Genomic DNA, 144,179 nt, shown 5'->3' with positions numbered 1-144,179 from the left:
AACAAGCGGCCGATTGGTACATCACACAAGTCACATTACCGGATGGACGAACCGTGACCACAAACGAAGGTGTTCTGGAGGCGTGTAGGTCACACTTTTAGAAGCTTTTTACCAGGGAACCCAGTCTGTTATTGAAACAGTTCGACACCTATTTGTCTGACTTTCCTTGCCTTTCGGCGACTGAAGTGTCTAGGTGCGTAGGGGATATAATGGAGGATGAGGTTATTGAGGCCTTGAAGCAGGTTGGTCTTAACAAGTCTCCGGGGATCGATGGTCTGCCTTACAAAGTGTATTTGAGGATGTTGCACATCTTTGTTCCCTTGCTGGCAGTTTCATTTAACTCATGGTTGAAGAATGGCTCGATTCCCAACCACTTTACCATGGGTATCCTGAAGCTGTTATGCAAAAAGAAGGATGGTGGGGACGGGTTAGATAATTATTGGCCCTTAACAATGCTTAATGTAGAGTTGAAAATTTTGTCCAAGTTCTTGCTAATCGTCTGCAGCTTGTCCTGGCTGGCCTGATTAGCCCTGAGTAAACTTGTGATGTGATAGGCAGGACAATTCAGGATAATCTGCATTCTATATGCTTGATCATAGAAAAAGTCGACACTGAAGCCGCACTGATCAATTTAGATCAGTCCAAAGCCTTCGATAGGGTGGACCATCGTTACTTGAAGAAAGTTCTATCAGTGACTGGTTTTAGTCCGCAGTTTTGCTTGTGGGTTCACCTCCTTTATGCTAATCCCGCAGTTCTAGTAGAGGTGAATGGAAGGAGATCAAAGCCTTTTAGTTTATCCCGCGCCATTCGTCAGGGCTGTCCATTATCACCATTGCTCTATGTGCTCATGTTGGAGCCTTTCCTGCGTAGGCTAAGGGTGAATCCAGCCATACATGGTATCACTTTGCCGGGCGCTTCTGCCACGGTAAAGTACTCTGCCTTTGCCGATGATGTAACAGTGTTTGTGACAAACAATGCTGAGATTAGTATTGTCGGTGCAGAAATCAGATTATACAAGGCAGTTGCAGGGGCCAAAATTAATTGTGACAAGTTCTGTGGCTTGCAGATTGATTCCTGGAGAGGAGTCTCCTTTCAAGGGTCCTTCAGCTGGAGTGACGGACCTTGCAAGATACTCAGCGTCTGGTTCGGCCCAGACCTTCAGCTGGAGAAGAATTGGTCAGAAGTCCTGAAAGCTGTCGCTATTTGGTGGATCTTTTTTTTTTTTTTTTTTTTTTTACAAAGGCATCACCACATTATCAAGGCCCAGAGGCCACTCAAGGATAAGGGTTAAAGAGTGTACAGTAGAAATTGGTCAATATAGTAATCATTAGTAATGAAAATTTGGTAAATTTAATAACTTATATGGAACGGCTCATCAAGAACTTATTTACTTTAGACTTGAATACAACCATATTGTAGTCAGCCGGAAAGCAGGAAAACGGAAGACAATTCCACAGGCGTGCAGTTCTAAGAAAGAAGCTTTGTTCATGGAATCTACGTTTAGGTTTAGGCACAGATAAAGAGTGGGGGAAATTATTGATAGTGTTTACAGCTAGACGAGTGTTTCTTGTGAAAGTTTGGCGAGGGGGACCATAGATTGAAGCTCAGTTGAACACTTTCCATGAAAATAACGATACATCAGAGACAAACTCGCAACATCTCTTCTGTGAGATAGAGGTTGCAAGGAGGAGAAAAGGACATCTCCTACGAGGCTACGGTCTATTTTGAACTCTATCAAGGCAGGACAAGTCCTTTCTAGCAGCTCCTGCCCAGATGTGGCAACAGTATTCCATCCTTGGACGTACCTGGCTCTTATATAGATAGAGAATAGCATCACGAATAGAACACGGGTAGGTTCCTGAACAATCTGAGTGAGGTCATAGGCAATGGAGAAATCATGACAGAACCTCCCCTCATCATCGGTCTTGTTTTGATCTGCAGAAATCTTTCATTAAAGGGGAGAGCAGAAGTGTGTGTTTCACACTTATATCCAATATTCACATACCATCTTTCAATCCTTCCACTCCCGTCGGATACACTTCTCCATTTGTAATGGGCTCTGTTTAAGTTCTTATGGCTTGGAAAGGCCCATATGGTCCATTGTGAGTTTTGTTTTCTCCATCCTTCTGAGGGCGGTCTGGGTGTGCTAAACGTGGAGATTCGTCAACACACACTTCGTCTGTACTTCCTTGATCGAATGTGTATGCAAGTTGATGGAAATGGTGGCTCCTGGAAGGAAGACACCCAGAAAACCTTCTCGACGTTGAGAAGTGTGCACTTGAGTGAAGGGGAGGCACACAGATTACCCCGAGGTGAATGTTCCTTCTATGGAGAGTGTCGCCGTGCTTTGAAGCTCTTCTAAGGGTAAAAGAACACATTTCTGACACCCTGCTGTTGTCCCAAAAGGCATTATATCAAGTATTAGTAAGGGAATTCGTTAGGGAGGATACAATTGAGGGGATCACTTTGACGAGGGGGCAGCATAGCTCGATCTAGCCTTGGGCGCCTAGGTCGGGGTGTCTCACTAATGACGAGGCATCTTTGGCCTGGCTGGTAATTCGAAATGCTCTCTGGGTCAGTAAGAGACTTCACTCAGCTGGCTTGGCAAGTTCGCCTATTTGTAAACGGTGTGGTGACGAGGACGAGACTTTAAATCATACCTTCTGCTATTGTCGCATCATTGTGCTGCTGAGTGAGTTTGTTTCTGGGCTCATGGTTCGCATCCTGAACGTGCCGTCTTTCAACCTGGAACCTATTAATGTTTGTTGCAACTGGATTCCGACAACTGATCAGCTTAGAAGACAAATATGTCTGACCTTGCTAGCAGTAATGAGAGGTGTGGTATAGAGGACTCACATGAAAGTGGTTTATGGAGCTGAGGACTTTGCTCCTCTCAACCTTGTTCGAATTTTTCGTTTTTATTTGAAGGTTCGTATTAGGGCTGAGAGGGTTAGACTCTCTTCGTCAGACTTTGCTGAAAGGTGGGTGTCTGTTGCGCATGTCTGTCCCATAAGGGGGGCAAGACTTGAGTGGTATTTGGACGTGCCTTAGGCATGAGGATTTTGGGTCTCAAAAACAAGCGTCAACTTTGACTTGGTTCTCAAAGTCAAATATATAGTTTAGCTTGTTCTATTTTTAGACACTTCAAGTTCATAACTTAGCTAGTGTGTGAGAGGTATCTTCAAGCCCCCCCCCCTTTTTTTTCTCAGACCTCAAGTAGGTGACAGATCATGTGATTTGCCAGAGATGCGGGTTCCCTTGCAATATTTTTGTAAGAGATGTTAGTAATAAAGTGACCAGACCCGCATCTCCTTTTTCAACTGGCAAATCCATGTATCTGCCACAGTTTCTAAGAGGGGGTCTTAATACTAACACCATTTCCTTTCTTTTGATTGTAAATATAACTTTTAATTTCTTTATTCACCAGCCGCCCCCCTTTTTACATATTGTATTACATTGGGTTTAAGTAGGTTAGTCATAGTATGAGTTTTTGGTGATTGAAGAAGGATGTATACGCTGATGGATGTATAGTATAAATGAGGTATTGTGGTGAGAGTAGAGTAAAAATAGGATCTAGCTAAGTCAACTTAGGCAGCATTAATTAGTCATGACCGACCTTTCCCCCATTTCCCAATTTTGTATTTTTATTCGAAATAAATAACCATATGTTTCTTCGTGTCAACGCAGGAAGAATATTTTGCACTGGAATTCAACTCGAGAACTGTCTACTGAGAACCAGTGTAGTACAACTAACCATCGGAAACTGTTCTGAAACTAAACATAGCTAACACTTCTAGAGGTTATGGGCCCAATGTGTGTCTTTATTTCGATGGATCTGAATCAAAATTCGAATTATGGCAAGTTAAATTTTTAGGATATCTACAAATTCAAAAGCTACACAAAGTACTTCAGGCACAACCTGAAAACAGAAACGACCCTGACTTCATTGAAAAGAATGCAACTGTCTTTATGGGATTAATACAGTGTTAAGATGACCGAAGTCTATCACTGGTATTGAGAAAAGCCCCGAACGATGGCTGCAAAGCATTAAACATATTGAGAGAGCATTATTTATCGAAAGAAAAACCCAAAATTATTTCTTTATATATTGAACTGACCTCTCTGAAACGAATGGAAGCCGAAACTATTACAGATTATATTAAAAGAGCCAAAACCACTGCAAATTCTTTAAAAATCTTTGGTGAAGTTATAAGCGACAGTTTGTTAATTTCCATGGTCCTTAAGGGATTACCGAGTGATTTTAACCCATTTACCACCGTGATAACCCAGAAAGAAAAACCCATGACTTTTAGCCAATTCAAGGTGGCACTCAGAAGTTACGAGGAAACTGAAAAAAATGATCACAGAAAAAAAAAAAAAACGAATCTACAAATATCATGACATTTAAAAATGCACACATAAAAACACCAAAATCAAATTATACCCATACCGGGAATAAAAACCGCAACGTTTCCTAAAACAATTTTTCTCTTAAGAAAAGTACAAAAATTATTTGCCATAATTGTGGACGACCTAATCATAAGAGTTTCCAATGTAGATACAGGACTTTCAAAGGCGACTCTATTAAAAATGTGGAGAGCTCCATTAGTGAACATACATTCTTATTTTCATGCATGTTTAATGCTTCAACAAACAATAATAATTTTCTTGTCGATTGTGGTGCAACGGCACATGTGATTCTGATTGTATCAATTTTGATCCCAACTTTAAGCTTCAAAATCATATTGCAGAACTTGCTGATGGCAGTCGAGTAAATAATATCGTTTTGAAAAGAGGTGATGCTAAAATCTCACTAAAGAACAATAAAGGTGAACTATGTTTCTGTATTCTAGAAAACACTCTTCTGTGATAGACATAGAGAGGACCTACCTCAGAAACGGGCGAGAATCTGTCTCGGCAGCAGAAAAAGAAAAAAAAAGACGCCAAGATGGCGGCTGTTGTCTTTTAAAGCCTCTGGTCACGCGTAGATCTCGAGCAGTCTCGTGTGGTATATGCAAATTGGTTGTGTCCGAAACATTATAAAAGGCGAGTCGCTGGGAGAAGTGAGAGAAGCGTTTAAGACATGCTAATAGAGAACGTTGACGTGTCTCTCGTGTTGTGAACAACAAACTCTACTCGACTCAGCTTGTGACTAGCGAACCTCTGCTTGACGTTTTAACCAAAGTATTTCATGATTATATGGTTAAACAACAATTTAAACAATACCCAGCAGACCCCGGTTTATATACCCAACACAAAGACAATAAACTACTGATTTTTGTTTTATGGGTCGATGATATATTAATTGCTTCAAATTGTGACATAATGTTGACCGATGTACAGAAAAAATTAAGTAAAAGATTCAAAATGACCGATCTTGGCAAAATATCCTGTTTTTTTTTTTGGGGGGGGGGATAGAATTTATTCAAAAGAAAGGACTTGTTACAATGAATCAATCGAGATACATTGACAAAATACTATTAAGATTTGGGATGGGAGAGTGCAAGAAACGCTCTACACCGGTCGAAAATGATATTAATAAAAATATACACACAGAATCTGAAATAATACACAATAAATTATACCGAGAAATCATAGGAAGTTTTATATATTTAATGACTGCGACGAGACCTGATATATGCTATACAGTAACAAAACTATCACAAAATTATCAAGACCAACAATGAAGAATTTAAACAGAGCTAAACGAGTCCTTCGTTATTTAAAAGGAATTAAAGAACAGAAGTTAGTATTTAGAAAATAAAAAAAAAATCTCCTAAAATTAGAAGGATTTTCAGATTCAGATTGGGGAAACTACGAAGATCGAAAAAGTATATCTAGATATTGTTTCAGACCATCAGAAAATGGGCCTATTATTTCATGGAAATCTAAAAAGCAACAGATTATATCTCTCTCTACGTGTGAAGCAGAATTTATCGCGATCACACACACGACCCAGGAAGCACTCTACCTTAAAAATATCCTAAAGACTATTTTAGAGCCAGAATTAACTAAAAGCCCCGTAGTAATTAATTGTGATAATCAAGCTAGTATAGTCTTAGCACAGAACACAATAATCCACCAAAGATCTAAGCATATAGATATAAAATACCGTTTCATAAAAACGAGGTGAAAAAGGAATCCATTATTTTAAATTACATATCATCAGAACAAAATATCGCTGATGTATTCGCGAAACCCGCAACAAGAATAAAGTTAAAGTGTTTTGCTTCAAAACTTGTTGGAGGATTCGACTTTGAATAATTTTTCACGGGCATGTGTGTATATAAATTTCTATATATTGAAAAAAAAATGTCCTGGGCAAAACGTTAAACTGCATCCAATTTGTTTGTAATAACACTTTAACCTACTAATGCGTAACTAATACTTTTACTGAAATAAAAAAAAAAACGTAAAAAAGTCACTTTTCGAAAAAACTTTCTTTGTAAATTTTCTTTTTGACAAATACCTTTTGCATGCTTATTTATAGGCGCGCATAAATTACAATTGACTTTTACTTTTTATGCACATTAGTTTTCTTTCTTATTTATCAAAAATGTGCTACTCTTTTTTTACATTGTTTTAATTAACAAAAAAAACCTCTTCTTTTAACGGGTACATATTGCATGTACAGTGCCGGCAAAAAGAAAGCTCGCGCTTGTAATTTTTGTCAAAAACTGCAAATTTAAGCTAAATTTAATGTAACTGTTTAAACAACTTATACCTCATTTGATTCGCCTTTTATAATTATTTAGAATTAAAGAGGACTATAATTCTACCTGTTCATATTTCATTTTTAATTTAAATATTCTAGTGTTCACGTCAATTTAAAAAATAACTTCAAATTGAGGAAGCAAAAAAAAAGCCCGCAGCAACAAAGTCGCTTAAAACCAGCTTAAATTATCGCCCCTAAATCAGTTTAAAATATCCATTAACAGGTAACAAAACATCTCTCATCGTAATTGTTGCTGTTTCAGGTTATACAACGTAACATTTAGTCCATATGCCACGACTTTCTCTTAGTGATCGTCAGGAGCTCATTAATCTCCACCTTTCTGGTTTATTTAATCGAGAAATCGGCCGCAGATTGAAATTATCAGCGGTCAGCCAATCAGATTGAGTGTAATTACTTTGGGGAGACTTTATTATTTTTGAATCAGAAAAGGGAAAAATTATGTTATGTCTAGGAGTTTATGATCCAGTTACGAAGAGTGAACCCCCCATATCTGTCGAAAGTGCAAAATTCCTCCTGGTGATACCTGGGGACCGTAGGAGGACTTGATATTTAGAGGAAATAGGAACTACTTCCTTTAAAGATTTTTTTTTTACATAGGCGTCACCACTTATTAAGGCCGATAGGCCACTCAAGGATAAGTGTTAAAGAGTGTAGAGTAGTCAAAAGGACAATATAGTAATCGATAGTAATGGAAGTTCGGTAAATTTGTTAACTTAAGTGGAACGGCTCATCAGAAACTTGTTCATGTTGGACTTGAAGACAACCATATTATAGACAGCTGGAAAGCAGGAAAATGGAAGACAATTCCACAGGCGTGCAGTTCTAAGAAAGAAGCTTTGATCATGGAATCTATGTTTAGGTTTAGGCACAGATAAAGAGTGGGGAAAATTATTGATAATGTTTTCAGCTAGTCTAGTGTTTCTTGTGAAAGTTTGGCGAGGGGGACCATAGATTGAAGCTCACTCGAACACTTTCCATGAAAATAACGATAAAGCAGAGACAAACTCGCAACATCTCTTCTATGAGATAGAGGTTGCAGCGAAGAGAAAAGGACATCTCCCACCATGCCACGAAGTCTATTTTGAACCCTATCAAGGCAGGACAAGTCTTTTCTAGCAGCTCCTGCCCATATGTGGCAACAGTATTCCATCCTTGGACGTATCTGGCTCTTATATAGATAGAGAATTGCATCAGCAGTGAGATATCTACTGGATCGATAGAAGGATCCGACCATTTTTCCAGTGGCCTTGGCAACAGATTTGATGTATGTATTCCATTTAAGATCAGGAGTAAAGGTCAAGCCCAGAAGCCTGTCAAAACTTGAGGCCTCCCCAAGATGAGAGCCATTCATTTTAATTCATGCCAGATGGAGATCAGAACGTTGATGATGTAAAGAGAGAAGCTTGGTTTTAGATGCATTAAAAGTAACCAGCCACTCCTTTCCCCATTGTACAACGTGATCAAGATCAGAGGAGAGAGAATCGGAGAGAACTTGGTTGTTTACTGTCTTAGATGTGCTACCATAGATGGTAGTGTCGTCAGCAAAAATGTCTACGAATGATGTAAGGATGTGATTTGAAAGATCATTAATGTAGAGCAGGAAAAGAGTTGGGCCCAGGATGGACTCCTGAGGAACTCCAGCATTTATACTGTGAGCTTCTGATTTTTGCCCATCAACTACTACTCTTATGAACCTATCAGAGAGAAATGATTTAATAATTGAGAAGACATTTCCAGCTATACCATAGCTGGAGATCTTGTGAAGTAAACCTTTATGCCATACCCTATCAAAGGCCTTTGATATGTCAAGAGCAATTGCCCTAGAAAGGTTGCCTCTGTCGAGAAATTCGCTAATCCTATGAGATATAACTGTAAGCACATCTGCTGTAGATCTAGCAGAACGGAAACCATATTGTGTGTCACTAAGAAGGTTATTTTTTGCTGAGATGGTTGATTACTTCTCTATTTAACACAGATTCCAGCAACTTACTTATGACGCACAGGAGACTTATTGGCCCGTACTGAGAGGGGGATGAACGATAACCGGAATTCTTAAATACAGGGCATACTGATGAGATTTTCCAGGGTGATGGGAAGCAATTTTCCTTAAGACAACGTTTAAACAGTTTTGTAAGTATTGGGTGCTAGTTCTGGTTGAAGCTTTTCGAGTATTATAATTGGAATACCGTCAGGGCCGGTTGCTTTACTGGAATCAAGGTTTTTGATTAGCTTGGCAACAGGGTTGCAATTGTGATGATGTTGCTCCAAGGATGAAATGTAGGATTTTATTATAACGACTAAATGTGTCTAAAATGACGTTCTTAAGTTACATAATATAGTGGCTATTAGTTTAAACATAATAAATTTGTATATGACATATGTTATTGCTTTGGTCCAAAGGGAAATTTCTGCTATCAAAATATATGTGGAGATAAACCTTCTGTGAATAAAAAATACAAATTTTTCCTTATAATAGAGTACTCTGCTGGAATTCCCCCCCTCTCTCTCTCTCTCTCTCTCTCTCTCTCTCTCTATATATATATATATATATATATATATATATATATATATATATATATATATATATATATATATATATATATATATATATTATTACATTTTCACCCCAAACAAGACACATTGCCACTTTGGTGTAGAGGGCTACTATCAGGGGCAGCAACTACTGGGGCACTATGTAGGGATTTGGGCAGCAAGATGTCGGTTCACGTTACACTTGAACTTCTGCATGTCAGTACAGTTGGGGAAGCAGGGACCTGGAATGGAATTCCAGAATTTAGCGGTTCTGGGGAAGAAACTACTGGAGTAGAAAGATCTTTTACATCTAGGGATCTCTACTGCGTGGGGTGGGATTTAGCTGCCTGTCGGGTTTATCGAGGGTATCTACGTCGTGGGGGCACAAGTGTCTGCAGTTCGTCAGAGCATTCACCATTATATATATATATATATATATATATATATATATATGTATATATATATATATATAATAAGAAAATAGTTGCACACTGTTTAAAGACACTTATTTTGAATAGAAATTTGAAAATCGTCAGGGTAGTTAGTTAGTTCGCAGCTCTTTTTTTTTCTTCATTTTGTTGTTATAGAGGAAGTAAGTCCTTGTTGATGCTATTTTTAGCGAAATATCGGACTTACAACATCAACAAAAGGACATAAAAATGATTTTATCACTTTTCTGACACTTAAAGTTTTCAAAAATTTTCAAATTTCTATTCAAAATAAATGTCTTCAAATAGTGTGCAACTATTTTCTTATTTCATATTCCTGCTCGAAACTGGGGCGAACGCACACGTTAAAAATGTACAGCTCGTACTTTTAAATTTATTCTCCAGGACTTACTTCCTCTATAACAACAAAAAAAAACAAAACAAAAAAAAAAGAGCTACGGACTGACTAACTACCCTGATATTTTTAGCGAAATATCGAACTTACAACATCAACAAAAGGACATAAAAATAATTTTATCATTTTCTTGACACTTAAATTTTTCTAAAATTTTCGAATATATATATATATATATATATATATATATATATATATATATATATATATATATATATATATATATATATATTAAGATTAAGGATTTTCACCTCTACTCGAGTTTCCTTTTCCGAAAAATAAATCTGTGTTTAATTCTTGCTAATGAAAAAAAAACCCAACTTACTTTATTAAACCTATGTACTTACTGAAATGTTCATTGGTTGAAGTACTTTGAGATAACACGTTCTTGTAAAACTTACTTGCTATGGAAAGTAACGAAGCGACTTACAGAGTGTATTGAAACGAACCGAAAAACGAAAGAGGTTAATCAAATTGAGACATTTCCTTTTTAGCGTTCGTGGGAATTGCTTCGCGATTCAGTCGCTATAGTAGCTTTTAGAGACTACGTTTATGAAACCGACCCATCATAATATTTTTAATTAGTTTCCGATTAATTTTTGGTAGTGTTTGTAAGATAAAAGCCTAACGTTTATCGCTAAAATGAAAACATCTATTTTATACGCGATAAAGAAAATTATAATAAAAATCACGGCGACTAAAAAATCAGCTAAATTTAAAATTTGAATAAATTAATAATAAAAATCCCTTCAAAGATAAATATTAGTTTTCTCGAACTATTTAAAAGATAACAAGGAAATTAAAGATCGAAGATACTGAATTAAAAAATGTATATATATTTTTTTTACCTGAAAATTTCAGACATCAAAAAAAAATGAGGTTAGTCCAAAAGCGATTTTCAGAAGAGATTTTTTCTCTGTGATCCATGGAAGAATTCAGTGGGCATAACTAGAAGATGTAGAAACCAAAAGATACATATCTGCAAACACCGAGGGCCGTGCGAATAAAAGTATATATAAATAAAACAGAAAAAGAAAATGACGATTTGGGTGTGAAAAAAGAGACAAATCTTTCGAACTAATAACTCCAGTCTCTATTGAACCTTTTCCGTTTACTAACTTACTCTGACTTACTGACAAACACGTTTATTTTTAATATATGACAACCTTGTTTCTTTGTTAGTTATCACGTTACGTAACAGGTCAATCTTATTGGTTTTTAAATATTAGTGTTTTGCTAACTAAAATTCCAAGCTTTTATTATATGCATATGTAACATCCTTAACTGTCTTTAACTGGCTTATTACAAGTAATATGATTACGCTTCATTATTCATTGGTCTCAGCAGGTTATCATAATTAAATTGTTTCCATACATATGTAGAAAGTATGAAACATCTGACATCCAAGTGTAAGGCTCTACTGGGGGCGGCAACTATATCATATTAAGCAATGGAGTGTGTAAATATCTTTTGTGATTTTTTCAGATGAGGATTTATTATTCATATTATTTGGATTCTTCAGACTACTGTTCTCATCTTGAGTGTTATTTTACAATGTTTCGATCGATATAACCTTCGACCATCTTCAAATGTATCTTGTCGAAGTTGGGAATCTTTCTGTCAAATTCGTGAATCTGCACGGAATTTATTTAATTCACGAGATCAGCATGCTTTTGTTCTCTCATGTGTCTGGGTAGAAGTCGTTAGTAAATCGCAATTTTATGTTTAGTGACGCCCATACCAAATACTGAAACTTTAACCTCCAGAAGTGTAACTTTTACAACTGAAATTTCACCAAGTACTCTATCCACTGCACTTCAGGTCTTTGCGGACAATTCTAATGTGAATTTTAGGAGTCTTAATACAAGTGCAATCTTACTACTTATCATTACATATCACTATTACTATATATTATTTCCCCCACATTATTTATAATCAATGGTTCCTATATCGTGTTAAATTCTATACTAGGTGTGCTTAGTAGTTAGTCGTCACCTACCATATGCACTACTTCTTTGAGTTATCTTACTCTCCACAGTTCTCTGTCTATAATTTTTACTTTGTCCCATAAAGGTAAATGGTTTCCCTTTTCCCTCCATATGTGGTCAGTCATACCCAGCTTTTCAATCTCTTCACATATTATGGCTTTTAGATGTTCTTCTAACCTTACTTTTAGTGGATGACTTAATATGCCACTTTGTATAGTTTTCCACATTTATATGGAAACTCATACACACAGTTCTTATTTATGATTTTTTTTGTAGAAATATAAGATGTTTCCGGAGAGTCGAATCACTACCGAATACTGTCCTGATGTCATATGGACTATATATTCTTTGAGTTTTTTTTTTCCAACAAGCCCATCATGTATAGTATATAAACTGTGATGAGTTTTCGGGTGATGTCTGGTTCAATTTTCTTAGAGCTGATATAATGCACTCTGGACAGTTGTTTTGGTGGAGGGCTTCTCTTAAACTGTCCATCACCTCTTAACATGTATTGTTTTTGCTCGGTATTGTAGTCAACTAATGATTCCTTTCTTTGCATTATGTATATTATGCGAGTTGAAGTTTAGATACTCTCCAGTCATGGGTGAGGTAGCGAGAGCATCCTACCCTCGTAGATTAAATAAAGAGTTTCGTTCGAAATTCCATACCGATTCCCGAATTCGATAGAAAGATTCCCAAATTCGACAAGATATACTTAAAGGTGTGCTTGAAGCTTATGTCTTACCTATTACTTCAGTCTACATACGCTATTGGATTGGAATGTAGTTGGCCGCAGTTCTGATTTTGAATCTATAGAAGTGGATACTTAATGCAGAAAAGGTGATTTGGTATGAATTGAATAAATTAAGTAAACCTCCAAATAAAAGCAAATACTCCGTAACTGAATATTTAGGAAAATATTTCGTATAATTATCCCAGCATTTCAAAGTTTTTAATTCATATTTTTTGAAATGTACATTTAAATTTAAATTTGAGTAAAATAATAACGAAAAGTTCAATTAGTAATTAAACAATTTAATTATACTTTGTAAAGGGGCTAAACTGATATACATATTTCTTGAATGATGCACATGGAGACTGTAAATATTGTTATATTTAACACGTTAATGGGGAGCGATTCATGGCAGTTATAGTCTAGAATCATGACGTGTACTTCTATAAAATTTTTTTGCTAATGCGCGTTTTATTAACTATACAACTGTGTTTTTCTTAATTATTACCAGTCTGCAAATCTACGACACTGGCGATGAGAGATTCAAAGTTGACATCACCCACAACACTAATGCGATAGGTGTGTCAGAAACTTCGTGAAAAATAGTGAATAATTCCACCCCGTCTTTCCAAGCTTATAACTCCTCGAAAAATGTGATTCAAGCCCTAATTCTTTTTCAATTAAAGGTGCAAGGACCAAGGTTTCATTAAAAAAAACAAAACAAAACAAATAAACAAACAACGTGGTATTTTTAAAAAGGTTTTAAACTTCGGACTTTACAGGTAAATTTCTAAAAAACACTACTTTTTTTTGTTTTAAATTTGAATATATTATTTATTGACGTTTTCTCTTCAATTTGTGATATATAAAACTTTGGTGAGTAAATTAATTATTTACTTTTTAATAGACACTTGAAAATGGGGGCGGGCGTGAATTAAAAAAAATGTTTGTCTAAAATATTATATTCGGTTTATTGGAAAGAGCATAAAATTTCACATTGACCCTGAAAATATCGTAAAAATTGAATCAATAGAAAAAGTTTGATAGATTTTTAAAGTTTAAAAGTTGAAAAATATTGAGTTCGTAAAATTCATTACTGTTTTTAAAAAATAAAAAAAATATTTCTATTAATTTTAAAACAATTTTAATAGTTTATTTTGGAAGTATAATTCATAAAGAAAATAAACAACCCACTTTTAAAAGAGAAATTACGAGTTTTTTTATATTTTATTCGCAGTTTCGTGTTAGGGGTGTCAAAAATTCCTACAAAAATTCTGATACATCTACTGGTGCGAGCTATTTACCCAGTGTTTTTACTTTTATTTTTGTTTCGCTTTTTTTTGTCTTTTTTTCTTGTTAATTGATTATTTTACTCATTCAAAATGGCAATATGATTTGTTTGAAGTGAAAAAGTCGTCGTCAACAACAACAACAACAACAGCAGCAGCAGCAGCAGCAGCAACAACAACAACAACAACAACAACAACAACAACAACGTTCTCTCTGATTGTCTCTCCTCTGATCTCGAGCGCGTGATTCAGTGGGGGAAGATGTGGCTGGTTACCTTTAATGCGTCTATAGCCAAACTCCTATCTTTACATCATCAACGCTCTGATCCCCATCTGGCATCAATTGAAATGGATGGCTCTCGTCTAGGAAAAGCCCCGTGTTTTGAAAAGCTTCTGGGTTTGTCCTTTACTCCTGATCTGAAATGGAACACGTACATCGTGTGTTGCCAAGGTCGCTGGAAAGATGGTTGGATCCTTCTACCGCTCCAGAAGATATCTCACTACTGATGCAATTCTCTATCTATATAAAAGCCAAGTACGTCCAAGGATGGAATACTGCTGCCATATCTGGGCAGGAGCTGCTAAAAAGCAGCCTATCCTGCCTTGACAGAGTACAAAATAGACTTCGTGGCTTAGTGGGGGATGCCCTTTTCTCTACCCTGCAACCTCTCTCCCACAGAAGAGACGTTGCGAGCCTATCCTTGTTTTATAGTTATTTCCATGGCAGGCACTCGTCTGAACTCCAATCTCTGGTCCCACCTCGCCAATCTTTCACGAAAAACACCCGTCTAGCTGAATCCACTGTGAAAATTTCCCCCACTCTTTATCTGTGCCTAAATCAAAACGTAGATTCCATGAACAAAGCTTCTTTCTTAGAACTGCACGCCTGTGGAACTGTGTTCCGTCTGGCTGCTTCCCACCTGACTACAACTTGGATGTCTTCAAGTCCAACATTAACAAATTCATAATGAACCTCCCCCTTAAGTAAACACTTCATCAAATCTCCACACTAACGTACTGTACTTGCAATAACCCTTATCCCTGAGTGGCTTCCCGGCCTTGATAAGTGGTGACCACCGTGTAAAATAAATAAATAAATAAATAAATAATAAAAAAACAACAACAATCTTCCGGTAATCGCATCTTTTTTAATATCAAATATAGAACAAGCATATTATCTTACCTCATCCGAGCACATTTTATATTAAATATTTTGAAAAGCAAATTATAAGCTTAAATTACCAAATTTCATAAACTATTAGAGAAAAATACGAGATAAGTCCTTCCTCACCTCGTAATTTAAACGAGGACAGTGATTTGAAGAGCAACATAAATGTGATCGTCTGCCCAGATCGCCTCTAATCACCTTTGATTGATTGAGGCGGGAGTGGAGGCGGTCACTTGCCACAGTGCGGCATTTTGAGAGGGTAAAAATAGAAAATAGGAAAATAAATACAAATAAATAAAAACTAACAAGAAATCTGAAATTTTATTCCAAAATGAATCTTTAAGTTGTAAAGTTGGAGGTATTGGAATCAGAAAAATGTGTCCCTATTTCCCGATTCCAAAACTGATTCTTTTAAATTTTTAACTTAATTTTTAATTATTAGTACTAATGAAAAATATTTATTGTCTTCAAATTACCACTAAAACTAAACTGATAACATCAAACTGCGATGTAAAATTTTATTTGTAAAACAAAATTGAAAAAAAACTGTATTAATTTTCTAGGTAACCTCTCAAAGTTGTTCCGAAAAATATTGAAAAATTAAATAAAACATTTTTGGCAATAAAATTACTTCTAAACATCGCTGATAATTAAATGATGCAATGGAAAATTGAACACTAGAAAATTAGCAACAGAAAATTAAGTAATTTTGGAATGCAACTACGGAATAAAAATCGACTGAAAACATATTTTATGATCGTCCTATCGGGGGATATAATTTTAAATGGGAACTAAGCGCTACACTAGGTGTATCAGAAGTTTTGCGGAATTTTTGACACCACTAACACAACTGTGAATAAAATATAAAAAAAAAAACTCGTAATTTCTCTTTTTAAAGTGGGTTGTTTATTTTCTTTATAGAATATACTTCCAAAATAAACTATTAAAGTTATTTAAAAAATAATAGAAATATTATTTTTTATTAAAAAAAAACAACAGTGTTTAAGTGCATGCGCGCGTTCATGCAGCCATTTTTTTACGTAATGAAATTAATTGAATTTTACGAGTTAATTTTTTTAAATTTTTAAATTTTGAACATGGTTCAATTTTTAAGATATTTTCCGATTCAATGTGAAATTTTATGCTCTTTCCAATAAACTGAATATAATACAAGCGTTTTTTTTTAATTCACCCCCCCCATTTTCAAATGTCTACTAAAATGAAAATAATTAATTTTCTCACCTCAAATTTATATATCACAAATTGAAGATAAAGATCAATAAATAAAATATGTTAATTTAAAACAAAAAAAGAACAGTTATTTGCAAATTTACCTGCAAAGTCCAAAGTTCAAAAACCTTTTAAAAAATTTTTTTAAGTGAAACCTTATAATCTTGTTATATTGTTCAGAAAATTTCGTAGAATTACGACAATTTTTTCTATTTCAGTCAATGTTTTTTTTTTTAGATATTTAAAAATAAATTCACTCCATAAAGAGAAATAAAATATATTAAATCAAAAATGCATGTATTTCTTTAAGAGAATAAAAAAATAAAAAATTGGATCGACTGTTTTTTTTTATCGGCAAAAACTGATAAGTGAAATGGAATTATTTTCCAACTACGATGGCCCATGTTTACTAACTTTTGTTTCCAGCCAGCAATAGAAAGGAAGATTAATTCTGGTGCTTAAGGCCACCGAAGGTCTCAACTTGAACAAAAGGCGGCGTTTATCCCCCTTTATTCCAGTTATGAAGCATCTCATGTCGCGGTATTTTTAATACTCGCTTAAAAAGTATTTTATTTAAAAAAACATAGAATATAAAATATAAATATGGATAAATTCATAACAATGAAGAATGGAAGTACTCATTGAATAGTATTTTTTATAGGTAAGTGATTTTTTGGAATTTATATTTAGTTTTATATTCGAAGTAAGTTAAAATTCGTTTATTTTCTTTAATTTTTTTTAAAGAAAACCGATTAAAAAAAACAACAAATATTGCATAATTTGCTATCAAACCTGTTATTTTGTTTTAATTTTGGTCTTTGCTTCTTTAACTGAAAAAAAATTAGGGGTTGGATTACATTTTTCAATAGTCATAAGCTTCGAAAGATAGGAGGTCGAATTATTCAATTTTTTATCACGCATTTTTAATAGCGTTTTCTGACACTGCTAGCGCTACACCTCAAATACTATTTAAGTGGCTTTCTATTCGATAGATAAATACTGCCGAATTCCTTTCAAGTTTCGAACAGTCACGTAGTGATTTATTTTTTTCAAACTATTAACAAAATTGCTGACATATTTATGATTAAACCGAAAATTATTATGCTGAATTAAATCTGGAAAGAGGATTTTAATTTTTTACTTTTTTATTAATATAATAATTGTAAAAGATAATACAAGAAAAGGTGTCCTTAGAACGCGCACTTAACTTAGAAAATCGACTTATTTGCTTTCAAACAAGAGTAAATATTTAAAAATATGTATATTTCTGTGAGAGGCACTCAAATCCTATTTAAAATTATATCATCTTTAAGAATGGTTTTAAAATCTATCTTCAATTGACATTTATTCCATAGATGCTTAATTTTCATACTTTGCTAAAATTTGTTCTCCGGTGTCTAATTCTCCTAAATTCAATTAAATAAAAATAAAAATATAAAAAGTGATTTTTAATGTTTTGATTCATTTGAGATTTTATCTGTTTTTGTTTTGTTTTAATTATATGGTAGGTTTTGTCCGATGTCCATTTGTCCGGTGTGCTTTCTCTCAGTCTCCTAGCCAGCATTGGCAAAGTTTATAAGGAGTTATCAAAAATTGTGCTTACAAAACCAAACTTTTGATAATTTCAAAGTCTTAGCCTCAGATTAATTAGACGATAATAAAATTAATAAATTCCAACCTTTCGGATCTATATATAAGAACATGTGTTGGTTTACTTCTTCATTGATTTCGGTTTTTATGTCTGTATTTGTATCTGTATTTGTATTTGTATTTGTATTTGTTCAGATAAATTGAGCATTCACAAGATTAGTAGATCCCAAACTTGTCACACGTGTTGGCTCATAATGTGTTTACTAAAACAAAATTTCTGAATAAGAGAAAACAGATTTGGATGGCAATATAAAACAATAAAATTTCAGACAAATAATAGAAATTATTTTTGGTAAATAATATTTTTAATTCCGTTCGGCAATTTAGTTTTCAAGTTTCCCATACGCCAAGAGGATGCACAAAAGTCATTAAAAATTTGCCAATATAAAAAATGCAAAAATGTTAGTGTATTCTTTAAACCTATTTTAAAGACATTCAACATGTGTTTCATGAATTGAAAATTATTTACTGACATATTTTTTAAATTTTTGTTTCATGTTTAAGCTTTTATTTTAATGTAATGCAAAGTTCGAATTGTTTCCTTTGTAAAAGTTAAATACATTATTTTTAGGTAGAAAAGTTACTTTTCTTTCCTTTGGTGGCCTTTATTCGTTTTGTATTTATCCCCCCCCCTTTTGCTTTCTTAGATAGTCTGGAAAATCATCCACCAGGCGAGAAGAAAAAATTAAGAATTTAGAGTGGGGTCATTTTCACATGTAAATTTAATGTAAAATAAACCTCCACATTCGAGCTATTCTAGCGTTTTAGTTTTAGAGTAGGTAAACAAAAAGTGATTTTCTTAAATATTTTTGTTGGTTTTTCTATGGAAAAGTTTTTTTTCTGGAAGTTCAATTTATACCCCCCCCCCCACCGGAAATTAAAATTATTTTCCAAATTGAAAACTTCAGTGGCCACAATACAAATTGTACTAGATTTGAAGAAAATATGATAAAAAAGTTTTACTTTTCGATTTTTTATTCTGCATGAACCTCAACTTTTGTAAGAGACGGGAGAGTTTGTCGTTAAAAAAAGTTTATAAATTATTTTTTTCTAAAAAATCTTAAGCTATCCATTCCTTGGGCAATTTTGACTAAAGTCGTACGCAAAATGGCGGCCGCGAAAATGGAATGAAACGCAAATTTTAGCGAAACTAAATTAGCGAGTTGACTGTACAGCCTAGCAAGGAAAAAAACAACTAGACTGCTGAAACACTAACTAATAATAAGCGTGTTTTAATTTTTAACTACTCTGTACTTGTTATGAATATGTTAATAATGAAATGATTTTTGTTTCAACTAGACTGACTGTAGTTTCACATAACATTTTAATAAACAATAAAAATTGAATTTCATCGCCCTTTCTCTGCATAATTACCCAAAACAAAAAAAAACTAAGAAAGTTTTTTTGTTTATACTTAGACCGATTTACTGAATAAAGATGTCCCATCAATGTGTAGATACAAAAAAAGAACGAGAATAATAGGTCCAGTGTGCCAAAAAATGCAATAGTGTGAACCGCTAGAGAATCTGCATATAGGTCAGATTTAGTGAATGGTTTGTGCATGGCAAAGATAGAGCTTTTTGGTTAATTTCGTAGATGCATTTCTGCACACCCGATCGGTGGCCTGCCATAACAGCGGCATTGTCAAATGGCTGGCGAATATAGTCAACAATCTGAATCCCATTGTTCTCCAAATCTCTCAAAATCAGTTCAGAAATTTCCTCGTAGCACAACACCTCACTCATCTGGTTCTTAAGGGATACATCAGAAGTGCTATAACAATTATGCAAAAATACTTGCTTTCCTTGATCTGATCGATGATTTTCTTTCTCACCTGCTTTGCCAAAATGCTCACAAATTTATTTTATCGACGACATCATCATCACTGGTACATCCCAGGATGAACTCCTATAACATTTGATCGCTATACTTGATAGGATCCAACAGTATGGCTTCAATGTACGAGCTGAAAAATTTCAATTCTACCGAACTTTAATAAAATATCTGGGTTCATTTTTGACAAAACAGGTCGACGACCCGACTCAGCCATCAAAAACATGCCAGCTCCAACAGACTTCAAAACTCTACGTTTTTTTCCTTGGGTTGGTAAGATATTACAGCTCATTTTACACCGTATCCGAACTCCTCTGAATAACCCCCTGAAAAAAGGGATTGCATGGAACTAGTCACTAGAATGCAAAGCTGCTTTTCCAAAATCAAAGTTTTAATCTCTTCAGATCTTCTCCTGACTCATTTTAATCCATCTTTAGACATTATCGTGGTTTCCGACGTTTCTGACTATGGCGTTGGGACCGTGATCTCTCACATTTTTCCTGATGGTAGTCAAAAAGCTATCGCTCATGCATCTAGGTCATTGACACCTGCAGAAAGGAATTATGGTCAAACTAAGAATTGCATTGGCAATTATATATGCTGTAAAGAAATTCCATAAAATGATCTACGGGCGTCACTTTACTTTGGTTATAGACCATAAAACTTTCGTGAGCATTTTTGGATCCAAGAAAGGTATCCCAGTGTATACTGCTAATCGTTAACAACGATGGGCTACCACATTATTGGACTACAATTTCTCAATAAACTACCTTTCAACCAATTTGATTGGGCATGCAGATGCTTTGTAAAGACTAATTAGTACACACGAGAGACTACCTGAAGACTCTGTTGTTGCAGCAATATCCCAGGAGCCAGAAATGTCTTCAACGCTCACAGCTACAATAAGGGAACTACTGGTTACTTCTGACATGGTTAAAAAAGCTACAGCTTCTAACACTCTACTACAAGAAGTCATCCACTACCACCGTACCAAGTGAACAACAGTACCCCCAAACAGTTACTACCATTCTTTCAACAGAAATCTTCCTTATCAGGTTGATGGTATACTTCTCCTTGCTGAACGGGTCATCATTCCCTCATCATTGCAAAACAGAATCCTAAAACAATCCCATTGCGGACACCAAGGCATCAGTCGCATGAAGGGGTTAGCCTTAAGATCGTTTATGTTATATTGATCCTAACGTATCCCACGAATCTCTATATTTTAGTATATGTACTGCCGCAATATATTATTATTATTATTATTATTATTATTATTATTATTATTATTATTATTGGCTCATAAGGAACTTTCACACAGGTCATCAAAGATCTCTACTTGAAAACAGCCTGTGGTGTTTTCTGGAAGCTGAGTGACAACAAGTCTCCCCAGGTTTCCAGTACTCTCCACCTCTTTCGATAAGATTCGCAAATAAATTTGCATTATCGCACCAGCTGCTTGCTATTGATTTCTCGTTGGCAGCGGCTATTCGTTTTCACTGGAATTTGAGTGGCAATAAGCTTCCCCAAGATCCCAGTTCTCTTCACACTTATCTGAGGGTTAGAGAACTTATAGTTATGCGGCTTCATTGGTCTTGGTTCCATGTAGTGTTTCATGTTTTGCTTTTGCAGCAGTTTGTCCTGTGTGTTAGTTTCCACATTCAAGGGGTTTCTTAATATTTCAGCTGTTTTCATTATTGTTGTTCGTTGTATTTTTCAGTCATATTTGATTCCAATTTCTTCCATTCTTTTTTCAAAGTTTTCAAGATTGTTGCTTGTGCTCCTACTATTATTGTTATTATTTTGATTTTTTTTTATCTTCCATGTCCCTTTCAGTTCTCTGTATTTGCTCCGTTTCTCCTTTTCTTTGATTATCGCCCTGTGGTCAGCTGGAACAGCTAACTCTACGATTTGACAGGATTTTTCTTTCTTACGACATCCGGTCTTTTTTTTTTACATGGAGGTCACCACTTATCAAGGCCAGGGGGCCACTCAGGGATAAGGGTTATTGCGTGTACAATAATCAATGAGATAGTATTGTAGTAATTATTAGTACTGGAGATTTGATAGAGTGCCTTACTTAAGGGGGCGGTTTGTCAGGAATTTGTTTATGTTAGATTTGAAGACACCCAAGTTGTAATCAGGTGGGAAACAGGCAAACGGAAGAGAGTTCCATAATCATGCACTTCTGAGAAAGAAGCTCTGCTCATGGAATCTACGTTTGGATTTAGGCACAGCTTGGATGAGTTTATCAGAGTTTATCATCCATGTCCCATTGGACTTTGTGATTCTCGTTTTCAAGTACTGTTGCTGGCTTATGTTTGTACCACTTGTCTGTGTATTTGAGATGCAGTTGTTTGAATAATTCTCAGTGTACTACCCTTCTCATTTGGTCGTGTCTGTTCTTGTATTCCTTTGAGGCCAGTTAGTTGCATTCACTTATTATATGGTTTTGCATTTGCTGTTTTCCTGTGTTTGGTTAATCTTTGCTTTGATGTGGTTGGTTCTTGTCTTGTACTGCAGTACGTGTATCAGAATTTTTGTAGGAATTATTGACATCCCTAACACGAAACTGCGAATAAAATATAAAAAAAAACTTGTAACTTCTCTTTTAAAAGTGGGTTGTTTATTTTCTTTATGGATTATACTTCCAAAATAAACTTATAAAGTTGTTTTAAAAGTAATATCTTTTTTATTTTTTAATAAACAGTAATGAAATAAATTGAATTTTACGAGCTCGGTATTTTTCAATTTTTAAACTTTAAAAATCTATAAAAAATTTTCTATTGATTCAATTTTTACGATATTTTCAGGGTCAATGTGAAATTTTATACTCTTTCCAATAAACCGAATATAATATTTTAGACAAACGTTTTTTTTTAATTCACGCCCCCCCATTTTCAAGTGTCTATTAAAACGTAAATAATTAATTTACTCACCAAAGTTTTATATATCACAAATTGAAGATAAAAGATCAATAAATAATATATTCAAATTTAAAACAAAAAAAGTAGTGTTTTTTTAGAAATTTACCTGTAAAGTCCGAAGTTTAAAACCTTTTTTTTTTAAACCACGTTGTTTGTTTTTTCTTTTGCTATTTTTTTAAAATGAAACCTTGCACCTTTAATTGAAAAAAGAATTAGGGCTTGAATTACATTTTTCGAGTAGTTATAAGCTTGGAAAGACAGGGGGTCGAATAATTCACGCCTCCCATTTTGAAATGTCTATTAAAAAGTAAATAATTAATTTACTCACCAAAGTTTTATATATCACAAATTGAAGATAAAAGATCAATAAATAATATATTCAAATTTAAAAAAAAGTAGCGTTTTTTAGAAATTTACGTGTAAATTCCGAAGTTTAAAACCATTTAAAAAAAAAAAAACGTTGTTTGTTTGTTTGTTTTTTTTTTTTTAAATGAAACCTTGGTCCTTGCTCCTTTAATTGAAAAAAAAGATTAAGAATTGAATTACATTTTTCGAGGAGTTATAAGCTTGGAAAGACGGGGTGGAATTATTCAATATTTTTCACGAAATTTCTGACATACCAAGTACTGCAGTTATTAGGGATTCAGTTTCTCGGCTAATGTGTCCTTTTCGCATCCATGTCCGAGTGTTTTCGTTATTTTCATATTTTGTCATTCTTATGAATCTTCCATGTAGTTGTTTCTCTTCCCACTTTTCTTTTCTTGTCTTATCCTTTGTCTCTCTGTTTTCTGTTTTATTGATTTTTTTTCAGTGTCTCTCGCTGCTATGATTATTCTTTTAGTGTTTTTGCATTAAGTATTTTTCTAGTTCTTTGCGACATTTACACAGGCTTCTATACAAACCAGTCATCTCCCGCCATCTTTCCTAGAGTCGGTTAACATTGTCCTTTGGGTGTAGTGCGTTGTGCATGGTCATGAGTTTCCTGGTCTTTTGATTGAGCTGTGTCAGTTCTTCTTTAGCCCACCCTATGAACGGTCCAGAGTATCATACTACCGATACTGCCCATGTATTTATGCCTTTTATTAGGTTTCTGCTATATAATTTGGTTTCGAAAAGTTTTCTTGTTCTCCTGAGGTATTCCTTTTCGAATCTCTCTTTCATTTCTGTTGCTTTGATGGTGTCTGCTTCCAGTACTCCTAGGTATTTATAGGCGTCTTGTTTCCCGAGTGCCCTCATCTCAGTTTGGTTGGGTAGTTTCATGCCTCCTGTCGTTTCTAGTTTTCCTTTTCTTATAACTAATAGTGTGCACTTTTCCATACCAAACACGATTTGGATATCCTGGCTGAAGATCCTGGTGGTATTTATTAATGTCTCTAGTTCTTTTTTGGTCATTGCAAAAAGTTTCAGATCGTCCATGTACATCAGGTGTTTCATTTTTTTCCTCCGTGTTAGAGAACTTGTATCCGGCTTGGCATTTTCTCAGTATATTGTTCAGGGGTATCATGGCTATGATGAACAGTAATGGTGATAGTGAATCTCCTTGAAAGATGTCTCTTTGTATGTTGATTTCTGTTATGTACTGTTAATCATCTGTCAATTCCAGTCTCCATGTTCTCATCGCATTTTCAATCACGTTGATGATCCTGCTTGGTATTTTATACATTTTTAAGCATTCTATTATCCATGCTTGAGGGATCCTGTCGTACGCCTTTGTGTAGTCGATCAATGCCATGGTAAAATTCTTTCTTTTTTTAACTCCTTTAGGATCTTTTGGCCTATGTATAGCAAATCATTAATCTCTCCTTTTCCTTTCTGGCATCCACGATTATTCAGGGAGTGGCTGATTTGCTCCCTCAGTTGTGCTGTCAGTATTTTCCACATAGTGGGTAAGCACGTGATAGGCCTATAGTTGCTGGGGGCGGTTCCTTTCTCTGTGTCCTTCTGCATCAACGTAGTTCTACCTTTTGTCATTCAAGCTTGTATGTTTGTTTCTTGTATACATATTTTCATGTTTTGAGCTAGTCTTTCGTGTAGAGTTATAAATTTTATTATTATTATTATTATTATTATTATTATTATTATTATTATTATTATTATTATTATTTCAAATGGCGTCTCTTCAATCTCGAGAGACAATGGATACCCATTGTAAGGGGTGTTATAAGTGTAATTGTAAAACAAGGATGGCACAACTGGCAACCGCATTTATCCGGATTCGGTACTGCTTGATTCCAGTGATTAGAAAAATCCAAGTTGACTGAAAATAATGTCTAGATAAGTGAAAAGCACATCTAACACCTGGTATTCCCAAATGGTCATCCATTTTAGTAGTAACCATGCTCAGAATCGCTTAATTTCTGTGATTTAACAAGAACCGATGTGTCAGTGTGATTATTATTATTATTATTATTATTAGTATTATTATTATTATCATTATTATTATTATTATTATTATTATTATTATTATTATTAGTAGTAGTAGTAGTAGTAGTAATTTGTAGCAGCCGTGTTTTTTGCTGAAGTTTGCAATTCAAACATTCTCCGTATCGTTTCAGTACAGATTGGGATAGTGTACCCTCCTCACTCTTGTATGTCTTTCCTTCCACCTAGACCATTATTTCTCGTCGTACAAAGAAACGAGTAAGGTATGGTGTACTTTCCACATCTGGATTGATAAAACTCTTTATTTCTCAGCGTACAAAATGTAGAATAAACGTCACTGTGGAACGCATTGCGGAATTGTTGGCAGCTATCTGTGTAAGTATGGGTGAAAAAATAAAAAGGAAACAATCCTTTTATGCAAATATTTAATTACATGAATTTAATTACGTCCTCTATATTAATACATTTTTTTTTTTTTACAACCCACATTTGGCTGAGTATTTTTTGCAGGGAAATATTTTGCAAGGGTATTTTTTGCAGGATAATTTTTGGTGTGGGTATTTTGGCCAGAGGTATTATATTCAGTGGAGGTTACTTTTGACGGGGGTATATTTTGGCTGAGTATTCGTTTTTGGCATGGATAATTTTTTGGCGTGCGCATATTTTAGCGAGCTTAGTTTTTGCAGTGGTATTTTTTGGCAGGGGGATTTTTTAATGGTATATATTTTTGGTGGAGATGTACTTTTGGCGGACTTCTTCTACAACAGAGTGGAACTTAAGCATTGACCGATTGACTGACGAACAACCTCTTATAAAAATGCGCGGACGTATCTTAAAAAGAAATAAAAATGAACAGAACAAATTATTTGCAAATTTTGTTTTATTTGATTTTGAAGATGGTTACTTTAAATATTTCTTTGTATCATTTCAGAAATGGTAAGTTTTCGTTTGTTATCTGCTAAATTCGACGCTTCCTCTTCAATTACGCTCACAATATTTTTCAACCATTATCCCTGTGATCGTATCCAACAAAACAACCCTGGAAATAAAATGAAGGAAACGTATAAAAATATTAATAAATATTAATAAATTTCAATGAATACGTGACGTGGTCCCTGGCTTTTGTATGACCATTTTGGACGACGACGACAGCATCTTTGGCTACTGCCAAGAACTACGCCAACAATTAATATAAATTGTCCATAAATATTACGTTATGGCGCTGCAAGTAAATAAACAATCTTAAACAGACGTGCATATCAAAATGAAAATAAATGAAACATTAAGGAATATCAAAGTCACCTGCTATCTATATATGGACAGAGTTATATTAATAAGAAATCAAAGAAAACACAAATAACAAAACATTTATAAAGCTTACAAAAAGATAAAACTCGTTTTTAGTCAGAAATGTCTATTTAGGAAAGTTTACGCAAACTCATGTTTTGGATAGGAAAATATTGAATGAATATTAGATACGAGAGCTAAGGATGTGTATGCCTGTATATTTGTTAGTGTGAGTATGCGTACGTGAATAATAGACAATGCGGCACTATGCAGGTATGCGTTGGTTTACTTTTTTATTGGTTGTGTGTGTGTGTGTGTGTGTGTGTGTGTGTGTGTGTGTGTGTGTGCAAATGTGCGCGAGATAATGAAGCTGTACGTTTCGTCTCTTTCGACCAAAAGGCACGAGGCGAGGGTGTTGAGAGCATGTGTACTTGGACCCTCCGAGGTACGCCGGGTTTGATCTCTGGAGAACTGATTTCGTTGACTGCGTCATTGTTTTTATAAGGTTTGTTAATTTGACATAGACTTGTTACTTTTTGAGTTGGAAACGATTTTCATTAGTTGAAAAATATTGAATAAACACGTTCCTGTGAAAACCTGCTTTTAGAAGTGAAGAGAATTGTATATCACAACGAAACGGAAAAAGAGAGTGGCTATATAAGCCAGTTGTTTTTAGCATTCGTTTGAATCGTATCTCGACAGATATAATGTTTAAAAACTCAACTAGTTGTGCTATCTCTCCCTTTCTCCCTATGTTGCAAGTCGTTTTTAATCGCTTTTCATTGCTATATCTAAATGCTTAAATGCGAAATTAAACACATTTTTCGCAATAAAAGTAAAATCAAAAATACCTATTTCCAGTTAATTAAACTTTACTTTATTTGCTATTAGGAAGTTAGACACAATGTCAGGCATGGATTTCAAAAGCCAGCACATTCGGAATATTGCACTTTGGACTAAATGTCTGAGAAACCCCGTTGGAATTTCCTGTTGGGGCTTCCTCGGACGGCTAGCAATAAATTAACCCCTTTTCAAATAGAAGATAAAGCCTGGGAGGGTGGACCTTTTGATAGTGAATAGAACCATACCACATAACAGAACCAGAAAAAAAAACAGTCTGTCGAACTGATCGTAGAGTACTGATTTGCAAGTAAGACTTAATTCAGCTTACACAATAGACAAGTCAATTGCAAAGTTAACTAATTTGCATTTTTTTAAAAGGATATTTCATGAATTAATTATTGTTTGTAATTGTTTTGTTTTTTAATTCAGTGATTGTTTTGATTTTGAATACTTCAAATTTTTTTCAAGTAGTTTTTTATTTAAGAAAATCAAATATTATCACACATTTTAGCAAAGAATTGCTTTACCACCATTTTGTTTTCGAATGATATGCTACTAACGATACCTGTCGGAAATATACGATCAACAAGGGCAGACAATCGACTTATTTTTCTTAAATGTCGAAAACACATTTTTTTTTATAATATAAATACAAACTAATAAATTAACATAACGACTTCTTTTCCTGTTTTTCATGTTCGCTTATGTTCGCCTGTTTTCAAATGAAAAAAAAACCCCAGTGTTTTCGACATTCTCTTTATTAAAAGAAGTCAATTTATTTATTTATTTATTAAATAAGCTAATTATTTAATTATTATTGTATTATAAAAAAGTGTTTTCGACATTTTAGAAAAAACAAAAAACAAAAAAAAACAGGGGTTTGCCATTTTTGTTTCCAAGTCGATTGTCTGCCGTTGTTAATCGTATATTTCCGACAGGTGTCGTTAGTAGGTATCATTCAAAACAAAATCGCGTGAAGCAATTCTTCGCTAAAATGTGTGATAATATTTGATTTTCTTAAATAAAAAAAACTACTTGATCGATTTACGTGATTTTTGAAATATGACATCTTCATGCAGTGACAAGTACGTACATTATAAAGACTTTTTTCAGATTTTTCTTGTAAAAATATGTTTTCGGCCCAATTATAGACAAGCACCGAATCCTTTCAGTATTTAGTGAAAAGCCCCTTGTTTTCAATCACACTATGGCATCTTTTGCTGCAAGATAGAACCAACCGTTCACATGTTATAGGTGACATAGGATTTTTTTAATACATATCTATAAATCATCAAGATTTTTTTTTCCTGTGACCTTATCACCAATAATTTTCCAAACATTTTCAATTGGATTCAGGCCGGGTCTCTGAGCTGGCCAATCCATAATGCAAATATTGGATCTATTTAGCTCTTCTAAAACTATTTTTGCTTTATGGCACGTGCGTTGTATTGCATAAAGATATCAGAATCAGAAAGATTAAGAACCACATGTTCTCTAATCAATTCTCTGTACATTCGGGCATTAACTTTTCCATGAATTCTCTGCCCGTTCCTTTTGAAGATATCATGCCCCATACCATTATACTGCCCCCCTCCAAATTTGACTATATTTTTTAACGCACTTGGGGGACAGTCTTTCCCTATTTTTTCTTCTGACATGTGGTCTTTTGTCTAATCCGAAAAGATTGAATTTAGATTCATCACTAAAATGAACCTTTCCACATTTTTTCTTCCCAATATAAATGTTTTTCAGCGAATAGCAATCTGATCTTTTTATTTTTAATAGAAATTAAAGGCTTTCAGCATGGACATATTGAAAATAATCCAACTATGCTTAATCTTCGGGAGATCGTTTGTCGGGAAATTTTTTGTCCCGTTTCGATTGGGATATTGAAGCCGCAGTTTCAAAGTGATCAGAACGAGATGATCAAGTGATATTTCTATCTTCCCTCTTAGTTGTTATTCGAGGTCGGCCCGATTTATTTTCTTTTCAGTCAATAGTAAACATTTTTTTTATTTTCAATAACCCGAAAAACAACGCTGTTAGACCTTTTCAATATTTTAACAATCTCTCCTATGGGCCTTTTTTTCATCATAATGGTCACACATAAGCTGTTTTTCTTGTATAGATAGCTTTTTCGAATATTCAGAGTTTGTATTAATTTTCTGCTAAATTGCTAAAGTTTGTATTAATTTTCCACGTTCCTTAACTTTTGGCCGCCTGTAATTTAATTAAAATTATTTATATGTAAAAAAAACTAATATGCATTCAAATTAAAAAATAAAAAAATATTTTTTATTTGACTACCATTATTAAACATTGGAAAATTCACCAAATTTTTTTATTTTCCTTTTTAATAGATAAAGTTAGAAGTCATTAAAAAAATGATCGACTGTTCCTTGACATTGGACGCTACTGTATATTTTGCAAACCACTTTCCTCTGATGAGAAGAATTGAATTTTTCGAAACTCCGCAGAATAAAATCTTCCAAGTTTATCTGTAATTCTTGTCGGATAATTATACATTTTGTATACCTTCTTTACAGGTTTTTAATGCTTTTTTGAGTATTTGAATTAATTTTCATTAAGATTTTTCTATTATATATATAGTCTAAAGAAGCTTTGAGTAAAAAAAAATGTAAAAGTAAAAATAAAAATACAGTTTAAATTCCTGTAAAAAAATCAACCTATCGCAGACTTAGCACTTGCATGAGCCGACTTCCAAAAATGTCTGAAATTTCATTGGGTTAAGATTTAGGAAACAATAACAATATAAGTACCACACACACACACACACACACACACACACACACACACACACACACACACACACACACACACACACACACACACACGCACGCACGCACGCACGCACGCGCGCACGCACACGCGCACACACACACACACACACACACACACACACACACACACACACACACACACGCGCACGTGCACACACACACATCGAATCAGCGATAAAATACATAGCGTTATGTTATCGATACTATGGAAAGAAGTTTCTTTTAACGAAACAAAACAACTTATTAAATTTCTCAAACATCTAAAATCGTCTACTTACCTCCGTCTATATAACAGGTAGACATACCCATTGCCGTATGAGACAACCGCCCGGAAGTATTTTGAAAGACCTGGATATTCTTCATTAATGCTTATTTGTCCATCAACATAGTCACCCATCGTGTCTTCGTCTAAATAATGAATATTTGAGAACTGCAGAAAAAATAATGAATATTTGAGAACTGCAGAAAAAATAATGAATATTTGAGAACTGCAGAAAAAAAGAATATTTGAGAACTGCAGAAAAAAAGAATATTTGAGAACTGCAGAAAAAAAAAGAATATTTGAGATCTGCAGAAAAAAAAAGAATATTTGAGAACTGCAGAAAAAAAAAGAATAGAAAATGTTCTGCGGAGACACTCTTCTTTATCTCTATAACAGATTGAGTTTCTACGATGGAGAAACTTTGGATACGTTAGCTAGTTTAGCTATGTAGTTTATAGGGTCAATTAGAGACATAGGTAAAAATAGAAACAGAACATACAGGGTATATACTATAGAATAGTTGAAACATAATGGTAAATCTTTATGATGACAAAGACATGCTTACAATGACAAAATTTGACCTTTCACAAACAAAATAGTTTAATGGCCGATCGGACCGAGGTCAGATTTGTAGAACAAAGGAAAGAGATTTTTTATGTAGTCATGAAAATCGGAAAAAAATGAAGCAGATTTAAAAACGGAATGGACAGCCATTGAATCATATAAATAGTTCGATAGTCGGGTCTTGGAACTGAAGAGGCAATATATTCCCAAGGGAGATTATTCAGCAATGCAACTCGACATGAAAATAACGATGTCTAAAGTACACTGAAATATACAAAGTACACTATGCCCCCTTTGTCAGTACGCTACGCAAACCATATGTTTATTCATCGTTATTGAATTGTTACAGATGTAGAACAAGCACACAAATTCACACCCTCATACGCATTGAGTATATATGCACACATTAAAAGACCCACATTGGTGTCTGTAGATACACGCAACGACTATGACGACAAAACACGCCGCACTTTATACACACACATTGTTAAAGATTATATATAGACTATGACGACATGGTGCGCATATATTTTGTTTACATTTAACGACTGTATATACATTCGTATGGGACTAGTGTTAATGTGCGTATGTAGCATATGTGTCGATTTGGAAAGGATTTATATGCAGCACGCAGCATACGGGTATTTTGTACATACATTTAAAGAGGACTAGTGAGGTCCGGTATATACCTTGTATGGAACACAAAAAGTTCAAAATCAACTCCGAAATCTAGTGTGTGTGAGAGTGGGGTGATGTTTTCGTTATGCTAGATGTACTTCTAAGTATTAGTAATAAAGGAAATGTAACACGGGCTGGAAAACTTTTTTTTTTTTTAATAAGACAACGAATGGGAGAAATTTTCAAAAGAATTAAAAGTTTCTTGGTTATCGAAGGTCGATTTGCAAGCAGTTATCTTCAAGCGAAGGTCCATGGAGAGAGAGAGAGAGAGAGAGAGAGAGAGAGAGAGAGAGAGTCTTTCTTGGATGCTTCCTGTGTTAATCTTTACTCACCAACCACGATTTCCAAAGGGGCTGAAGAAGTTGCCAAGGAATAAGATGGAATCAATGCGCCCTGCATGCTGATTGGTTCACGTGTGGCCGAATCACCTAGCAGATATATTGATTCGCGAGAGAAAATAAGTCTTTATTTTATTTATGACGGTTACAAGCTTTCCACTTCCTTACAGCCCTTTTCTCAAAAAAGAGACATTATCAAGTCATCTACTTTGCAAGCTCAACTCTGACTCCCATTCATAAGAAATTTTCAGCAGGAATCCGTTTTCCTATCACAACAAGTAGATATTCCCTTATTCTCTTCTTCCTGTATATGGTCAGCGTCAGGAAAACTGTCTATGGATAGAGCTTCTTTGCAAAGATCTGTCGAACAAATTACTGCTTGCCTGCATGCTATAACATAGTCGTCACAAACCGTCCCCTAAATAATCAAACTTTGTTTATTGCATTAATCAACTTCGGTTGACAATCGTTTCATCCCATTAACCCTTATTCTCGAATGGTTCTTGGTCTTGATGAAAAAATGGTAAACATGAATTTTAGTCAGCTAATCTGCACTGATAGTTTAAGGCAGTAGAAATTTTGACACAATCGAACGTAAAACGTTCCTAATCTACATGAGCTACTCTCTTTTTTCCTGTTTGTATTGAGAGGTAATAGGATGCAATCAAATTAATAGCTTCGTGCTACGTCCGATGTTCCCCGAAATATAAAAAAAAGATCTTTTCACAAAACCGCTTACGATAATTAAAAGGACAGATGACATTACATAAGGCGTGGTCTTTAAAAACGGTAAACATGAATTTTAAGCGGCTTAGCCATCTTGATATATTGGTATATTGAAGAATTAATATAATTCTGATTTTTTTTTCTCATTATGTAATATTTTCCCCGCATTTCTTAATATTTTTGTGTTTTTATTTATTGCCACCCAGACTTAGGGATTCAGTCAATGGATGGCATGTCAGATTCTTTTTACTGCTCCAGACTTAGGGTCAGTGTTAGGGGCAATGAAAGTCATGACGTAACTGATCCTCCAATTCTAAAATAATTGCTTATTTTTTGTGTATTGCCTCCTTTTTATCTTAACGAAGCTTTTCATGATGTGTATATGTTATTGCATAAAAATAGAATTTCATTTTTATTTTCAGGTAACTTAGCATATGATAAGCAAGTACACATTTTAACGGAAAGCATTAAACGGAAAATATCCTAATTCCGAAAAAAATTGGCAGTTATGAGACAGAATGTCAAATAGTACGGCATATTAAAAAAATGAGCTGAAATATATTTTTCTTGACTAGAAAAACATTTTATTGCCGTCTTAAGATCCAGCGTCAACATGTACTTGTCATGATCTGTCCCATACCGGCATGTCGGTAATAAGATGTCGTTGAAGCATGGATGAGTTTCAAGGGTAAAGTGATTGATAGGAGTTTGGCCTCAGTTGGTATCATAGTATTGGTGGAAGAAATATCCTAACCAGTTTCAAATGGCAAAGTGGTTGGCAGCTGTTCAACTACGGTTGGTATTTGGGCATTTGTGTACTAGTGCGAAGGTACAACGTCTTTGGTTTTCAGTTTGGACCTTTGGATAGTGCATAACATAGCAGGGGCAGACAAGCGTCCACGAAGGGCAGAAAACTCTATTTTGTGTTATAAGTTTCTTATATTTATTTTAATTCAATAACTGTGTAGCAGAAAAAAAAAAAAAAAAAAAAACACGCATTCGAAAATTTCGGAATTTTGGCTTTGTTAAAAAAAATGTTTTAATCTCTAATTTGTGTTAAAATAAAATCTGCATTTTATGCGATTCTAATTTTTAAAAATCTATTTTGAAAAAACAAAAAAGACGGATTTTTTGTTTTGAGAATTCCGATTCGGTCCTAAAATTGCATTTGTCTGCACCTTGTTACAAACAGCCACCTCGACATCAAATACTGTTTTATTGTTCTGTTAGTAGTATAGAGTAGGCATGTTCTGACTGAACGAGAATCCACCAAAAACCAGTATTAAAATCAGTCTGGAGAGATTCTCTTTCCTTGGCCGAGGACGGTGAGAGTGACGTGTGGCGGCGGAACAGTTACTACACTGCGATCCAATCTCGGAAGCAGAGAAAAAAACTCATTACGGATTTCGTCACCCACGGAGAGAGAGAGAGAGAGAGAGAGAGAGAGAGAGAGAGAGAGAAAGGAAGAGAGAGGGAGAGAGAAGAGAGAGAAACAGAGAACGAGGAAGTTGAAAAACGCTGTATCGACATTAGCACCAAACACCTCCCACCTTCTCCAATATGAAGGCAAGTGACAGGTCATCTCTCGGCAACGCACGTAGTGACCGCGTTTGTGCTAAGATACAGAAAGGAATCAGAATACGATTTCGTCAATTCTATTTTTAGAATCAAGGGGGCGAAACAAATAAAGGAAAAAATAATAATTCTCTCGTGTGCGGGTAGTTTTGACCAAAAGTCCGACCACGTAAAACGTGTTTCTGAACAACCAAAGCGATGTGTCACATTTCCGAAGTATGCAAATACGGAGAAAAAAAAAGATACCTAAATTAATCCCTCGATAAAGCTATTTTGGATAACCCAAAACGGATGCCGACAGGCATGTTTAAACAGAAAAGAAACAAATCAAAAAATCTGCAAAGTCATCGTTTTGAACATGTCTCCCACGCGGAACTGGAATGTGTCGCACGGCGTTGAAAGACTGAATTTGGTGATTGAAACTTTCTTCCCTTACAAGAGATTTTATTTGGATTAACTGTAGCAATTGCAAATTGTCAAAAGAAAAGAATTGAACTGTAAGTGTAAAAAAAACAAAAAAAAGAAAACAAAAAAACTTTATTTTCTTTCTCTGTCAAGCTGGAGATCGGACTTTTCCTCGTGTGGACTGGTTGCTGCCGTATACCTTTTATCTTTCTGTTATAGGATTCTCTTTTAGTTAGTATGTTAAAAAATATTTCCCAATCCCATTAGCTTTGAACATATTTGTTTTTGTTAAATGTTTCTTTGCCCTTATCATTAATAAATTTAGCTTTATATGATTTGAAAGTGTTTGTTTCGTTATCTCTTGCAAATCTTATTGTGTTCGATTTTTGTGTTTATTTTGTATCCGCCTGTCTCACAGAAAATAATTGTTGTTTTATTTGTTTCAAACCTTTTTTTTGTAAAAAAAAAGAAAAATTGAACCCAATCTGGGACCTATGAACATACCCTAATGCAGAAGATTTATCTGCATATGATAAGCGTTTGCTATCCATAAATGCCCATCCATACCCATGTGTTTGCATTTTATTGTTATATTTAAATATTGTCCCGGTCCGTATGTAATAACCTGCTATGCATTCTCTAAATGTCCCCAAAATTTGTACCTTCGCACTAGTATATTTTTGTTGTTGTTGTTTTGACGTAAGTAAATATTTATCCATGGTGTTTTGCTTGGTTGTTTTACGGTATATCAACTCTTTTCAGATTATTTAATGCCGAATCCAGTCATTTTGGAAATCAAGTTGTATGTGAGTCTGAAAGAGAAAGTGTGGCTACAGAGGGCGATAGAAAGCATCAGAGAGAGAGACGGAAGAAAGTGTGAGAGAGAGAGAGGGGACGGATAAGAGAGAGACACGTGAAGATAGAAAAAGATAAATAAAGAAATGCTAAGCAAATTAAATGCGTGTAAATTTTGGAAAGAGGAGAGGGGAGGAGATGTATGCATTTGGATAAAGAAAACTTTCTTTCGGCCACGTCAAAATGAAGAAACTGGTTTTACTCACCGAAATTCCTATCAGGTATCCATCCATCACAACAGCATTGCGGATGAAAAATTTCATCTTTTTAGGAAAACCAGAATCAAGCTTAAAATCAGTATATCGATAGGCCCATCGACCTGAAATAAATAACAAGTCATTTTATATTTATATACGTCTTAATCAAATTATAGCACCTACCTAGTCTCCAGAGACCACCCTGCACGCATTAAATCATTTAATAGATGAGATCACAAGTTTATTGACTGTTGCTTCAATATAGAGCTTCTCTCTTTGTGTATTTTAGGTGTTTCTGCGTTTGTAAATTGTTACTTCGGTTAACTTTGTTAATCGTGCTTTAGGAAGCAAAATCAACGGCTTTTTATTATTAAAATTGGACTTAAATAATTACTTTCTGGGTTTAGATTATTATTTGTTCTTGTTTTATTGCTCCTCTGTTTTTTCACTCTTTATTTTGTTATTATAATTTATTCATGCAATTATTACTTTAGTTACTTAAAGACGAATATTGTTAACAACCTCCAAATCTCGTTATTTTGTTTGTAGTCTCTTGCCGTTGGCATTTACAAATCGCATGCAGCTTTATTTTCTTTAGAATTTTGCTTTTGAATTCATATGTATTATGTGTTTACAAATAGCATAAGACATTTTCCCTTTGTTGAAATTTTAATAAAAAAATAATTTTTATTTATTTTTTATATACACACAATCAACATCTCGACATTTAGCGAAAGGGGCGCACTCTTTGATCGGCTTTTTGCAGGTCACTTGCCTACTGTCGCCACTCCTTTCCCTCATGCCATAATTTCCTTCCAGCAGTCTCCCACTCTTCCTCATCGGGGGTGGGGGTGAAGAAAGAATCTTTGCCCGTTTTCGTCAGTCCGAGGAGGAGCCTTGTTCTCTGTCAAAAAGATTTTCACGTTAAATATAATGTTACTGGGGGTGTTTTATAATAATGTTACTGGGTTTTCTTCTTTAGAAAACGACGTTTGTTTGGAACTCCATTGATAGTTACTAAACTTTGAACGTAATTTAATTCCCAGATATTAAAAAGCAACTACGTTTTATCGACTGTAAAATTAGTCTCAAAAAGACCAGCGGAAGAAACTGGTTGTGTTTTGGGGATTTCATTTCTGTAAAAGACAGAAATTAATTTCGCCGGCTTGACGAGAAGAAGACGAGCAGATTATCGCCAGGGGAGAAAATTCTCTCATTGTTCAGGGAACTTGAGAGAGACCATCTTGTAAGACAATTCAACTGACGTTTCCTTCGCAGAACAATATTTTTTTTATTTCAAAAGAAAAAAAATATTATTAATACCAGAATTTTTTCCGTGTAAGGAAGACACATCCTGGACAGTCTGAAAATACGGACGTAAGAATTATTCTATTTGTACACATAAAGCCTACCAAAGCGGCGTTATGGTTTTCTTTTCTTTCCTTTGAATTTAAAGGTATCTGAGCCTTTACAAAGGAAAAATATTTTACCTCTTTTAAAGTCAAAGAGACTTTGCTTCAGATTCCCTTTCGAGAAAGAAGAAAAAACATTTTAAAAGAATGACTGAACTTAAAACAAGGACTGAAAAGAACTATTTTCTGTTTTTTATATGTTCTTTTTTTTCAACCTTTCTTACAAGTAAGAATTGTCGCTTTTTTGTATTTGTTTTTTATTTTACATTTTTCTTTAATTTTTTTTTAATCCTAGCTTTGGGAAATAAAGGCAATTCATAACTTTTATTTTAATAAATTTAGATCATTTTAAACACATTTAGGGTCTGTATTTATTTTGCTCATTTCTATTAGTTTCCTATTTCCGGAAAATTTGCTTTATATGTTTTTTTTTTTTCATTTTTTTTTTGTTACCATGAAAAACGGATTTTGGTAACGACCCAAAATTCCGATACATTTTGTTTTTTCAGATCTCGTGTACGGAACTTCCATAAGACTTTTGAAGAGTGTTTATTAAAGATACTTTATATTGAATTTTTATTGTATGTTCTTTTTTTTCGCCTTTTTCTTCGAGTTAGACTAATATTGTTATTTCATTGTTTGAAGGTATAAAAGCGAGACTAGTTATGGTTTTTCCCCATTTTGATCATATTGATCAGAGCTGTATATTATTAAACAATTCGCTCTTATATAGCGACCCCTTTTTTTATATCTTTTATGTGTTTTTGTGTTTGTAAATTCTTACTTAGGTTACCTTTTAACCGTGCTTTGGGAAACAAAATCAACGATTTCTATACCTTTTTATTAATAAAATAAAACTTAATTACTTTATGGGTTTATTATTTGCTTTACTTTATTGCCTCCTATTGGTTTCTTCTCTTTTTTCCCCAATTATTGTTACCTACCTAAAACGGTTTCTGTAATGACCCTCAACATTTCGTTACTATTCTTATATTGGGTGTTATTCTCACAATGTTTCGAACGTAACTATCGACCTTCTTACCTTCTTATCGAACTTTTGAACCCTGGAATCTATGTTGAATTCGGGAATCTGAGCGAAATTTCGAATGGGGTACTTTATTTAACCCATGAGTTAGTTTGCTCTCGCTTCATTAACCATGACCAAGATATGTCTAACATAATTGTATTCTTGAATTACTCGCGCTGACTATTGAACAGGTTCGGTTGATTTTTGGCTGCAACAAGATGCATATAAAGAAGGTCGGAGGTTACATCGGCTGAAACATTGTGAAAATAACATCCAAGATGAGAACGATTATTCGAGTAATCCAAATAATAAAAATGACTTTTATTTCAAAACGTCCGAAACATAGCATTGGATGTAAGTTTTCCATTTTAGATCTCAATTGAAAGCCAGTCTTCGAAAAGTTGACGTAATCAATGTATAAAGATTTTGGTCATGGAAGAATGCAAAAATAAAAAAATCTGTTTTGAAAAGAACCATCTAAAACTACTTTTAATAAGTAGTTTTAGATGGTTGTTTTCGTTAAATATTGAGAAAAATAGTTTCCACTCATTTTCGTTATGAGATAAACACGACATCAGGCAAAATTCGCATAATGATATTTTTAAAGCGTGTTTTTCTAAATTTCAGATGCATAATATCAATTGATTTTTAAATGAAAATGATTACTCATTTATTAATATTTAGCGAAAACAGCAATAGAAAGCTAGTTTTAATGCCTAAAAAATTTTCTCGCGTTTTTCCAAGACTGCGATCTTTACAATTTGTCCGTAATTCATGTAATGCATTCTTCTAGTAAGGTTTTAAATCTTACCAGAGAAAAGGAATGTGCGTCCATTTACTTCGTTGTAGGCGGCTGCTATAATAAAACGGGGACTGTATTCGAAAATTGTGCGAGTCAAATTTTTTCTAACGGATGTGCCATCGGGAAACATTTCATGGATCCACTTTCTAGAAAAGGCATATGTTCTGTTGCCGACTGTAATGGAAGAACAAAACGATGCAATTAATAAAATACCGTTAAAAAATTATGAACATGTCTCGAATATTAAAAAATTTATAAAGAAAAATATCGAACCATACCCTCTCCCCAACATATTATTAAGCAAAATAAATACATTTTATAGACATACAATCAAATACTTGCTACTTTAATTAAGATTAAATAATAACTAGTAGTAGAATTACTACTACTACCACCGCAGCTGCTGCTACTACTACTACTACTACTACTACTACTACTACTACTACTACTACTACTACTGTTAGTACTACTACTACTAATAATAACAACAAGAAGAAATAATAACAAAACAACGACAATAATAATAAAAATAAGAATAATAGCAACAATAACAAAAACAACAATAATGATGATAATAATAAATTAATACACCATGAATAACTTGAATTGATATTTAAGCTCAGATTAAGTAGTATGAAGAAAAAAAAAGATAATCATCTCTATATTAATAAAATGGAGACGCTTTTCCTCCTGAACAAAATGACAGTATAACATTACAAATGCAGGTGTCACACATAAATCGAAAATGGTCACGCTATCTGCCAGCACTTTATGCATGTTTTCCACACATTATCAGTCTGTTTAGTTTAAATTCTTAAATTCCTATATTTTATCCAAACAAGTCATATTTACAAGTAGCACGAGAATACTGACTCGATCATTATTGTGTCCTCTCATTCTCATATTTTACACCTTTACAAAATATTTAATAAAGTTCAATTATTACACGCGCCCGTGATTATTTCATTTTATCATACACCTAAAACTTATTCAGTATGTAAATAAGTACCGATCTCTCTTTCGTTTCAGTCTTTTGCCTTCCAAAACTTTGATTTGCTGCTCAGATTTATCCCGTTGTTTAAGAGATTGCATTTTCGAATGATTTTTGAATCAATTTCGTAAAATTAAACATGGCGCCCGTCCTTATTCGCTTCGCTAAAAACATAGAAAACTTTAATCATCACACATACGGCAGAAACTTTCAAATCTCTTGCCGCGAACAATACACACAATTTTATTAATTTCTTCAAAACATATAATACAAAACTGTTCAGTTTCAGCGATTACATAACTTTCCATATAGATCAGGTTAAATCATTCTGTAACGCCAGTCAGTAAACAATAAAGTGTACTCTATCATTAGTCGAGGGCCAGTTTGAACTATGGCTCGAGATGGACTACTATCCCCAGCGCTGCGGTTCGATTATATTTCATTTAACAGAAATAATTTAATTATATCTCGTCTTTTTATAACATTTTCTGACTATTTGAATGCGTTTTCAAAGGTATACCAGCGAAAGATTTTCACTGTTTTTTTCTCATCTTTAAATCTTTTATAGTGACAACATGCATTCCACATGCGATTTTATTCAAAAAAATGTTAGTCGTATCGCAACAAAAAATAAACACTGACTTTTTGCATAGAACAAAAACAATAAACATGTTTCCTATTATTCTTTTCAGTGTGGGGGTGATTTCAGTAACATTAATTGGGATATTAAGATTTCAATCTAAGCTAGGCCGAAAAGCTGCCGAAACAGCTCGCGATATCAACAAAGTGTTTGGCACAGGAACCACTACTGAACGCACAGCACAATGGTAGTTTAAGAAATTTCATGGCGATAACGAGAATCTTGAAAATGATGAGCGGATGTCGACAACGATCAATTAAGAGCCTTAGTCGAAGCCAATTCATGCACAAATGTTCGAGAACTTGCTTTTGAATTAGATGTAACGAATTTCCAACCACTTGAGAAAGATTGGAAAAACTTGATAAATGAACAACAACCAAAAGAAAAGCCGTTCTGAAGTGTCATCTCTCTTTCTTTTACGCAACAAGAACAATCCGTTTCTTGACCTCGTTGTGACTTATGATGAAAAGTAGGTTCTTTACGATAACTGGCGACGCTCAGCTCAGTGGTTAGATGCCAACGAAGCTGTACGACGTTTTCTGAAGAAGGTCATGCTGACTGTTTGGTAGTCTGCGACCGGTCTAATCTATTACAGTTGTTTTTAATGCAGGCGAAACCATTACGGCAGTGAAGTATTATCAACAAATGGATGAAATGGATCAGATACTTTGACAACAACATCCAACATTAGTAAACAGAAAAGACCCAATTCTTCTCAACGACAATGCCCGACTGCACGTTACTAAACCGACCCTGCAGAAGTTGAACGAATTGGGTTACGAAACTCAGCCTTATCTGCCATACTCTTTAGACCTCTTACCTACCGACTACTACATTTTGAAGCATCTCAACAACTTTTTGCGTTAGAAATATTTCAAAAACCTAAGCGATATCAAAAACGCCTTCATCGACTTCATCGCCACCAGAACGCAAAATTTTTACGTTACCGGCATAAATATACTTGTTTTACTTTGGCAAAAGTGTGTTGATTCTGATGATGTTTATTTTAATCAATAAATTTTTGTTTGAGCCGAGATATGTTCATCTTAATTTAAAAGTTAAAAACTGTAAAAACTCTCTTGTCAATCTGATATTTGGCTTTTATACAGGTAGAGGATTGCGTCAGGAGTGAGATACCATTTGAAGCGGTAGAATAACGCAGTCATTTTTCCAGAGACCCTGGGAATAGATTTGATGTAAGTTTTTCATTTCAAGTCAGGAGTGAAGGTCAGTCCTTGAAGCTTGTTGAAACGGGGTGATTTTTTGAAACAAGAGCTATATCATATCAATAGTGGCTAAGTGGGAATTAGAGCATTAATGGATTTAAAGCAATCAGCCACATTTTGCCCCATTTCACTACGTGCTCAACGTCGGAGGAAGGAAACTCAGAGACGTCTTGGTCGTTGCTAGTAATTAAAGTGTTTGCATAGATGTTAGTGTTGTCAGCATATATGTCGATGACTGAACTTAGAATGTGGTTTGGGAATCGATTGCACAGCTTTGTAAGAATGAGTGTTAACTTTGGTCACAGCTTGTTAAATACTATGACTGGAATATTGCCAGGACCAGTCGTTCTTGATGAGTGTGGCAGTATCACAAACAGATATGTGGATATCGCTCAGATTACTTTCGGTCTTGGAAGGAAATTTGAGGAGTAGGTGGCTCTGATCGCATAGGGTTGAGTTTGATGCAAAGTTCTTGGCAAAGAGTTTGGATTTGTCATCTATTGAGGACTGTGTTTGTTATTCGCCAAAACTTATGGGAGTTAGGCCTCTATTTTTATACTTTGGACTTAATGGACTGAGCTTATAACTATCTTGTGTTTTTAACTCCTTTTGCAGTGATTGCTGGCAGTCCTAAAGGTGACTTTAGTTTCAAAACATATCTTACGTTTAAAGCAACTGAAATAGTGGATTCTATGAGCAATAGCGTGTGGTTAAAAGTAAAGAACCTTACCTCATGCATCGTGCGGCTCGTGTTAGGAAAGAAAAAAAGAGAAAATAAAAATGGCCGCCCCCTGGTATTTATGGACTGAAAATCACGTGATGTGACAAGAGGGGGGAGGGGGTATGCAAATGAGATGTGGTTGGGTCTCTCTATAAAAGAACCGTCTTCTTTATTTTGTTGCGGAACTCGATGCTGTGATGAAAGGCATCAATCTGGCTCTAAAATTGGGGCTACAGATAGTGAACGTTAAAACAGACTCTTCAACAGTGGTGTCGTGGATTAAATCGGAGCTGTCTGGTGATAAGCGGATCAAAACAAAAGGAGCAGCGGAGATGCTTATCAAGCGTAGACTTGGAGCGCTGGGAGACTTGGTTCGAGAATTCGAACTAAAGGTAACTATTACCTTAGTTCCGTCACAAAAAAAATAAAGCAGATGAGTTGACAAGAGTCAAGAAATCCTGTCTACACAAGAGACGGGGCTCCAGCATGTTGTGCAGTAGAGAATTTAAAAGACCTGTATAACCTGCATCATTTTGAAAAGGAACGGACCCTTTACCTGGCAAGAAAAATAAACCCGCACGTCACAATGGATGGCGGACTATGATACTAATTATTGCTCTTAGAGATCAAGGGGACGTGTGGTTAAAAGTAAAGAACCTTATCTCATGCACCGTGCGGCTCGTATTAGGAAAGAGAAAAAAGAGAAAATAAAAATGGCCGCCCCCTGACTGAAAATCACGTGATGTGACGAGAGGGGGGAGGGGGTATGCAAATGCAAATGAGATGTGGTTGGGTCTCTCTATAAAAGAACCGTCTTCTTTATTTTGGGCGTCAGTGTGGAAAGTGCAGAGAGAAGAGAACAGTTGGATTTGAGCTTGAGACTTTTGATCTGAGGTTGAGTTCAAATTTAATGTCAGTTTTTTGTTGTTTTTTTAATTTAACGTCGGTTTTTGTTGAAAGTACTTAGAGGGTATGTAGCTGTCCATGCTAACGTTTTTTTTTAGTCAATTAAGTCGAATGCTAAAGCCCACACGTTCTTTTTAAACATGTAGAGGCACGTCCGATATGAACGTTTGGAAACTCTTAGTAAGCCATCGAGTATCAATATACTGTTTTTATGGAAAGGGATATTTGGGGGTTTGTTATACTTTGTTTTTATCTTTATTGTGACAACAGAATGATCAGAAGATCCTAGCAGAAACAGAATTGAAGATGAGCATAGTTCAGAATATGTTGTTAGAAAAAAATCTATAAGATTCGAAATTGTCTGTCAACATCGAGTATCCAAGTTGGTTCGTTACCAATCTGTGTTAGGTCATAAGCAAGGGAGAAATCATGCCAACATCTCCCTTTGACATCTTTTTTGTTTGAGTGAACTAACCATTCAACATTGTAAACATTGAAATCTCCTCAGACGTGAATTTTGACTGAGTAATGAGCAGACAGGGTATGATCTATTTGCTTAGCAACACTTTCAAATATAGCTACTTCATCATTGTGGAGGTGGTAAAAGGCAAACATAAATGCTGTGCTGTGATTCAGTGCTACTCTAAAGGACATGTAGGGATGTTTGGGGTCTTCTTTGGAATGTCCATACTATAGAGGAAAGTATCCCTTATGTAAGAATATATTCCATGTTCATGGCAATCTTGAGAGTCGAGTTTGGACGTGAAGTTAGAATAGCTTTTGATGGGAAAGTTGGACGTGAAGTTGGACGTGAAGTTAGAATAGCTTTTGATGGGAAAGTTGGACATAAAGTTGGAATAGCTTTTGATGGGAAAGTTGGACGTGAAGTTGGAATAGCTTTTGATGGGAAAGTTGGACGTGAAGTTGGAATAGCTTTAGATGGGAAAGTTGGACGTGAAGTTAGAATAGCTTTTGATGGGAAAGTTGGACGTGAAGTTAGAATAGCTTTTGATGGGAAAGTTGGACGTGAAGTTAGAATAGCTTTTGATGGGAAAGTTGGACGTGAAGTTAGAATAGCTTTTGATGGGAAAGTTGGACGTGAAGTTAGAATAGCTTTTGATGGGAAAGTTGGACGTGAAGTTGGAATAGCTTTTGATGGGAAAGTTGGACGTGAAGTTAGAATAGCTTTTGATGGGAAAGTTGGACGTGAAGTTGGAATAGCTTTTGATGGGAAAGTTGGACGTGAAGTTAGAATAGCTTTTGATGGGAAAGTTGGACGTGACGTTAGAATAGCTTTTGATGGGAAAGTTGGACGTGAAGTTGGAATAGCTTTTGATGGGAAAGTTGGACGTGAAGTTAGAATAGCTTTTGATGGGAAAGTTGGACGTGAAGTTGGAATAGCTTTTGATGGGAAAGTTGGACGTGAAGTTAGAATAGCTTTTGATGGGAAAGTTGGACGTGAAGTTAGAATAGCTTTTGATGGGAAAGTTGGACGTGAAGTTGGAATAGCTTTTGATGGGAAAGTTGGACGTGAAGTTAGAATAGCTTTTGATGGGAAAGTTGGACGTGAAGTTAGAATAGCTTTTGATGGGAAAGTTGGACGTGAAGTTAGAATAGCTTTTGATGGGAAAGTTGGACGTGAAGTTAGAATAGCTTTTGATGGGAAAGTTGGACGTGAAGTTAGAATAGCTTTTGATGGGAAAGTTGGACGTGAAGTTAGAATAGCTTTTGATGGGAAAGTTGGACGTGAAGTTAGAATAGCTTTTGATGGGAAAGTTGGACGTGAAGTTAGAATAGCTTTTGATGGGAAAGTTGGACGTGAAGTTGGAATAGCTTTTGATGGGAAAGTTGGACGTGAAGTTAGAATAGCTTTTGATGGGAAAGTTGGACGTGAAGTTAGAATAGCTTTTGATGGGCAAGTTGGACGTGAAGTTAGAATAGCTTTTGATGGGAAAGTTGGACGTGAAGTTAGAATAGCTTTTGATGGGAAAGTTGGACGTGAAGTTGGAATAGCTTTTGATGGGAAAGTTGGACGTGAAGTTAGAATAGCTTTAGATGGGAAAGTTGGACGTGAAGTTAGAATAGCTTTTGATGGGAAAGTTGGACGTGAAGTTAGAATAGCTTTTGATGGGAAAGTTGGACGTGAAGTTGGAATAGCTTTTGATGGGAAAGTTGGACGTGAAGTTAGAATAGCTTTTGATGGGAAAGTTGGACGTGAAGTTGGAATAGCTTTTGATGGGAAAGTTGGACGTGAAGTTAGAATAGCTTTTGATGGGAAAGTTGGACGTGAAGTTAGAATAGCTTTTGATGGGAAAGTTGGACGTGAAGTTAGAATAGCTTTTGATGGGAAAGTTGGACGTGAAGTTAGAATAGCTTTTGATGGGAAAGTTGGACGTGAAGTTAGAATAGCTTTTGATGGGAAAGTTGGACGTGAAGTTAGAATAGCTTTTGATGGGAAAGTTGGACGTGAAGTTAGAATAGCTTTTGATGGGAAAGTTGGACGTGAAGTTAGAATAGCTTTTGATGGGAAAGTTGGACGTGAAGTTGGAATAGCTTTTGATGGGAAAGTTGGACGTGAAGTTAGAATAGCTTTTGATGGGAAAGTTGGACGTGAAGTTGGAATAGCCTTTGATGGGAAAGTTGGACGTGAAGTTAGAATAGCTTTTGATGGGAAAGTTGGACGTGAAGTTAGAATAGCTTTTGATGGGAAAGTTGGACGTGAAGTTGGAATAGCTTTTGATGGGAAAGTTGGACGTGAAGTTAGAATAGCTTTTGATGGGAAAGTTGGACGTGAAGTTGGAATAGCTTTTGATGGGAAAGTTGGACGTGAAGTTAGAATAGCTTTTGATGGGAAAGTTGGACGTGAAGTTGGAATAGCTGTTGATGGGAAAGTTGGACGTGAAGTTAGAATAGCTTTTGATGGGAAAGTTGGACGTGAAGTTAGAATAGCTTTTGATGGGAAAGTTGGACGTGAAGTTGGAATAGCTTTTGATGGGAAAGTTGGACGTGAAGTTAGAATAGCTTTTGATGGGAAAGTTGGACGTGAAGTTAGAATAGCTTTTGATGGGAAAGTTGGACGTGAAGTTGGAAAAGCTTTTGATGGGAAAGTTGGATGTGAAGTTGGAATAATGAAGTGGAAATTTGGTAAATTGGATTACTTAAGGGGACGACTCATCAAGAATTTGTTTACGTTGGACTTGAAGACGACCAAATTGTAGTCAGCTGGACAGCAGGAAAACGGAGGAGAGTTCCACAGGCGTGCAGTTCTAAGAAAGAAGTTTTGTTCATGGAATCTACGTTTATGTTTAGGTACATATAAAAAATGGGGGGAATTATTGATAGTAGTTTCAGTTAGATAAGTGTTTCCATGAAAATTTGGCGAGGTGGGACCATAGATTGGAGTTCAAACGAGCACTTTCCATGAAAATAACGATAAAGCAGAGACAGGCTCGCCACGTCTCTTCTGTGGGAAAGAGGTTGCAGGGAAGAAAAAAGGATATCCCCCACTAGGCTACGAAGTCTATTTTGAACTCTGTCAAGGCAGGGTAAACAATTCTTGCAACCTCTGCCCAGATGTGGCAACAGCATTCCATCCTGGGATGTACCTGGCTCTTATACAGATAGAGAATTGCATCAACAGTGTGATATCTACTGGAGTGGTAGAAGGATCCCACCATTTTTCCAGTGACTTTGGCAACGGATTTGATGTACGTGTTCCATTTCAGATTAGGAGTAAAGATCAAGCTCAGAAGCTTGTCAAAACATGGAGCCCCACCTCAAGACAAGAGCCATTCATTTTAATTGACACCATTCTACCACGTGCTCAAAATCAGAGGAGAGGGAATCAGAGAACTTGGTCGTTTACTGCCATAGATGGTAGTGTCGTCAGCATAAATGTCTACGAATGATCTTAAGATGTGATTTGGAAGATTATTGATGTAGATCAGGAAGAGAGTTGGGCCCAGGATGGATCCCTGAGGGAATCCAGCATTAATACTGTGAGCTTCTGATTTATGCCCATCAACGATTACTCTTATGAACCTATCAGAGAGAAATGGTTTAATAATTGAGAAAACATTTCCAGCTTATTCAATTAATTGGAATTTTTTTGGAGATGATTAAATTTGTATTATTTATCCATTTATTTATTGCGGATTATTATCCTCATCTTCATAGTTGTTGTTTCATGACGTTTCGGCCAACTATTCCTCTGGCCTTCATCAGTTAACTGCGACGGGATAGGAATGTTGAATCTTCTAACTAATCCTCAGCAATTAATGCCTTCCAATGGAAGATCAAATAGCAAAAAACCTTCGATATATAGGACTAAAAAATCCAACTTGGATCGCCCTTTGGAGCCCGTGGCGCAGTGGATAGAACGTTGAATCTCTACGGCTCTAGGTGAGCATTGTCTGAAGATAGCACTTGAAATCCTACTCAAAGCCGGCCAAGTTGGCCAAAATGTGGTGAGACAACAACAAATATGGAAGGCAGTAATTACTGAGGATACAGTTACGAGATTCAGAATTCTTATCCCATCATGGTTAACCGCCTGATGAAGGCCAGAAGAATAGTTGGCTGAAACCTTGTAAAACAACAACTAGAAAATGAGGATAAAAGTTCGCTATAAATGGATAAATAATACATTTCCAGCTATACCATAGCTGGAGATCTTGTGAAGTAGACCTTTATGCCATACTCTATCAATGGCCTTTGATATCAAGAGCAATTTCCCTAGAAAGGAAGCTTCCATCGAGAGATTCGCTCATACTATCTAGATCCTATCTGTAGATCTAGCAGAACGGAAACCATATTGCATGTCACTAACAAGGTTATTTTTGCTGAGGTGGTTGATTACTTCTCTATTTAACACAGATTCCAGCAACTTACTCTGGTGACTTATTGGTCTATAGTGAGATGGAGATGACTGACCACCTGCATTCTTAAATACAGGACATACTGATGATGTTTTCCAGGGTGTTGGGAAGCAATTCTCTTTAAGAGAACGCTTAAACAGCTTCATAAGGTCTATCAAAGCAAGTAAATAAACCAACAAAAATGCATGAATGGTATTTCTACTTCAAAAGTAAAGATGGATTTGTATATATATATATATATATATGTGTGTGTGTGTGTGTGTGTGTGTGTGTGTGTGTGTGTGTGTGTGTGTGTGAAGAATACATTAAGATATTGCGTCTCCTATTTTATTCAATGCATCTCAGAAAACATTAGGAAAGATGTAAACCCCCAAGTTTCACCTATAGTTATTGGTAAAATAGAGACTTGTGTTTTATTAATTATATACAACTGATCGTGGATCGAAGTAGTTAATATGTCATAAGATTGATAGACAAAGAGAAAGATAATCCTGTCACTCACCTGTTATGGTGGCTGAAAATCTGAACGGGCAAGGAAATTTCCTATCAAATGGCATCGGTTCATAAGTCCATGTCTCTTCTGTAGTTGGATAAGTTGTTGGAACAGTAGTCATTGGAGCGTTTGATGTTGAGGGTACTGTAGTTGGGTTAGGGTTAGTGGTTAAAACTTTGGTTGTTGGAACTTCTGTGCTCGAAGCATAAGTGGTTGGGACATCTGTTGCCGGAGCTTTAGTAGTTGAAGCTTGAGTATTCGGAACCTGTGTAGTCGGAGCCTGAGTAGCTGAAATGTCCGTGGTAGGAGCCTGAGTAGTTGAAACCTTAGTGGTAGCCTGAGTAGTCGGAGGCTGAGTGGTCGGAGCCTGAGTAGTTGGGGCCTGAGTGGTAGGAGCCTCCGTCGTCAGAGCTTGAGTGGTTGGTGCAGGTGTTTGAGCTAGTGGTTTTCCTATGATAAAACAAAATAGTAAACAGAACACGACGATGAGAAGAATATGGACGTTCAGGTTGAAACAGAAGACAGATAACACAATGTAATAGAAAAGGCTGCGTAGAGGGCACTTGAAACAGAAAACTGAATCTCTCAACATTTTAGCCATTACAAAAAAATGGAGCAAGACGTCATGTGACGAAAACAAAACAAACAATAAAAAAGGAAAAGAAAAAAATTTTTTTTAAATGGCACGAAATGGCAATGAAAGATATTTTCATTGAGAAAAATGGCAACAAATCCGTGAATGGAAGTGAAAACATACATGAAGATATAAGAAACAGATTTGATCACGTGAATAAATATAAACATGTATGATAACCACGTGTGAGACTTTGCTCTTCAACATTCGCAGACCCAACACGGTTTCCGTGATCATCTTCCCTTCTCGTTCTGACCTCTCATACGGTGGCGGCTGCTGAGAGGTACACTGGCTTACAAGTATGAAGATAAAATAAAACAAAATGAAAAAAAAAATACTCTCACGCATTCCATATATATTAGTTGGACTCTATATGACACCAGCGAGCCTCTACACGTCTTAATACACATCTTAATAGTCGTCTGCTGATGTTATGTTCATCAGTCGGTTGATCAATTCATCTCGATCCCCGAAAGTTCTCTCGATCTGGTACAAGCCACGATCTGCATTCGTTTGTGTCCAGCTAACTCTCTTTCACTGTAACTGCCGTCGACCATTGCAAACCCAAGACTGTCTGTAGACTAACAGCAAACTATCGTAAACCGTTGCAAAACTCATTGATACTCTTAAAAATAACTCTAAAATATATTGACCAACAATCCCACCTTAGCTTCCTTTTTTGTTCTTTCGTGTCTTTTCACTAACCTCATTTGTATACTTTTGTTTTTCCTCTTTCTTTTTTGTTATATTTTTTTCATTTTCTTCCTAACACTTCGGAAATGTCGATAGTGAATACGAAAAAAGGGAACGCTTACATATTTGAGACTGACGATTTTCAAGTTGATTTAATTTGTTTTACGTCATACGAGGGGCGTGCAATAAGTAATGCCTCTGACCCACTTCCAGTTGTCTGATCTAGCTGAAATTTTGCATATGTAATGATTTATATCTTTATGGGTTATGTGGCAAATTACACCTCTGAACTAATTGTGGTTTCTGTTTTACAGGTGTTTGAACTGAGTCAGGTGTGAAATGGAGCCTGTTGAATGTCAAGCAGGGTCCGGTTTTTGTATTTGAAAGGACACATACCACAGGGGACTTTTGATAAAATGAAAGAAACTTATGGTGATAATGCCCCATCATATGGCCTTGTAAAACGCTGGCATCGTGAATTCAAACATGGCCGGAAGTTTGTGGAAACAGCTCCCAGACTTCGTCGCTCCCCTTCTGCCATTGATGAGGCATCTGTCCGTCAAGTTGAGGCTGCCATTTTGGAAGATCAGCGCATTACTATTCGCCAAATAGCCCAAGATGTCAAGATTAGTATAGGGTCTGTGGAAACTATCATTCATGACCATTTGCATATGCATAAGGTGTCTGCCAGATGGATTCCCAGGTTGCTCACACAATTTCAGAAGCGAGAACGTGTCGAGTGCTCGAGGATGAACTTGGAGATGTGCCAAGAAGATGAGTCAAAGTTTTTAAAAAAACTGATTACACAGGATGAAACCTGGGTCCATCACTATGATCCAGGACCAAAGCCCAATCAATGCAGTGGAAGCACTTGGACTCACAACCTCCAAAGAAAGGGTGCAGCTCTCCGCTGGCAAGGTCATGCTCACAGTCTTCTGGAACCAGGACGGAGTAGTGATGACAGATTTCCTGGCAAAGGGTACTACAATTACAGGAGCCTATTATGCTTCACTTTTGATGAAATTAAGGGAAGCTATCAAAATCAAGAGGCGGGGCAAGATCAGCAAAGGTACTCTCCTCCTGCGGGAAAACGCTCCGGTCCACAACTCACATGTCACCAGATCAGAAGCACGGGCGTGTTGTTATGAAATCCTTCCCCATCCTCCCTACTCTCCTGGCCTTGCACTCTCTGACTTTCACCTCTTCCCAGCCATGAAGTTGTTTTTGAAAGAAAAGCGTTTCCCAGATGATGCAGCCTTGATTTCTGAAGTCACGTCGTGGTTGGAGGACCAACCTGGGGGTATTCTACAAAAACGGTCTCCAGAGCTGCATCAAACGATGGGAGAAATGCATAACTGTGGGTGGTTCCAATGTAGAGAAAGACTAATAACTGTGCCAAGTTTCGTTGCTCTACTGCTATGGGAAGTGGGGCAGAGGCATTGCTTATTGCACACCCCTCGTATCAACTTTTTTGCCGTTTTTTTAAGCGATTTTTGCGAACTGTTTATTGAATACGATTATTTTAACACAGTTCACACTTTTGCCGGTAGCTTGAGGAAAAATGGGATTTCACTCCTTCCTCCAAAATATTTGTACGTAAATGACCGATTTTCTTTGGAAGACATTTTTTAAAATGGGATAAACGTAATACAATGGAAATGGATAAAAATTCAGATTTGAAGAAAGTATACTTGGATGGCAAAGCTCTTGTGATTGGCCAGAAATTTTGTGACCAATGGAGGACAGGGAGGAGATGGCGCTGGTATGGTTGCAAGAGTTAGAAGTGAATGCAGTAAGTTCAGTGAACTTCTGACATAATCAACAGAATGCTACCATTGTTAATGAAGGGAACAATCTATCAGCCATTTGTAGATGCGTAAAGATGAAGGAATATTAAATCTATATTACTTGTATTGATCAGACTATTGTTCTCATTTTGAGTGTTATTAGTACAACGTTTCGGTCGGATTGTCCTTCGACCTTCCACAAGCATGTTGGCTGCTGTTCAGAAAAGAAAGGAGAAAAGTTATTACTCCGTATATATGTTCGTATTTCTGTGAGTCAGTCTCCACTTTTTCGTCATTGTTTCAAATCTGTGAGAAAAAATTTGGTTGACAAAGGTGAGTCGACTCAAAGATCGACAGGGGGGGGGGTCATTTCCCTTCCATCGCCGAAATGATAAGGGTGTACAATATTTGTTTGTTTGTTTGTTTTTTTGTTTTTTTCCCCTACGATTAGAGGCTCCCAAATGTTATTCAATTCCAGCTTGGTCTGCTTAGTAATTTTTCTTTTCCTTTTTTTAGCATGTGTTGCCTTCTTGAGTTGTCTGACCCTTCACCTTGCATCTCTGTTAATTATTTTGACCTCGTTCTACAAAGGGAAGTATGTACCTTTTCTCTCCCGACTTTCGACCTCTCCTTATGTCACGGTTTTACGGTGTTCTTCTTGCCTTACCTTTAGGGGCGACCAGTCTCGCCTTTGTATACTTTTCCGCATTTGCAGAAAATCTCATATTACACAGTTTTTGTCATGAGACTTTCGGTCGGGGGTTTGACTCATACTAGGTATTTTTGAGAATCGAATCAGTGAATCACTCTTCGTTATTTTTCTGATGTCATATGGACTGCATATTTAAAAAAAATCGGACAGGACTTCATATATAGTGTGTACATTGTAGCAAGTTTTAGACTAAATTTTTTGGTTTTATTAACTTTAATGGATAAGAGTTCTTGGCAGCGAAAGACAAAAAGGGGGGGGGGTGATGAGGATGGATTTGAGAGAAATGTGTAGAAATAAAGACCGGACTAGAGATAGGTTAGCTTAAAAGTTTAAAAGTCAATTTCTAAAAACCGCTCAAGACAAATATACTTTCATTTGCGGCGGCCATATTAGAATTGGTACTGTTGGCCCAGTATGCCCACGAGTTAGCCCCCTTTAAATATTTTCCAAGTATCTGCTTTTAACTATACTGGCAATGATTGAGTAATGGCTCTTCAGTTTTGAAGTTCAAAAAGACTCACGTACATAGTTTAAGATTGAAAATCGAGGTATGGTATATTTCCGGTTTGGGGTTAGAATGTGGCGTGATTTCGGTTTTACGTAGTTACACAGCCCTGTCACATTGTCACTAGATTCAGTTCCTGGGTAGTTAATACGAGACCCTCAAATAGCCTTTTCAATGTAGTACTTTCTCTAGAAAAATGTAACTGTATTTTGTTTTAGACGCTTATGCATTCTTTATGTTTTTCCTGACAACACACGCATGTCTCGATTATTTCTAGAGATGTATAACGTAGAACTTTACTTAGAAATCATGCTTACTTATGCGCACAACACTTTTTGTGCATTACGTAGTATGCCCATCTGACTTTGTATTTGAAAAAAACAAATTCTATAAAAAAAACGAATACTTATTTTTATATGTAGATATAGCCGCAAGTCGCATTACCGTCTTTTCCTCATCGTCTTTTCCCGTTTATTTCCGATCCTCGTATGTACCGTACTAAATACTTATCGAATATAACGGCGCCCGTGATGAAAAAGATGCTATCATATTTGTGACATTGCCACTTAGAGTTTCTCGTCCTCACAGAGTTCAAAATCGATATTGTAATCTAATGGGAGATGCTATATTCCCTGCAGTTCCTTTCTTACGGAAGAGACGTTGCTAGTTTTTCCTTACTCTATTGATATTTCTATAGTAGATCTTCTAGATTGAGCTTCAAGCTTTTGCTCTCTCCTGTAAAACCGTCTAAGCAAAAACTCGTCTTTCTACCAACATTGCAAAGAACCTTTCTTCTTCTTCTTCTTCTTCTTCTTCTTCTTCTTCTTCTTCTTCTTCTTCTGTGTATTTAAAATCAAATGGAACTTCCTTAAACAAAGTTTCTTTCGAAAAAGTTCACACCTGTAGAACACGTTACTGCATGAATATTCCCCTACAGACTACAACATAATCGTTTTCAAGTCTAATGTCAAGAAATATCTGCTGAGTCGACCTGTGAATTGAGCATTGTTCCCAATCTGTGAATTAATCATAGTTCTCAATCTACCTATAGTATCTAACTGAAAATCTTACTAACATTTATCTTCAATTAACTTTTGGAATCGAAAAGTAGTAATCCTTTAGTATTAAAAAATTAAATAAAAATGTCCACCACAGGCATCGTTATAAAACGTAGTAAATGGACAATTCTAATATTTGTTCGATTCCGATACAAGACCGATACTGTTCTAAATTCCCGATTCTGATACAACTATTGATTCCGATTCTTTTCAAATTTCTAAATATTTAGTTATAGCGTTGTTCATTTTTATTTTCGGATTGCTATAAAAGTCCTTCGGATATGTGCATATATTTTCGCAAAAAACAAAACTACACTTGCGAGGGGGGGCATACATTATTATTTGTTTCTCTTATTTTTCCTCTTGATTAATGATGATGATTTGATGAACTCATTGTAGCAATTTTCATGTCTTTGACGTGTGCCAATTTTTTCCTATTTATTTATTTATGCTATTTTACCTGTGCCATTTTTATTTGTGACATTTTTTCAGCGTTTTTTTTTTACTTAAACTCGTTATTGTTTTTTTTACTTAAACTCGTTTTGTTTTTTGTTTGCTTGTTTGTTTGTTTGTTTGTTTTTGCTTTTAAACTATCAGTAAAACTTAATAATCATATTTTAAACTATCAGTAAAACTTAATAATCATATTTTAAACTATCAGTAAAACTTAATAATCATATTTTAAACTATCAGTAAAACTTAATAATCATATTTTAAACTATCAGTAAAACTTAATAATCATATTTTAAACTATCAGTAAAACTTAATAATCATATTTTAAACTATCAGTAAAACTTAATAATCATATTTTAAACTATCAGTAAAACTTAATAATCATATTTTAAACTATCAGTAAAACTTAATAATCATATTTTAAACTATCAGTAAAACTTAATAATCATATTTTAAACTATCAGTAAAACTTAATAATCATATTTTAAACTATCAGTAAAACTTAATAATCATATTTTAAACTATCAGTAAAACTTAATAATCATATTTTAAACTATCAGTAAAACTTAATAATCATATTTTAAACTATCAGTAAAACTTAATAATCATATTTTAAACTATCAGTAAAACTTAATAATCATATTTTAAACTATCAGTAAAACTTAATAATCATATTTTAAACTATCAGTAAAACTTAATAATCATATTTTAAACTATCAGTAAAACTTAATAATCATAATGATTATTAAGTTTTACTGATAGTTTAAAATATGATTATTAAGTTTTACTGATAGTTTAAAATATGATTATTAAGTTTTACTGATAGTTTAAAAGCAAAAAAAACAAAAAAACAAAAAACAAACAAACAAACAAACAAGCAAACAAAAAACAAAGCCAACAAAAAAAAAAGACATTTAATCATGACTGCTAGCAATACAAAATAAGATTATAAACAACCAAAAAATAATTACAGAATCATTTTGGAGGTCGGAAAATAAGCCCAAATTTTTCCGATACCGATTGTGATTATTCGTCCGACCACTAATAAAAAGATATAAAATGGTATATCCAACATCCTAATTTTACATTTTTAGTCAGTAGATTTAAATCGCATCGATCGTCTTACCGTACAAGTATTGAATGCCAGCAATGTCGTCTGAGTGGAGTTTCAAATTAGGATCGTAACCATCGTAAAATGGTCCCATGACAGCATCGCTGATTTTGGAATGGCCAAGACCGAGGGCGTGGCCGATTTCGTGAACTAGAACGAACAGCAAATTGATTCCTGATTTTGTATTGACCGTCCAATTCTCAACTGCGTCCAAATGAATTTCACCATGCTGAGGATAGAAAGCGTGACCCAGGACACCACCTGACAAAGAAGAACAAACATTTATATATAAAGACATATACACGGTGTTCGATAGAAAATTACATTTTTTAGTATTTATGTAATGCCCTACCCGATCTTTGGCACATTCACGTCGATATCTCCCGGCAGGTAAACAACCGGAAGATACCGGAACGATTATCCAATTAGATTTCAGAAAGAAATCAGATTTCGACGAAAGGTTAATTTCATTAAATAACGAAAACACTTTTATAACTGAATATGGATTTCAATTCGTTATGCCAACGTCAAATCACCCTTTTCCCCATGTTAAAGATGACTTTCTAAATTTTTATTTAGCAATTCTAGACATGAAAAAAGAAGTGACGCCGCTTTTAAATTAATTATCTGCCAGTCTTCACTTCGGTATCTACCAGCTGACTATGTAACCTGCCGGAAGATGCTGGAGAAACTGGATAAAATCGTATTTTTCTATAATCTTTCATTTCAGAAGAAACATTTGAAATAATGTACAACAGATAAAGTGTTAGTTGGGTTGTGAACTGAAGAGCATGAACGATAAGAAAAGCAAAGAAGTATTGGAAAAGAGGTGACTGGCGTCATGACGATTCACGCAGGAAACAAAACTTCGGAAATCTTAGCTGCAGATCAGTGTTCTTTAAATGACTTGAAGGCCTTGAGATGTGAGCTAGGGAATTGAAATGGAGAAATGGCACCAATGGCTAGCAAGAAGGATCATATGATTGTGCACGCACAAAAATTAACGAGAGATTGTAAAAAGAATCAGGCAAAATAATGTCGACCTTAACGAAAGAGATTGGTGTCGAAGTGGCAACTATGAAAAAAGTGACAACTATGAAAAAAGTGACAACTATGAAAAAAGTGACAACTATGAAAAAAGTGCCGCACGAGGATGTTCGATACTCCTTATATAAAAGTTTTATGGACCATCATCATAGCACACAAAAAATACTCATCTAATCATCACCATAGCACACAAAAACATTTGTATTCAAGTCAAGAAACCCCTTCACAAGAACAAACATCCGGTTGAGCCAGTGATATTCTAGTTCTCAAAACCAGTTGCACAACAAATACGAAATTTCATGATTAAGTTTCCCCAAACTGTCTTTATGTGTGTCTCCAGCGAATGTCCCGCCATGCCGACTCTCAACTTTCGAAAAAGGAACTATAAACAAAAATAAACAAAGACAGTATTTGGATTATACATTTTTAGAAAATCTATGTATTTTTCAAAAAGGGCGGATATTCTAAATTTTGATCCGCTTGACGGCTTCACTTTTGTATTGATCTTTTTTTTTAGAAAAACATTCAACCCTGAATTTATTTTTTTCTTACGGAAGCCGTTCAAAAAAGGTCTCCTATGTTTTTTTTAACTTCAAACTAAAACGTTGACCAGCTACGAAAACAGGAGTGGCACCATTACAAAGCGACCTTTTGGGTTCCAGAATTTATTTTCCTACATAGTCACCACCATTCTCAATGCACTTTTGCCAGCCCTTTTGATGTCGTAAAAGTCTAACGCCTGCGTTGTCACTCACATCTCTGTCGCCACTCTGTAATCGTTCAACAAGTGTCGAGAAATATTGATTGGTTCAGTGTTTTTTGCATGGATAAATTTAATGACGCATTTCTGTTTCTGACGCACGTCTATGACAGCGATTATTTTCTTAGAGTCTCACACCATCCATATCTGCTACAAAGAAATGAAACTTCCAGGTCATGAATGCATAAGTTTAGTCATCATAACAATGTAATTTGTAACCCTGTCTGATCAATTTGGGTGGAATAAAAACATAGGAAGCTTTTGGAACGCCCCTCGTATTTAGTAGTAAGTCCCACATTTGATATGTGGAAAATCTTTGGAAAAATAAATAGATGTTTTGAAGATTCGTAATACAAACACTGTTTTTGATTGTTTATTTTTGTTCATACTTCCTTTCATCATTCCGATTTTTCTGTGTTGATATCAGCCTTCATACAATGACACGCATGAGTATAAAATACATGGTATTTTCTGTTATAACTCTAGTCTATGTTCATCATTCTGCTTGACATTTGCTATGTGATATCTTGTAAAGTTTGTTTTAGTTGTATGTGAAAGGAAAATTAAACACTTGTGGTCGAATCCAATTTTTTTTATCAAGGTTTAAAATTACTCAATGCAAATTTATTGGATACATCAATTTAATATTTTGTTGCGTAGCCACTGTTTTGTTTCAATATCTCCAGTCGCTTTCTATAGTTGGCCACACGTTTTGTTTCAATATCTCCAGTCGCTTTCTATAGTTGGCCACACGTTTTGTTTCAATATCTCCAGTCGCTTTCTATAGTTGGCCACACGTTTTGTTTCAATATCTCCAGTCGCTTTCTATAGTTGGCCACAACTTTTTCCCACTGATCCACCGTTACTTTATTCTATTCTTCTCTGCATAATTTCTCTAATTGTTTGATAGTTTGTGAATTCCGCTGATGAAATTTAATCTTCAAATTATTCCACCAATTCTCAATTGTCAGGAGATTAACGTGGCCAATTAAACGTATTAATACCATTATTTTCAAACCATCCCTTGGCAAGTTGTGCGTTATGTTTTGTGATCATTATCTTGTTAAAGCACGAAATTCCGACAATGTCCAAAAGAAGTTTCAGATTTCTTAAAGTTCTTCTCTAGAATCTCCCTGTACATGCTAATATGCCCTTCTTATGATTTCTGTCGTGCTAGATTCATTTCTTTGCTAATTTCTCGATAACATTTCTCTCCTTTGAATAAAAGCATATTTCTACGTTACCAATTTAATTGAAATTTTCAGAAATTCTATTTTTAAAGTCAAGGTATGTTTTTATGTTATTAAAATAATTTAACATTGCGAATTATAAAAATATTAAATTAAATAAAAAATATTTTTCGTAACTGTGAGATTATCGCCATTTTATTTCCGGTAGAAATTAGCCTTTCACTTATTGAGATAAGTATTATTTGTATTAATTTTTATGATACTCATGCAGAGAGTGATCCGTGCTGAAATAATGTTATTATTTAAAAAGTCATTCTTTACATGGGGAGGGGGAGGATGTTTTGTACCTATTCTGTACTTTAACCTTACAATTGAATAATAAAAAAAACATACCGTAAAACGTTAATTAAACGTGGAAATATGATTAAAAAAAATAGCGCGGATCGCTCTCTGCATTAGCACCATTTTTATTTATTGCGGACTATTATTCTCATCTTTATTAGTTGTTTCACGACTTTTCGGCCAACTATTCCTCTGGCCTTCATGAAAAGAAGTAAGTCCTTTTATAAATGTTCAGTAACTTTTTCCTTTTATTATTTTACATGAAAAGAGTTAAGCCTACGTAAATAAATAAATGTTTGTACACGTGACAAATTATCAATAAATGGTTTAGTTACTTTTTAAAAAAAATTATTTATGAAAAGAGTTAACGTAAATAATGTTTGTAAAAGTGAGAAAGGCGACGTTGTACAACCATCACTCCCATGCTTAATTTCTATAATCATTATTTCGACATTTGAAAGTGGTGCTTACTTTTTAGTTACAACGTTCTGATAAATCAGTCACCCATTTTGTAAGCAATAAAAACGCGGTATATCAAAACCGTAGAAAGTAAAAATAATATGTGCCTCTACCGCATTTGTAAGTCAGAAATATATTTGTTTCTCAAAGAAAAAAATAGATTGAACATGACTTTTTTATTGTTTTTATGAAAATAAAGTTTCGAGTTTTTTAATTTTTTTTTTTTTTACTTATTTAGTTAAAAGTCAGTTTGTGGGTTTTTTTTTATTGTTTTTGTGAAAGGTAAGTTTTTTTGTTTTTTTTTCAAAACTTTTGTTGTTGTTTTTTTAAAATTTTTTAAAAGTATTATAAATTTCACTAACATGCTGGAGAAATGTTTAATAATTTGGTATTTTTTTAGATTAGGCCCACCTCCACAATTTTCCTTTCAATGACGACATTTATAGGTTTCCGAGTATGCTGAGCACGCAAATCGCATTGAAATTTTTCGGAAATAAATAGTTGTATTATGCATTGTATTCCTCGGCGGCCATCTTTTTACGTGCACACGCGCCATAAACAAATACGCGCACGTAAAAAGATGGTCGCCAAAGATTACAATGCATAATACAACTTTTTATATCTTGATAACTACTTATTTCTGCAAAATTTCAATGCGATTTTCGTATTCAGCATAGTCGAAAACCATTTCAAGTTGTCATTTAAAAGAAAATTGAGGAGGTGGACCTAATCTAAAAAATTACCAATAATTTTTCATCCCGTACGCCTCCCGATACATTGCTTCGTCAACATGCGACCATTTTATATCTCCAGAAGACACTTTCGTATTTAGAAAAAAAAAAAAAAAATGAGTGACCGATTTACCAGAACGTGGTAACTAAAAAGTGAGTACCCCTTTCAAATGTTGAAATGATTTTTTTTTTCATAATCTGGTTAGTATCCAATCAAAAACTCCACCACGTAAGTAAATAAATAAAAAATGTTACGTACGCATGCGTTAGCCTTGACTAGGGGGTACTAAGGGAACGACTATTAAATAATTCTGCAGGTCGCCATGGAACTCAACGCCCAAGGGGTACCAAAATAGTTTTCATGATCTGAAGAAATTTTTTTTTCGAAAAGTGGGAGATCACTTTTCCATATAAATTTAACTTAAAATGAGCACCCACTTTCTGGCCACCTGAGGAAGGGGCATTTATTTTCGTGTTTATTGGCTTAAAGTTTTTTTGACAAGGCAGTTTGGTATGCGAATGCATATTTAACAGTTTTCGTTTATGCTCACGCATAGCATAAACAAAGGCTACGTCTGTGAAATGGAAAATAGTCCCAGAGTTCAGGGGTTAATACCATGCAAAAGAAAACAAACAAAAACTTTTTAGCCAAGAAACACACAGAAAAAAGAAAAAAAATAGCATCCATTTTTTTCTATCGAATTCATTTGCTGTTTTTATTGAAAACTATTTTCCCCCGGATTTTTGATATAATTTTCCATTAAGGGCCGTGCGTCTCACGTTCGTAAATAACAAAATTTTTTTTGTAGATTTTGGTGTGCTAAAAACGAATCTGCAAACCGTTTCCGTCCCCAAAAAATGTTTTTTATGATATGAAGAAATTACTTTTTCGAAAAAGTGGCGATCACTTTTCCATGTAAATTTAACTTAAAATGAGCACCCACTTTCTAGCCACCTGAGAGAGAGGGGATTTTTTCCCATGTTTATTGGCTAAACAGCTTTCGTTTATGCTCACGCATAGCGTAAACGAAGGGTACGGCTGTGAAATGGAAAATAGTCCCAGAGTTCAAGGAATGTTTTTATGTTATTAAAATAATTTAATGCAAAAGAAATCAAACAAAAAACTTTTTAGCCAAGAAACACAGAAAAATGCCCCTCTCTCAGGTGGCCAGAAAGTGGGTGCTCATTCTAAGTTAAATTTACATTGAAAAGTGATCACCCACTTTTCGAAAAAGTAATTTTATGAATATCATGAAAACTTGCTTTTTGCTACGGAAACGGTTTGCAGATTCGTTCTTGGCACACCGAAATCTACAATAAAATATTTCGTTATATATGAACGTGAAACGGGCCTTAAAATAAAATAATACCGGATTTTTTGGAGCAGATTTGCCGTTTAGTTGTACAAATATCCTCAAACCAGGTAATCACTAAAAGGGACTTTTAAAAGTCGTCACCTGTATCGAGCAAAAGTTTACAACCACCGATTATAGGCCAGCCTACGTCATGGTAACATATATTGAGTCAGTTCCTAACAGTATTTTGTATAGTTTTTTAGTTTAAACTCATTTTCCCAAAATTTCCCCAAACTTAATGTGTTCGATACAGTCTGCCGCCATTTGTATTTTTCAAATATACCGATAAACATTGAATGTTTTTGAACCGATTATACATTACATAAAAACTCTAAAATCTTATCCAGTTAGGTAGAACATTTACTTTTCTTGCCTTTGATAACATTTATTTATATATATTTATTTTTTGACAACGTCTTTGTATCTGTGCTTAGTAATACAGACCCTTTTCATTTAATGTAACGTTTAGTCGGCTCGAAAAACAGTGTTTATCGGGGTATTTGAAAGCTACAAATGGGGGTGGACACTGTTGATTACTTTAAGTTAAAGAAAGTGAGTTAAAACTAAAAAAACTATACAAAATACTGTTACAAACCCACCGATTATGTCAGCCTATGTCATGGTAACATATATTCGGTGAGTTTCAGACACTGTTTTGTATAGTTTTTAGTTTTCAACTTACTTTCCCAAACTTAACGTATTCAACAGAGTCCGCGACCATTTCTGTTTTTTGAGCCGATTAAACATTTTACATTACATAAAAACACTAAACAATTATCCAATTAGGCAGAAACGTAACTTACCTTTTCTTTAATTTATTTGTTTTTGGACAACGTTTCGAATCTGTGTATAGTAACCCCCTCCCCCCATCATCAACCAAATATTAATTACTAACTCACATTTTTGTAAAAAACAAACAAAAAAAAACATTTAGCGTTTCAACATTTTTGCTACGTTCGGCTTCATCCACTGATTGTTGGTCAAGTCCAAACCATGAATGATTGACAGAAACTCCCGAGGATCCAGATCAAATTCTGCAAGAGTACAATTTTTTTTCATTTTCGCCTTCTTTTTCACTTTTTGCAGTGGATTGCTGTACTAATATAAGAAACATGCATTTTCTCTTTTTATTAAATTTTTCCATTACACCAAATTGAGCCACTGCAACGCGTGGCAGGGTACAGCTAGCATATATATATCACCGGTTCTAGCCAGATCACCGAAGTTAAGCAACGTTGAGCCTGGCCAATACCAGATGGGTGACAATTTGGAAAGTCTAGGCGTTGTATGTACTGCGCCGAGTCGTAGAAATTTCCAAGTTGGTATCTGGGAGCACATTAATTCACTGGGAGAAATGCACCCCCAGTCTTCGTTAAGACATGTATCTAGGAGAAGGAAACTCTGATGTAAAAACCTGCAGTTTATTGTGTACTCTGTCCCGTGGCAGTCGTCTGCACTGACAAAGGTTAGCAGTAATACCAAAAAGTGTGGGTGGTTCTACACAAAGCCTTCACCACTATAAACAAATCACCTGTGTGGGTTTCTGAGCCACATAGTTGTTGTGGAAAATTTCAGGGAAAGATATAGAAATCGCGTATGCCATTTCAAAACTAGGATAAAATCAGAACATGAAAAAATTTCTATATCTTTCGCTAAATATATAAAATAAACTGATTAGGATTAATACTAATATGCAGTAAAAGCGAGCAGTACTGAACTTTAATATTCGATATAAATAACTTTAATATTCGATATAAATAACTTTAATATTCGATATAAATAACGAATTTAAAAAATATGAACCGTATTTTCTCTTTAATTTCATAACAATTGTGTAAACTGAACATTTGGATATTTAAAAGGATTTTTTAAAAGAAAAATGTGTTATAATTATTTTTTAATGAAAAAAAATGAATATAAAATAAAGGAGAAGGTGAGAGGAAATGTTTCGTGATTATTTTTTATCGAATATTAATTCAATTACAAATAGATTGGTATCGAATATTAATTCAATTACAAATAGATTGGTATCGAATATTAATTCAATTACAAATAGATTGGTATCGAATATTAATTCAATTACAAATAGATTGGTATCGATTATAATTCAATTACAAATAGATTGGTATCGATTATTAATTCAATTACAAATAGATTGGTATCGAATATTAATTCAATTACAAATAGATTGGTATCGAATATTAATTCAATTACAAATAGATTGGTATCGAATATTAATTCAATTGCAAATAGATTGGTATAGATTATTAATTCAATTACAAATAGATTGGTATCGAATATTAATTCAATTACAAATAGATTGGTAAAAACAATCAAGAACTAAATACACCTCCTGCATAAAATTAAAAAAAAAATGCAAGTGTACCTTTTCCATCAAATGGTTCTCCATCGCCATGGTTTTTAGCTGAAAATCTCAGTTTCAGATCAGACGAACCGGATGTGACTTCGTCGAAAACAAGTTGAGAAACATCAGACCACATTTTAAAAGCTTGTGCGACATTTTTCCTGAAAAAAAAAATGTATCAAGCAAGCGGAAGTGGGGTGAATATAGTTTGAGAACATTTTTAATTTGGGACACGTTAACAGGGCGGTACAGGAAGTAGAAATTAACAATATTTTTCTTTCGGATTTACATTAAAAACTATTTTCACGAAATTTTTAATTTGAGATTTTTTTTATTTTGCAAGAAAAATCTGAGAAATGATGTACAATTTCAAGCAACATCAGCAGACCCGCCCTTAAACCCAATTACCTCCTCAACACAACAGGCAGCGTTAGAACTATGCTGCAAAGAACTTCGGTACTTAGTAGAGTTACCCAAGCCATTTTGACGGGATTAAAGCTGCCAACCCGGTTAAAGGACCTCTGGTGAAATCAAAAGCTGTTTGCGCCAGAATCTGGTAGCCTTTGATTGATCGTTCTTGTTAAATACGTATGCGAACAAATTATTACAAGCAATGACGTTGGGTCATCTATTTCAATACAAAGTGAAACCATCAATGTCTACAAATTACGACAGATGATATGAAACAACCATTGAAGTTTTTGAAGACGTCGGTGTCAATGGTAATTTGAAATCATTAGAAACATGAAGCGCTCCAAATCTACAAGAATCATCTCATTCAAAAGCAAGCGATATCGATATTTCTGTGTTCAACAGTGCATCCATGTTCAACTCTCTTAATAATAAGAATAACAACAGCAGCATCAGGGAGGGGACGATAGCTAAGCGGTTAACGACTCGGACTGACAATTCGTGTGTTTCAAGTTCGAATTTAGTTCATTCTACAAAAACACTTTCACTTAGAGATGTTGGAAACCGTCATGTGGCCCCTCTCGTAAGTATTCTTAGAAGTAGAATGATATCAGGAAAATGACTGGCAACAAAAGTCATCTGATTCATTCAAAATGAATAGGTGATCAATAACAAACAGCAGCAGCCCATAAAGTTCAACCCTTCTTCACCGTGATGGAAGCGGTTTCAAAGTGGTTGTCAGTGCTATCAATGGCGGGTAGGTTTGGCAACACGCGGTATTAGGGTCGTAATCAAGCTTACAAAATTGATTACAATTTATCGTCTTCTGTTTGTATTTGTCTCTGCGTGTAATTCACCCACTAAAAAGGCGAGGAACCGTAAATTAATGGAGTGAGAGGAATGGTGCTTTTGCGCATATGCAGTCGCCATTCCATTTATGTATTTTGGATCAAATTTTTATTTGATGATGCATGCAACCGCGCACATTTGTAGCATTCGACGTCGTGGGTAAAAACATTGCAGAAAGTATTCATTAGATTGCAAGATCTAATGAAGACTTGCGACCAACAACGATGATTTCGTGGCTTTTGCAGAAGTTTGATTCACTTAACGACAACAAAAATCAGCAGGAGACTCAATAACAGTTACTTTTTAATAATAATATTTTTTTTAATAGAAAAATAGTTTCTTGAAGACGGAACATATATTTTGGTGTGTGTGTGTGTGTGTGTGTGTGTGTGTGTGTGTGTGTGTGTGTGTGTGTGAACACACTCTCAAGTGCAATGATGATAAAAGCAAGACATGCTAATAAAGTTGTTCGATGTTATGAGACTCATTTTTTAATCAAGTCGCAATCAAGCTAATTTTCTGAGGGAACGAAGATCAACAACACCAAACGTCTCCATTACCACTAAAATAAATATATAATTTCAAAGATTTGAGTAAAGGCGTGTATCTGTTAAATGTAGAACAACAGAAAATTTTACTAACACATAAAATTATCAAATACATAAACTAAAGTGAGTTTTACCCCTATTTAATTGACCGAAATAACTTCATAAATAAAAATGTCATTAAAAAATAGTTTTAATATGCAAAATAGTGCACATATTGTTTCGTGTTTTGATAAATAAATAGTTTTATTTTAAATTGATTTTTCTTTCTATATTTAATTTGACCAGCAGTTTTCGATTTTGTTAGTAATATTATAGAGATAGTCAGAGAAGATATTCATCTGTAAATCATAATTATCACCGGTTTCAAATAATTCGTATGAGGAATAAATTTTACCGCACCGCGTGTAAAGTATAATAGTGTTTAAATATGTAATAAGATTCAGATTTTCTTAAATCAAAGCTAATTTTACTCAGATCAAACACCGCATACATTGACCGAATAATACTGAATTCACACATCAAATACAAATTACGTAACATACATTCATAAGAACAAGAAGGATTTTATATCGCTTACCGACCACAGTAATTTTCGTTGTGACTTCATTTTTACATTACATAAACGCTGGATTCTCTTTATTTCTAAATATTCTAAACGAAATATGTTAACATAATTCAGTGCTTTTTAGTATGCGCTGAATTTATATATATATATATATATATATATATATATATATATATATATATATATATATATATATATATTCAGTGCTTTTTAGTATGTGCTGAATTTATATATATATATATATATATATATATATATATAAATTCAGCGCATTCTAAAAAGCACTGATATATATATATATATATATATATATATATATATATATATATATATATATATATATATATATATATATATATATATATATATAAACGTTATAATGTTGGGAACCTACGCCAGTAAGTAGCGATTAAGTTAACTAGTGTGAATTTTGATGAGTGTCACATTAGTACATGTCAAGAAGTCCTAGGCAAACGGAAAGGTACTCAAATACAGAAGACATGATTTTAAGCGAAGAGTAATGGTCAAACTCGCTAGACAAAACATATCGTTGAACTATCGCGATATGAGATGACGTCATGTCATACGTAGTGGTGCAAGAGCGAGAAAAACAAACGACTTCTAGTCAAATCTCTTCGGTAAACCAAATCTGCGGACGAAACACGTCCAATACTATAGATAGTTTCAGCGAATGTTTCCATTGCAAAGATCATTTCCTAAGTTTGTAGAATAAGAAGTAAATAATTTTAGTTAGTAGTTTTTCTATCCATAAGTTCTCTCCAATAAAACCTCGAAGAAAACTCAGCAAAGTTTCCTTTTGTTTTTCATGAATAGGAAATATTATTTCGTCAAAGTTTAAAAGATGAGACAATCGCCACCCCTAGACCATGGAAGCCACTTATGAAATGCGGCTACGATGAAAGAAGGTACAATGCCGAGAATAAAACACCAACACGTAAATGCTATGCGCACGTATGTATAAAAAAGACTTTAGTTGATTGCTTGATCACTCCTGGCTGAAAACATAACATATACGATTTCACATTGATGGAAATGTAACGTGCAATCTTTCGCTATAGCACAACGATTTCATGAAATGTATACATTAGTTCGCACAAAGCATTGTTGTGAAAAAATGGGAATGATTATTACATGTTTGAGCATCCGTAAACTTTAAACGTGGTGGTGCAAAAGTACACAATAAAATATTAAGTCAAATTTATTTTATTTTTAAATTTATAGTTTATACTTTTACAATAAACTAATACTGGATTATGGTAATTAAAAAATACTTAACATACCAAATACACGCTAAACATAATCGCTTACACTTTTATATAATTACACCAATACGAAATGTTTTATATACTCGTACTATTTTTATTTTCTCAATTTTTATTTTTGTACCTTCTATTTAAAGAATAATATTAGGTGTTTGGTATTATTTAGGCACTTTTTTCTTTTCTTTCTTTCTTTATTTGTACTTACTAGATTTTCACACGGATCATCGTCAGAGATTACTTATTGACAGCAACTAATGTCTTTCCCTGGAGTTTGGATGACAAGTATCTCCAGATTTTCAATATTGTCCACCTCTTTCGATAATCTTTGCAAATGAATTTGCATCATCGCAACGGTCGCTGGCCATTGATTTCTCATCGGCAAGGACCATTAGCATTCATTGTGTTTATACTATGTAGCGTTGTGAATTTTTTGGACCAGTATATGTGCCATTTTTCTTAGGGTTTTCTTGAGTGTTTCCTTGCTGATTTCATTTTCTGTCCATTCTTTGATTTGCTGTAACTTTTCTTTCAGCCATTCGATATTTCTGTTGTGGTCTTGTCGCTGTTCCCATATCTTGCTCCTGTAGACTTTTTTCTGTCGGATCCGGTTGTTCTGTTTTAGTTCTTCCATCGCTTATATTTTGTTAAAATATTATTATTATTATTATTATTATTATTATTATTATTATTATTATTATTATTATCATTATTATTATTATTATTATTATTTACTCACTAGGAGTTTTCACACAGGCCATCATCAAAGATTTCTTTTTGAGAAAAACTTGTGGCGTTCCCTGAAGTTTGAGTGACAACAAGTCTTCCCAGATTTTTAGTACTCTTCACCTCATTTGATAACCTTGTAAATTTGCATTATCGCAACAACCATTTATCATCGATTTCTCGTTGCCAGCGATCATTGGTCTTCACTGGAATTTGAGCGACAATAAACACCCCTAAGGTCCCAATCCTCTTCACACTAACCCAGTAGAGGTCTGATTAGTGCTTTCTCTCCTCGATCTTTCCATTCTCCTTAACCTTCTTTAACTATTTGCTGTGGTGCCAGTTGATGTTGGCTTTTTTTGAGGGGTTTACTTACAATTATATAGTTTCAGTTTTCTTGATTCCATGTGGTGTTTCTTTGTGTTTTACTTTTGTAGCAGTTTCTATATGTCCGGTTAGCTTCTGTAACTCATATGTATTAGTTTTCGCATTCAAGAGCTTTCCTTAATACTTGAGACGTTCTCCATTTGATTCCAGTCTCTGTTCTTTTTTCAAAGTTTTTCGGGATTGTTCCTAGTGTTCCTACTATTATTGGCGTTATCTTGACTTTCTTCATTTTCCATATCCCTTTCAGCACTTTGGCCAGTTTAGTGTATTTGTTCTGCTTCTTCATCTCCTTAATATTCACTTAGTGGTCTGCTAGAACTACGATCTGGCAACAACTTTTCATTCCTGTTGACCATGGGGTCAGTATGTTATACTAGCTATGGAATTCATGTATGAACGTGACACTTGTGATGTAAAGAAAATAGTTTTTTTTTGACGTAACAGAAACATTTCTATGAAAGTATATTAAAACGGAAAAAGAATATAGATAGATTTCTATGAGTCGTTCTGTTTATTATAATTGATTATTTAAAAAAAAAATTACAGTTACTGAATTATAAGTGGTTGACCATACTTATTGGTAAATGTGCACTGAACAGATACCATAATACTTATTATAGTTAAATTCGAATTTTGATATATCTGCTTTTTTTTTTTTACATCGTTCATTTCTGTATTACGTTTAAGTTATTTTAAACCCCACTCTTCCGATGTTAAATAATAATTTCGAAATAATAACGTTAATATGCGCAATCGGATGTCGTAAATCGGAAAGTGGGTTACATACATCGTTACAAGGTCATTTGAGTTTTATAATTATATAGATTATCACATCCGTCAAATGTTGTGAAAAATAAGATTTGCTTGTATGTAAATAAGACCCAATATGGGTGCGGTTTTGAGTCTGTGTTTAGATAGCGGAATTAATGGAAAGGTAATGGAAAACTAGATGTGTGATGGCCACCCCAAATCTTAAGCATACCAGTGTCTATAGGTTCAAACAAGGGGAATGTGAATTTGACATATCTATACTAAAAGGGGTTTCAGATTTAATCGGGGTTATTCAGTTATAAAAATTATTTTAATTTGACTAGAAATTTTATATGGTCAGAAAGTTTACGACTTTCGTTGCCATCTCGTATATCCCCACCCCACTACTATCATCCCTACATTATGGAAGCATCAGTTTGTTAGGTTCTTTTGTTTTCTTAAGCAACACATAGGACAGAAGTCCAATTAGTTATTTATATTATTACTTTGATTTATTTCTTTTAACTTCTTCCTGTTTTTAATATTATGTCACTACTTATAAAGGTCATAGGTCACTCAGAATAAAGGTTAACGATATGGAATAATTGTTAGTTGAAAAATGAAGAATATTGTGGGAGTATTGAAAATGATTAATAGAATGAACTAAATTTGATTACTTATGGGGTTCAGTTTATAACAAGTATTTGTTGACATTGGATTTGAAGATGGCTCTGTTGTAATCTGCAATGAACCAATCTAGCAGTATTGTTTTCACAAATGGGAAAGAAGCTCGTAAAGAAACGCTTTTTGTTGAAATTCCATTTGGAGGAAAGCAGGAAAATTTTTTATTCAGTTGTGGTAAAAAGACGTGTTCTTGCTTTGAATGTCTCACAAGCAGGTTCACTTCGAAATAATGATTAGAGAGAAAGAGAGCAGGAACATCTTTTCTATAAGAAAAGGGTTTTATGGAACAGAAGAGATTGCAAGAACTCAGACAATAGGGTTGGAAAAGAGAATTGAAAAGTCAGCACCCCAGAGGAGGGGTACTGGCCTGCAAAAAGTGCCTGGGCAACCTTGTCGATATCCCTGATGAGGACGCTCTAGGCGATTAGCAATAAGCTAACCCTTTCTCAAAGAGAGAAGGTAAGGATTGGGAGGATGGACCCCCTAGAACTGCACAGAACTTAACTCCCACCACAAAATCAACAGGGAATAGATCATTACAGGAATGGTTTAATCTCTATTGATTTTGGGGGCCCAGGATAAAAATTCCCGGCTGAGATTTCAAAGCTAATATCATAAATTAAATTGCTATTCTTCTGATTAATGATTGGCTATACAAACTACAGACCTATACTCCCCTTAAATTAGAATTTAATGGCTTCTTTCATTGCAGTATCGCCTGATCTTTTCCCAAACTTGAGGTTATTCAAAATGTTAGCGCCAAAATCTGAAATGGCTGTTAGACTGGTCAATCACGATTTGTGGTAAAAGTTAAATGATATTAATAGATGATTTCCTTGTTTTTTTGTTTCTTTTTTGGAGTTGGCTTAGAGAAAAGAGAGATAGATAAACAAAGAGGAGACTCGTCATATGTAAAGGAATATAATTAACAAGATGGTAACGACAGTTGTTGTCCAGAGGTTAGAGAAGAAAGAGGCGATCATGTTGTGTCCACTCTTTCACTCTTTCTCTTCATCCTTTTCGAAAATAGTGAAGAATAAAACGTAAACAAAGTATAATAAAATTAACTTACTTGACAACTTCTTTGCTCAGCTTCTCCGAATATCTCATTATTCTATAGGTTAATTTTTTACTATCCCATTTGCGGCTACCTATAATAATAATAATAATAATAATAATAATAATAATAATAATAATAATAATAATAATAATGAATCACCACAATAAATAATAATTAACAATACATAACAATAATAATAAATCATAAATAGTAAATAATAATAAATTATGATAAAATAATAATAAATGAGAATAATAATAATAATAATAATAATAATAATAATAATAATAATAATAATAATAATAATAAATTTAGCCATGCCATGGATCGACTACAAAAAGGTGTACGACAGGATCCCTCAAGCATGGATAATAGAATGCTTAAAAATGTATAAAATACCAAACAGGATCATCAACGTGATTGAAAATGCGATGAGAACATGGAGACTGGAATTGACAGATGATTAACAGCACATAACAGAAATTAACATACAAAGAGACATCTTCCAAGGAGATTCACTATCACCATTACTGTTCATCATAGCCATGATACCTCTGAACAATATACTGAGAAAATGCCAAACAGGATTCTAGGTTTTATCAATTGTCCTTCCAGGCGACTTGATACTACTCCTAGCGTACCAACTAAAACCGGGACTATTTGTGTTTTAACCCCGTATATATGCCTTATCTGCAAGGCCAATGGAGCATAATTGCTCCACTTCTGATTCTCCTTCTCTCTCACATTCCTGTCCCAGAGTATTGAAAAGTCTACAATCTGTCAGTTTTTTGAGACTTTGTCAATGACGACCAAATCCGGATAATTATGTTCCAATTGCTTGGTTGTTATGACACTTTTGTCGCACCATACCTCTACCTTGCTATCCTCACTTGTTCTCACTTCATCAGGAACCTCCTCAAACCATTTTCCAGCACACTTCACCCCAACCCTCTTACACACCTCCTAATATATCTGGAGTCCCATGCAATTGTGTCTTTTGCGGTACTCTCTCTGGGCCAGTTCACTACAAAGGTGCGCAATTGACTCTGAGGTCTTACCACAAATCCGGCATTCTGCAGCAACTTCCTCTCCTAGAACCACAATCGTGTTCCTAATGTCTGCTCTTGTGCTGCAAAAACAAAGTTTCAGTACTCTTAGCCAGATACTCAGCTCTAAGCCATTGCCATGGTCTTTCATCAGCCACTTCTGCTATATCCTGGAAGAACCTTCCATGCATTTTCTTCCTAGCCAGTTCCGCTGCCCTTTCTCTATCCATACGTTTCACATAATCAGCCTTGGTCTCACATACCTCCACTTCATTGGCCACAACCTTAAGCATCCACTCCTCATGTTCTAACTACATGCTTCTTCAACGACACCTCCTCGGTTTTAACACAATCTTTTACACTTTTCAATCTCCTCCCACCGTCTTTCCTGTTTTGATACAGTCTTGCTACGCTACTTCGAATGTGAAATATACCAAACATTGCTAAAACCTTTCTTGTTTTGATATCCATAGTATGCAAATCCTTGTCAGACCATTCTAAAATTCCCGCACTGTATCTCAAAACACTGACTGCCCATGCATTCACTGCTTTCATTAGGTTTCCTCCATACAGTTTCGACTTTGCAATTAGTTTCACTCTTTTAAGATACTCCTTCCTGACTTTCTCCTTCATTTCTCTGTTCATGATGGCTACACCCTCCAACGCCCAAATACTTATACCCTGTATCTTCTATTTCTTTTATGATTTCTCCATTTGGCAGCACTATTCCATTCGAATGAACCTTTACTCCTCTTTTCATCACCAGCACCGCGCATTTACTAATCACAAACTCCATCCCAATGTCTTCTGAGTATGTCCTCACAAGTTCTACCAGTCTCTCCATTTCCTTCTCATTTCGACCGAATATCTTCAAATCATCCATAAACAGTAGATAGTTGAGGCGTTTGTCACCAGATTTAAAGTTATACCCCAGCTTCTCTCTCTTCAAGAGAATGCTCAGTTCCATCATTACAAAAAGCATTGGCGATAACGAATCTCCTTGGAATATTCCACATTTAATGCCAACCTGCCCCATCTCCTCTCTGTTTGCTGTCAGCACCGTTTTCCATTGAGCCATACTTGTCTCCAAAAGTCCTATCACATTCCCAGCAACCTTCATCATCGATAGTGTTTCACGGATCCATGAATGAGGAACCATGTCATAATAATAATAATAATAATAATAATAATAATAATAATAATAATAATAATAATAATAATAATAGGACTGAAAAGTAGCTAGAGACAGTAATTAACACTACCAGAATCTTCAGCCAAGATATCAAAATGGAATTTGTAATGGAAAAATGCGAATTACTAGTTATAAGAAAGGGAAAACTGGAAATGACAGAAGGCATGGAACTACCCAACCAAACAGAAATGAGGGCGCTAGGGAACAAGACGACTATAAATAGTTGGGAATTCTGGAAGCAGACACCATCAGAGCAACAGTAATGATAGAGAAAATTGGAAAGGAATACCTCAGGAAAACAAGAATACTCCTGGAAACGAAATTAGCAGAAACCTAATAAAAGGTATAAATACATGGGCACTAGTAAGATACTCTGGACTGTTTATAGGGTGGACAAAAGAAAAACTGAGACAGCTCGACCAGAAGACCAGGAAACCCATGACCATGCATAACTGCAGCACAAGATAACTCGAAAAGAATCAACCATATCAAAGCAAAGATCGATAAAACACAAGAAAACAGTAAATGCAGACTCTATGGACAAAGAGATTAAACGATAAACCATATAGTAAGTGAATGCAGCAAACTGGCCCAAAAGGAATACAAAAACAGGCATGACCAAGTGGGGAGGGCGGTGCACTGGGAATTGTGCACACGGCTGCATTTTGAACATACAGACAAATGGTACAAGCATAAACCTGCAACAGCACTCGAAAATAAGAACCACAAAATCCTATGGGTCATGGACACACAGACGGACAAACCCATCCAAGCAAGAAGACTGGATGTCATAATAATTAACAAGAAAGAAAAATCCTGTTAAATCGTAGACTTTGCTGTCCCAGCTGATCACAGGGTGAGCATGAAAGAAAAGGAGAAACAAAGCAAATACACAGAGCTAGCCAAAGAGTTAAAAGGGATTTGGATGATGAAGAAAATCAAAATAGTACCGATAATAGTAGGAGCACTAGGAACAATTCTGAAAAACTTTGAAAAAAGAATGCCAGAAATCGGAATCAGAGGAATAGCTGCAAAAATACAACGACTAACGATAATGAAAACGGCTGCAATATTAAGGAAAGCCCTTGAATGATACAAGAATACAATATAACAAAGAAGCATTACAGGGAATGAATAACACCGAAGCTGCATATCTACAAGTTCTACACCCCCATCATGCATCCCCTCTCATTGTCTTATAACCGTTCCCCCCAATAGAAAAGTGATACCAAAGAGCCGAGAAGGGTCAAGGAGGATGGAAAGACAGAGGAGAGAGCACTGACCAGACCTCAGCTGGACAAGCGCAAAGAGAACTGGGACTTTGGGGAGGCTTAGTGCCACTCAAATTCCAGTATAAACCAATGGCCACTGCCAGCGAGAAATCAATGGTAAGAGGCTGTTGCGATGACACAAATTTATTTGCAAATGCTATCGAAGGAGGTGGAGAAAGCTGGACGTCTGAGGAGAACACCACATAATAATAATAATAATAATAATAATAATAATAATAATAATAATAATAACAACAACAACAACAACAGCTCTGGTGTTTATAAAATATGCTTCATAACAAGTAGATTTGCATCATTATACAATGTCCTTTATTTATACACTAGCGGGGGTACCCGGCGTTGCCTGGGGGTTTGTAGGTGTGTGTGGTGTTAAATAAAAAAGAACTCGGTGGGGGGGGGTAGGATCGAACCCGAAGCCCTGAGGCGAAGTTTGAAATAAAATCGGCCAGCCAGAATGAGTTAGTGAAAGATGTTTAAATTTATTTAAGAACGAAATTGACAGGTGCGCGGCCGGAAGTCGTCGAGCGTTACGACGACGATGACGACGACGTAGGTTTGTTTGTTATAAGCGAAGTAAAAAAAGAAAACAATGTTAACACTTAAGCGGGGGGGGGGAAACTAACGTAAGGCAAACGAACGATGAAAACAGATAAACGAACATGTGAAAAATGGCTTAAATAAGCCTGTTTCGATATTAAAATTTAAAAAATCGGTGGGTACCCTGGTGTTTTGGGGTGTCGCTAATAATAAGCGAAGTAAAAAAAGAGAAAAGCAGAAAAACGAAACACTGGTTCAATATTTAAATTTAAAAAATCGAAAAAAAAAAAAATCTCACACCACGATTCGAACCCAAAACGTTTAGATAATGAACCAAGGTCTTAAACAACTGAGCTAACGTGACTTACATGAAATTTGTTCAGTTTTTCAACTATTTAAAGTAAATTAGGTCACGACGTCATCTGACGCATGCGTAGAATCGGTCATTGTCACGAGAGGACCGTTTTTGTTGACCCCCCCTGTCGAAAATTGTCGATTTCGGGATGAAAAAGTTAACGTTTTTGGCCAATTTTTCGATATATTTCGAGCAAAGGATGAAGCTTCGATGTGATACCGAGTTTGTGAATTTTCGTCGCGTCTGTCGAAAGTTTTTAGCAGACATCGAAACATACACACAAACATACATACATACATTTTCGCTTTTATATATATAGCTTATTAGCTACATATGTGCACCCCTGTTTCAGCAGTGTTACATGAGTGAATCATGAATTTTACACATGTAACGAATAATGACCGTATAAATAAAGAAATAAATATGATCATTATAGAAACCAATATGATACAAATTAAAATAAAATACCCATGAGGCCGAATAGATGTTAGATTTTATAAGGTCGTTATTAAAGTTACTGTCGAAATAGTATTTGTGTCGGTCTGTCATGTAAAAGTTTTAAATAAATAAACGCACGGATTGACTGGGTTTATAAGAATACACTTTGTCGCGTTAGAATTAATAACCGTGGCGACATAGTTGTTGCAGTTATATCTGGATTTACCTTTTGCATCAAAGTTTGCGAAATTGGCGTTTGATACTGGATCGAGAAGTCCACAACGAGGTTTCTTCATCATCTTGATTGTTTTCAAATCAAGCAAACCGGTCGGATTTAAATTGGCAAAACGCTGGAACGATCTAAAAAAAAATAAAAAGGAAATTGTTACATATACTAATTGTTTTCTATTTCTATCTAGTCTTAAATTAAACGTTTAATATATATATATATATATATATATATATATATATATATATATATATATATATATATATATATATATATATATATTGCCGGATATTTGGAGATGTATGTTGAGCAAAAAAAAAAAAAAGTGGTCAATTTTTTAAACTTTGACCCCTATTATGACCCCTTAAAATTGATTGTTTTTGGCGCAAATTAAGTTATTAAATTAGATCCATGTCCAATGAACCTATATCTAAAATTTCAAGTGTTTAGATCGAATATTGTCGGAGGAGTTTGGTAGAGTTCTCAAAGGTCATATCGTTGAACTTTGACCCCTTAATCGCCAAATTTCTGGCCGAAAACCAATCACATCGATTTTTCAAAATCTCAGGACCCTGTATATCAAATTGCGAGTCTGTAGACTCAAAATTGAGTTATTGCGTAGGGAAATGTACACACACAGACACACAGATACAGACAGACAGACAGACAGACAGACAGACAGACACTTTCACACACACAAACACACACACACACACACACACACACACACACATATATATATATATATATATATATATATATATATATATATATACTAGCATGGGTGCCCGGCGTTGCCTGGGTGTTTGGAGGTGTGTGTTGAGAAAAAAAAAGTGGTAGTAGGAAGGCAGTCTCGAACCCGTACCGCAAAGGAAGAAAAGAATGGGGGAAAAACTGACGTCTTTGCTGTTACGACCACCGCCACACCAGAAGTGACGTAGGCTTAAATTAAGACTAGAAATTCGAAAAGAAGGAATGACTTTCGAAAATATCGGCGAAAAAAGCGACCCCTCCCTGTAGGAAAGTGCCCAGTTGAGAGTGAAGAAATTAATGTTTTTAGCCAATTTTTCGGTATTTGTCGTCTGAAGGGTCGAGCTTAAAAACGATACTGATCTTGTGAAAATCCGTCGCCTCTGTCAAAAGTTTTAGGCAGACATGCAAACATACATATATACATTTATATATTGGTAGCTCAAATTTTCGACCCAAACCGATGAAAAAGCTTACCCTGTCTCGTAATACACTTTATGTAAAATTTCAAATATTTAGACCAGAAATCGTCATTTAGTAGAGACCGAATTAATTTAGTAGAGACCGAAGTGGTGATTTTTTTTTTAATTTTGACCCCTATTATGACCCCTTAAAATTGATTGCTTTAGGCTCAAATCAAGTTATTAAGTTAGATCCATGTCCAAGGAACCTATATCTAAAATTTCAATTGTTTATACCCAAAATTGGCGGAGGAGTTTAGTAGATTTCTCAAAGGTCAAATCGTTGAACTTTGACCCCTTAACAGCCGAATTTCTGGCCGAAAATGGATTACAAAGATTTTTCCCAAATCTAAATACCCTGTATATCAAATTTCGAGTCTGTAGACTGAAAATTGACAGAGTTATTTTGTAGGGAAATGTACACAGACAGACAGACACACAGACAGACAGACACACAGACAGACAGACACACACAGACAGACACACACAGACACTCTCACTTATATATATATATATATATATATATATATATATATATATATATATATATATTAGCATTTCAGCCCGGCGTTGCCCGGGTGTCTGGAGGTGTGTGTTGAACAAAAAAAAAAGTAGTAGTAGGAAGGCAGGCTCGAACGTATACCGCAAAGGTGGAAAAGAACGGGAAAAAGACCTGACGTATTTGCTGTTACGACCACTGCCAAACCGGAAGTAACGTAGGTTTAAATTAAGGCTAGACAATCAAAAGGAGAGGATGACTTTCGAAAATATTGGCGAAAAAAGCGATTCCCCCCTCCCTGTAGAAAAGTGCCCAATTGAAGGTGAAGATATTAATGTTTTTAGCCAATTTTTCGATATTTGTCGTCTGAAAGGTCGAACTTCAAAACGATACTGATCTTGTAAAAATCCGTCAGCTTCTCCACTCTTCTGATGAGAAGCATAAGGCTTTGACATGCCATGGTATAAAGGGTCCCCACTTACCCAGCACCCCTAAATAAATGTGCACCCTGTTGAATAAATGAATAATAAATCTATATATTAATATATAGATTTTATACCTTCATATTCCTTTCTTGTTTACTTCTAAATAAACTCCAATACAATTTTGTTGAGTTTTGCATTATCTCGATAAGTCTCCCCTGAAAGAATTGATTATATTATAATTCATTTAACTCTCTCTCTCTCTCTCTCTCTCTCACACACACACACACACACACACACACACACACACACACACACACACACACACATATACTGATGGGAATATTTATTTATATATAGAGGAAATACCGACAATACACCAATATATACTGGTGCATATAAATTTATTTATCAGCTTAATAAGGAAAGTACATGGATGGATTATCAATGCTCTTTTTACCTAGGCATTTTTTAGCCTAATGCTTCTCATCAGATTTCTGATTTCTTGGATCCCTCAAGATATATCTATAATATAAAGCTGAATGTGTGTGTGTGTGTGTGTGTGTTTGTGTGTGTGTGTGTGTGGTCACGAATAGGCTCCTATATGGATGACTATTTAAAAAAAACTGATTGAAGATGTATCGAGACACAGGAATGGGTATGTTTGATCTGGCAGAACAGTGGTTCATTAAAATTGTGGGGTCTGTGTTTGCGCCTGGTCAACAAAGTATGGAAATAAAAAATTAAAAAATTAAAAAAATACGTTTACAAGTGTTTCTGATGTAGATGTACATAAGAATACTTTGATAAGTATGTTTTAACTTAATAGGGATAGTATAATAAAATTGTGGGGTCTGCGTTCGCGCCTGGCCTCCATAGAATGGAAATAGGCACAAACTTTAATAAAGACTTTTCATATCTATCTGCGTAAGTATACTTTGATAATTATGTTTCAGTTTGAAGGAATATGGTATAATAAAATTATGGGGTGTTCATTCGCACCTGACCTCCATAGAATGGAAATATGTCACAAAGTTTAACAAGGTTTTTTAATATAGATCCACATAATATTGTGATAAGTGTTCCAGTGTGAACAGGTATGGTATAATAAATTATGGGGTTTATCTATTTTATTTTTACTTTCATATTTTGCTTTAATTTTGATACCCCAAATTCGAAGCTATATCTTTACAACTCTTCCTTTTCCATAACCTATCATACTTTAATAAATCAGAGTCCATTTTCTGTAGGCTGTTTTTGAACCCAGTCAACGACTGGTACTTTTGCTAGTATATATATATATATATATATATATATATATATATATATATATATATATATATATATATATATATATATATACATATACATATATATATATATATATATATATATATATATATATATATATAGAGAGAGAGAGAGAGAGAGAGAGAGAGAGAGAGAAAGAGTGAGAAGCTAATGTTCTTTAACTCATAGGCATTTTCTAGATGAATCGTTAACAAAATGGATATTTTGAAAAGCCTACATACACGAACGTAGTCCGACAAAATAAAAAAAAACACACAAATGAAATATCTTTTGTAACAGAACAATTTCAATGCGTGGAGGTATATTCATCGAATATAGGAATTTCTATGTGTGCTTCCATGGTTATTCAAATTTGAAAGTGGCCTATGCTATGTTAAATCGTCCATTCGCGTATATATCCGCCCATTTTCCTTTATAAAGCAGCGGCGTTTCGTATTCATTTGTAATTTTAACAATTTCTTTTTTATGCAGGAAAATGATTATGTATAAAGATGAAAGGCATGAGATGAACATGTGAAAATAAATTTTCTAATCTAAGATGGCGGCGAAATGTGGCGTAAATGAATCGTATGCAATTTACAGCCGGTGCTAAGATAAAAAGTCCCTTCGTTTACAGAACACAAATTACTATGACCCGGTCTATTTAAAACTTGATCGTTTTATTTTTTGTGATTATATATATATATATATATATATATATATATATATATATATATATATATATATATATATATATATATATATATAGGGTGACCCCCCCCCAAAAAAAACGGACCCTAACTCTAATTAGGCCCCGTTTCTTAGTGTTTTGTCCGAATGAAATAAAAATTTGGTCATAACTAGTTTATTATATTCATAACATCACATCAAAACACTAGGGTCTTTGGCATTTTTTCTCCGTTCTACAGCATATGTTCTAGATGGCCTCCATTTAGCTTTGTTTTTGTTTTTTTTGGTCACCCTGCGCGCACACACACACACACACACACACACACACACACACACACACACACACACACACACACACACACACACACACACATATATATATATATATATATATGCCACTTGAGGATAAGAGTTAATGGGTATATGGTAGTCATCAAAACAACAGTGTAGTGATTGTTAATAGTGGGGATTTGGTATAATTTGATTATTTAAGAGGACAGCTCAGCAAGAACTTGTTTAAATTGGACTTGAAAACGACCATATTGTTGTCAGCTGGAAAGCAAGCCAGCTGAACAGAGTTCACAGGCGGGTAGTTTTAGAAAGAAGCTTAGTTCATGGAATCCATGTTTAGATTTAGGTACAGATAGTGGGTGAAATTTTTGATAGTGCTTGTAAAGAGACGAGTGTCTTTTGCTAATGGTTGGCAAGGAGGGACCATAGATAGAACCAGTAAGATAAAAACTATCAATATATATAAATATATATAAATATATATATATATATATATATATATATATATATATATATATATATATATATATATATATATACGAGGGGCGTGCAATAAGCAATAAGTAATGCCCATGACCCACTTCCAGTTGTCTGATCTAGCTGAAATTTTGCATGTGTAATGATTTATTTCTCTACGGATTATGTGGCAAATTAGAGCTCTGAACTAATTGTGGTTTGTGTTTGAACTGAGTTAGGTGTGAAATGGGGCCTGTTGAATGTTGAGCAGTGATCCGGTTTTTGTATTTGAAAAGACGCACACCACAGGAGACTTCTGATGAAATGAAAAAAACTTATGGTGATAATACCCCATGATATGACCTTGTAAAACGCTGGCATCGTGAATTCAAACATGGCCGGAAGTCTGTGGAAACAGCTCCCAGACTTGATCGCCCTCCCCTTCTGCCATTGATGAGGCATCTGTCCGTCAAGTTGAGGCTGCCATTTTGGAAGATCGGCGCATTACTATTCGCCAAATAGCCTAAGATGTCAAGATTAGTACAGGTTCTGTGGAAACTATCATTCATGACCATTTGCATAAGGTGTCTACCAGATGGATTCCCAGGTTGCTCACACCATTCCAGAAGCGAGAACGCGTCGAGTGTTCGAGGATGAATTTGGAGATGTGCCAAGAAGATGAGTCAAAGTTTTTCAAAAGACTGATTACACGGGATAATCACTATGATCCAGAGACCAAAGCTCAGTCAATGCAGTGGAAGCACTTGGACTCACCACCTCAAAAGAAGGCAAGGGTGCAGCCCTCTGCTGGCAAGGTCATGCTCACAGTCTTCAACGGATACCACAATTACAGGAGCCTATTATGCTTCACTTTTGAGGAAATTAAGAGAAGCTATCAAAATTAAGAGGCGGGGCAAGATCAGCAAAGGTACCCTCCTCCTGCAGGACAACGCTCCGGTCCACAACTCGCATGTCGCCAGATCAGAAGCACGGGCGTGTGGTTATGAAATCCTCCCCCATCCTCTCTACTCTCCTAACCTTGCACCCTCTGACTTTCACCTCTTCCCAGCCATGAAGTTGTTTTTGAAAGGAAAACGTTTCCTAGATGATGCAGCCCTGATTTCTGAAGTCACGTCATGGTTGGAGGACCAACCTGGGGTGTTTGAGCTGCATCAAACGATGGGAAAAATGCATAACTGTGGGTGGTTCCTATGTAGAGAAAGACTAATAACTGTGCCAAGTTTCGTTGCTCTATTGCTATGGGAAGTGGGTCAGGGGCATTACTTATTGCACGCCCCTCGTATATATATATATATATATATATATATATATATATATATATATATATATATATATATATATATATATATATATATATATTGCAATAAAAAAAATGCTAGCATGAAAAGTAATATGGCTAAGCTTATACATGGAAAAGTAAAGGACTAGTTGTTAAAACTGGAAAGAAAAGGACAACATATTCTAGTAAAAAAATATAATAAATTTATAACTTAAAATATTGCAACATTAAGAATTGATTATATAATGTCATAAATTAAATTTTAAAAATTTATTCGGAGTGAAAATTCTGTGCTTTTTAACAGCACTTGTCTCAATGAGAATATGCTGCCTAAATATACCCTATATATATATATATATATATATATATATATATATATATATATATATATATATATATGCGTGTGTGTGTGTGTTGGTTGCATTTCAATAACTAAAGGAAATAATCAGTAGAGAATTCTAATTTTTTCAGCTAATAATGAAAAATACTATTTTTATTAACTATGTGTAAAATGAATGCCGATGCATTAAAATGTATAAACATTTTGACCCCCTCCCTTTACCAAAAAATTCGCCAAAGATCAGGAAATTAACCCATTTTTGTGAAATTTTTTCTGTATATATCAAACAATGAGCCAGTTAATTTTATTTAGATTGTAGTGGAAGTGTGTTATTTACTAAAGTTCTGGTTTTCAGTAGTGAAAAAAATGCATGAATTTATTTTTGCTTTTTTATGAAAAATAAAGAATCGTAAATTATTACAATTAAAAAACAATTAATTTTTACAGGACAATTATGAAAAAAAAAACAACAACAATACCCTAAAGCCTGTAGTAATGAATTTGACATAACTCGAAGAAAAATTAATTTCTCGAACTACCGATATTATCATTGAATTGTTTATTTAATATTTTCACACACAAAAAAATATAATTGCAAAAACTATTTCTGCTTTTTTTTAAAAATTATAGTTTCGCAGAAGTTTTATATGTAAGATTCTAATATTTTCCTAGCTTGCATGCATGTAAAACTTTCGGCGCAACATAATTTTTATATAATCTTGAAAAAGAAACCTTTTTTTATTGAAAAGCAGGAACATACAAAAATAATTAAATTAAAAATAGTAAAAAATCATACAAACGTTCACGATAGGAATGTACGGATGCACGGATGGGAAAAAGAAAGCCAGCACCCCATATCTCCCTTTAACTACGTCATTTTCAGACAGCCTTTCGACTGTCTGAGATTTTATGGCTTCCGTATAATCCATCTTTAGAGACTTCAGATTTGTTGATATTCTGCTATGTCCTCCTATCTTTATTCCATCATTTTATCCCGCACTTAGTCTTTATTTTATTTGGGTGCTCTTTAAAGAACAGTATTCAAAAATAAAACAAAAAGAAGGAAAGGAGATCAAGAAAGACGTGTAAAATCTTAATGTTTTCATTATGAATATAAAATCAGTGTTTTTTAAAAAATATATTTTATGTGTAGGAAAGAGTAATTTATAAGTAAACAAACAATAAATATCTTTTTTCAAATTATTACATCTTTGTTTTTATAAGAAGTACGTTTTTTTTCTTAAATTAAGCATTTACAATTTATAAAACTTCAAAAAAATCAAATACTAAAATCTTTTATAAAAAATAATGTTTTTGTTTGTTTAAACTTATATATTTTTATTTGATACTAAAAAATTACTGTTTATAAAAACGCAGATTTTATTATTTAAAAAAATAAAATTTCTGTTTATTAAACCGAAAAAAAAAACCCAAATGCAAAAGCAAGTGACTTAAGACATAGCAGTTTTTTTCTTTTTGTAAACTAGAACACACTAGCTGTTTGAGGATTTGTTTTCAAAAGGAATTCGGACAAATAATGTTATTAATGAATAGGATTTAAAGGATATTTTACTAAAATAAAAAATAAAAAATTTATTGCTTGTTTCATTGTACATTCTAGGTACAAACAAAGTGAAAAAATTACATGAAAATTTAGATTTTTGTAACATTTTTAACAATAGATATTAGATATCAATAAACATTTACAAAATTTCAGTTTTTCTTATTAGAAGTCTTTTTTTAACTAAAATATGGGCGCAACCATTTGAAAATTAAAACTTGCATCGCATTTGATCTATAATCGTTAAATACTATTTAAGCCAAGATTCCACTTATTTCAATTAGCTCCTAAAATTCCTTAAATGTTTGACATTTTCTAAAATCAAAATAGATTTTTATCAGAATTAGAATATAATTTAGATCTTTATGTCGTAAATCATATAAATCATTCAAACCCTATCGTGTTTAAATATATGGTTAAGTGTTAGTTTTACTCATTTAGAACGGTTTTAAAGCTTCATCGCTCACTCATTTTCAGGCTAAATTTCAAACAATTTTTACAATTCATATATCACCTTCTCAGCTATATTTTGAGAAATTGTTTTCGATTTTCGTTCCGTAAAACAAAAGTTATAATAAAATTACTGGTGTTCTAAAGTTCTCAGAAAATGTAAGGAACGGAGAGATGGTTTCTTTTGAGTGGCTTTTGGTTACCATAGCAACCACCAATATTCATCCAGACGAGCTTCTTGTGTTTCAAGCCCCGACTGGTCTTCCGATGGACATTCAGCCAGAGATGCTTCTTGTGTTTCAAGTCCCGACTAGTCTTCCTGTGAACAATCTTCCAAAAGAGCTTCTTGTGTTTCAAACCCCGACTTGTCTTCCAATTGTCACGTATGCTTCACCCGTTTGGAGATATGGAGGATGCAAGCGTGACAAGGGTTAAAAAAGGAAAGAGGATATGAAAACAAAAGAAAAAAGAGAAGAGAGGGATTCTTTTATAAAATATTTATTTCATGCGGACAAGCATTCCGCCTAGGCGTATAACTCGTGTTAAGATCCTGTAAGGATATAGATTTCCTTTCAAAACAAAAAGGTCGAAACAAGGAACGTGGATCAATTTTTATGGGACAAACGGGATGCAAAAATAAACGGAGTCGAACACCATAAATGCGAGAAATAACGGAGATTACACAATTCAAACAATATAAAATAAATTTATTAACACATGGGGGAAAAATCAAAGAAAAGGAAATATTTGAATTACGGGGTTTGGGGTATTTCTAGCTATTACGAACTGAGCAAAAATTATGAAATGAAAGAAAAAAATAGCGTAACTGGAAATTATGTGATGCAACACAGAAGGGTAAATATGAAGAACCACTCTACCCTCGAAAATTCCTTAAAAATTACCACTTCTATAGGGTTTCAAGGGGGGGGGCTGAGAACGAAGATAACGTTTAAAATGACGGCAAACGAGTATTTCCAAGATATGAAGAAATGTTAGTTTAAAAAGTAGGGGATCACTTTTCTATTATATTTTAACGTAAAATGAGCACCCGCTTTGTGGCCATCATTTGAGGGGGACTTTCTTTCCACCCTCGGAAAATCCTTTACAATTACCACTAACATTTAAAATTCCAGGACACCAGCACGCAAGCACGCCAGAACGCCAGGTTTCAATCTGCCATTTTGTTTCGCCAACAAGTACGCCAAATTTCATTCCGGCATAAAAACAATTTTCTACAGAAAAAAAACAAACTTATTTTTACGTATTTATCTAGTGAATAAACTTTAAATTGCATATGAAAAATCACGTATATTATTTTTAAAAATCCAACAACGGAGCTGAAGTCGATGTTTTGCTTCTAAAACAAAATTAGCTTCTTTGATAAATCTCTGTGTGGCGTACCGGGAAAATAGTTTTTCTAATGAATAAAAGTGATTAAAATTTATTTTTACAAGAATCTTTATACATTTATCTAGCGAATAAACATAAAATTACGTATAAAAACCATGTTTATTATTTTAAAAAATCCAACTTATATTCTAGTACACCTCGATTTCAGCTCCGTTGTTGGATTTAAAAAATAATAAACGTGGGTTTTCATACGTAATTTTATGATTAGTCGCTAGATAAAAATGTATAAATAAGTTTATTTTCTGTAGAATTTTTTATGACAGAATTAAATTTGGCGTACTGACGTACTTAGTAGCATACTTTATGGCGAAGCAAAATGGAGGATTGAAATCTGCCGTCCGAGCGTGTTGCCCCCCCCCCCCAAAAAAAAAAATTACCGATTATTTTACCTTAAATTTATATTCGAAACTGATTTTACACTCTAAATACCAAAATGATTGCTTTTGTTTCCGTCAAGTTTTTTAAAGGTATCACATATAATCACCTATGAAAGTAATAAATCATTTTAGACTGGGGATGTAGCCGAGAGTGTTACTCTAAAAATTTGCCATTATTATTATTATTATTATTATTATTATTATTATTATTATTTGTTGTTGTTGTTGTTGCTGTTGTGTCGTGGAACAACATTGAAAATAAGAACAATCAAGTCGAGGTTCAGTTAAGGAACAAGTGTATTAACAATAATGTACAAAGATAGGAAAGCGTGTATATCTGCTGGGCAAACGGCTAGCAGTTGAAGTGCAGTCGCATCTCTCTCACCAGTGTTGAAATTACTAGCGCTATTTATAGTGCTAATCGGTGTAAATTCCTCTGTTCAAGGAAGCCGGTATAACACCCGCCTTTGAAAATATCCCGTCTAGGATTAAAAACGTTTTTGTTTTGGGTTCACCCTAATAAATTCTGTTGATTTCCGTTTTCTGCTTGATCTTCTGTTCTTCAGAGCTGTCTCTGTTATGGGCACCTGAAAAGTATCAAACACTGTGTCCATGATGTCCTCCTCGGGCGATCTGGTCACCTCACTGTTCGAGTATTTTTTTCGAGTTTGGTTAGTGTGATGTTTGTGCACGAAGTCTGGTCCCTTAATCATGTAGACCATGCTGCCTATTTGTTTCTCAACAATGCCGAACTCCCAGAAAGTCTTATTATTTTTGTGAATCTTGCAGAAGACTCTTTCGCCAACTTTATACCGGTTTTTTGTTATCGTTTTTTTTTAGGTTTGGCCTATCCTGGTTTGGTAACAACTTGTGAAAAATCGATCTAACCTTGCGTCCGAACATAACCTCAGCAGGTGTTTTCGACATTTCGATGTTTGCATTCGAAGTGACTGTAGACGTGTAACAACTATTGGATTGACTTATCCGTCGGCGACCCAGTATTTTTTTTCAGAGCTCTCTTGAATGTGTCAACGAATTTCTCTGCTTGTCCATTACTTCTTGGGTAGTATGGTGGAATGGTTATATGCTCGATTAGATGTTCCTCGCAAAAATGCTTAAATTCGGTAGACGTAAATTGCGTTCCATTGTCTGTAACAACGCAGTCTACTACTCCAAACCTAGCGAATAGTTCATACAGGAAGTTGATAGTTACCTCGGATGTGGGATTTTTACATTTTAATACTTCCGGCCATTTAGATAGGCTGTCTACAACAATGAGATAGTAGAACCCATCTAGCGGTCCTGCAAAATCTAAATGAATTCTAGACCAAGGTCGGTCCGGTTTTGCCCACGATTTGAATTGAGTCGGAGGAGCTTTCATAGCTAATGCACATCCTCTACACTCCCTGTTTTTTTCTTCTATATTCTTATCCATGTTTGGTCAATAAACGAAAGAGCGCATAAGGCTTTTCATTCTTGATATACTTGGATGTCCTACATGGAATTCTTTGAGCATTCTTTTCTGTAATGTTGCAGGAATTATGACCCTGTTGCTATATAACAGGACGTTATCGCAAATTGAATAAATTTCTTCATCCAATTCGTTATTGTTGATCCTTTCTTTCGTGCGTATAATAAATTCGTCCACCTCTGCCTTACTCTTAATCTCATCAAGCGTTACTGGAAGTTCTCTTATTGTGTCACATAAGGTATTTTTTACTTCTTCCGCTTGAATGGCTGTTATTACCATATCCTCCAATGGTTCTGTCTGCTTAGGTATTAACCTCGATAACCCGTCTGCATGACTAAATTTTTTAGATGGTACATACTCCATTTGAAAATTGTAATTCAGCAGTATGGTAACCCATCTTTGGGGTCTATTCGCTGTATGTTGTGGTAGTCACTTTTTCGATCCGAAAATCGTTAATAATGGTTTGTGGTCTGTTTGTAACAGAAATTGCCTACCGTGCAGGAAACGATGAAATTTCTTTACCGCGAATATAATGCTTAGCGCCTCTTTTTCAATTTGTGAGTAGTTCTTTTCGGCTGGCAAAAGTGATCGGGATGAATGTGCTATGGGTTTTACTTTTCCATCATCCATTTTGTGTAAAATGCATGCTCCTATGCCATAGGAGCTGGCATCGCTTGCAACTATAATTTCACGCTTGGGATTATAATGTGCTAGAAACAAGTAAGACGTTAAAGTCTCTTTAATTTCCCGAAATGCTTTTTCGCACTCTTGCGTCCAGACCCATTTTTGGTCTTTCCTTAACAGTTCATTTAAAGGCGACCTTAGTTTATGCATATTTGGCACAAATACATTGTAGTAATTTGCCAAACCGAAGAAACTTTGTAAAGACGCAATATTTTCTGGAGCAGGCATATTCTTTATTGCACTCGATCTATCTGGATCCGGCCTTCTTCTATGTTTATCGATGTATTTTATTTTCTCCATGAAAAATGTACATTTTCCTGTTTTACTTTAAATCCATAATCCTGGATCCTTTTGAATACTTGAGCTTTGTGTTGTTCTTTTCATTAACACATCATCCAGGTACCTTACTGCGAAATCCAACCCATTTAACATAATGTCCATAATTTGCTAAAAAAATCGCAGGGGAGACTTTGACTCCAAAAGGAAGTCTGTTAAACTTGTACAGTCCCTTATGGGTATTAATACAGCTTTGAACACTCCTCATCGACTGGAACTTGTAAGTACGCGTCACTGAGGTCGATTTTAGAAAAATATTTCCCTCCACTCAGTTTCGCAAATATCTCTTCAGGGCTCAGAAGAGGATGATGGCGATCTTGTAATGCCTTGTTTAAGCCTGTCGCGAAGTCGGCGCAAACACGAATCTCCTTATTCTTCTTTTTGATGTAAACTGTTGGTGCAGCTCATTCACTGTGATCAATTTTTCCGATGACACCCATGTTTTCGAGTCTTTCTAATTCACCGTCTATCTGTTCTATAGCGGCGTATGGAACATTTCCTTTCTTTCTGAACATTGGCTGTTCATTTACTTTTACGTCAAATTTTGCTACCGCTTTTGTACACCTTCCCAAACCGCCTAAGAATGCGTCTGGGAAATTCTCTTTTAACTCCCTCTTAAGTTTCTCTGCCTCCACATTTGAATCCTCAACCTCTTGGCAAAATGAGCTTAAAGGCAGATCACATAGTCTAAACTTCTCGAACAGATCAGTTCTAAAGAGGTTGTTTGATTTTCGCATTACAAAAATTCTTGCTTTTTCGGCCCTGTTCTGGAAAAAAATATTCGTCAATAATTCTTCGAAGGTAATTTTTTCGCCACTGACGCTTCTCGTCGTTTTATGTGATTTAATCATAGTGGGTCTCGCAAGCCTCTTCTTTATCTGTACATTAATAATGGAAATGTCAGACCCACTATCAAGCTGTAACCTTACTTTCTTTTTAAACATTTTGATCTGTACAAATTTCCGGATATTTTGTTCCTCTGGTTCAATTTTTGTAAATTTAATGGATGTCTTTCTACCAGATTTTTTTTCTACAATGCAATGCTTTATGTCCTTTCTGGTGGCAGTTGTCACATTGTTTGAATTTGTAGGGACACTCATTGTACCATTGTTTATTTCCACACCTTCAACATGGTCCAGGTGGATCTTTTCCCTGTTTCTTTCTCTGGTTATTTTTTTAAGTCTAATTTTTCTTTTGATGGATCTTTTTAATATGCGACACTCCGCTTTCCTCTATGTCACGACTGTCTTGTTTCAACGCAATAAACCGTTCACAGTCTTCCGCTAAGTTTTGTAGTTTAAATTCGGTTCGTTTTCGAGTTTCTTTACAACACGACGCCCGATTTCAGCCCTTGCACAAATATTAAACATTTAAAATTATCTGATGATAATGTTTAAAATCGTCGCAATGCTTGTTCAACATACTTGCATAACTAGTGTAGTCGTCTTCCTCCCTTCTAGTAACATTCATACATTTATATCGCCTATGGAAAAGAGACGTTTTTGCAGAAAACAGTTCTGTAAGTAGTGTAACTGTTTCTTGGAAGCTCAACTCACTGGTCTTTTTTGGGAGAATAAAATTCACGAACTTTGTATGCTTGGCTGTTCCCAATTTCTTTAGCAAAAGCCTAACTTTTTTCGCGTCTGACCAGGTACCACAATCCGATATAAAAATATCTTCATATCGTCTAAAGTACTGGATAAAAGTGACATCGTCTTCTGGATTATAATTGAAATTTTCAATAACGGCTCACACAGCTGTTTGAGAAAATGCGTTATGATTATTGTCCGTTTTAGTTAATTGTGTCGCCTCCAAAATTTTTCTTTGTTCCTCCTGTGTTTTCATCAATATTTCCTCGAAGCGTTTCTGTTGTTGAAGCGTTTTTTCTTCAAATGCTTGTTTAAATCTCTCTTCTCTTTTTACTTGTTGTTGAATTTGCTGCTTTTATAAATTTATATATATATATATATATATATATATATATATGTTCTGGAAAAATATTCGTCAATAATTCTCCTTCGAAGATATATATATATATATATATATATATATATATATATATATATATATATATATATAATATGCATAAATACGTTTGAAGCCTAAAACTGCAACGTGAAATTTTTTATAAAATAAACGAGTGTTTATTTTTTAAGAAATATATTTCGGAGTAAGACTCCTTTGTCGATCTTTAAAAACTAAACACTCGTTTATTTTATAAAAAATTTCGCGTTGCAGTTTTTGCCTACAAACGTATTCATACATATTTTATTCTTCAAATTTCACTCAGCGCTTCTAACGGATATACACCAAAAAAAGAGTACCCAGATTTTCAAAATGCGCGACTACGCGTCACCTATCTGGCTTCATAAAATCCCCGCAGTTAATAACATCACGTGGACTCTTCATCGAACTATCTTCCACTCTATATCATATCGAAGAAAAAGAGAGAAAAAAAAAAGATTGACAATGGAGTCTTACTCCGAAATATATTTCTTAAAAAATAAACGAGTGTTTATTTTTTAAGAAATTTCGCGTTTCAGTTTTTGGCTTCAAACATATTTATACGTATTTTATTCTTCAAATTTCACTCAACACTTCTAACGGATATAAACAAAAAAAACTACCCATATATATATATATATATATATATATATATATATATATATATATATATATATATATTTGTAATATTTAAATAAATATTAACTTTTTTATACCTACACAAACATTAGCGTTTTATGATTATGCAATCATCAGTGTAGGAAGGAATAATTATTGCTGGTCGAGAGATTCGAACACAGTAAACATGCCATTTACTGAGAAGACAACCACTAACACACCCCAGGCCACCGGTAACTAACACTTAATTGAAAGAAATTAAGTACAAATGAATGCTATTTTCGGTTGGTTTCACAGTTGCCAGAGTATTCACCAATAAGAAGTCTATATATATATATATATATATATATATATATATATATATATATATATATATATATATGGAGAGAGAGAGAGGGAGAGAGACAGTTGGATGTTAGTTACAGGTTCACTTTTAATGGAAACTTACTTTAATAAAACTTTACATATATATATATATATATATATATATATATATATATATATATATATATATATATATACATATAATCTATAATATACATATAATCTATAATATACATATAATCTATAATATAAAGCTGAATGTGTGTGTGTGTGTGTGTGTGTGTGTGTGTGTGTGGTTACGAATAGGCTCTTATATGGTTGACTATTTTAAAAAACTGATTACATATAATGATAGATGTATCGAGACACAGAAATGGATATGTTTGATCTGGCAGAACGGTGGTTCATTAAAATTGTGGGGTCTTCGTTCGCGCCTGGTCGACAAAGTATGGAAATAAAAAATTTAAAAATTAAAAAAAAAACGTTTACAAGTGTTTTTGATATAGATGTGCATAAGAATACTTTGATAAGTATGTTTTAACTTAAATAGGGATGATATAATTGTTCGCGAGCCCACCCGTGTGCATGATACTACAGGTCAATATGCAAGCCTCCTAGACCTTTTTCTCTCAACTTCCTCTGAGCTATGTTCATGTTCCGTTCTTTCTCCTCTAGGATCCTCCGACCACTCCGTCGTATCAGTTAAGATAAAAATAAAATGTAATAAGTCCCCGAACGTACCCCTCCACCGTACTGTATACCGATACTCCATGACTGACTGGGATAGCTTCCATACATTTATATCTGATCTACCTCTGCATTCCATGTTTAAAAAGGATGTGTCCTCTATAGTATCAGACCTGACCGAATGGTTAATTGTAGGCATAGACCGATTCATACCATCTAAAAAATTCCAACAAAAACCTACCAGCCAACCATGGTTCTCCCCAGAATGTGCTGCTGCCATCGCACACAGAAATCACTTTTTCCATAGCTACTAACGTAATAGATACACTGAGACTAAAGCTGCTTTCAGGACTGCCAGCAACCACTGTAAAAGAGTAATAAAAAATGCAAGAGAGCTATATACCCAGTCGGTTTAATCCAAAGTAGCTGATCAGCGGCTTGGTTCCCACCAGTTTTGGCAAATAACAAATAGGATCCTGAACAGAAGTGTGCGTTCTATCCCAGCCATTATCAATGGACCAGAGGTCATCTCCTCAGCTTCAGACAAGGCCAAACTATTTGCAAAGAACTTTGCAGCTAATTCTACCCTATGCGACGAAGGCCATCAACTCCCCATATCTCCTCCTATAACACAGAACATGCTAGGTAACATACAAATATCTGTGCATGAGGTCGCCAAGCTAATCAAGAACCTTGATTCCAGTAAAGCAACTGGCCCTGACGGCATCCCAATTATAGTGTTAAAAAAGCTTCAACCAGAACTTGCTCCCATACTTACTAAACTGTTTAAGCGTTGCCTTAAAGAGAAGTGCTTTCCAACACCCTGGAAAACCTCATCAGTATGCCCTGTATTTAAGAACTCAGGTGATAAGTCATCTCCCTCTCAGTACAGACCAATAAGTCTCCTGTGTGTCATGAGTAAGTTGCTGGAATCCATATTAAATAGAGAAATAGTCAACCACCTTAGCAGAAATAACCTTCTTAGTGATACGCAATATGGTTTCCGTTCTGCAAGGTCTACTGCAGATGTGCTAGTGGTTATATCTCATAGGATTAGTGAATCTCTTAACAAAGGCTTCCTTTCTAGGACAATTGCTCTTGACATATCAAAGACCTTCGATAAGGTATGGCATAAAGGCCTACTTCACAAGATTTCCAGCTACGGTATAACTGGAAATGTTCTCTCTATCATTAAATCATTTCTCTCTGATAGGCTCATAAGAGTAGTGGTTAATGGACAAAAATCAGAGGCCTGCAGTATTAATGCTGGAGTCCCTCAAGGGTCTATCCTGGGCCCAACTCTCTTCCTAATCTACATCAATGATCTCCCTAAACACATACTTAAATCATTCATTGACATCTATGCTGATGACATGACCATCTACGGCAACACATCAAAGGCTGTAAATGACAAAGCTCTCTCTGATTCTCTCTCCTCTGATCTCGAGCGCGTGGTTCAGTGGGGGAAGACGTGGCTAGTTACCTTTAATGCATCTAAAACCAAACTCCTATCTTTACATCATCAACGCTCTGATCCTCATCTGGCATCAATTGAAATGGATGGCTCTCGTCTAGGAGAAGCTCCATGTTTTGACAAGCTTCTGGGCTTGACCTTCACTCCTGATCTGAAATGGAACACGTACATCAAGTCTGTTGCCAAGGTCGCTGGAAAGATGGTGGGATCCTTCTACCGCTCCAGAAGATATCTCACTACTGATGCAATTCTCTATCTATATAAAAGCCAAGTACATCCAAGGATGGAATACTGCTGCCATATCTGGGCAAGAGCTGCTAAAACAGCATATCCTGCCTTGACAGAGTACAAAATAGACTTCATGGCTTAGTGAGGGATGCCCTTTTCTCTTCCCTGCAACCTCTCTCCCACAGAAGAGACGTTGCAAGCCTATCTTTGTTTTATCGTTATTTCCATGGCAGGTGCTCGTCTGAACTCCAATCTCTGGTCCCCCCTCGCCAATCTTTTACGAAAAACACTCGTCTAGCTGAATCCATTGTCAAAAACTTTCCCCACTCTTTATCTATGCCTAAATCAAAACGTAGATTCCATGAACGAAGCTTCCTTCTCAGAACTGCACGACTGTGGAACTCTGTTCCGTCTGCCTGCTTCCCACTTTACTACAACCTGGATGTCTTCAAGTCCAACGTAAACAAATTCCTGATGAACCGCCCCTTAAGTAGACACTTTATTAAATCTCCACACTAACGTACTGTACTTACGATAACCCTTATCCCTGAGTGGCTTCCAGGCCTTGATAAGTGGTGACCACCTTGTAAAAAAAATATATATATAATAAAATTGTGGGGGTCTTCGTTCGCACCTGGCCTCCATAGAATGGAAATATGTCACAAAGCTTAACAAGGTTTTTTAATATAGATCCACAGAATGTGAACAGGTATGGTATAATAAATTATGGGGTTTATCTATTTTATTTTTACTTTCATCATTTTTTGCTTTGGTTTTTATACCCCTAAATTCGAAGCTATCTCTTTACAACTCTTCCATTTCATGACCTATCATACTTTCATAAATCAGAGTCAATTTTCTGTAAGCTGTTTTTGAACACAGTCAATGACGGGTACTTTTGCTAGTATAATATAAAGCTGAACGTCTGTGTGTGTCTGGTCACGAATAGGCTCTTATATGGTTGATTATTATAGAAAACTGATTACATATAATGATAGAAGATGTATCGAGACACAGGAATGGGTATGTTTGGTCTGGCATAATGATGATTCATTAAGATTGTGGGGTCTGTGTATGCGCCTGGTCAACAAAGTATGGAAATAAACAATTTAAAAATTAAAAAAAAAAACGTTTACAAGTGTTTTTGATATAGATGTACATTATAATACTTTGATGAGTATGTTTTAACAAATAGAGATGGTATAATAAAAGTGTGGGGTCTGCGTTCGCGCCTGGCCTCCATAGAATGGAAATAGGCACAAACTTTAATAAAGACTTCATATCTATCTGCGTAAGTATACTTTGATAATTATGTTTCAGTTTGAAGAAATATGGTACAATAAAAATAGAATATTGTGATAAGTGTTTCAGTGTGAACAGGTATGGTATGATAAATTATGGGGGTTGTCTATTTTATTTTTACTTTCATCATATTTTGCTTTGGTTTTGATACCCCCAAATTCGAAGCTATCTCTTTACAACTCTTCCTTTTCATAACCTATCATACTTTCATAAATCAGAGTCCATTTTCTGTAGGCTGTTTTTGAACGACTGGTACTTTTGCTAGTATATATATATATATATATATATATATATATATATATATATATATATATATATATATATATATATATATATAGCTTTCAGTCTTAAAACTTAAACATTGTTTAGAATCGAAGCCATGTAATGGATTTTGATCAAAACTGGAAAAAGATTCTTGACGCAATACACACACACACACACACACACACACACACACACACACACACACACACATATATATATATATATATATATATATATATATATATATATATATATATATATTGTCATATTTTCCACTTGTAAATTCAGTATATTTACCAGACCTAAAAGAGACACGTTAACAATTAAGTTAAAAATAAACTAATGTCTGTTAAAACTCATATAAAATCATTCAAGGGTGAAAATTTGTGAAAATATATAAAAACATTTTTAAATCTTTACGTTTTGATCGCGCTGGGCACTTTGAGTTTATGTACAATGTTAAATGTTCTCTCCCTTGAAAAATCAAACGCTTTTTGATGCCTCCTATGTTTGTGAATAAAATATAGTGTTTATTTCTCTCACATTTGTCCGTTTCGACGGCTCAACGGTTAAAAATATTAGACTAAAGTAATTTTTGCCCTGGGTTCGAATCGTTCGGCCGGCAGTAGAGTTATATAAGCTGCACTGGTGATTGCTAGTGAACATGAAACATGTATATATGTGGGTAATAAACACACGCGCACATACACACACACACACACACACACACACACACACACACACACATATATATATATATATATATATATATATATATATATATATATATATATATATATAATAAAAATTGCAATTAAATTTACCAAAATGATCCAAGATGGTAAAATTTAAGTATATATTTAAAGAATTAATATTTATAAAATTATCTCAGCCAGATGTAAAAGCTCGATAAAACCAAATAGGAAATAGAAATCACTGGATTATTTATCTTCCACCAGACTATCCATTCATGTGTAATCACCTTTTTCTTCACCATATTCCCTCTGCTTCACTTTTTTTGTTTTCAAGTAAGATCTTTGACTTACTTGTTGTTTCATCAAATACTTTTGCATGCAAAATCCGATCCCGCATTTTGCTAATTCCTACCCTCTGATGAGAAGGAAAGTATTTCTTCAAAACTCCGCGGAATAAGGACTATCCACTTATCTAGTGTTTCCTTTTCAGATTAAATATGTTTTTAACTCATTTCAAAGTGTCTTTTGAACATGTTTTATTAACTGTTTGCTCGCATATATATATATATATATATATATATATATATATATATATATATATATATATATTTCAGTTAATGTATAAATGAGAGTTCCATCCATTTATGATGTCGAGCAGTTTCTACATAAATATACTAAATATTTGCAATTAATGATTTAATTTTCAACTATTTCAAAAGAGCAACAAAATGCGTATAACATAAAATAAATCCAAAGTAATTTTTCAATTCAATTTAAATAAATTTGTAAACTGTATAAAAATTGAAAAATAATTGAAAATCGATGCATTTGAAATTAAATCTTGTACCCTAAATTGTTTAAGTTTTTAAAAACATTTTGTTTAACTATTTCCATGCTTTACAAGAAATGCGTTTGTAACCCATTTTTTAAGATTATATTTTACTTAATTTTTAATTTAAATTGCAAAGGTTTTTGCATTTAGTTTAAATGATATTTTTGTCAATATTTGACTTGGATGAAAAAAGTAAAGTTTCTTTGTAATAAAAATGATGAAAATCTGATTAAAAAAAATATATAAAAAAGAAAAGCATATATACAATAAAATATCGTGTCTTCCATCCTGTCTTTTTTACTTGTTTCTTCTTTGTATCTTTATTTTCCTACTCTCTCAGCTCTCATATATATTCTCTCTAAAGTATTGAGCACTGTTCGATTTAACATAGGACTTCATAAGAGTAAAATTATATTATAACACATACCAGCTGTATTTCGGGTATTGAGTACATTTGGATTCAGCATATACCACGTTCCAAGTGGCCCACTGCATTATTTCACGCGCCTACTAATTTATTGCTCCAGAGAATTGTTTCAGATTATTAATTAGAAACATAAATAACAAAGCAGTATTTAAAAAGTGTGCATAATATATTCTGTTAAAACTTTTTTTTTTTTCTCTCATTATCCTGGATCTCATTTGTTTTAAAACCAAGTTTATCTACCACTTTCTAGCAAAATATAATGAATAAAAGAAAAACAATTTCATAAGTAAGCAGCGTAAATAAATCAGGGGCTCCCAGAGCGCTACTGAAAGCACTAAATAAAATTAATTTTTTTTACGCCAGAAGAGAAAATCTTTTTTTTACATGAGCAATGAAAAAATTAAAGCTCACAATGCCCCCTTGAGCCCTACTGAAAACACTAAATAAAATTAGGACGCCCCCAAAACACTACTAAACTAAATTTCTATCCCCCATAGGAGATAAATTATTTTTTAAGTGAGCATTGTAAAAAATATAAAAGTAGGGAGACCTCCAGAGCAGTGTCAATACTAATTTTTATCCCCCATCTAGAAGAGAAATTATTGTTTAAATAATCAGTGGGAAAAAGCCCCCAGAACGCTACTGAAAGCACCAATTAAAATTAAGGAGGCATCCAACAGAATACAAAATTATTTTAAGTAAATTATTTCTTATGTAAAAAATAAAACTATTCGCGATTTTACGTGGCCTTTTGTTGTACAACCTTTTCTTTTCGTCACGGTTAAGATTTTGTTTGTTTTACTGTGGATAGAATTCTGCATATGTATCTTCTCTTGCCTTTGGTAACAGTAATGTGTTTTACACTGCTTGTATTTGTAAGAAAAGCACATTTTAAAATAAGTTAAAACACAAAGCATATCCATGTAAGTAGAAAAGTAAATTATTTTACCTTTGATTCGTAGGTAATAATGTTTTCACGTGAAATGCGTTGGTCTAAAAGCTCACCAATTTACACAAAAAGGATGTTAGAACACTAATAAAACCAAGTTTCTACACCACCATCTGTTTTATTAGTATTAAAATGGCCTTAAGTAATGTGATAAACAAACATCGTAACAAGCAGACCCATATTTTTACTATTAGTACAATTATTTTTTCACTCTCTATTGGTATATCTTACTTGTGTCAAAAAATCATTTTTCAGTGTTGTCCCATGAAGAGATATACTTAAATATTTGAAGAAATGTGAGGGGTGTATTCACTTTTGCCATACACGGTATATATATATATATATATATATATATATATATATATATATATATATATATATATATATATATGTGTGTGTGTGTGTGTGTGTGTGTGAAAATATTACCTAGTTACGTTTCAAAATAATATAATCATATATGATTATATTTTTTAAAAAGTATTTTATGCAATAGATATTAAAAGGGAAACACTTACTTAATGGCTTCTATTCTCACTTCCTTTGAGATGAGGCCCGTCGGTGAAGGTTCCATGTAACCAAATTTCACCAGGTAATCCTAAAAAAGAACAGAAGTAGAGATAAAGAAAAGAAAACAGAAAATTAAATTTCCATTTTCATAACAAATATTAGCTATAACGAAATAATTTGACAAAAATTATAATCTGAACATTAAAACGATATTTCTTTTATATAGAAATCGCTCCAGACAAGATTGGAAGCCATCCTATTTCTTATATTATTGTCACGTGAGCTGCGTGATTGCACTTAAAGAGATTTAAAAAACTGTCCTAACATTCTACCAGACTATTACCCAGATAATTTTTTTACATCTCGAAAGGAAAATATGATTAATGAAAAGAAATCGCTTGAAAAGGACATGATCGAGGCGCAAGCTTGCTTTACATCTTTAAAAGTAAAGAAATATTTCTTTTAAAGAATAAAAATGTATCGTTTTGGCTTTCTTAAAAATGTATTTTTCATTCATAATGATATTTCAAAGATGTGCCATCTTATTTCTTAATAAATATTTTATATATTTATTATAAACAATAAATATATAAAATGTTTCTTATAAACAATAAATATATAAAATATTTCTTATAAACAATAAATGTATAAAATATTTCTTATAAACAATAAATATATAAAATGTTTCTTATAAACAAAAAATAAATATATTTCTTATATATCTTATATTCGTTAAAAGTGAGAATGTGTGTGTGTGAGGACATTTCTCAAACGATATACTCAACGTATTTTAAATCTACATACTTGGAATTTGGCATATAGCTTATTCAGACGTGTAGAAATCTTTTTAATCCGTTTTTATCCTGCTAAGGAGTCAAAATTGAAAAATTGGTGCGTGTGAGTTCTCGGATTGTTTTCTATTTGCTGACTATTTCACGAGCACGCATGCGTGAATGATTCACATTACAAATTTCCTATGGTAAGTATAAGTCGGGTTGAAAACACTTTTTTTTAAGACCATGTCACACTGGCCGATTCATAATCGTACATGCTTCGTTGTCATTAGGTTTAGGTTTCAATCTCAGCTCGAGTATTTTTTATTTACAAGAAGTGAATTGTTTAGACAAAACATAATATTCGCGTGCACATGTCTTTATTTCCGTTTTTTTTTTACTTCAATTTTTAAGGAATTTAACGTTACATTTAATACCTATGATATTCCTCTTTATAATACAGAAGTATTCTGCATTAATTAAAATATAATATTTATGCGGATTTTACGACCGGGCAACGTCAGGCGCCCTGCTAGTATATCTATAAAAGTGAAAATGTGTGTGTGAGGATACTTCACGACAAATTTTTGATCTACAGACGTGAAATTTGGTATATAGGTTATTCAGATACGTGGAAAACCCTTTAATCGGTTTTCCACTGAAAAAAAAGGCTGCTAAGGGGTCAAACGTAAAAAATTGGATTTTTATCTGTCAATTCAATTGTTTCATGATGGTTTGAAAACACTTTTTAAAGATCACGGAAGCTGGTGTATTGGTTATCGTAATTGACTTATAGTCTTTAAGTTTTGGTTTCGATCTCAGTTCGGGTATTTCACAAGAAGTGAACTGTTTAGAGAAAAAAACATAATGTTGTCATACACATATCTCAGTTTCTTTCCATTTTTTACTTCATTTTTTAAAAGAAATTTTACGTTATATTTAATACCGGGCGACGTCGTGTACATTTAGTATATTTATAAATTTACAGTGAGTTGAAATATATTCTAATTGAGCAAATAATTCACAGAAAAGTTAATATTATGGTTGTTGTAGTGAGGAAAAAGACAAGTTTTAAAAGTATGTGTGTATATATGTTTGTGTTCTACCGGTGTATGTGATTAAAAGGCAATGTTGCATTGTGTGTGTATTTGCTCATCTTTGTTTTGTATGTGTGTGAATATATATGAATTAATCTTAGTGAGTGTGCATTTACTTTCCGTTAGTGTGTGTCCATGTTGCTGTTTGTTAGTGTGTTTAGTGTGTAGGGATGTCTGTGAGTTCGGGGAACTTTGTGCGTATGCGGCCTTTATCAGTGTATGAATGTATTGCCATTTGTTAGTGCATATGTATGTATGCCTAGTCATTTGCTTCTGTGTGCATGAGTTAAGTATTCATTTGCCTCTCGTTGTCTCCATAGTTAGGAGATTGAGAGTAATATTGCACCACGTTCTGCCTTATCTCAGGCATCGTTGAACTCTATCTGCTGTTCAAGGCTTTTGGTTGTCTAGTTTTATTAAGCATTAGTATTTCACACTGACTCATAAAATAAAAAGTCGTTTCGAACGAGTGAGAATCATTTTCATTTCAAGGACAGCAAGAACGAACGAAGGAAGCAAGAGAATGACGTATAAAAGCTAGTTGCTTTTACATTCGTTCACATTGCACCTCTATCTGCCAAACGCAACACCGCAGTTTAAAATAAAAACCTAATATCTCTTGACTGAGAAAACGCGTAAAGATGTAGTGACTGATTCAGACAAACTCTAAAAAGTAAATGGCTCAAATAGATGCACTCTTTTTTATTCCGTTTTGTTAGGCTTCTCTCTCTTCCTCACTAAGTCAGTTAGTTTTCACAGGAACGTATTAAGCATTTTCAAAGAAAGTCATTTCAAACCCCCAATAGTAACGCGATTATGTTAAATTAATCATGCCTAAAAGACCCGCTCCTCCTCCTCCTCCTCCTCCTCCTCCTCCTCCTCAACAACAACAACAACAACAACAACAACAACAACAACTAAAATATGTTCTCCAGATGAAAACAAACAAACAAACGAACAAAATAAGATAAAGCTTCTTGACCAAGCGGATTAATTCATTGTTTTGAGATAAACTCGCTGCTTTCTGGCTGATAAAAAACAAATGCTTATTGACTGAAAAAAATGCAATGCCTATTGACTCCAACATAGTTTTTAAGATAACTTTACTGCTTCTTTTGGCTAAAATAAAAAAAAAAAAACTACAAACAAACAAACAAACAAACCGATCATTGGGTCGTGACCTAAGCAAATTTATTACACGGTTCAATAAAAATTCACCATTTAGTAACCTCTTTAGAAACGCTAGCGGTAGGGAATGGGTTTGAAGTTTTTCGTTTGCGCAATTTACGAAAGCAAACATGACCCATTAAAAACGGGCATTTCATCCTGACACCTGCAACAGTTGTAGTTTCATACAAGAATGGCCGTCCTTGTTTGTTTGTTTCGTGTCCCAATTTTAGTCGGAATAAACAGAACGAAATCAATGACAGACGATTAAGTCTTGCCATAAACAAAACTTCCATTGTTTTGTATCGTTTTAATAAAAAAAAATCCAGAAAAGAGAAAGACGCTCAGGCGGAAAATCGTGTGTGTGTGTGTGTGTGTGTGTGTGTGTGTGTGTGTGTGTATAAAGAGAGAGAGAGAGAGAGAGAGAGAGAGAGAGAGAGTGAGTGTGTGTGTGTGTGTGTGTGTGTGTGTGTGTAGAGAAAGAGATAGAGAGAGAGATTGTGTGTGTGTGTGTGTGTGTGTGTGTGTGTGAGAGAGAGAGAGAGAGAGAGAGAGAAGGGTTTAAAAATTGTAGGATTAATAGTTAAATTCTGTGAAGTAAAAATATAAAATTTTTAGATAAAAATGTATTGTTTGAAACAATGACTACAAGAAATTCCAAGTGATTTCCTTAATCCATAGATTTTCCTTCACAAAATTTAACTATAAATTCTATAACATTTATTTTGCTCTCTCTCTCTCTCTCTCTCTCTCTCTCTCTCTCTCTCTCTCTCTCTCTCTCTCTCGTATATTGAGCTATTTTATTTGACTGGGGTTGTCTTATAAAAATATTTCCTTTCAACAATATTTTATAAGACTGTATATAGATAAATTAATCTGTGATTTAACTGATCCCAATGGTATGGTCGTAGTGTATCACAAAAGTAAGTATACCCCTCGCATTTCTTCAAATATTTAAGTATATCTCTTCATGGAACAACACTGAAAAAATGATTTTTTTACACAATGAAAAGTAGTCTGTTTGCAACATATATAACAGAGTTAATTTATTTTTATTTACCCCTCAAAATAGCTCAAAATATAGCCATTAAAAGCTAAATCCCTGACAAAAAACTTACGCCAAATTGTCAATATTAACATACAACATGTCAATTCTCAATATTTTGTGTGGCCACCACCATTATCCAAAACTGCCTTTACTCTCCTGGGCTTGGAGTTTACCAGAGCTTCAAATGTAGCCACTGGAATGCTCTTCCACTCTTCAATTAAAATAAATCCTCTATTGATTATTATATATTACGGGGAATAATTTGCCCGGTGTACTAATTCGCAAAAAATTTAAAAAATAAAAAATAATAATGATAATGTCGTTCATAAGTTTCCGTCAGTGTTTTTTTTTTTTTTTTTAGAATATTACGTCAGCTGATATTTGGGCTTGACGATGAATGTTCTGAAAAAGTCACTTCTAATCAATGTTTAGTTTTAAAATATGTAAACGAAGAAATTATTTGCGGCGTTTTTAAATTGTACCTCTTTTTTATCGTAAATTGAACTCATTAATAAGAAAAAATTAAAATAAAATGCTGGAGTACACTCGGGCTTCAACAGGGAATTGTTCAATCTGTAGTCGAATGCTCCAGATTATAATAAATCTGTATTCGCAATATGAAATTTTACTATCTTCTCTGGAACCGGTGTAACGTAAAATATTCCTCTGTAAAAATGATCCCTTTTATCTATAAAAGAGAAGATCGGATTTTTTCGATTTTCGACATTTATCGGATGAATTTCTGTACAAAACATATCTAAGAACACTGCCAGACACATAAATTAGCTTTGTGTGAAATTTGCAAAAGATAGGCTCAGCCGTTTCGGAACCTGTGAGGAAGGATCTCTCTCACACACACATACACAAGACAAAGTGACTTATATATATATATATATATATATATATATATATATATATATATATATATATATATATATATATATATATATATATAAATGTAACTGTTGGTTCGTTCGGAGTTAATTGTCTAAAAAACCACTGGACGGATGGCTTCTACGTTTTGGTATAATATGTTTACTATATTCATGTGTGTTTTTATATATTCCTTTTTAATTATAACATTATACTTAATTTTTCTATGATAAATAGGTGGATTTCTTTGTACCGAGAGGCCATTTTTTTATTTAGGGACAATTATTTATTACCGCTTCCTGTCACGTGACCAGTGTTACAATTTAGCTGTTTTCCTGCTAGATCTGGAGATTTCATTTACAATCTAGAGGAAAATTCTAGAAAATCTGGAGGTATTTGGCACCCAGACACCCGCATTAGATTGCTTGAAAATACTTTAAAACATAAAATAAACTCATTCATGTAAGTAAAAAAAAGTAGCATTTATTGCCTTTGGTAACAATTATTTATTGATTATTTGTTTTGTTTTTCACCTTTTTTTCGACTAACCATTCTTAAATCTCACTATAAAATCGATTTTTCCAAGTACATTTTAGGTGGGGGGCATTACAATCTCCCCGAAGGGGTTTGTATTACTGTACACATAGATTCGAAAAAGTTGTCAAAAAACAAATATATAACAAATAAATGTTATCAAAGGCAAGATAAGTTACTTTTCTGCCAAACTGGCTAGCGATTTTCTGGACATTTCTTTCTCCTGATCTCGCGGGTTTTTTTTTTTTTAAATCTCAGTTGACAACATTGCATCACTAAAAAAACACCACACGCAAAAAAAATTTACCGATATTGTAAACACATTCTGTTTACATTATGTAAACAGAATGTGTTTACAATATCGGTAAATTTTCAATGATTATTGATAATGTAACCATGTGATTGAAATTTAATTTAAATTAACCACACGTGGTTGCAAAATGAATGCCGACGCTCAAAGTGTATACACATTTTGACTCCTCCCTTTACTTAAAAATTCACCAAAAATCAGGAAATTAACGAATTTTAATGAAAATTGCAGTATTTTTCAAATAATGATCGCAAAATATAATGAACTAATTATTTTTACTTAACTCTTAGTGAAAATGTTTTATTTTGTTTAAACAGATATAGATAAATTAATCTGTGATTTAACTGATCCCAATGGTATGGTCGTATATATATATATATATATATATATATATATATATATATATATATATATATATATATATATGTACATATATATATATATGTACATATATATATATATATATATATATATATATATATATATATATATATATATATATATATATATATATATATATAAAGTGTATCACAAAAGTAAGTATACCCCTCGCATTTCTTCAAATATTTAAGTATATCTCTTCATGGAACAACACTGAAAAAATGATTTTTTTACACAATGAAAAATAGTCTGTTTGCAACATATATAACAGAGTTAATTTATTTTTATTTACCCCTCAAAATAGCTCAAAATTTAGCCATTAAAAGCTAAATCCCTGACAAAAAACTTACGCCAAATTGTCAATATTAACATACAACATGTCAATTCTCAATATTTTGTGTGGCCACCACCATTATCCAAAACTGCCTTTACTCTCCTGGGCTTGGAGTTTACCAGAGCTTCAAATGTAGCCACTGGAATGCTCTTCCACTCTTCAATTACGACGTCGCGGAGCTGGCGGATATTTGAGATTTTGCACACCTCTACCTTCTGCTTGAGGATGCCCTAAAGGTGTTCTATTGGATTCAAGTCTGGAGACATGCTTGACCAGTCCATCACACTTAGCCTCAGCCTCTTTAGTAGAGTAGAGAGAGTTGACATGTATGTTAATATTGACAACTTTTCATAAAGGGTGTAGTTGAAAGGGATTTAGCTTTTAATGGCTACATTTGGAGTTATTTTGAGGGGAAAATAAATTAACTCTGTTATATATGCTGCAGACAGACTACTTTTCATTATGTTAAAAAATCATTTTTTCAGTGTTGTTCCATGAAGAGATATACTTAAATATTTGAAGAAATGTGAGGGATGTACTTACTTTTGTGATGCAATATATATATATATATATATATATATATATATATATATATATATATATATATATAACAATATAAGACTAATAATATAGTAATGATATATAATAAATGATGACGTTTTCCGTAACTATCGACACTATAGGAAAAAAAAAGAATCATTCCTATGAAAATCTTCCGCACTCACCATTCCAAGCTTGTACTGCAGCGACTTTGTTTAGCAAAATTACGCACATTTCGTTGCCGTTTTAAAACATTAAAATTTGCCTTCCTTGCTTCACTATCTCAGCTACGTAATCCTACATAGATAGTAACAAATCTTTCTCCCTCTTGAAATTTAGCCCCTCCACAGAATCTTAAATCACCAGGTGTTTTTCTAAAGTCGTACTTAGCCACATGCCACTAGGAAAGTATTCAATTTCATAGATGGCTTAGTTTCATACATATTACGTTGGTATAAAACTAGAAAATAACAGACGCTTACGTTAAATTTTTAATTTAGCAAAATTGTTGGATAGTTGGTAATTACCAGTTGGATAAACACGTTAATATTAGAACCAGTCGTTCATCAAATTAGCAGTTTGTACTTCCGAACACGGCAAAAGCCTGTCTCGGGATTTGATTTTTAGAAACACAGTCAAGCTAAGTTGAGGAGAGGTAGGAACCTCGAAACATGCATGTCCGTAGATTACTGTTTTAAAAATACTAAAAAAAATAAAAATAAATAAAAATATTATTTATTTACGTCCAAATCAAATATGGACGATTTTCCAAATAAAACGATCTTCAATGCGAAGACACTACTTAGCTGTATTGGTCGTTAAAAATACACAAGAAATCTACATATATTTATAAACGATAAAAATAAAAAACAAAAATAGTGAAATTATCTAGGACTTCATAGCGTAACGGTTAACGTGGTGGACTTTAATACACATGGTCCAGGGTTTTATTCCTAGAGATACAGTCAAGCTTCGCTGAAGAGAGGTAAGAACCGCGAAACATGCATACGCATAGATTACTGTTTTAAAAATAAATAAAAACTATTATTTATCTTTTTTTTTTTTTTTTTTTTACACAGTGATCACCACTTATCAAGGCCCGGAAGCCACTCAGGGATAAGGGTTATTGCAAGTACATTACGTTAGTGTGGAGATTTGATAAGTGTTTACTTAAGGGGGCGGTTCATTAGGAATTTGTTAACATTAGACTTGAAGACATCCAAGTTGTAGTCCGGAGGGAACCAGGCAGACGGAACAGAGTTCCACAGGCGTGCAGTTCTAAGAAAGAAGCTTTGTTCATGGAATCCGCGTTTTGATTTAGGCACAGATATAGAGTGGGGGAAATTTTTCACAGTGGATTCAGCTAGACGGGTGTTTTTCGTGAAAGATTGGCGAGGGGGGACCAGGGATTGGAGTTCAGACGAGCACCTGCCATGAAAATAACGATAAAACAAGGATAGGCTCGCAACGTCTCTTCTGTGGGAGAGGGGTTGCAGGGTAGAGAAAAGGGCATCCCCCACTAAACCACAAAGTCTATTTTGTACTCTGTCAAGACATGATAGGCTGTTTTTGGCAGCTCCTGCCCAGATATGGCAACAGTATTCCATCCTTGGCCGTACTTGGCTTTTATATAGATAGAAAATTGCATCAGTAGTGAGATATCTTCTGGAGCGGTAGAAGGATCCCACCATCTTTCCAGCGACCGAGTATATGTTTTAAATATGTATAAAGAAAGAAAAAAAAACTTATAAAGTAAAATGACTTTACTGCATCCCAGGCACCGTTGGGTATGGACAGCTAGTATTTTTATATATAAAGAAAAGTCAGCTGTATTCTCGACATTAGATCTACATAGTATTGCATCTGACGAATCGATATTTGATTCTAACTAGCCACTGATTCAGGAATTTTTCAGTATGCATTTGTTACATAAAATCGAAATAGCAATCAATTTATATTCCATTATATATTATATTCAATTAGTAAGGGGCTACTATTTGGGATAGTGTTAACAATGCACAATGCACTGTAGGGAGTTAAGCAGCGAGATATCTGTTCACATTACATTTAAACCTGCAGGTTAGTGAAATCAGGGAAGCCAAAAACAGGGAGGGAATTCCAAAGTCTAGCATTCTAAAAGAAGGAACTATTAGAGTAGAAAGCTTTTCAGCATCTAGGGACTTCAACAGCGAGGGGTGGGATTTTGTTGCTTGTTGGGTTAGTCGGAAATATGCATGCCGAGGAGGCACAACTGCTATGAGTTCGTCAGAGCACATTCCATTAAAGTATTGTCAAACAGGCACAAGGATGTGACATTACAGCAATGGGACAGAAGATGGAACTTGGCTGATAATGTGGGACCCATTAGATTTGAGACTCTGTTTTGGATGCTATCTAAGAGTGAGAGACTGGTATAAGATGCTCCAGTCTACGTTCAAATAAAATATGGGCGATTTTCTAAGTAAAACGATCTTCGAGGTGAAGACGCTACTTTACCCATATTTATCGTTTATAGAAAATCAACAAGACTAGCTGAGAGTCTGGCGTTGCTTCGTTGTACAATGCGCTTAAACATAATTTTTTAATTTATGAAGATTGCGTATTTATTATGATAGAATAAATCCTCTATTGATTATTATATATTACGGGGAATAATTTGCCCGGTGTACTAATTCGCAAAAAATTTAAAAAATAAAAAATAATAATGATAATGTCGTTCATAAGTTTCCGTCAGTGTTTTTTTTTTTTTTTTTTAGAATATCACGTCAGCTGATATTTGGGCTTGACGATGAATGTTCTGAAAAAGTCACTTCTAATCAATGTTTAGTTTTAAAATATGTAAACGAAGAAATTATTTGCGGCGTTTTTAAATTGTACCTCTTTTTTATCGTAAATTGAACTCATTAATAAGAAAAAATTAAAATAAAATGCTGGAGTACACTCGGGCTTCAACAGGGAATTGTTCAATCTGTAGTCGAATGCTCCAGATTATAATAAATCTGTATTCGCAATATGAAATTTTACTATCTTCTCTGGAACCGGTGTAACGTAAAATATTCCTCTGTAAAAATGATCCCTTTTATCTATAAAAGAGAAGATCGGATTTTTTCGATTTTCGACATTTATCGGATGAATTTCTGTACAAAACATATCTAAGAACACTGCCAGACACATAAATTAGCTTTGTGTGAAATTTGCAAAAGATAGGCTCAGCCGTTTCGGAACCTGTGAGGAAGGATCTCTCTCACACACACATACACAAGACAAAGTGACTTATATATATATATATATATATATATATATATATATATATATATATATATATATATATATATATAAATGTAACTGTTGGTTCGTTCGGAGTTAATTGTCTAAAAAACCACTGGACGGATGGCTTCCACGTTTTGGTATAATATGTTTACTATATTCATGTGTGTTTTTATATATTCCTTTTTAATTATAACATTATACTTAATTTTTCTATGATAAATAGGTGGATTTCTTTGTACCGAGAGGCCATTTTTTTATTTAGGGACAATTATTTATTACCGCTTCCTGTCACGTGACCAGTGTTACAATTTAGCTGTTTTCCTGCTAGATCTGGAGATTTCATTTACAATCTAGAGGAAAATTCTAGAAAATCTGGAGGTATTTGGCACCCAGACACCCGCATTAGATTGCTTGAAAATACTTTAAAACATAAAATAAACTCATTCATGTAAGTAAAAAAAAGTAGCATTTATTGCCTTTGGTAACAATTATTTATTGATTATTTGTTTTGTTTTTCACCTTTTTTTCGACTAACCATTCTTAAATCTCACTATAAAATCGATTTTTCCAAGTACATTTTAGGTGGGGGGCATTACAATCTCCCCGAAGGGGTTTGTATTACTGTACACATAGATTCGAAAAAGTTGTCAAAAAACAAATATATAACAAATAAATGTTATCAAAGGCAAGATAAGTTACTTTTCTGCCAAACTGGCTAGCGATTTTCTGGACATTTCTTTCTCCTGATCTCGCGGGTTCTTTTTTTTAAATCTCAGTTGACAACATTGCATCACTAAAAAAACACCACAGGCAAAAAAATTTACCGATATTGTAAACACATTCTGTTTACATTATGTAAACAGAATGTGTTTACAATATCGGTAAATTTTCAATGATTATTGATAATGTAACCATGTGATTGAAATTTAATTTAAATTAACCACACGTGGTTGCAAAATGAATGCCGACGCTCAAAGTGTATACACATTTTGACTCCTCCCTTTACTTAAAAATTCACCAAAAATCAGGAAATTAACGAATTTTAATGAAAATTGCAGTATTTTTCAAATAATGATCGCAAAATATAATGAACTAATTATTTTTACTTAACTCTTAGTGAAAATGTTTTATTTTGTTTAAACAGAAAATACCTTTACTAAAGTTATGGTTTTCAGTAGTAAATAAAAAACGCAAGAATTTATTTTTGCTTTTTTTAAAGATCGTAATTTGTAACAATAAAAAATAATTTTTACAGTAACATTACGAAAAAAGCCCCTAAAGTCCGTATTAATGTATTCGATATAACTCGAAGAAAAATGAATTATCGGATACTATTCAGGAAATTAAAGATTCAATTAGATTCCTATTTCAGTCACCTTAATTATTTAGGGTGAAATGAGTTTAGGAATTTATAGCCAAACCTAAATTTTTTTTTGTTGTAAATATCCAGATACGCTACTACAGAACACCGACCACTCTAATTTGTTTTTTTTTGGGGGGGATGTGATGTTGGGGCGCGCGCGCCAACATCACATCCGCCCCCCCCGGCTCGCGCCCCCAATGTACAAAGTAAAATCTTCGGAAAATGTTAAATGGTGTTCTAATTGGTAAATGTCGGTGCGTTACTTACGGAAAATTTGAAAATTCGATGTTCCAGGTAAAAAAAACAAAAACAGATAAATTAACCCCCCTACTCCAACTTGGTGTGCTTTCCTTTTCTTATTTTATTTCTTTTTCAGCTAATTTTAAATTTTCCACCCAAAAAAGCGCTATAATGTATTTTTGAAAATTAGAAAATTCTATGTCCTGGAAAAAAAAATCCCCTCCCCCAACATAGTTTGCTTGGTGAAGCCGTCGTTTATGCTACAGCGTGCATGTGCGTAGCATAAACGGATGCTGCAAAATGGTGGAAAGAAGTTCCTGGGTTCAGGGGTAAATACCATGAAAACGGTAAATTTGCCCCAAGTTTGACTATCAGATTCGTTGTCAGCGACCTCAATTACCTATAAAAAAAACAAATTAGAGTGGTCGGTGTTCTGTAGTAGCCTATCTGGATATTTACCTTTTTTTTTTCTTGCTTAAAAAAATAGCATTAATACAGGTAAACTAACTTTTTCGTTTAAAAATGGAATTATTTCCCTTTCGTTATTAACTTTTAAAAAAAAAATTTTTTTTTAATAAATATTTTGTGTTTTATATACATAAAGTACAATTGTTGAATGTTACTGTTTTGCTTATATTCGTTTGGGGGGCACAATTAAAAAATTAAGAAAGATTAAAATGAAGCAAAATTTAAGTTTCCGTTCCATTTTTACAACAACTGTAAAACAGTGCATACTCAGCAAGTTTTATCGTAATTTATAAGCATATTGAAACACTAAATCAACATTTTATTTATTTTTTTGCATAATTAATGATGGAAGTATTTTTCTGTTTATTTTCTTAACATCTGTTAAAAAAATAATTTGTACATTCTCTTGAAAAAAAGAATCACACTTTTCTCTACTTTCACATGTGTTCCATTTTAACAAACTGAGCCACAGCAATGCGTGGCCGAGTACAGCTAGTATATATATATATATATATATATATATATATATATATATATATATATATATATATATATATATATATACTTACAGGTTAAAAGGATTCAAGAGTGATAACTAATGATTTTAACGAAGTGATTAAGAGTACTCAATAAAAGAAGAACCAAATATATTTTATTAATATAAACAAATTTACATGGGCGCGACACTAGACATGAAAATATTTCGGACAAATGGTGGGTTAAAATCAGAAGTCCTTGTCAGGCGACTTAATAAATCGATGCTTTCCACAGAAGAAACCATTTTATTATATACAGTGTATCGCAAAAGTTTACAATGCACATTTGAAACTGTCAGTTTTTGTATTTCTAGCTTGCAAATGGTAATGAAACTTTTTATAAACATAGAAAATGTATTCAAACTAAGATAGGAACAGTGGGAAAAATAAAAAATAATAATTTAACACAATGCGAAAAGAAACCCCAATAATTAGCAACGCAAGAGGTTACAACACATTTATAAAATTATATCTAGTATTTTGTAGCATAATCATTATTGTTGATTACAGCATGCAGACGTTTTGAGTAATCTCTTACGAACTTCTTACATGTGTCTTGTGTTATTTTATTCCATTCTTCCACACAAATTCTCTCCAATTCTCGCCGATTTGAAGGTTCTCTTCTATGGACCCGTAATTTCAATTCTCCCCATAAATTCTCTATAGGGTTGAGATCGGGAGATTGACTACTCTACTTTAAAACATTCCCTTTATTTGAATTAAACCAATTTTGTGTGAGTTTCGCAGTGTGTTTTGGATTGTTATCATGTTAAAAGATCCAGACTGATTTCAATTTGAGCAACTTCACACTTGCTTTAAGGTTTTTCTCCAAGATACTCCTTTAAAGTGCTCCATTCATTTTTCCCTTTATTATTTCCACTTTTCCTACACCTCCTGCACTAAAACAACCCCAGATTATAATGGATCCTCCTCCAAATTTTACTGTTGGAATGGTGGGTTTTTGACTGGTATTCAGTACCTTTTTTCTCCAAAATTTTGGTGGTTTTGGAGTGCCATTCAAGTCAATTTTGTCTCATCTGACTAAAGCACGTAATGCCAAAACTCTAGAGGCTTGTTTGCATACTCATTTGCAAAATCAAGCCTAGCATGAACATGTTTTGGAGTTTTCCTTGCTGATCTAGAGAAGATGTCTTTAAGGTGAAGGGTTCTACTGATTGTGTCCTTGCTAACTTTAATTTCACTGCTTTTTAAGTCCTTCTGCAGCTCTCCAAGAGTAATTCTAGGCGAATTCATAACTTTCCTTATTAATAAACTTTCAGCACGTTTGGTTATTTTTCGAGGACGACCTGATCTGGCCGAAGGAAGGGTTGATTTGTAAGAATTCCGGAGCCGAATTATTGTTCGAACAGAATTCAATGAACCAGCAATTGTTTGGATATTATACTATATCCCAATCCACTTTGATAAAGACTTACAATTCGTTTTCTGAGCTCTTGACTAATCTGTTTATTCTTTCCCATGATGTTGTTGCTTGCAATACGGTTATTAGAATAAGAATGACCAATACTTTTACTCATTGCTTACTTCGTGTCTATTTGTTGTGAGGCGCAGTTAGTCCACAAGTACACCACGTGAAAACACGTAGTAATTGATTTACAAGTGTATTAATGAAAGATACAAGGATATAGGAAAAGATAAAGAGATAAGTAGCAGTTGCAGGTATCAGTAAGATCTCGCTCCCCGAGGTACAATATCCGTCGAGATCTCGCTCCACCGTACCAGCCTTAGGAGCTGATTATATAGGATCTGGACGTTATGGGGAGGAGATCCGGTCTCACAACACTATTGCATATTCCTGAACATTCTAGAAGCGTCTACGCATTTTACCATGATAAACCGTCATAAAATTATTGAGAAATCTAATGAATTTCATATGTGTTGTAAACTTTTGCGTTGCTAATAATTGAGTTTTTCTCTTCGCGTTGTGTTAAATTGTTATTTTTTTATTTTTCGCACTGTTCCTATCTTAGTTTCAATACATTTTCTATGTTTATAAAAAAGTTTCATTACCATTTGGAAGCTAGAAATACAAAAGCTGACAGTTTCAAATGCGTATTGTAAACTTTTGCGGGGCACTGTATATATATATATATATATATATATATATATATATATATATATATATATATATATACATACATACATATATACATATATATATATATATATATATATATATATATATATATATATATATATATATAGTTCAAACAAAAAAACATTTTATTTTGACAAATGATTCTTTTTAAATGAAATTTGAACAATAAACACTAATATATATTAGAGTTTACATGTTCAAATTTCATTTAAAAAGAATCATTTTTCAAAATAAAATTTATTGTTTGGACTAAATAACTGGGATTGTCTCATAGAAATCTTTCTTCCGGTATTTTATAAGACTTGAAACCACTAGATTCACTAACCAGTAATCTAATTCATTTCAATACCATATTGTGTGTGTGTGTATATATATATATATATATATATATATATATATATATATATATATATATATATATATATATATATATATATATATACGTAGTTTTTTTTTGTTGTTGTTGATTTTTTAAAACGATATTTAGGTTAGCGTCTTCACCTTGAAGATCGGATGTTTTTTTTTTGTTGTTGTTGTTTTTTATTATTATTTGTTTAGGTCCAAAATAAAAAATGGTCAATTTCTAAAAAAAACAAAACAAAAAGACATCCGATCTTCAAGGTGAAGGCGCTAACCTCAATATCGTTTAAAAAAATCAACAACAACAAAAATCTACGTAAATATATAAACAATAAAAACTAAACAGTAAATCGTCTATGGCATCATAGCGTAATGGATAAGACACTGGACTGAAATACATAAGGTCCAGGGTTCGAGTCCTAATAACAGTCAAGCTACGCTGAAGAGGGGTAGGGCCCTGAAACATGCATGTGCGTAGATTACTGTTATATATATATATATATATATATATATATATATAATTGATTACGAAAACAAAGATTGAATAAATTACAATATTTATTAATACATGAAAAATTTGAATAAGAAATTATAATAAAGAAAAATCTTTAACTCATGAATGTTCACGGGACAAGATCAAGATCTGTTCTTCAGATGCTACACTTCAATTTCTTGTTCTCTGTCAGTGGAGGAGAAATCCTTCACGACTGAGACAATTTTTATTTTTGTTCCTTTTCTCCACGTTAAAAAACGACCCTGGTGTCTAACTCTGTCCCGTGGGGAGGCATTGTAAATAGAAACATTAGTAAAAAATTTATCACTAATTAGCACAACTCTGAGTATAATATACTAGCAAAAGTACCAGTCGTTGACTGGGTTCAAAAACAGCCTACAGAAAATAGACTCTGATTTATGAAAGTATGATAGGTAATGAAAAGGAAGGGTTGTAAATTTGGGTTGAATTTGGGGGTATCAAAACCAAAGCAAAATATGATGAAAGTAAAAATAAAATAGATAAACACCATAATTTATTATACCATACCTGTTCACACTGAAACACTTATCACAATATTCCGTGGATCTATATTAAAAAATCTTGTTAAACTTTGTGACATATTTCCATTCTATGGAGGTCAGACGCGAACGAACACACCATGATTTTATTATACCATATTTCTTATAACTGAAACATAATTATCAAAGTATACTTACGCAGATAGATATGAAAAGTCTTTATTAAAGTTTGTGCCTATTTCCATTCTATGGAGGCCAGGCGCGAACGCAGACCCCACAATACCCACCCCATTTAAGTTAAAACATACTTATCAAAATATTCTCATGTACATCTATATCAAAAACACTTGTAAACGTTTTTTTTTTTTAATTTTTAATTTTTTTATTGCCATACTTTGTGGACTAGGCGCAAACGCAGACCCCATAATTTTAATGAACCACCGTTCTGCCAGATCAAACATACCCATTCCTGTGTCTCGATACATCTATCATTATATGTAATCAGTTTTTTTAAATAGTAAACCATATAGGAGCCTATTCATGACCACACACACACATTCACTTTATATTATATATATATATATATATATATATATATATATATATATATATATATATATATATATATATATATATATACTTTTTGTTAACTATAATGTATAAGAATAAAAGAGAGAAAGCAAAAGTTAAATATTCAATCAGTCAATTAATGTTAATTAATTAATGAAATGATAGTAAAGCTAAAAAAAATCTCTTGTCTTTTAATTGCTCTTTAATTGAGCTTTCTATTATCACGATAGGTTTTAATATAAAGACAATATTTATCTTTATAATTTTTATTTTATTTATATATACTGTCAGGACCTGTTTCTCGGCCTTGTCCGAGGAGATATAAAAGGGTGCTAACTAATTGATTTGTTAAGCTGTTTGTGTTTGCACATACGAGTGCACCTCCCCCAATGGGAAATTCACCTGGAGCTTTTTTTTTTGTATTTGCATGTATATGTGAACTGGAAATATTTAATATAATCAATGCCTATTATTTCAGAGTAGTAGCAAAGAAAACGTATTTCCTATGTTAGTTTCGTTAATTAGTGAAATTGTAATTCTTTTGTTTCATGAAGCGGTAGATAAATGAGGAATGTACAAGAAAATCTATAAACAAGTTAAAGTAAAAAAACATGTATATTAAAAACTAATGAAATGCCAGCATTAAATTTTCTGTAAAAACGTAAAAATTCCCCGTACCACCATAACCACAAAAGAACGATTAAATGTTTATCGGGAATTGTTGGAAAATGTTAAAACCATTACTCCTAGAGTATTTCCGTTACTCAGAAATCCTTCTAGACTGAGTTAATTTTGTTTAAAATGGGATATGCATCAGGAACAAATTTTATGTTTCCATATACATGTGAACTGGAAGCATTTAATATAAATTATGTGCGTTATTTCGTCTCGTATTACTTTTCCTCCTAGATTATGAAAAATGAAACCTCAGATTTTTCGTTAAAAAAAACAGTAAGCGCCCTCCCACTAGTTTCTAAAAAATATGAGTAAATCTTATAAATGCAGAAAATATTCGATTTTCGTTGTCTCTAAATCTTTCATTAAGAATTCCTCCTAAACTGAGTTTACGATAAATATACCTAGAATAAATATTTTTAAATGCTGAAAGTATTTTTTCATTACGTCTAACCTTTCCTTGTTTGATAAATCTTCCTAGAATAAGTCAATTATGAGTCGTGTTACGGGCCGGTATGAAGCTGAGTCGGGGTGGATGTCCCCTGGTAAGAATCTTATGACTCTAGGTTTTTTTTTTTTTTGTTTTTTTTTTTATTCAATTTTCACCCTAAACAAGGCACAGTGCCACTTTGAAGCAGGGGGCTACTATCAGGGACTTAATTAGCGGGGTCATTATGAAGGGAAATGAGTAGAAAGATGTTTGTTGACATTACACTTGAACTTCTGCATATCGTTGCAGTTGGGAAAGCAGAATCCCGGAAGGGAGTTCCAAAGACCTGCAGTTCTGGGGAAGAAACTATTGGAGTAAAAGGCTTTCTTGCACCTAGGGATCTCTACTGTAAAGGGATGAGACTTAGTAGCTTGTCGGGTTTGTCGGGGGTAGTTACGTCGGGGAGGTACAAGTGTTTACAGTTCGTCAGAGCATTCACCATTGAAGTATTTGTAGAACAGGCAGAGGAATGCAACATCTCGTCGATGGAACAGAGGCTGAAGCCTAGATGACAGTTCAGGACCTATCAGGTTGGCGACTCTCTTTTGAACCCTGTCCAGGAGCGAGAGACAAGAAGCAGATGCACCAGCCCAGATGTGACAACAGTACTCCATACATGGGCGAATGGTTGCCTTATAGAGGTATAGGATACTGTCAGGCGTAAGTAGCTTTCTAGCACGGTAGAGGGAGCCAACCTTCCTTGCAGCAGCCTTGGCAATGCTCTCAATGTATCTATTCCAGTTAATATTCCCTGTAAACGTTAGGCCGAGGAGTTTAAAAGAAGTACTTTCAGGTAATGTGTTCTTGGCCATTGCTATTGGTGGTAGAGAAGGTTTCTTGTAGTTATTGAAGGAAACAAGCTTTGTCTTAGCAGCATTGAATGTGACCAACCATTTTTGTCCCCATTCCACTACGGATTGGAGGTCATCCTCTAGTGTTTCTGTCATTTCCTTGGATATGTGTTCATTTGTTTTCCCCTCATATCTGTTATAGAGAGTGGTGTCATCGGCAAATATACCCATCTCCGAAACAATTTTATCAGGGAGGTCGTTTATGACTATCAGGAATAATAGAGGTCCAAGGATAGACCCCTGAGGTACTCCCGCATTTATGTCGTATTGTTTGGATGTACGACCGTCGAGGACAACTTGGATTTTTCTATTACTTAAGAAGGATTTAATTACATTATGAATTCTTCCAGTGATTCCATATGATCTAATTTTCCTTAGAAGACCATCGTGCCATACCCTGTCAAAAGCCTTAGATATATCAAGGGCTACCGCTCTACCCTCCCCTGTTTTATCCAATGAACGGTATATACGTTCAGAAACTACAGTTAAGATATCTGCTGTTGAACGGGCTTGCCTGAATCCATATTGTTTGTCAGTCAGGAGTTTAGCAGCTGTTAGGTGCTGGACTAGGGCTTGATTAACTAAGGACTCAAATATTTTGGCGAAAAGCGGGAGGAGGCTAATGGGGCGATAATTTAGTGGGTCAGCTCTTTCACCAGAATTCTTGAAGACTGGTACCACAGAGGCGGTTTTCCAGCAGTCGGGAAAACAAGATTCGTTAAGGCATTTATTGTAAAGTTTGGACAGAACTGGAGCAACCTCGGCAGAGCATTTTTTTTAATAGCACAGCCGGCATGAGATCTGGTCCACACGCTTTTGAGGTGTCTAGGTTTTTTATAATAGCATGTACCTGAGAAGAGGTGATTTTCCAATCGTCTAGTGAGGCGTCTGTTCGCAGAGGAAAATCAGGGAGTGAGTGGTGTACCGAGTTCAGTGTGGAGTTTGAGGCAAACCGACTGGCAAGCAGATTTGCCTTGTCAGTTGCCGTGCAAGCAACCTCATGATCGTTTCATAGTGGGGGAATAGTTGACTGTCCATTATTTACTACGCTGTTGTAGATTTTCCAAAAATCCCGGGTTCCTAATTTATGTGCTTCGATGCGTTTTCTGGTGGTTTCAGAGTAATCTGTCTTAGCTGTCTCTATCACTCTCTTACAATTATTTCTAGCTTCTATAAACTTCTGTTTATTTGAGCTGGACTTATGTCGGTTGAATCTGCGGAATGCATTCTGCCTTTGACAAATGGCAGCTGCATAAGCAGAAGTAAACCATTGGGGGGAGTGGGGCTTGCTATAGAATTTCCGTGCGGGAACATGTGCTTCAATTGCAGTTTTAAACCATTCAGTGGTCTCATTTGCACACTGTTCCGCTGGAAGAGTAAAGATATTTTTCCATGGGGCATCTCTGATGAGCTCCCTGATGGCTTCCCAATCAGCCTTTTTGTAATACCTCGTTGTTTTGAGTAGTGGGTCTTCAGTTTTAGGGCGAAAATTTAGGCTGATTCCTACCATTATCACAGTGTGATCAGCATTCCCGAGTGGGCTGTGTGTATTTGTTGTACAGTCATTGGGAACCGTTGTCAGAAAGAGATCTAGAAGTGAGGTATGTTGATCTTGCTGGTCTGGGAAACGTGTCGGAAATGTAACCAACTGAAATAGGGAATGGGATATAGAGAAGCTATGTGTTGCGCTACCAGCTACATCTGTGTGATTAGAGAATCCAAGCCAGTTACTGTGGTGGACATTGAAGTCACCAAATACATGTATTTGTGCGCTAGTATCGAGGGAGAGTGCTATATCTATGCTGTCTGATACTTTGTTTATTAGGGTACAGTCTTGGTTTGAGGGAGAGCGGTAGAGAAAATACAAGTAGCTAATATTGTGTTGCATATTTAGTCTGAAGCACATAAAGGCCTGGTCCTCTGATTCTAGTTTTATTTCTCTAGTCAGGGGGAGGGTGTTACGAATATAGACTCCAAGTTCATGCATATGTCTGTCCGAGTCCTTACGGTAGAGTGGGAGATAACCAGGCATGTTAAAATGGTTAGAGGGAATGGAGGAGTGAAGGTTAGTTTAACTTAATGCTAAGATATCCGGGGTGTTTACAAGGAGAAATGACTCAACATCATCTAAGTTAGTTCTAAGCCCGCGGATATTAGTAAATGCAAGCCTCAAGGGAGGAGGCAGGTTGGTTTTTTTGAGTTTGGTCCTGGTTTAAACGTAACTTTTGCTTGAGCTGTCATTTCATTTTATTTTATTTAAAAGTTTCAGTTAGGGTGAGTGAGTGAGGGGGTGCTGGACAAGTAGTTGTGCAGAATACCAGACATGCAATACAAGTAGACTATCAGCTGTCCTCACCCACAGGATTGTGGCCTCAGGAAAGCCCGCCGGGAATGAGTGCAGGATCCCTTTCCATGCGCGACATGGCACTACAAACATCCCGATATTTTACAACTGTTGATGGAGCAGCCGCTCTAAGCGCTACCAAAGAGTTAGGGCACCTGTACTATCAGTCGGAAACAGCAGCCAGGAACTGTCAATCTGGTACCCCCAATCCGTTAGGCAAAGCCAGCCCAGTCCAACTGCACCGACATATATGGCACTGAAGCACCCCACTGTGTCCAGTTTAGGGGGATGGGATGTGGCGGGAGTGGGGAGAAGCGGCGTTCATTGCCCTAGTCAGGAAACAAGGTCAACCACTGGGTGATTCAGCCGAGTCCCTGTGATAGTACCTCTACATCTGACCAATAGGCAAAGAAGGAGTATAAAAGCCGGGCGATAGACAGAGCCTATCTCCTCCTTAAGCAGTTTAGGTTTGCCAACCGGTGATTTGTTTGAATCGGTTAGCGCTTCACCTTACGTTCTCCGTAACACAATATAAAAATAAAACAATGACAAGTAAAGTGTCGTCCACGATTTGTGACTTATTTGACACGTTGTCTGAGGTTCTCATTAGCACATTTTGTTCCGGACGATTCAAACTCAAAGCAAGAATGACACAACGCTAAAATCTTAAAACACGAATTTTATTCAACATCCTTAAATTTAATATCACACCGCAATAGGTTGGGGTGAGGTCGGATGATAAAAAAAGGAAACGTCATAAAAGAAAGAAAAGAAAAAAAAGTGGCAAGCAAAAAAAAAAAAATATAAGAGAAAATGTATATACCATTTTCATTATGGTATGACAGTTCGGCCAAGGACAAGGAGCGGGGATATCGGGAATGGGAAATCATAATAGTCACTTAACTTTATCCAATTGGACTTTCGTATTTCATACTGTCTCCGTAAAGTTCATCATTCGCGAGATTTTTCCTGTTTGGTTTCTTCTTGGATGGGGACGTCCGTCGACATGACGATATTTTTGTTCTATGCAACTCTCTTCTTATTCATCTTTAATATCTTCGCCGTGAACTTTCCATGATGTTCATTCTCGGTCGAAAGAATTCAACTCCTGTTTATTTCAGGGAAATCTGTTTACGCTGCGCTTTGGGCATTCCTAAGCAATTTTTGTTATTTTTTTTTTTGATTCATTATTCGCTCAAACGTAAACAAAACAACCGGTCCATTTGACAACGTTCACTGCTCTCCGCAGTCTCCTTTTCTTTTCTTCTTTTTTTTTTCTTGCCTCTCAATATTTTTATACGAACGCTATCGTTTATCACCGTTAAAAAGAACGCTCAGTTCAAAACTGCTTTTTTTTTTCGTCCGCGTTGATTTCGCTTTTTCTTTCTCTCTCTTCCCTTTTCATCAGCTTCGCTGATAGTGGGCTCTCTCGCGCATTGTATATTCAGAGGGAGGGAGGGGGTGTACGCCTCGAACGCTAGTGCGTTCATTTGTTTGTTATTATTATTTATTTATTATTTATTTTTTTTATTGAATTAAAATTTACCGTTCGCCGTAGGCGTTCCCTAAGAGATAAAAAAAAACTATTTCTTATTCCGTTATGATTATTTCCTAATTTATCAACCGATATCAACCAGCCTCTCTCCCAATATAACACCTCCAAGCATAACATAAAAAATTCTTATTCTCTCTTTTTTTAAAATCTGATTCGTGCTTTTGTTTATTTATTTGTTTATTTATTTAATTATTTCTTAATCATGTTTTCTCGATAGGGCATCTGTTACCACATTGTTCTTGCCGCTAATGTGCATGATATCTAAATTAAATTCCTGCAGCATAAGGCTCCAAGACATTAATCTTCTATTCTTGTTCTTCATCCTATTCACGTAGACCAACGGATTATGGTCAGTAAATACTGAGATTGGAGTAGGTGCTGAGGTCACGTATATCTCAAAGTGAAGAAGGCTTGATATTAGCGCTAATGCTTCTTTCTCTATCGTTGAATAGGATTTCTGGAATCCATTAAACTTTTTTGAATAGAAACTAACTGGATGAAGCTGCTCGTCTTCCCCCGGTTGCAATAGCACTGCTCCGATGCCTTTGTCACTGGCATCTACAGCTAAGCTAAAAGGTTGACTGAATGAAGGAGTTTTCAGTATTGGTTCTGTACTCAACGCTCATTTTATGGTTTCGAATGCTTCCTGGCATTCCACTGACCATCTGAATTTACTGTGCTTTTTCAATAGTTCCGTCAGGGGCGCGGCGATGTTCCCAAAATCCCTACAAAACTTCCTATAGTGTCCGGCCATACCTAAGAATCGCCTTAGGCTCCGAACATTTTTCAGTGCTAAGTATGTTTCGATCTCTTGGGTTTTGGCCTTTAGTGGAGTAATTCTTCCGTGTCCTACCACGTGCCCTAGGTATTTTACCTCGGCCTGACAGAATTCGCTTTTCGCTAGATTTATGGTTAGCCTGGCTGATCGCAGCCTTTGGAATACTTTCCTTATTGTTTCGACATGCTCTGCCAACGTGTCGTTATAGATCACTATGTCGTCTATGTAGGTATCTACATTTGCTATCCCAGCGAGACACGCATTCATTAATCTTACAAACGTGGCCTGTGAGTTCCTCATGCCAAAGGGCATCACTCGGTATTGATATGTTCCCTCAGGGGCTACGAATGCCGATATTTGTTTGGCTCGTTCTGTTAGGGGCACCGCCCAATACCCCTTCAAGAGATCGCATTTCGTGATATACTTTGCTCGCCCTATTTTATCTATGGGAATAGGATATGATTGGTAAGCGCGTTTACTTTTCGATAATCAGTGCAAAATCGCACTGTCCCATCGGGCTTGTCTACTAGCATGCACGATGACGCCCACTTACTCTGACTGGGTTCTATTATCCCATGATCTAACATATAGTCTATCTCTTCCTTTAGAACTGCTAGTTTTCTCGGACTTAGGCGATATGGGTGTTGTCTAATCGGTTTATCCTCTTTTAGTTCTACATCGTGCACTGCTGCATTCGTGCACCTGGGCGCATCTGAGAATAAGTCTCTGTGCTCTGAGAGTATTGTTTTTAAACTCTGCCCTTCCTTCGAAGGTAGGTGGGAAAATTTGGCATCTAAATTTCCCAAGACCGCTGAGTTGTTTAACTTCCTAGGTGGGACCCTGGCCACACTGGCTTCCCCCTCAGCGCTGGTCAGTTCCAGTTCTCCCTGGATACGTGGTGCTATCAGCACCGCTTTCTCTTCCGTCCTTCTAAAATACTTTCGCATCATATTAACATGACATACTTGCGTCTTCTTTCTACGTTCTGGGGTATCTATTAGGTAGTTAAGGGAGTTAATCTTTTTGGCTACTGTATAGGGTCCCTGGTATCTGGCCTTAAATGGCTGACTTTTAGGGGTAACAGTAGTAGGACTTCCTCCCCTTCTTTGAATTCTCTTTCTATCGTTTTCTTGTCATATGCGGCTTTCATGGTTTTCTGACTATTCTCTAGGTGATCTCTGGCTAACTCTCGCGCTTCTGACGGGGGTTTTCGCATTTTAGCCACATATTCCGACATATTGTGCGGCATGGGCTCATCGTTTACCCATCGTTCTTTTATTTGTTTTAGTGGCCCCCGTACTGGGTGGCCAAAAACTAGCTCGAATGGGCTGAACCCTAGTGATTCCTGTACTGCTTCACGCGCCGCAAACAACATGAAGGGAATACCTCTGTCCCACTCGTCATCATGTTCCACACAATATACTTTTAGCATAGTTTTGAGTGTGGCGTGAAAGCATTCCAGCGCTCCCTGGGATTGCGGGTGATATGCGTTGGATCTGACGTGCGTGACTCCCAATTGTGCTACCGTCTGCCTGAAGATCTTTGACATGAAATTAGACCCTTGGTCGGTCTGGATTGTTTTTGGTAATCCCACCTTTGTAAAGAAAGTAATCAGGGTGTCTACTATCTTTTTCGCTGATATATTCCGGAATGGGATCGCTTCAGGGAATCTGGTGGACGCACACATTATAGTCATTATATATTTATGGCCGGCTTTAGTTTTAGGCAACGGTCCCACACAGTCGACAATAACTCGACCGAAAGGTTCCTCCACTGCTGGTATTGGTTGGAGTGGCGCCAGAAGAATCTTCTGGTTGGGGTTTCCTGTCACTTAGCATATCTTGCATGCTCGACAGAACATTTTCACGTCCCCCATGATTCCTAGCCAATAGAAGTGTCTTGTGAGCTTTTCGTGCGTCTTAGTGACACCCAGGTAACCCGCCAATGGTATCTCGTGTGCAACTTTTAGCACCCCCCCCCCCGGTACGCTTTCGGCACCATCACTTGCTCGCGCACGCTCCGGTCTATCCCCTCCGCCACACTGGGAGGATTCCACCTTCTCATTAATACGCCGGTATTGAGGAAGTATTGTCCTGCCCTGGCATCAGATTCTTCATTTCCGATCCGCCCAAACAGGGGTTTCAAATCAACATCGTTTTGTTGTTCCTTAATTAGTTCCTGTCGCGGTATTAATAGATTGGATCGCAGCCCTATCTCTTCTTTTGTTTGGCCCTTCCTTTCTGGTGACCTAGTAGTAGACTTCTCCCCCTCTTTCTTCTTCCCCCCTCGTCGTTACAATTCCCGATGCCTTATCTTCTGATGCCTTGAGTTCCCCCATGGATTCAGGCGTCATTTGGCTCGAGAGTTTGATTCGACTTTTGGCAATGTCGTTACCTACTATCATCGCCACGCCGGTCATAGGTAAGCTACTAATGACTCCCACGATGATCTCGCCTGATGTCCAATCGGATTCTAAGTAAATTTTAACTAGAGGAATTTTCATAGGCTTATCTTCTATGCCTCTAATAGTGACTGTCCTATTGGAGGTTGTTTTTATTCCCGTAGGCACGTGGTTCCTTAGCACTAAGGATTGGAATGCACCCGTGTCTCTTTAGATATTGATGGGCCTTCTCTGGCTCTTTTTGTTTCTGGAAATGTATTCTCTCGGCGTGAAGGGTTTATACTCCGCTTCTATATTTGCGTGTACCATCAACTGTGGTTTAGCTGGGGGATTTCGAATTTGTTCCGGGCCTCGCTTCGCCCAACAGTTTGCAGCTATGTGACCCAGCTTCTTATAGTTGAAGCATGTGATAGGTCTGACTTCCTGTTTGAATGGCGGTTGTTTGGCTGAGAATGCCGCCCCCCCCCTAAGCGCTTGCGGACCGCTTCGTTTTTCATGGCACTCCTCTCTACTACGTGGATGTGTAGGCTTATGCAATCCCGGTCTACCCTTGTGGGTGATGACATATTCGTCCGCTAATTTAGCCATGTCGAGTACTGTCGCTACCTCTTTCTCGGCCAGGTGTAGCCTCATGTCTTCGGGGACGCAGTTTAGAAATTCTTCTATTAATAGGAGCTGTTTCAATTTTTCAAAATCTCCCTCCACACCTTTAGAGCTACACCAACGGTTGATGAGTGCTTCTTTTCAATTTGCAAACTCTATATAGGTCTGGCCTTCACTCACCCTTAACCCCCTGAATTTTTGTTGGTATGCTCTTGGGACTAGTTCGTACGCCTTTAAAATCGCCGCCTTGACGGTTTCATAATCTGCGCAGTCCTCTGCTGGGAGCGCCGCGTACGACCTTTGTGCTTTCCCATACAGCGTTGTTTGTAGTAGCATGGTCCAGCATTCCTTCGGCCAGCCCATATTAAGAGCTGTCCTTTCAAAGTGGGCGAAGTACTCGTCCACTTCAGTTTCGACGAATTTAGGGATCATCCTCACGTGTTTCGTCACGTTGAAGCTATTCAGTCTATTCTTGTTTGTTTGGTGCCTCATGGTTAGCTCACTCATCCACGTTTCTTGTTCAATCCTGGCTTTCTCTATCTCCATCCTAGCTAATATTTTTGCCTTCTCTAATTCTACTTCGGCTGGAGTCATAGTTGCCATTTCTGTTGGCAATTCCTCCAGCGTTTCCTGCTCAAACATCCCATTATCTACCATATGTTCCGTGATAATTCTAACTAGTGTAGTTTTTCTCATCGCTCCCTTTACTTCTAAATCTAGCCTTTGCCCTAATTTTATTAACACGTCTTTCTTGAGTTTACCAAGGCTTTCCGGGAATGAGTCTTTTAGAAAACTTTCTATGCTTGCCATCTTGCCTTGTGAATCGTTCAGGGATATTTTTTATGAGCCAATGAAAAATCCAACGGCGAGCCCCCAATTTATGTTACGGGCCGGTATGAAGCTGAGTCCTGGTAAGAATCTTATAACTCTAGGTTAGCGCTTCACCCTACGTTCTCCGTAACACAATATAAAAATAAAACAATGACAAGTAAAGTGTCGTCCACGATTTGTGACCTATTTGACACGTTGTCTAAGGTTCTCATTAGCACATTTTGTTCTGAACGATTCAAACTCAAAGCAAGAATGACACAACGCTAAAATCTTAAAACACGAATTTTATTCAACATCCTTAAATTTAATATCACACCGCAATAGGTTGGGGTGAGGTCGGATGATAAAAAAAGGAAACGTCATAAAAGAAAGAAAAGAAAAAAAAGTGGCAAGCAAAAAAAAATATATAAGAGAAAAGGTATATACCATTTTCATTATGGTATGACAGTTCGGTCAAGGACAAGGAGCGGGGATATCGGGAATGGGAAATCATAATAGTCACTTAACTTTATCCAATTGGACTTTCGTGTTTCATACTGTCTCCGTAAAGTTCATCATTCGCGAGATTTTTCCTGTTTGGTTTCTTCTTGGATGGGGACGTCCGTCGACATGACGATATTTTTGTTCTATGCAACTCTCTTCTTATTCATCTTTAATATCTTCGCCGTGAACTTTCCATGATGTCCATTCTCGGTCGAAAGAATTCAACTCCTGTTTATTTCAGGAAAATCTGTTTACGCTGCGCTTTGGGCATTCCTAAGCATCACCGGCTCATAGCGAATTTTTTTTTTTTTGATTCATTATTCGCTCAAACGTAAACAAAACAACCGGTCCATTTGACAACGTTCACTGCTCTCCGCAGTCTCCTTTTCTTTTCTTCTTTTTTTTTCTTGCCTCTCAATATTTTTATATGAACGCTCAGTTCAAAACTGCTTCTTTTTTTTCGTCCGCGTTGATTTCACTTTATCTTTCTCTCTCTTCCCTTTTCATCAGCTTCGCTGATAGTGGGCTCTCGCGCATTGTATTTTCAGAGAGAGGGAGGGTGTGTGTGTACGCCTCGAACGCTAGTGCGTTCATTTGTTAGTTATTATTATTTATTTATTTATTTATTTTTTATTATTGAATTTAAATTCACCGTTCGCTGTAGGTGTTCCCTAAGAGATAAAAAAAAAACTATTTCTTATTTCGTTATGATTATTTCCTAATTTATCAACCGATATCAACCAGCCTCTCTACCAATATAACAGTCGGTTGAAAAGAAATGTTTTAAAATGTTGAAAATGTTCATTTTAGTTATCTCTAATCGTTCCTTGTTTGAGAAAACGCCCTAGACTGAGGTAATTATTAATTTCATTGAATTCAGTGACCATCATAAAATATTTTTTCGACGTACAAAAATAATAAGAAAGCGAAACTAATATCGTGCTTACATTTTGGACAGCCTAAAACAACATTTCAATGAGGCAGTCATTTATGCGGTACATATGTACATGTGTTTTTTATAAAAATTGTAAAAACAACTAATGAAAATGAATTCTTCGATACTTATTGAGAATTTGATGAAAAATGGAGTTTTCCTGAAAAATGCAAGTTTCGTAATATATATATATATTACAAACTGCGAACAAAGTATATTATAATTGAAATAAATTATATTTTAGAAAGCTAAAGTAAGCAAAAGTAAGTCTTTTTGTCATTAATCCTGAATTTATAAAAAAAATATACATAAGGAATATAAATTTATTAATTGTTTGTATGTGAAGTAAATAAAAAAATAAAAATGTGTGAAGTAAATAAAAAGTTTTCAATGCAAGGAGGGACGATAAAGTTGTCGACCTAGGAAAGACGACATGATTCCTTTTCCGTTTGATGAAAACTGGTTTTCTTTTTTGTTGCAGACCATCTACTAGTTGGCCAGTTGTGTACAAATCTCATGATCGATAGGAGTCTGCTATCATGTCTGAAAGTGACATGAGCGAGATCGGAGATGTGCCGCCGTATAACTAATGCTCTCTACTAATCTAAGTTATGACAATAGGACCATTGCCAGCACTTTCAATGCAAATTTCGACGGTTCAACGTTTGAAGGCACAATCAACGAACTTTCCAGTCACGGTTATGGTCTTTATGTGGTTTTAAATGAGGGTCACATCATTCCACCTTACATCTTTAAAGTCGGCTTGAAAGTCAACATCAAAATGTACCTGGATGTGCTGAAGAGTGTGTGATCCTCTGGTGCAGTCAGGTAGCCGCTAGCAGACCCTGTGTGTGGCAGCAGAAATCGGTGCCGGCCCACAAGTCCAAAGAGACTCAGGCTTGGCTTCAGGAGTGCTACGACGTTGTATCCTTCTCTCATTAGACCCCCCTTCACCCTCAACCTGAACCCGCTAGACTACTTCGTTTATGTCATACGTCGAGAACATCACCAACATGACCTCTCATAGCACCAAAGCTAGCCTTATCGCCGCCATCCGCCGAGTAATCGTCGAGTTTCCGCCGGTGTTTGTGGAAAAGATCTGCTCCCAGTTCTGGACCTGTATCGAGGCAGTGATTGACGTGTAAGGCGGCTACATGAAATACGTAATCAAGTTACCTGAATTGATTTTTTCAATAACAGTTTTAAAATAAAGTTGTAGTGTTGTTTTTAGGGCGATAAATTTATCGTTCCACTCTGTATATGGTAATCAGTTTAATGGTCAAGAATAAAGCCTCAAAAATAATTTTTAATAGAAAAATAAATTAAGACCAAGTTCCGTCTGTGTTTGTTTACACTTACGTTAGCCGTTGTTTGTGTTTTACAATGAATACCCTGGAAAAGTCACTTCTGATTAAAGTTTACTAGATGTAAAATATAACGGCAATTGTAAACTATAGCAAAACGCAATAAATAAAGAATTTTCTTAAATAGTTTCGTAAAAGTCACAGAAATTATATCGCAAAGATAGTGTGGTTTATACCTAATCTTATTCAAATCACCTCCCACACCTATACCAAAATAAATAATAGAAAACATAATTAATGTGTTCGTTATACGAAAAAATCACAAGGTTTATGTCTTTGGCGCGAGATAACTAAGAAAGTTTAGGAAAAGAATAACTTCAATGTTTTTGAGAGAGAGAAAAAGTAAAATCTTTAAGCTGGTATTCCAGTGAAAACGCTTTAAAACAATCCGAAAAATGATTAGAGAAAAAAGGGTTTTATACAAATAGCTTCAGTTAAATAGAATGTGAGCAAAACGCATACGTTAAGTATTAGTGTTCAAAGTCAAAACCATACTTGAAACTGGCTAGCGGCCAGCGAGCAAAACAACTTCTTTATTTACTCACGGGTGTTAAAGAATGAATAAATCTAGTCACTCTGAGAAGTGATGGATTCAATGGAAATAAAAAAATTATAATGTATCTAACTAATAAAACTGTGTACATTGCTTGCGGTAAGCAATCTGAAAGTCTGTGTCGTATTATGCTATGTGTGGTAAGCGGAGGTTTCTATGGTCTTGTCAAAGTGAGTAAGGAGAGGCGTCGTATTAAGTTTTAGTAAAATCATTCTGAAAGTTTTTAAAAATGCAATCTTTTAAACCGTGAACAGATCTGAGCAGCCAATCAAAGTGCTGGAAGCAAAAAAAAAAAAAAAAAAAAAAAATGAAAGGGGGCGTTCATTGCTTATATACTGAATAAGTATTAGATTACTGTTAATAAAACGAAATAATAAAATGAAATTATCACGAATGCGTGTAATAATTGAACCCTTTGAAACATTTGGTAACGATGTCAAGGAGGATGTAACAATGAGTATGGAAGTATCCTGTTACCACCTGTAAGTATGACTTAAGTTTGGGGAGTGATTCTCCTCGGAATTATTGTAGGAAGTTACTATATTGAATTAAATAGAATTATAATAATAAAGTTACTATATTGAATTAAATAGAATAATAATAATAATAATAATAATAAAACACGCATCAGGTATTGGCAGGTAATATTACCATATTGAATGTATATGCAGCGTCTGAATTTTTATTGCTACAATGTTTTTTCTAGAGAGAAAAATCATTTCTATTTTATAAATAAAAATACATAATTTTAATTATGCATATAAATTGTACTACAGAAATTCAGAAAATATTTATCTTTGTAATTTTATTTATACAGTGAAACCTCTAGATACGAAATTAATTGGCTTTGACTTGGTTTTCGTATCCTGAAATTTTCGTATCCTAAAAAGAGCGTCACACATAAATCGTATAATTCGTCCCAAGTTCTATAAAGCACTCATTAAATTTTATAATAAGGGTAAAACCAGAACGAAATGGGCCAAATAGTATTTAACCTAAATGTTAATACATTCACTTGTTATTGTTTTTATTGACATCCAAATAAAAAATTCTATTTGAGAGATATGACATAATTTTTTAATCGTTATTTTAATCATTAATCGTAAGGTCACGCCCATAATCAAATTCATGGACACGCAGGTACGCGGAAGAAAAAGAGTGAAAAGTGGAATGGATTATTTACGTTCTTACGACTAATTTGCGATTTCTAAGAAAAACAATAACAAACTCCCGCACCCTTTACAAAAATTTCAGAGGGTGTATACGATAAAAATAAAAACCGAAAATCGTTCTTCAATCTATACTCTTCAAATGCGGTAAAAATTATAATGCCTACATTAATTTTGCAATTTTTTTCAAAATAATTTTTTATGGGAAGAGGGTAAGTAGAAAAAAAACTTAATTCAAGTAAAAAAAAAAAAAAGAAAAAGAAATTGTTTCCAGGTAAAAATCAACACAAACATTTCTAGAAAATTACTAAAAAAATTTTAATCAAATAAAATCTCGATTAGAAAAAAAGATTTTTCGAAGAATTGGGTGTCTAAAAATAGTCTTTCGTATCCTGATTTGTTTTTATATGCAGGGACAATACATTTTTCATATACTAATAATAAACTACTTTTACACTTAATAAGGTGAAAATGAACTAGGGGGCAACCCGAGACCGGTCCAACCTGTCAAGGGTGCTTATTTCGAACGCCGTTCTTAATATGGGGATATTGGGAATGTTTATTCCGGAAGGCATTTTCTTATTTTCAACCTCCCTGTAATCAACTTCTTATTGGTAAGTCTTCAGGTGGTTCCGCAGTGCACTTTCACCCTTAATAATATAAATTAATAATAAGAGATTACGGTTACAATAACTGTTTTATTATTCGAATTATTTAGACAAAAGCTTATTAAGTAGAATGAAGTGCCAAGTTAAACAATTGGGTTAATAGCGGACAGGGAAACAACAAGAAGAGCAAAATAGGAACAGACTCGGTGGACTAAACGATTAGTGAAAGAAATAGAAGCCGAAACATATGGACATGGCGACGCAAAAGACAAATCAAAAGCCGAATCGGTATTCAGAGCTTCACACAACAAGATAAGAACGAACAGGAAAGCAACAAATGTAGATTGCGAACAAATAGACGGAACTCTAAATATGGCAAAACACTTTAAACAGAATATATAAAGGCATGACTATGTGAGAAAGGTAGTTCATTGTGTAAACGATTTCACTTTGGAGATACAGACAGATAGCGCAAACCAAACCGGAGTCAGTATTGAAAAATTAAAGCTGTAAAATGCCATCGGACATGAAAATAATGGACAAATTCAACAGAGTAAGAAGACCGAACGCAATAATAGTCACCAGGAAAATAGTAGATTTTTTCTTCCTAGCAGTTTGGATAATGTTAAAGTTTACAACAACAATAATAATAATAATAATAATAATAATAATAATAATAATAATAATAATAATAATAATATACAATTTTATATACATACTAGCAGATGTATTCAGCGTTGTCTGGTATTAAACGAAACGTTAAATTCCTTTTAAAAATGCTGTAAAAAACGGGAAGAAACTGAGACATGTGCATGAGAGTATTATGTTTTTTCTAAACAGTTCACTTATTGTAAGAAAAAATATACTCGACCTTAGATCGAAACCAAAACCTAAAGACAGTGAGTTAAGTACGATAACCATTAGGTCAGCTTGCCACGTATAAAAAGTGTGTTCAACCATGCATGTTCTTAGTATAAGGAATTTGTCATTCGAACGATTCATGCTTGCGCATTCATGAAACAGTTGGCAAACATAAAAATCCGATGACCCCCCCCCATGTACTATTTTAACCTCTTAGCAGGCCTTTTTGCCGGATGGAAACCGATTAAAAAATTTTCACATGTCTAAATACTCTATATACCAAATTCCAAGTTTGTGGATCAATTCATTGAGTATATAGGTTGAAAGTTGCCCGCACGCACAGAGACATTTTCACTTTTATAGATAAATAGATATATAATAATAATAATATATAAAATTATATTTGTGTATATATATGGTGTTGCCTAGAATACATATTCCAAATTTCATAGTGATCAAGATGTCAGAAAATTAAAGAAATACATGGAGCTTGGCAGAGAGCTGAAGGAAAAATAAAACATGAAGAAGTCTGCTGTGATACTAATAACAGTCAGAGTCAGGAATCGCTGGAAAGAAAATTAGGAAAAAATGACTAAAAGAAATTTGACTCATAGGAGGATATACATTATACAATGCACGGTACTGGTGAAGAGAGATGAAATATTAAGAAAACAAAAAAAAACATCGAGCGCAGAAGGCAACGCACACTACCAAGTAACACATGAAATTTATATAGAATAACGCTGCATAGACATGATAAAAAATGACAGGAATACCGTTACACGAAAACAAGGTTACCGAAACTGTCAGTGTAGATTCATAAGAAAAATCCCATAAACTGCCCCCCCCCGCCCATAACACCATCGAAAAAAAGGCACAGTCTCATCAACATTGATTAATGCAACACAAAATGTCAGTGAATCATTTAGGATGAAGGAAAGACGAAGGAATGGCACGGAGAGTATTGGAATCCTGAGTAAGCTTATTGTCGATCAAATCCCAGATTAAGCCAAAAGCCGTTATCAACAATAATAAACGGCTGTTGCGAGAATGTAAAATTATTTTCAACTAATTAGAAAAAGTGGCGAGTGTTGGAAATCTGAGGAGACTTAAATCATTTATTGGCTTATTGCCACCTAAACCTCAGAGATCAATAGTCATTGCCAGCGAGAAATCAATGGTAAGCGGCTTTTGCGATAATGCAAAATCATTTGAAATGGTTATCGAAAACAGTGGAGAGTAATCGAAATTTGATGAAACTTGTTGTCACTCAGATTCTAGGAAATACCACAAATTATTATCAAATATCAATCACTAATGATGATCTGTGGGAGAACTCCTCGTGAGTAAACAACAACAACAACAGCAAGAACAGCAACAACAACAACAACAATGATAATAATAATAATAATAATAATAATAATAATAATAATAATAATAATAATCTTACATTAATTTCAGCATTGGCCATGTCTCCTTGATGCCGGAGTGAATCTAAGGACATTTCATCGTCATTCATCTCTTGGACACTTTCCTTGATGGTTTTATTCTCCTTCGGATCTGGAAAGGCATCAACTCCCCCGTTTGGAATTGGCCATTTAGAGTTCAAGACTTTTGTTTGCTTTTCTCCAAAGCTATTGTCAGTTCCCAAAAGTTTGACAGTGAAAGATGTCGCCGGTTGGGGGAACAACACTAGCAGACACCCGAACAAAGTAAGAGAGGAAATCATTATCCGAGACAGATCACGTATACATAGATTTAAAAAAAAAACACACACACACAGAAACAAAAACGGGCAAACTATCTTTTAGTCACAGAAGTTCCTTTTTGTTTGCGCGTTCTTTTTTCTTTCTATGCTTGATATTTTGAAGAATTGGGTTTGAAGAAAATTTGCCTCTGAGAGTTTAGTGCCCGATCCACAAACACGATGCCTAATAATCAGTCAGAAGTGCGGCCTTGTTTTATAGGCAAACGAGCATCGGCGGGAGGTTCGACTGGTAAGGTAGGGGATTTACTTTATTTATTTGAACGAAACAAAAAAATAATACATAAATGTATGTAATGGGAAGAAGCATATATATATATATATATATATATATATATATATATATATATATATATATATATATATATATATATATATATATATATATATATATATATATGCGCTTTGCAATTGTCCTACTTATTGTTACATTTTTCCGGTCTTTCTATTCATATTCCTATTTAAACATTTCACCCATCGTTTCATTTGAATGATGGCATAGAAGAATACTAGTAAATTATTCTTATACACTAGGAGTGTGCAAATGTTTCCAGCACTTCCTTCTTCTTCTTCTTCTTCTTCTTCTTCTTCTTCTTCTTCTTCTTCTTCTTCTTCTTTTGAAACCGGTTTTTCTTTCAAATGTGGTTCTTAGTATCTCTGGCATTGCAAAATTGAGTGTGTGCAAATTATAAAGATATATATATATATATATATATATATATATATATATATATATATGTGTGTGTGTATGTATGTATGTATGTATTTGTGTGTGTGTGTGTGTGTGTGTGTGTGTGTGTGTATTGCGTCGAGAATGTTATTTCAGTTGTGATCAAAATCCATTACATGGCTTTGATTCTAGAAAATGTTTAAGTTTTAAGATTTAAATCTAACGGGTTCTTCTCGAGGAATTGAAATTCGGAGAATTTTGCTTAATTGGTGGCGATTAATTATGGAACAAATTTAATACAGATCTGAAATATTTCAAATTCAAATGACTGTACGCGTATTAGAACAATGAAAAGAAACCGGCGAATATTTGTTAATTGATATTTAATACCTTTTGTTAAAATTTCACTAAAATCAGACATATGTTACTACTACAGGGAAGACAATGCTATCAAGATTTGCAGCCTCAGAAAACGATTTCAAACGGCTCCCCAAATCTAATAACAGTGTAATCTTGTTAAAAGATACTCTCTTTCTAAGTGCTAAGAACAGATTGAAGGAATTTAATTTGCGAGGCTGTGTTGCAAGACACAAGCCAATGATTTCTGTAAAAAACGGAAAACACCGCCTGACTCTTCATATTGGTCGAAAGTGATTTTTAGTTACGAAAGCATGTCCAATAGGTTAGGCAGTAATGGTAGGCAGTACGTCCATCGAAGGAACAACAAAGAATTTAATCCTAGGTGCACAGTTTCAACGCTACAAGATTGTGGAGGTTCAGTTTTGGTGTGGGGTGCTATTAGTGCCAATGGTCCATGGCGTATAATTCGCTTGCAAGATCGAATTAATTCAACCAGTACATTAATATGTTGACTGAGCATTTGGTCGGAATTTGGATGATAATCCCATCTTCATGCAGGATAATGTCTCAATTCACACAGCAGGCAATTCCAAGAGGTTCCTTGAAGAGCATGATATTCCATGTTTGGATTGGCCTGCACAATCTCGAGACCTCAATCCTATCGAAAACGTATAACATTATTTTTGGATAAAAATTAAAGACAAGTCGAATGCCCTTTTACCGGAGTATTGCCGCAGACTAATTAAAGGAATGTCCAGAGGATTGCAGACTGGCAAATTGCAGAAGGGCTATGCTACTTAATATTAGCTAGTTCATTGTGTTCCTGTTGTATTTATGTTGCATTAATATCCTAAAGTTACATTCAAATAGCAGTTTTCCATTGAGCGGAGTTTCTTTTTGGCGTCTCAATTTGAAGTTAATTTTTTCAATTGACGTAAACACTAGGGTACTTCAATTAAACGTCATATATAAACAGGGAAAACTATAGAGGAATAAAAGGCGAATCAAATGCAGTTTAAACCGTTACATTGAATTTAGCTTAATTTTGCGGTTTTTGAAAAAATGACCAGTGCAGAGTTTCTTTTTGCCGCCACTACACACACACACACACACACACACACACACACACACACACATATATATATATATATATATATATATATATATATATATATATATATATATATATATAAAAATGTAACTCTTGGTTCGTTCGCAATTAATAGTCTAAAAAACCACTGGACGGATGGCTTCCACGTTTTGGTATAATCTATATCCATGTGTGTTTTTATATATTTCTTTTTAATTATAACATTATACTTAATTTTTCTACGATAAATAGGTGGTTTTCTTTGTACCGATAGGCCATTTTTTTTATTTAGGGACAATTATTTATTACCGCTTCCTGTCACGTGACCAGTGTTTCCAATTTAGCGGTTTTCCTGCTAGATCTGGAGATTTTGTTTGCAATTTAGCGTGGAATTCTATAAAATCTGGAGATATTTCGCACCCACACACCCGCAATTTTAGATTAAAAAAATAAAGAAAAGCGCTTGAAAATACTTTAAAACATGAAATAAACTCATTCATGTAAGTAAAAAAAAAAGTAGCATTTATTGCTTTTGGTAACAATTATTTATTGATTATTTGTTTTGTTTTTCACCTTTTTTTCGGCTAACAATTCTTAAATCTCGCTATAAAATCGATTTTTCCAAGTACATTTTAGTGGGGGGGGGATTCCAACCTCCGAAGTTTAGTTTAAAATACGATCTAAGCAACCCTGCTTAATTTAGAAGTATTTAGTCGAAAATTGTAAAAAGCAAGAAACAACAGCAAAAAAAAACTTATACCAATATAGTAGAATTTAATTATCTACCAACCCAAATACTTTTAACATGCTAAAACAAAGTCTTTTTGTTTCTTTATTTTTCTAATTTCAAAATATGTTGCACCATTATTGTGATGTTTAATTTGCAGTATATTTCAATTTAACTTTTATTATAAAAAGTTTGAGTTTATGATTTGTTTCCTGCAAAAAAATACCCTCTCTGAAAAAACAGGTAAAACTAGCTGATAAAATATGTAAGCCTTCTGGAGAGCTAACCGCTTCAATATAATTCCAGAAACATATATTGAGAAAACACGGAACATTTTATATATTCAATATACTATATTTATAATTTCTTTATGGTAGGAAGTTAAAATATGGAGTTTTTTTTTGGGGGGGGGAATAGCGATTTTTGAAAATTTCAGATGATAAAAGTTAAAAATCTAGCGATTTTCTTGATATTTCTTTCTCCTGATCTCACGGTTTTTTTTAAATCTCAGTTGCCAAAACTGCATCACTAAAAAAATACTACAGGCTTCATGCAAACAGAATGTGTTTACAATATCGGTAAATTTTCAATGGATTTAATCACATGATTATTGATAATATAACCATGTGATTGAAATTTTATTTAAATTAACCACACGTGGTCGCTTTCCTATCAAATATTCATCGAAAAATGGTAGGTACAGACAAAATGAATGCCGACGCTCAAAGTGTATAAACATTTTGACCCCTCCCTTTACTTAAAAATTCACCAAAAATCAGGAAATTAACCAATTTTAATGAAAATTGCAGTATTTATCAAATAATGATCGCAGAATATAATGAACTAATTATTTTTACTTAACTCTTAGTGAAAATGTTTTATTTTGTTTAAACAAAAAATACCTTTACTAAAGTTATGGTTTTCAGTAGTAAATAAAAAATGTAAGAATTTATTTTTGCTTTTTTTTTATATAAATAAAGCATCGTAATTTGTAACAATAAAAAATAATTTTTACAGTAACATTACGAAAAAAGCCCCTAAAGTCCGTATTAATGAATTCGATATAACTCGAAGAAAAATGAATTCTCGCATACTATTCAGGAAATTAAAGATTCAATTAGATTCCTATTTCAGTCACCTAAATTATTTAGGGTGAAATGAGTTTAGGAATTTATAGCCAAACCTAAATATTTTTTTTTGCTTAAAAAAATAGCATTAATATAGTAAGTTAGGTAAAATTTGCATAAAATGCTCTGCTTTACGGTTGTTGTAAAAATGGAACGGAAATTTGAATTTCGTTCCCTTTTAAATTCGGTACATTTTTACATTACGTCCAACTCATCGTTCACATTCGACACGTCAACTTTTATAGCTTTTCGGGTATCCTGGCAAGGTTAGGGGTGTCTATTCTGAAAGCCGTTCTTAACATGGGTAGATTGGTAGGTGTGTCAGAAATTTTGTGAAAAATAGTGAATAATTCCACTCCGTCTTTCCAAGCTCGAAAAATGTAACTCAAACCCTAATTTCTTTTTTCAATTAAAGGAGCAAGGACCAAGGTTTCATAAAAAAAACAAAAAAAAAACGTGTTTAAAAAAAAGGTTTTAAACTTCGGACTTTACAGGTAAATTTTTAAAAAACACTACTTTTTTGTTTTAAATTTGAATATATTATTTATTGACCCTTTCTCTTCAATTTGTGATATATAACACTTTGGTGAGTAAATTATTTGCTTTTTAATAGACATTTCAAAATTGTAGGCGTGAATTATTCGACCTCTTGTCTTTCCAAGCTTATAACTACTCGAAAAATGTAATTCAAGCCCTAATTTTTTTTCAATTAAAGGAGCAAGGACCAAGGTTTCATAAAAAAAAACAAAAGAAAAAACAAACAACGTGGTTTTAAAAAAAGTTTTAAACTTCAAACTTCACTGGTAAATTTCTAAAAAAACACTACTTTTTTGTTTTAAATTTGAATATATTACTTATTGACCTTTTCTCTTCAATTTGTGATATATAAAACTTTGGTGAGTAAATTAATTATTTACTTTTTAATAGACACTTGAAAATGGGGGGGGGCGTGAATTAAAAAAACGTTTGTCTAAAATATTATATTCGGTTTATTGGAAAGAGCATAAAATTTCACATTGACCCTGAAAATATCGTAAAAATAGAATCAATAGAAAAGGTTTGATAGATTTTTAAAGTTTAAAAATTGAAAAATATTGAGTTCGTAAAATTCATTACTGTTTAAAAAATATATATATATTTCTATTACTTTTAAAACAACTTTAATAGTTTATTTTGGAAGTATAATCCATAAAGAAAATAAACAACCCACTTTTAAAGGAGAAATTACGAGTTTTTTTATATTTTATTCGCAGTGTCGTGTTAGGGGTGTCAAAAATTCCTACAAAAATTCTGATACATCTACTAGATTGGAGTGTTTATTCGTTGTATACGTACCCGACAACCTATAAATGTCGACATTTCCAATGTAAATGGTAAGCGGTAAAAAATAACAAAAAGATATATCAAACGTACTTTTTCGTTTAAAAATGGAATTATTTCCCTTTCGTTATTAACTTTCTTTTTTTATATAAATATTTTGTGTTTTATATACATAAAGTACAATTGTTGAATGTTACTGTTTAGATTATATTCGTTTGGGGGGCACAATTAAAAAATTAAGAAAGATTAAAACGAAGCGAAATTTAAGTTTTTGTTCCTATTTTACAACAACCGTAAAACAGCGCATACTCAGCAAGTTTTATCGTAATTTATAAGCATAATTTTGAAACATTAAATAAACATTTTATTTATTTATTTGCATAATTAATGATGGAAGTATTTGTCTGTTTATTTTCTGAACATCTGTAAAAAAAAATAATTTGTACATTCTCTTGAAAAAAGAATCAAACTTTTCTCTACTTTCACGTAACTATTTACAGTGTTCATGTAAAGCATTCATCTGTTTTTTATAATAAAAATTCCGTTTTCAAAGAGAAACGTTTACTGCCTAATTTCTTTTTTTTAAAAAAAAGTGCAAGTTTTCCTGAAAAAAACTTTCACCTAACAATTTATGGTAAAAAATTAATCTTTTTTTTTTTGGGGGGGAATAACAACTTTTATTGCAAAAAATAATAAAAGTAAAAAAACGAACAAGCTGCAATTTTTCTTGAGGAATGTGTTCCATTTGAACAAACTGAGCCACAGCAACGCGTGGCCGGGTACAGCAGTATATATATATATATATATATATATATATATATATATATATATATATATATATATATATATATTGCTTATCTGAAAGATAATAATTATTCTTAACATTTGACTCATGTCGAGGTAACCCACATCTAAAATTTGAAGTGTTTAGACCCAAAATTGGCGGAGGAATTTGGTAGAGTTTGCAAAGGTCAACTCTTTGAACTTTGATCTCTTTGCAGCAAAATTTTTGCCACAAAACTGATTAAAAGCGTGCTGCACATCTGAATAACATTTATGTAAAATTTCAAATTTTTAAACCCAAAATTGGCTGAATAGTTTCCTAGAGACCGCAAAGGTAAAATCTTTTGGACTGAAAGGGCTACACTCAGAAAATCACTGCTGTTGGTTAGTTTCCATTATTTTGTCCAACCTCTGTATCTATATATAAAAGTGAACTTGTGTGTGTGCGTAACGGTCTCTTCCAAACTACTCTGTTAATCTTTGATCTACAGACTTGTAACGATGTTTAGGGAATACGGACCTGTGAGATAAATTTGATTTGGTGTTGAGCCGGTAAAAATAGCAACTACAGAGTCAATTTTTTTTTTTTAATTGGAATTTGGCAGACATAAATCGACTTAAAGTACTCCTATAAACAAGCAAAAATATACATTTGTCCGTTAAAATCGGTTAATTTTAAAGTTTTGATATTCAACTGTCGTCAGCACAAATAACGCTGGACCACTAAGTGCTTTGCTTCGATTCTAGATGATCGCACCAAAGTCATATTTGTTGTTTAACTTTTGAAATCACTACTATATATTGGGTACAATGTAATAATTACTAGAGAATTGATTCTATAAGAATAAATATGAAATTTGCATAAATTCAAATATAATATTTAAGCATATTTTACGTCTGGACAACGTCGGGCAACGTGCTAGTATCTTATAAAATATGCGATTCACTGGTTGTTGAGAGTTTATTTACTAATGTCCCAGTACATGAAACAGTCGACATCATTATTAATAGCCTATACAATAACCTATCTCTCCCTCTATTTAAAACCAACCCTAAAATATTTAAAAAGTTATATTAATCTGCACATCAAAGTCCGTCTTTACGACCATAAGGAAAACATCTATATCCAGCTTGATGGCGTCTCCATGGATTTCGTGTTAGTCCGACCTCCAGCAATTTTACATGTCCAATCTTGAAAACAAAATATTTAATGCAATCAGTAAACTCTCCATTCATTATGAACGATATCTTTATCTCAACAGACAATAAAGATGAACTTTAAAAAAACTACAAAACAAACTTTATACACATATTGAAGACTGTTAAAATCATTACCAACAAAACTTCGTTTCTAGATTATTTAGACGAACAATAACGAATTTATTACCTCTCCCTAAAAAAAAAACTTTGTAATTGTAATAATTTGTAAATGATAAAATACTGTATTTTGCATGTTATATATATATATATATATATATATATATATATATATATATATATATATATATATATATATATATATATATACCTTTAACGTAAACAACCTTAATTTCCCTCATCGTAACCCTTTGCCTTGATGTGATTCTTACACAAGTTTTCTAGGAAAATTATATTTATATTTTTATGTAATTATCTATAGCCTATAAACTTCATAATTTGTTGTTGATTATCTTCCCTTTAATTTTCATCCCGTGATTCAATTTTCTACAGGGTAGAACGATAAATTTGTCTCCTTAAGGAAAACTACACTACAGCTTTATTTTTAAAATTTATTGAAAAAAAATCGATCCAGGTAACTTGATTATATAGTAGAACGGACAATTATTTAATGTAGCCGCCTTCAGCCTCAATCATCGCTTCGATACGGTTCCAGAACTGGGAGCATGCCTTTTCCACATGCACAGGCAGTAGCTCGACGAATACTTGGCAGATGGCAGCGATCAGGCTGGCTTGGGTGCTGTAGGAGATCATGTTGGTGATGTTATCGACGTATAATCAAACGAAGTAGTCCACACCCTGGGTCTGCCAGCGGCCACTAGATTACACCAGGGATCACCACACTCTTCAGCACATCCAAGTACACTTTGGTGTTGACTTTCAAGCCAACTTTGATGTGAGGTGGCATGATGTGGCCCTCATTTGAAACCACACTAAAGACCATAACCATGGCCGGAAACTTCGTTGAGCTGTGCCATCAAGTGTTGAACCGTTCGGATTTGCATTTTGAGGTGCTGTTGTCATAACTTGGATCGGTAGAGAGTATGAGTTGTTCATCAGCATATCTCCGATCTCATTTGTTAAACATTGTGTCACTTTCAGGCATGATAGAAGGCTTCTATCACTCATGGAATTTGTACGCTACTGGTCAATTAGAAGATGGTCTGCAACAAAAAAAAAAAGAAAACCGTTTTTCATCAAACGGAAATGGAATTGTGTTGTCTTTTCTATGGCAACAATTTTATCGTTCCACCCTGTATTTGGTGTCCAGTCCCTGTTCTAATGAAGCGACTTTATTTCAATAAAATTTTGTATCGTCCCAGAAAGGATCGTACACAGATTACTTGTTTATTTTAAATTATTATTCTTTTAATCATACCGATTACATACACACAAATGCATACACACAAGCGCGCGCACACACACACACAAACACATGAAATATTGCTTGAAAGTTCACTTTATCAATAATATCTTTCTCTTTATCTCTCTCTATTTCTCTCTCTCTCTCTATTTCTCGCACACTCTTTTTCTCCACACACACACACACACACATATATATATATATATGTGTGTGTGTGTGTGTGTGTGTGTGTGTGTGTGTGTGTGTGTGTGTGTGTGTGTGGAGAAAAAGAGTGTGCGAGAAATAAGTACTTGCAAATCAGACACAGGATACAACCTCATGGCGATGAGACAGGGGCTGGAGTTTAGCCGATAGTGCGGAACCTATCAGATTGAAAACTTTTTTTTGTACCCTGTCTAAGAGGGAGAAACAAGTAGTAGATGAACCTGCCCAGATGTGGCAACAATAATCCATGCATGGGTGAATAGTGGCTTTGTAGAGATACATGATACTCTCAGATGTGAATAATTTTCTAGCTCGGTAGAAGAAATCCACTTTCTTTGCAGCAATCTTGGCAATGTCCTCGGCGTATTTGTCCTAATTCATGTTGCTTGTGAAAGTTAGCTGAGGAGTATAAACGAGGGGCTCTCAGATAGAATGTTATTAGTCATGGTTTTCGGTGGTTGAGAAGGT

The 144,179-nt window shown here is 34.6% G+C and overlaps 1 protein-coding gene across 1 annotated transcript; it reads right to left on the bottom strand.

Annotated features, from left to right (window-relative positions):
* Nucleotides 1–26,176: 26,176 nt before the first annotated feature.
* LOC145242455 (uncharacterized) lies at nt 26,177–135,144 on the bottom strand. The gene is made up of 11 exons (XM_080105511.1): nt 134,535–135,144; nt 99,596–99,675; nt 76,486–76,619; nt 71,412–71,490; nt 64,161–64,300; nt 55,906–56,151; nt 48,947–49,387; nt 39,093–39,257; nt 35,852–35,964; nt 30,521–30,672; nt 26,177–26,350 (listed from the first exon to the last, which is right to left on the bottom strand). Exons 1-11 carry the CDS (start codon nt 134,811–134,813, stop codon nt 26,290–26,292), a joined length of 1,890 nt encoding a protein of 629 aa, XP_079961637.1. The 5' UTR covers nt 134,814–135,144; the 3' UTR covers nt 26,177–26,289.
* Nucleotides 135,145–144,179: the final 9,035 nt, after the last annotated feature.

The sequence above is a fragment of the Euprymna scolopes genome, chromosome 21 (assembly GCF_053919585.1).
Source record: "Euprymna scolopes isolate OS-2025 chromosome 21, ASM5391958v1, whole genome shotgun sequence".
Taxonomy (NCBI): domain Eukaryota; kingdom Metazoa; phylum Mollusca; class Cephalopoda; order Sepiida; family Sepiolidae; genus Euprymna; species Euprymna scolopes.
This window is presented reverse-complemented; position numbering and strand designations above follow the sequence as displayed.

Excerpts from the sequence above, each read along its gene's own strand:
- LOC145242455 (XM_080105511.1), bottom strand. The coding sequence starts at position 134,813 with ATGATTTCCTCTCTTACTTTGTTCGGGTGTCTGCTAGTGTTGTTCCCC. Across the intron at positions 56,152-64,160 it reads AGAACCATTTGATGGAAAAG|GTGGTGTCCTGGGTCACGCT; the intron begins GTACACTTGCAT and ends CTTCTTTGTCAG. Across the intron at positions 26,351-30,520 it reads TACCTGTTATATAGACGGAG|GGTTGTTTTGTTGGATACGA; the intron begins GTAAGTAGACGA and ends TTTTATTTCCAG.